Consider the following 106586-nt stretch of genomic DNA (forward strand, 5'->3'; position numbering starts at 1 on the left):
GTTCCACATGAAACGGTGCCTTTGCCAAAGGAGATGATGCACATTTACAATGATAGCTTAAAGAAATGGCTGTTATAAATGTAGAGATAAATTTACAATGGAAGTTATCTATAAATATAATCTATAAAACAGGAAATTAATTCTGTAAAAGCTATACAAAATTTCCCTTTATTGATAATCACACACAGATTTGCAGGCTCTGGCTGTAAAAGATTTCACAAGACCTTTTTTTAACTTCATTGCTATCTTCTCATTTAAAATGAGCATTCACTTCCTAGCTTAGATTACACCGATCATTACATTATAGTGAGTCACCACATTAATACTAAAGTCAAGCTTCTTTTGGAAATAGCACTGAGGACTTACTAAATATCACCTTTAATTCTTTTGATTTTTCTCCCAGTTGTACGAAACAGATGGTTTTGTCTGAGATAGTTTTAAAGTTTAAAATGAGGTGTTCCTTCCACCAACATATTCAAAGTTCAATAGGCACTTCTGCAATTTTCCTAGTACATTTCTTCAAAGTAATAGCTATTAATGGTAATGTAGCAAAGACTCTTAATCACATGGACAACACTGCTACAACTTTGGGCAACACGGTGGCTCAGTAGTTGGCACTGCAGCCTCACAGCTCCAGGAACCAGGTTCGATTCCAGCCTTAGGTAACGTCTGTGTGGAGTTTGCACATTCTCCCCGTGTCTGCATGGGTTTCCTCCAGGTACTCCGGTTTCCAAAGACGTGCAGGCTAGGTGGATCGGCCGTGCTAAATTGCCTGTAGTGTTCAGGGGTGTGTGGGTTATAGGGGGATGGGTCTGGGTGGGATGCTCCAAGGGGCGGTGTGGACTTGTTGGGCCAAAGGGCCTGTTTCCACACTGTAGGGAATCTAATGTAAAGTGACAGAATGCACCAATTAACTAAAAATTTAAACCAATTACGGCGGTTCAGGACAAACACTAAAAATGCCATACCTTACAGTACTCCTATTTCAAGTCTCAGTGGACAAGAGAAAAACATGCTGATGAAAATAAAATCACATAACCTGCTGTTCAAGTTATGCAACCTTTGCCTTTTTCTTCCCAATTGAGTTAAATAACTTCCAAAGACAAAATGAAGACATTTTTAAAAATCACATATTTAATGCAATTCAAATAATCTTCTCAGACTCAACAATGTAAGGTGTCCCTAATTCAATCTCATTTCTACATGGAAACAATTAAAAGATTATTAAAGAAGCAATTTCATTTAAAAAAGGGGGAAAAACTACTCTTGATTTTTATATCTGATTCCTCTCATTGATTAATTCTCTGCTGGGCGGTTCCTGTTCTCTTGATGCTTAAATTCCACTGTTTCAGAAGATATTCCTGGTTGTGCTGTTCACCAACATCCTGGGCGACATGATTAACTTGCTTTTCCAGCAAGTTTCATCACAGTTCAAGAGGAAACTCCCCGATGTCCTAATCCAGACTGTAACCTTTTCAATGTCAACAACCAAGACTAAAGAAAGATGCATAATGTATCCATTCAATTTTCTCTCCCATTCTCCTGCTCTGAAATCCTAGTTCAAGTGCAGATATTCAAGGAAAATATTTCCTTCATTGACAGAATTATAAGAAATGGAACTTATGAAAAGCACTAAGTCACACTTAACTGTGGAGTTAAACTGCATTAGATGAAAGAATTTTACCACTTTTCGGAACGCCTGATTCAGTGTTGGGACTATTGAAGACAGTAACAGCATTATCAACATGTATACTGTATACATCTTTTCATTAACAAAAATATCTGCTCTTTTATTATTGAGTTTCAGAATATCCAGAATCAGATAGAGATTCCACCACTTAGAGTAACACATTTGAGCATTACTGAGTGATCTACGATACAATGTTAACAACAACCAAATGGACTTTCCTCGTACACTGAATTTCTACATAGATGCAATTTACAATATTCTTTTAATATCAGGCTGGCTTACATGGCAACTTCAACAAAATGAATAAAAGCTGCATGAATGCAGCTTAAAGTCTGCCAACTTCACGTGCAATACATAGTTAATTAACTTGTCACAAGGAGACAACAATAAATTTGAAGCAACAGTTAGCACAAATATACTCCAATGACACATCCATACTTCTATCAGTTTTTTTCAGTAACTCTATATTTATAATACATAGCCACCTTTGTTTTTCCTAAAAGGTTACTCAGAGCAATTCAAACACTAAAGGGCACAGGTGATAAATGTTTAGAATTTGAAATTATTTCTCCTTCAAAACAATTTGCAAAAATGCCAATTAATGGATGTCCAGAATTGTTTATACAGTTCAAACTGCATCTTTGAATGAGAGCCACCACATCTATTACACAAAGACAGCAAGTGTATGGAAACAGTACCATGTGCAAATTCCCCGCCAAGTGACATACCATTCAGGTATGGGACTGTATCAGGCAGTCAACATTTTGAAACTCTCACCTTAAAGCACTGTAGATGTAGCTACATGTGATAGACTGTAGCAGATCATGTCATTCTTTCACAGTCAAATACCAGCTTGCCAGCAACACATTCAATCCATAAAAGATTAAAAACACTGAAGAAAATCCAATCACTTTTACTTGAAATGTTCCATTAAATTGTGGTTGATTGTCACAATAGTTGTCTTTTCTACAAGTAGCCATGTAATGGGCAGAAGATGACATTCACATGTAAAAACTCAAACATTAACCTGATTGAGAGCTACAAAATTATAAAGGGCACAGAATGGGAATAAACCTTTCCTCTGGATAGAGGGAACAATTATCACAGGGCACAGATTTAAGATAAAGGGCAAGAAGTTTAGAACAGTTTCAGCAGACTTTCTTTTCACCCAGAAGGTGATATGTATCTTGGACTCTCTGACTGAATGGATAGTAGAGGAGGACCCATTATAACATTCAGGTAAAGACTTGAAACACCACATCATAAAAGATTCTAGGCAGAGGACTGGGAAATGCAACCAGAGTAGTTAGGTGCTCAATTAGTGGTACAGATACGATGGGCATTAAGAACAACTCTCTCTCAATATCAGCAAAACTAAAGAACTGATCGTTGACTTCAGAAAGAAAGGAAACCACGCCCCCATCTTCATCAACGGAACTGAGGTCAAGAGGGTGGAGATCGTCAAGTTCCTTGGAGTAATGATAACCAACAACCTGTTCTGGATTTATCATACAGATGTGACGATCAAGGCAGCACGACAAGGCCTCAGGAAATTTGACGTGTCCATAGGGACTGCCACCAATTTCTACGGATGCCTAACAGCCTGGTATTGCAATTACTCTGCCCAGGGCCATAAGAAACTACCAAAGGTGGTGTGCACATCCCAGGCTATCATGGAAGCCAACATTTCAACACTGGCTCCATTTACACAGCTCATTGCTACAAAAAGGCTGTCAAAATCAAAGACCCATTACACGCTGGTAACAATCACCTACAATATCTCCCATCAGGCAGAAGATACAGAAGCTTGAACACACAAATGCATACACACACCAACAGGTTCAGGAACAGCTTCTTCCCAGCTGTTATTAGACTGATGGGCTCTCTAGTCTCAAATAATGTTAATATTGCTAACATTGATTTTGCCTACCACACGCCCTGTGCAATGTAACCTGTATGCCTCTAAGCTTTTTCCTACAACTTTTGATCTAAGTGTTCTTGTTTACAATAATCTGCCTGCACTAATGTAAACAAAGCTTTTCACTGTACTCTAGATGCATGTGACAATAAATCAAACTTTCCATGCTGTAATACTCCATGACTATTTTGATTGCTCTCACCTTGGTCCTGGAAATGAAGAAAAAAGCAATGCAATAAAATTGCCCAGATGATGACGACTGATGGTAAATTACCAAAACTCAGTTTCCACCCAAACAAGTCTTTAACTTCATCAACGTTTGAAGTTGATCTCAAAATCTTAATCCTGCTTTTTGATTAATACATAAATGTAGAGATTAAACACTCAATGTTCTGGAACATACAGTGATAAGTGATTTAACAATGGTAATATTTTAACAGACAATGGTTAAGTGAGTTAATGGATAAGTGGTGATCTAAACAGAAAGCCAAAAAGGAGATTCAGAGAGAGCCGGAAAGCAAAGGAATAAACATCAAACAGTGTCAGTTGTTTTCTCGTGCAATATTTTATTAACATTTATGGATAACCCAACTCTTCAAAATGGTCAATGTCAAAAGATAATGTCTATTTGCATTTGAAGTTTCTTCTCCCAGAAAAGTTAAATGATAACTGGGTAATCAAATCTGTAAATCTGCATGAAAACTCAGTTACTAATTTACAAAAATTGGTACAACAGGTTACATAAATAAACTAAATCACTTTAAACAAGCCCTGTACAGTAAACCAAAGTATATGCACTTTGGTAGCACTCCTGCAGCTGAAGGAAGAACTCTCCCTGGACTTTTTAAAGCACATGTCTCCTAATTTGCTTTGAAATCTTTATTATACAGTTCACCTTAGGCAGGGTTGATCACAGTCTGTGGGATTCCTATTTTGTGTCATAGCATCATTCTTTTCTAATAACATTTGTTCTGTTGAACTAAACTATTTTGGTAATGCAAAGCACATGTTACAATAGTGGCATTTAAAATTTATACAGGACGCCATTAATATCTGGTCATTTTTGTACAAAAACGGGTTTTCCACACACATCAGGATAGGCAAATCAAGAAGTAAGGACATTACTTTCCATTATCCTGTGTATATATATATATATATATATATCTCCAAGAAAAACAGCCATCCTCCCAAAAAAAAAGCCCTACGATTCTTCAATTCAGTTATATCAGTTATATTACAACTGTAGCATTTTAATTTCATGGTTACAAAACTGCAATTTCCAGTGTGTCTTAACACGCTTGCAGCATCCTTCCCCATACATCCTATAAATGCAACATTTTCATCTGACAGAACACTGGAGCTTATATTGCATGCCGACCAGATCTGCAAGTACAGAAGTCACCAACATTCCATCAGGATTTCAAAGCAGTGCCACACAGCCTGCCCACAGACGTTCTGCTGTTGGGTTGCAACGAAAACCAAAATGTCAATTAAGCGCAAGCTGTGAAGTCACAGGTCTTTTATTAGGCACAGATTAGCGCAGTGTCGGATAGTGGCAGAAATGTGGCCAGCGGCAAGCGCACCCCACACAGGTCTGCTGCTGTTCCAGTTGACTGTAGAGAAATCAAAAACAGCCAGTTTCCCAAAGGCAAAAGTGCAAGCCTGTTTCATTGGACCAGTGGGTCATTCCACACTTTAAAATATTCTTAAAAGCCTGGAGATGAAAGGTGGAAAGGCAGAAGTCAAAAGTCAATAAAAGGGAGGCCCAGAGTAATTCTACAAAAAGGTGGATATAAATTGGAGTTTTTTTTAAAACAAGGGTAATAGTTAACTCCACTGCACAGAAGACTTAACTATGTCTCAAATTTGTCCCATAGACTTGATATGTTGTAGAATAAGGCAATCTGTCCATTAAAGATGTTCAGTAAATTAGACATTTTTCAATAAGTAGTGACAATTTGCATTTTTTTTTAAAGTGACCAATTTCTTCTTCGCAAGTACACAGCCCCTGCCATAAAATTGTGAACAAATATCCTGAATTGTTAAAATGCACTAAGTGCACACACAAATCACATCAGTAAAGGAAATGCCTTTGATCAAAACAATAAAAAAATGAAAACCTTGAAATTCAATACAGCTAACCCAAATGAAGCGCAAACAAGAGAGAGATCAGGGCAAGAATTCAACTTTTAGAAAATGAGTGGAGGATGCAGCAAACAGTAAAGTTTAAGTTACTTATTTACCATGCTAATAACACATCCTTAAAACAGGTTACACCAACGGACACAAATGTCAGAAGCTGTGTCCTAAAAGCTGTACGGATAGTTTGTTTCGAAGCATGGTTAAATTTTCTGTCTTTAAACACAGTGCAATGTTGCACACTCACAAATGAAGGAATTTAAGAAGTGCCCAAATCCTGATTAAAGACTAGCAAAAAGAGAGAAGTCTTTCCTGGCAAAGGGTAGACCAGGTAAATGTATTAGGTATGGCTATTTTGAATTTCCCCACTACATTCTGATGTACAATTTTATATGGTTCACTGTTTGGTACAGCTAGCTAGTTCTACATTACATCAATACTGGAGCACAAACTGATGGAGATTGTACACTAGCCAACACTTTCACCAGTGGTGCGAACTAAAACAGCCTGACGACATATGGGACATGTGGAGTTTTCAGACAGCCAGCGATCAATACAGTGAACATGATACTCGTGAGAACAGGGTAGCTTGCGCAGCTTGTTTCCTGCTGTGTATTCACTAATACACACACTGCAAGTTTTAATAGCATCACTTTCACCAAAATTCCTCGTGGACAAGTTGTCAATCTGCTCTTTAGTCAGTCCCCTGGGCTGATCGTCCTCATCTTCATCATTGAGGAGGAAGAAATGAGCAAGCCTAAGTATGGGCAAAGTGCCACTTTCTTCAAGGCCAAATAAGCCTCGGGTTTGTTGACCTTCTCTTCTGCGAGCTCCAGTTATGCTATCTGTTTCACTGCCATTCCGCTGTTCTCCTGCCTGTTGCTCGCCTGTTCTGCCTTCAGAAGCTATGCCTGGGGATTCACTTGTACTGTTCTGTGATTCAGAAATATCATGCACTTGACTTTGGCCCCTGTTGCTAGATTCAGAATCGCTGTCACTGTCCACAAATGAACTCAGTTCACCACCCATCATTATCCGGCGTAGTATTGTTTGGAGGGCAACTGAGGCAGCCTCTCCAAGACCCGAATCAGATATCCTGCGAAAAGGAATACGAATGGTGCTGACATAAGTTCGCACCCCTGCTCGTTCAGAGCGGGAGAATGTGCGCCTGAGGCCACCCCGCTCACTTTCATATACAACCGTGTTGTCGGATGTTTGGGATCGTGACCGGGTCCTGTTGGCTATACTATCTCTATCTGCATTTTCACCAGGTCTCACCCTTCTCACTTGAAGATCTAACATAATGGTTGGTGGTCGGCGCCCAGCCACAGAGGGATCACTGACCACAGCTTCTGAAGAATCAGCAGCTTCTTGGGAAGGCTCTCTATGTTCATTTGGCTCAAGAACAGGAACATGATTAATTGTTTCAGACTGGACTCCATCTCCAACCCGACTCTGTCTGGACATGACACGCTGTCTAGTTCTGGAAATTCCTTCTGTTCCACTTTCTGAAATGGATCTATCAGGCCTCTGAGGAAGTCCTTGACGTCGTGATCTACTCGCCCCCTCACTGACTGGATGCAAGGGTGACCGACTTCGATTGTTCCTGGTTCTAGAAGACCTTCGGCGTTCTGGGCTTCTACTTCTACCACCTCTTGGGCGACCTTGATGTTGAGCTTGGGTTTCAAGCTCATGTCTCACAAGTTCATATCTGTTTTCAGAAGATAACTCTCCACTTGGTCCTCGACTTCGTCGTGTTCCAGTGGAAACTGACCTTTCAGACTGACTCTGAATACCTTCTTCCGTCGTAGCCATTGGTAGATCTGTTACATCTGGTGGTGGGTGCATTGCTGTTGATGGGGGTGCACTTATATTTTCTGATGGTAGTGGTATCACTGCTTCTTCTGCTGTAGGCACTGTTGCTACCATATTTGAAGTGTCCATAGGTTGCTCACTTTCCATTTCAGCACTTTGGTCAATTCTACTCCGACTGACATTAATTTCCAAGCTGAATCTAAAATCACCACTTGTTGGGTTTGTACGACTAACTGCTCTCCAGGAACGATTCCCACTCTGTCCACTTCTTGTTGTGTTCCCAGTCTGTCTAAAAGCATTTAACCACTCTAGAAGAGAATCTCCACTTGATCCTTCTTCTGAACCCTCAGCACCTATGGGGTAAAATAAAATAAAATAATTCATTAGTTACTAAAAGATTTAGTACATCCATCTTGTAGGATCCTTTTGATACACTGAATGATATGAATCCTCCACACTGTTGGAATAAAATTTAGTATGATTGTTTAGAATTGTAGAAAAACAGGCAACTCAGCTTGCTTCATCTATATAAACTGTCTGAAACAGCTCTCCAATCAGTTCCATTGCCATTTCCAATATAATTCACTCTCCTCATACACAAGCCCTCTTTCTGTAAGGATTGTACCTCCAATATTCAGTAATTTCATTTACTAACAAACTTGTAAAAATAAATACATTAATTTCCCTTTTTTTGGATAAATACCCATCTCCTCAAGTTACCAAGTTACTGCCCAACCTAAGATTATTTCCTCCCAATATATCATGACCCCTCTCCCACCAATTCTGAAATGACTATTCACAAGAAACACTGTGTTTAGTACACTTTAAACCAATTTAAAAATTTCTAATTCTGAAAGTGTATGTTATTACAGGAATGATTGGGGTTAGAAAATAGAAATGAAAATTCAGAGGCCTTTTTGGAAGAGCGTGATACAAACTGCAACGACAGAAGGTCGAAAAATCAAATTAAGACACTATTTCTGAGCAAACCTGCCTAATGAGCACTGATTTGAGTCTGAGAATTGTCCAGAATGCTACCACAGACAGAGGCATTTACACTCAGTCTCTGGATTCTTCCCTGTACCATTTTCTATTAGCAGGCTACATTCAACTATCAAACTAACCAACTGTTATCTCTTTGACTTGAGACTTTGTGCCACAGGTTACTTTAGAAATTGCTCTGAGGCACAGTAATTTGGGACCTATTGAGCAGTTTGAAAATAATAGCCCATCTTTTAGATTGGCATGTCAACAATAAAAGCCTCAAAATAAAAACTGGTAGCAAACTCAAAATAGTGTAAAAACCATTAGGATATAAAGCAGATTTTTTTCTTTTAAACTTATCCACGGGTTGTGTGTATTAAAAACTAAGTCAGCATTTATCGCTCTTTCCCAATTGCCCTTGAAAAGGTGAGAAGGAACTGTCACAATCCATTAAAAATCATGTGATACTGTTAAGACAGGAGTTCCATAACTTTTACCCTGCGATAGAGTTAGGGTGGTAGTGACTTGGAGGGGAACTTGCAGATGGTACTGCATACATCTCTGCTGTCCTTGTCTTTTAAGGTGACACAAACCACATTGCAAAGAACAAAAACAAAGTATCTAAAGTATCTAGATAAGCTCAGCAGGTCTGGCAGCATCTACGAAGGAAAAAACAAGAGTTAACACTTCTGGTCTGGTGACCCTTCTGCAGTTTTGAGGAAGGGTGAGTGGACGTGAAACGTTAACTTGTTTTTATCCCCCATCACAGATGCTGCCAGAACCTGCTGAGCTTTTCCAGCAATTGTGTTTTGTTCCTGATTTACTGCATCAGCAGTTCTTTCAGTTTTTACTTGTTGTAAGGTACTGTCAAAAGAACTGTGGCGGGTTTCTGCATCAGTGGTGAAGAGAATGCATGTTGAAGGTAATGGGTGGAGTCTAGGCTCTTTGTCATGGGTGGTGTGGACCAACAACCATCCAGAAAGTAGGGAGTATTCCATCACTCACCCTGACATGTCCATTATATATGGTGGATAGCATACAGAAAGTCATTATTCCTAGCCTCTGACTTGCTTTTACACCCACAGCACTCAACTGGCTGATCCAGTTCATTTTCTTGTCAATGGTAATGCCTAGAATGTTAATTATGGAGGAATTCAACAATGGTAATACAAATGCATGTTAAAGGCTGATGGATAGATTCTCTTGTTGAAGATGATCATTGTTTGGCATTTCTGTGGCACAAATGTTACCAATCTATGCCCGGGTATGTTCCGGATCTTGCTGAATATGAACATGGACAGCTTCAGTTTGAACTTTTGCAAATGAACATTGTACAGCCATCAGTGAACATCCCTACTTTTGACCTTATGATGGAAGGATGGTCATTGATGAAACAACTGATGCTTGCGCTTTGGACACTTACCTGAAAGGTTCCTGTCGCAATGACTGGAACTGGGGTGATTAATTTCCAATAACCACAATCACTTCCTTTTTTCTCCACCTCTCCACTAAGTATGATTCCAAACAATTCACAGCTGTCTCACTTATATCTGTTTAGACGTGTTTTGCTAGGGCTCCTCGATATTATCATTTGTCAAATGTTGCCTTGCTGTTAAGGTTACTCTTACCTCATCTGTTCACTGGAGTTCAGCTTTATCTATGTCAATGTTGTAATGAAGTGACCCTGGCAGAATGCAAACTAAATGCTAACTAGCAGGTTGAGTAAGTGACGAGGGGAGCTCGGCTAGCACATGAGATTACAGATTTGTGGTCAAGTCCAAATCTACTTCTGATGGCCCACAGTGCCTCAAAGTTGCCCTTTTCTTTGAGTTCCTAAATAGGAATCTATCCCATTTACCTCAGTGTTCCTACCACACATGATGGATAAGTACCTTGAAGAGGAAAATGGGACAATCTCTACAAGAAATGAGCAAAGTCACTCCTGCTACGGACAGATGCATTTATGAAAAGTAGATCAGTAAGGATGAGGTCATGTAAATTTTTTTACTCTTGTTGGTTCTCTCACCACTTATCACAGACCAGGTTATACTTTTTAGAATTTAGCAAACTTAATAAGTAGCGGCGCTACTGAACCAATCTAGATGATAAACAACGATGTCCTCAACCTAGAGTACATACCATGCCCTTGTCACCCTCACGGTCCTTCCAGTTGTTTTCAACATGAAGGAGTATTGACTTATTAGCCGAGGGTGGTTAGCAGGTGGTATACAACAGCAAGTTTTCATGCCCAATCCCAAGTAACTTCACATGTCAATCTTGAGGGCTCCCGTGGCAATTCCCCTCCAACTGAAGTGTGCTGCTAGTTCTGGATTGTCCTGGCGGCAGGACATTTTCAGGGATGGCTACGATGTCCGGGACATAATCACACACGAAGCGTATCCTACAAATACGTCAAGCTGCTTCTTGACTGCTCTGCAGGACAACTCAACCAATTTTGGCACAAGTCCCAAAAGTCAGTCAGAAGGATTTGAAAGATTGCCAAGGCTCGGTTTGCTGCTGTTATTTCCTGTGCCTCGGTTGATGCCAGGTGGTGTGTCCACTTTCATTCCTTTCTTTAGGCCTTCTAACAGTTTGATACAGCTGACTGGCTTCTGAGATAATTTCAAATGGCTTTTGGAATCCACAACATTACAGTGGGTCCAGAATCACATGTAGACTATCCAGGTAGGAAAAGCAGATTTAACTTTAGTGAACCAAATGGGTTCTTACAACAATCACAGTCAGCATTGGATTAGATTTTAATTCCAGATTTATTAATCTAAATTCCATCATCTGCTTGGGCCTCTGGATTATTAATTCAATAACTACCCCACTACCTCACACCTGCAGTTCATGAGGGGAGCAATGGCATGGTAACTAAATTTGCAGATGACATAAACATAGGTAGGGAATTATAAGTGAAGAGTATCCTAAGGAGGTACAAGCAAGTAACTAAGAAAGCTAATGGGATGTTGTCTCTTATCATAAGAACTGACCATTAAAGTACAAATGTTATATTTCAGTTATATGTAGGGCAGTGGTGAGATCACATATTGAATACAGTGTGTAGTTTTGGTGTCTTTATTTAAGGAAGTGTGAATTGGTGTAGGTTCAGAAGAAGTTTACTAGATTCATATCAGGAATGAATGGGTTATCTTATGAGGAAAGGTTAGACAGACTGGGATTGTATTCACTGGTGTAGAGTCACAGGTGACCAGTCTCAACAAGTGGACATGGAAAACGTGAGCCCAGAACTAAGGGTTCATGTAAAAACGACAAATCGTCCTTTCAAAAGAGATTAATAGAACATTTTTTAAAATTTGCAGAAGGTTCTGTGAACTTGGAATTCTCTACCATAGAAGACACATTGGTGGGATCACTGAAGGGGGAGGTAGATTGATTAACTCACCTAACAAAAATCTAAAAGTTACTTGGTGTAGAGGGGAATGTGGAATTTGAATCACAAACTAATCAGGCATGATCTTGTTCACAAGTGAAGCACGTTTGAAAAGGCAAATTACCTATTTCAGCTCCTCAGCTATGTGTTCATATTAACACTATGGAATTATCAAGGAACGTTCCACTTATTGACTAAGAATCAAGGATAATTATTGATAACCTTTACCATCTTCAGCTGCTTTAAGACACTTGGCAGAGAAATTCCTGCAGTTTTGCACTGAGGCTGAGATGGCTGGCTTCCAACAACCATAAACAACTTTCTTGGTGCTTGATATACCCACAGCCAGTGGAGTGTAATCCGTCCAGCAATTTCCATTTGCTTCAATTTTGCTAGGCTTATGAAGTGTCATATTTGGGCGAATGTTGCCTTGAGTGCATGTAATACAGAGTTTGATAAGGAAATTGAGAGGAGTGAGGTGCTCTGCTCCTTTTCTAACTTTATCAGCATTCGTGAGAACAGGAATCTGCACAAGAAGTGACAGAAAACCCACAGGAGGTCAACTCTGTACAAACCAAACATCAAATAATATCATAATAACAACTGGCAAATGAGTTGAAACATATAAGTGATTAATTGGCAATATTTTATGCAATCACCTCATCTTTAAAAGCCCAGGAAATTTAAGTGTGAAATTTTATTAGCATCAGTAAAGTTTGAGTGGCAATATATCCTACTGGTAGTGTTTATTTTATTAAAAATTTTTAAAAAATCTGAGACAGCACTAGCCTCATCACTGCTTGCTCCTGGGATACTGGCAGTGGGGGATGCAGTGATGGCAAGCCACTGAATGCCAAAGGACAATGGTTAGATTTGCTCTTGGAGGTGGTCATTGTCATTTGTGCAGTGTGAGTGTTACTTACCACTTGTCAGCCCAATCCTGAATGTTGTCATTCTTGCTACATTTGGATACACATTGCTTCAGTATGTGTCATCGTGAATGGTGCTGGACATTGTGCAATTATGTGAGCATTCCCACTTCCATCCTTATGATGGAGGGAAGGTCACCAATGAAGCAGCTGAAGATGGTCACGCCTAGGAAACTACTTTGGGAAATATCTGCAGAGATGTCCTGCAGTTAAGGCAACACACTTCCACAAGGGAGATGGTGGTGGCTGTTGATCTTGCTGCTCAGTATGATTGTATTTTCACTATGGATCCTTGTTCAAACATGGCCTGTCAAGGACAGTCACATTCACTTCTCATCTGGAATTTTGTCCATGTTTATACTAAGCTGCAATGAGGTAGTGAACCAAGTGGCCCTGGTGGAATCTAAACTGAGCATCAGTAAGTAGGTTATTGCTAAGCATATGCTGCTTGACAGCAGTATTTCTAGCCCCTTCCATCATTTTACTGATGATCAAAACTAGACTGATGAGGCAGCCATTAGCCCAGTTGAATTTGTCCTTTGTGGGAATTGGACTTACCTGAACACACTTCCAGATTGTCAGGTTGATGCCAGTGCTGTAGCTGTACTAGAACAGCTTGGCAAAGGGGGCATGAAAGGTTCAACAGCACAAGTGATCAGTACTATTGCTGGAATATTGTCAAGGTCCACAATGTTTGCAGTATCTAGTGCCATTAGCAGTTTCTTGATATAATGTAGAGTGAATTAAATTGGCTGAAGACTGACATCTGTGACGCTGGAGACCTTTGGCAGAGGCCAAGATGAACTACTCGGCACTTCCCGTTGAAGATTGTTACAAATGCTTCTGCCTTATCTTTTGACTGATTGCTGGGCTCCTACATTCCTGAGGTTAAGAATATTTGAGAAGCCCCCTCCTCCACTGAGCTGTTCAATTGCCCACCATCATTCATGACTGGACAAGTCATGGCAGGATGCAGATTTTAGATCTGATCTATTGATGATGGACATCCTCCAAGTGGTGTTCAACATGCAGGACTATTGATTAATCAACTAAGAGATGGCAACACATGATAACCAGGAGATTCCCTCACCCACTTTTGACCTGGTACCATGAAGCTTTACAGGGACCAAAGTCAATGTTGAGGGCTCAGAAAGAAACTCTCGCCCAACTGAATACCACTGTGCTGCCACCTCTGCTGGGTCTGTCCTGACAGTGGGACAGGGTATATCCAGGGATAGTGACAGTGATATAGTGATGACTGGGGCATAATCATAGCTATGGGAATCATATCTTCCAGTCAATTTTAGAATGTTGCGAACTAGTCTGAGAGATAGCTCTCCCAACTTTGGCCCTCAGATGTTAGTGAGGACGACTTTGGTTCAACAGCGTGGAGGTTGCGGCTGTCATTTCTAATGCTTAGGTCAATATGAGGCAGTCGGTCAGGTTTCATCCTATTGAGATTTTGCAATGGTTGATACCAAATAGTGGGTTGCTCGGCCATTTTAGGGGGAAGTTGAGTGTCAATTGCATTGCATTGGATCTGGAATCACATGCAGCTATACCAGGTAAGGACAGCAGATTTCTTTCCCTAAAGAACATTAGTGAATCAAATGGGTTTTATGACAATCAATAACAGTTTCATGACCATGATTATTCATTTTAAATTCAAACTCTACCATTTACTGCAGTGAGATTCAAACACAGATTCTTTTGGATTACAAATGCAGCAACAATATCACTGCATTATCCTATGTAGGTACAAATGAGAGAGACAGAAATGAGGTTTTGAACTGCAGTATGAGGAACCTGACACCAAATTAAAAAGTGGAACTCAAAGGTAATAATTCAGAGGTTGTTAACTGAGCCATGAGCAAACTGGGTAGATCAAATAAGTTCAGAGAAGTAAAGACTGATGTGGGAGACATAGGTTTAAATTTGTGGGGATTGGGCAAAGTGGATCTGCACTGTTGGGCTCTCTATAAGTGAACCATGCTAGGAAGGGCATTCTAGCGAGCATTGTAACTAGGGTAATATGAAGGCAGTTAAACAAAATAGTGGGGACGAAGAATTACATTTGGGAAGATTTGGTAAACCGAGGAATAGAGAAGAGGTGAGAGAGCAAGTATTAATTTGGGAAATTACAAAACAGAGTGTGACACATCTAAATTGTAATTTAACAGAAAAAGTTAGGTTACAAAAATAATAAAAATGGCAAAACTAAAGGCTCTATATCTGGATGCAACACCACTCAAAATGAGACAGAGGAACTGGTAGCACAACAGAAATAAGTGCAATCAGATAGAATGGGATCTGAATCTTGTTGAGTACAGAGCATTTAGGAAGAATGGGAAGCTAAGAAATGGTAGCAAGATAGTTATATTAATTAATGGTGGTATTAGCTCAATAGAGACAAATGACCCAAGTTCTGAAAACCAATCAGGTAGAGGGGAGAAATTATATGAACATTATTAAGGATTAGAGTGGCAAGTATTTGGAAGTGCATGGTAAAAAAATGGGTTGAGTCAGCATGGCTTCCATCAAGGGAACATCATGCCTGACAAATCTGTTAGAACTCTTTGAAGTAACAAACAAGTCAGACAAAGGACAATCAGTGGAAATGATCTATTTGGGTTTCCAGAAGACATCTGACAAAGGTGCTGCACAGGAAGCTGCTTAATTAGAGCCCATGGTGTTAGGGGCAAGGAACTGGCATGAACAGAGGAGTGGCTGACTGGCAAATGGCAGAGAATAGGGATAAACGGGTTTTCCTTTTCAGAATGGCAGCGGGTGACATGTGGAGTTCTGCAGAGTCTGTACTGGGACCACAACAGGTCATACATTAATAGTCTGGACAAAGAAATGGAGGGCATTGTTGCTAAGTTTGCTGATGACACAAAGATAGATGAAGGGAAAGGCAGTGTTGTCGAAGTGGGGAGACTGCAGAAGGATTTGGGCTGACAAGGAGAGGGTGCAAAGAAGTAACAGATGGAATACAATGCAAGAAAGTTGGTAGTGGAATAGAGCCATAGGCTATTTTCCAAATGGGGAAAAGCTCTGGAAATGTGACGCACAAATGGACTTTCTAATCCTAGCTCAGGATCCTCTTCAGGTTAACATGAGGGCTCAGCTGGCAGTTAGGAAGGCAAATGCAGTATTAACATGGCTTTCAAGAGGGCTAAATTGCAAGAGCAGGGGTGTACTTTTGAAGCTGTATAAAGCTCTGGAAGGATGTGGAGAGTGTCTAGAGGATACTTACAAAAATGATCCCGCAAACGAAAGGCATGTCACAGACGGAGCGGTTGAGGGCTGTGGGTCTGTACTCAGCATTTTGAAGGGCCAGGAAGAACCTGATTGAAATTTACAGAATACTGAGTGGCCTGAATAGATTGGACATGGAGAAGTTGTTTCCACTAGCAAGGCAGACTAGGTCCCAAGGACATAGCCTTAGAGTGAAAGGATGATACTGAAATGATGAAGAATTTCTTCAGCTAGAGTGTGGTTAATCTGTCGAAGCCAAGTCATCAACAATATTTAAGACCTCAGTAGGTAGGTTCTTGATTGATAAGGGGATCAAGGGTCATGGGCAGAAGAGTGAAGATCAGAACATATCAGCCATGATCAAACAGCAGAGCAGACTTGATGGGCCAAACGGCCCAATTCTGCTCCTATTTCTTATTGTCTTTATGCATAGAAAGCAAACTCACTAACAGGAAATAACGTGTGTATAAATGGGTCTTTTTTCTAGTTTGCAAGATGTAATTGGGAGTTGTGTGACATGAATTGTGCTGTGGCATCAACCTTTTATAAGCTCATAAGATATAAGGGCAGAATTAGGCCATTTGGCCCATCGACGTCTGCTCCACCATTCAATCATGGCAGAAATCCTCCTCATCCCCATTTTCCTGCCTTCTCCCCATAACCTTTCAATCCATTACTGATCAAAAATCTGTCTAATTCCTTCTTAAATTTACTCATGTCCCAGCATCCACTGCACTTTGGGGCAGCAAATTCTACAAATTTGCAAACCTTTGGGAGTAGTAGGCTCTCCTCAACTCTGTCTTAGGATAATGGGTACCATATTTAAAACAATGACCTCTTATTGTAGAATGCCCCACAAAAGGAAGCATCTGCTCTGGGTCTATTTTATCTACACTGTTTACCATCCTGAATACGTCAATTTTATCTCCCCTCATTCTTCTAAATTCCATAGAGTTTGGGCCTAAACTGTTCAATCTCTCTTCATATGACAAGCCCCTCATCTTTGGGATCAATCTCGTGAACATCTTCTGAATTGCCTCCAATGCCACCACGTTCTTCCTCAAACGAGGGGATCAAAACTGCACAACACTCCAAGTGCAATCTCACCAATGCCTTGTATAGTAAACACAATACCTCCCTGCCTTTATATTCTATCCCTTTAGCTATAAAAGCCAACATTACTTTTGCTTTCTTTATTATCAGCTGTACCTGTATGCCAGTTTTCTACGACTCACGAACGAGGACACCCACGTCCCTCTGCACCGGGTCACCCCGAAGTCTCTTCCCATTTAGATAATAGGTTGCCTTCCCATTTTTCCAGCCAAAATGTATGACCTCACACTTGTCCATGTTAAACCCCCATCTGCCACATTTTGACCCACTCTCCTAACCTATATATATCCACTTATAAGGCTATTATTTCCTCACTGAAATTTACCATCCCACCCATTTTTGTGTCGTCCACAAATCTGGTTATAGGGCCTTCTATCCCTGCATCCAAATTGTTAATGTGGATTGTAGATTGCTGTAAATAATAAATTACCCCAATCCCATATGATCGAACCTTGCCAATTAATCTTTCATGTAGCACCTTATCAAAAGCCTTCTGGAAATCCAGACATAATACATCTACATGATCCCCATTATCCACTTTGCTTGTTACATCTTTGAAGAACTCTAGCAAATTAGTCAAACATGATTTGTCCTTCATAAAACCATGCTGACTCTGATGGATAGCATTTTGACTTTCCAAATGTCCTGATATTGCTTCCTTGATGATTGATTCCAACACTTCGTCAACAACAGATGCTAAACTAACTGGTCTGTAATTTCCCCACTATTGCCACCCTCCCTTCCTGAATAAGCATAGCATTTTCCAATTCACTGGAACTTTTCCAGCGTCCAGGGAATTTTGGAATATTGTAACCACTGGATCCACCATCTCCCCTGCCACTTCTTTTAGCAGCAAGGATGTAGGCATGAGGCCCAGGGGACTTGTCTGTCCTCAATCCCAATAGTTTGCTAAGTACCTTTTCCCCATCAATATTGATTGTACTAAATTCTACCCTTTCTATTGCCTCTGACTTGCTCGTTCCAGTAGAAATGGTGCTATTGTCCTCTACCATGAAAACTGAGGCAAAGTATTGATTTAGCATCTCTACCATTTCAGCGTTTCCCACTATTAACTCTCCAAATTCATTAACACTTTTCCCTTTTATATCCCTATAGAAGCATTCGCTATCCTTTTTTATATTTTGTGCTAGTTTACTTTCATAATTTACCAGAGCTCTTTTTATTAATTTTTTTAGTATCCCTTTGTTTATGCTCGTAAGTTTTCCAATCCCCCTGGCCTTTCCAATATGGTACACTTTAGTTTTTGACTTTATAATGTCCCTGACCTCCTTGTTTAGCCATGGATTGTTTTAATCCTCACCATCTTTCTTTCTCACTGGGATATATTTTAGTTACGAAGAATTCAGTAGCTTTTTAAAAACTGCTACCGCTCATCCAGTGTCTCATTTTTTAGCCTTTCTGCCCAATCTAGTCAGGCCAAATGCGTTCTCATGCCTATGTAATTTCCCACTATTGACAGACTCCACTTTCTCATCCTCAAACTGAATTTTGGATTCTATCATACTACGGTCACTACTCCCCACAGGATCTTTAACTGTGATGTAATCAATTAACCTCTCCTCATTACGCAATACCAAATCTGAGTAGCCTGCTCTCTGGTTGGTTCCATAATACACTGCTCCAAGAAAAAAAATCTCCAATACTTTCAATGAACTAAGCCACAAGCTGCCCTTGCCAATTTGATTCTTTCAATCTATGTGCATGTTAAAATCACCCACTACTATTGCTGTTCCTTTCTTGCAAGCCTCTAATATTTCCTAGTTTATCCTGTGCCCCACTGTAGAATGTACATTTAGAGGCCTATAGATTACTCCTATCAAGTACTTCTTCCCTTTGTTATTTCTAATTTCTACCCAGACTTATTCCACATCTTGATCTCCCATGCTTACATCATTTCTCATTACAGAACTGATCCCTTCCTTCACCAGCAAAGCTACACCACCTCCTTTTCCTTTTAGTCTATCCCTCCAAAAAGCCAAGTATCCTTGGATATTCAATTCCCAGATCTAGTCTCCTTGTAACTATGTCTCAGTAATACTACCAAACAGTACCCTCTGGTTTCTATTTGCTCATTAAATTTAATTCATTAATACTGCTTCAAATGCTTTGTGCAATTAGACGCAAAGTTTTCAGATTTGTTCTACTGGTAAATTTCTCTATTCTTTTATAAATCCTTGGTGCATAAAGGCAAACACCTGTTCGGTCCCTGACTTTTATTGTCTGGTAGCCATTTGTCAGATCACTAACCTGCACTCTAACTTCCTCCTTTAATTTAGGTTTTCTAATTTCTCCTACAACTGAACCCACCCCCCTCTAAAGTTAACTCTGGAACTCAAATTCAGCTGGGATGCTGCTGGAGCCCATGACCTTTTTGTATGATACATAACCTTTGCTTTATATCCAATGTAGCTTCTTGATATCAATGAAGTAAATTAAATTGGCTGCAAAGTGATATCTGCAATGCTCATCATCTTGCAAGAATGAAGAGATGTGGCACTTCTACCTAAAATATTTGCAAATTCTTCAGCTTTGTTCTTTGTACTGAAGTGTTGGGTTCCTCATTCACTGGGCAAGAGGATACTTATAGTGCCCCCCTGTCGTCACTTAGCTGTTTAACTGTCCATCAGCATTCATGAATTTTGCTCTGAACCATGGCTTTGGAATGACTTAACTCCACTTAATACGGTTTTGTAGAAGATCTTCTGCTGTTTAGTACACATACTCCTGCATTGTGGATTCACTAGGTGAACCTCTCCACAGATGTTGTCAGACTGAATATCTCTAGTGTTTTCTATTTGAATTTTGCTAAAACTACAAGCTGCTTCATTACAACACAGCAAGAAATTTGAGAGAGCGAGAGAGCGAGTCTGTGTATTAGGCGGAGACAATGGCCTTGTGGTATTATCACTAGACATTTAATCCAGAGAACCCAGTGTTAATCTGGAAACCCAATTCAAATCCCACAATGTCAGATGATGGAATTTGAATTTAATTTTTAAAAAATCTAGATTGAGAAGTCTAATGATGACCCATGAAACTGATGTCAATTGTTGGAAAAACCCATCTGGTTCACTCATGTCCTTGAGGGAAGAAAACTGCGATTCCTACCTGATAACAATGGTCTACATTTGAGACCAGACCCACAGCAATCTGGTTGACTCCTAATTGCCCAGGGGGCAGTTAAGGATGGGCGATAAATGCTGACCTAGCCAGCGATGCCTACATCCCATGGGTTCATTTAAAAAAAACACTTTGTAGTCTGCATCACACCAGGGATGCTGAAAGACTCTTCCCTATTTGCTGATGATGTGACATTGTCCAGTCATGCATTATTAACTTACCCCAGATTAAAAACTGGAAGTCTTCCATAGTCAACCTGATCATCTCAAATCCCAAGGATCTGATGTGCTCAGTGAACTTTTCTGTTATCCATCTGTTACAAGCCCAATTCCTTATAATTGGGCCATCCATCCAGACTGGGACATTACCATAATCATTGTGACCACCAAGTGAGATCAACAGCAAAGGCTTGGTCAATCTTGACCTGTTGAGAAATGGACATTCACTGGGTGAACAGTTTGATGAAATCTTGTGAGGTTTGAGAACCACAGAAATGGCAGCCAAATATTTGTAGAGAGCTTTTCATTGAAACTAATTAATCTCAATAAAAAGAAAACCAAATCTGAGTAGTACAAACCAGCCTGATAGTTCAAGATAATGCTCTGAAGAACATTAATTGATTATGAACCCAACTGCTGGACTGTATTGATTACCTGCTGCATGGCCATGCCAGCCGGACTCCAAGGTGCTCTGATGCATCTGTCATCCAGTGCAGATAAACGTGGGCATCCTTGATGTGTTGTGAGTACAGACAGGCACTTTGTAAAACCTTGGGTGCCAGATTGGCGCCAAATGGCATGTCCTTATACCGACAGCTTTATCTTTTGAAACTGAACCAGAATCTCCAATGACATTCCTAAATAGCGATATAAAATTAGTCATCTTTCACATCCGCAGCTGCTAGCCTGTCTCCTATGCCTGTATAATCTCAAGAACTGTAACCACAATTTTTCTGAGGAATTAGTTTAGAACACTGCACTACAGAACACCAAGCCAGTTAACCATACTCCCACACTTTCTGCTAAGTACAATCTAGCTTATGTAGAAGCCAGTTTTATTTTCATATTTTCTTCCTCAAGTTCTTGAACATACTGTTGCCTCCAGGTCTCTGCTCTTCCTGCAACGCCAAGTTTGATGAAGCCAATCAAGTCACTGGCCATGACAAAGCATCTGAAATGACCCTAATCAAAGTTACAAAAGAATCTTCTCTGGCATTAGGACATTCTTCTTCAGTCGTCTGCAACCTTCAGTGACAGTTAAGTGCAATACTGTAAGTAGACCTGGGAGATGAAAACACACTGAAGGATTTTGCAATGAAACAGGAGAATGAGAACAGGACACTACTTTGCAAAAACAAAAGGTCTTTCTCGGAGAAACAGGACTGCAATGAAGGTTGAGACAAAGTTTACAGAATTCAAAGAAAGGAACCAATTACAATGTCAACTAATATGGGGGCCAAAGTGAGAACTGACTGATTAGCAGTTTAATAGGGGAGTCTCAACAGAATAACGGAGCTCAAAAGTGGCAGAGAAGCCGTCTTTTCTTGTTCCTTCAGCTACAAATATTTAAGCACATTTCACAAGAGCTCTCTGTTCCGGCACTTTTGTAAAAATTACAGACAATTAATGAGTGTTACAATAAGATGAACAGGAATGGCCTTGTGTAAGGCTGCCTCTTTATTCCAAAACATGCACTTAAGTGGACATGAAGGCATTTTGAGCTTACGCATACGAGGAGAAACATGTTACTCCTAAGTGGAGAACAGGGAGGAGGCGACAGAGATGAGGAAGCCCAAAAGTAAAATTGTTAAGGGATGACGACGATGTAACAGGGTGGAGTCAACTATGGGCAGCCACAAAAACAGTGCTCAGATTCAGTGACAGTTCTGAAGTTTAAGGGAAAACAGTAGACATTCTAGGAGCAGAATATCAATATCTGTAATGCTGGAGATTTGTCAGTGGAATCAAAGGGATGAGAGAGAGTTACTAAGAAACTAAAAGATGATCATCCAAGAGCACAATAAATAGAGATGCACAATGGTGCCAGTGCTCGCAGAGTGGGGGAATTCAACAATAGCAAATAGCAGTGTAGCTGTGGGAGTGAAGACCAGGACCACGACCAGTAAAGATAAGGGGTAAAAGAGGGCAAAGTGTAAGTCTGTGTGATCAGCGTAGTTGGGAAGATGGTTAAGGAACAGCTGGAGGTACATGAGGAAGACATACAAATTGGGTACAACAGAAAAACTTGTGTAACCAGTTCAGCAAAAGTAAAAAAGCAGCTCTGAAGTCACATGCACAAAAGGAGCATTGTTCTGCCAAGTAATTGTGGGTAACAAAGTATATAACTAAGTTACAGCAGGCATACTCAGGATCTGTATGAATTATTTAAGTACATAGTTTTGCAAATTAAAACTTCTGATGGAGAAATGATCAAAAAATGTGGTATAACTGTCAAGAACAGCATTCTTTAGGCTATTAATTGACATTAAAGGATAAATAAGCACAATTAGAGTTGAATACCCTTGTTTTTGAAAGCCAAGTTAACAGGCCACAAAGGTTTAGTGAGTCTAGATTTAAAAATACTTCCTTTAGCAACAACTTTCATTTACAGAGCACCTTCATTTCAGCAAACAATCCCAAGGCACTTTTCAGAGCATCAAGAAAATAAATGGCACTGAACCTTCTAAGGAGATGCTGCTTAAATTGCCAAAAACTTGGTCAGCTGCGCAGCTTTAATAAGAATCTCAAAGGAGAAAGGAAGAGATGTTTAGGGGGAATTCCAGAGTTTCAGAAATCGACAGTTGCCAAAGATCACGTTATTAAAACTTAAGAAACTCAAGAGCTCAGAATTACGAGTGCAGACACGAAGGAGGATTTTAGGCCTGGGGGAGATTTGAGATATGGAGCATGAGAGGTCATACAAGGGTCTGATACAAGATGAGAGTTTTGTAATCTGGGAATTTTTGAACCAGGAATCACAGAGATGAACAAGCACAGATGAGTGAATAGGATGGGGCAAGTTAGGCCATATCTCAAATTTATGAAAGGTGGAAAATGGGAGGTGACAAGGAGTGCACTGTAGTCACATCCAGAGCTAACAAAGACATGAGTGTAGCAGATGAGTTATGGAAGGGCAGATTTAGGTAACGTTATAGAGGGAGAAACAGGCTTTCTTAAATATGCTGTGGATGCAGTAGGAGCTGGGAATCAAATATGACGCCAAGTTCGTGAACAGTTCAGTTCAGGCTCACAGGCACAAAGGTTGTTAAATCTTACATGAGTGAACAAGGTACAGTAAGATTGGTGATTCTCAACTAAAAACTGTCATCTTTTAGTACTACCTATCAATTTCGTGCTCAATAGCTTGGGGAAAATTATGTTGTTGTTAATTTTGGTTTCTATTACCAATCATACAGATCACTGATTTTAGTGTGTTAATGTGTATTTCAGTTTCTGGCAAAACATTAATATCAAAATAGCATTTAGCACTGTTTCAGCAGTCCTTTGATAGTATCAGTTGCAGCGTCTGTTCAAATGACAACATTCTAGTACAACAGAATCTGTGCTAAAATGCCAATTTTGCGCCTCAGTTCCCTCATTTGTGTTTTTCAAGCAATTCTTCAGCTATTCAGAGATTTGGATAATGATGACTGTTGCCTTATGACCGGATGAATGTTTACAAACAGGTTTGCAAATAGGACAACATCTTCAACTAACTCCTTTTCTTAAGTCATACATGCACTGAGGTTGATAGTATTATGCCCTTAACATTTGTTCTCAGATTTTGCCAACCAGTCCAGAAAGCTAAATTCCTTGGAAAATTCCTGTGAGGAAATCCTGGAAACTGGCTGGTGAGCTAAAACTAAGGAGGGTCATTTGTGGAGAAGCGAAACATTTTGCCCACTTGCGAAGGGTACCATAAAAGAATGTCAACACAGCCTTGGTAACCATAGTGAAATAAATAGGTTCAATGGCTTAAGGTGGGACTTTAAAAGGAGGCAGCAGTATCTACTTAAGTGTCATGAATTTCATGTGCTAAAAGATTATGATTTCTCCAAATCCAGCCCAGCCAGGCATTAATCCCATGAAAGGTTGAAGTTACTTAAATGAAACATCTTAACTTGACAGCACTAATACAGATGTGATGGCCAGTTCAGTGACCACAGATATGGCATAGTTCAGTTATTTCCTTGTGGATACCACATAAATTTAGAGTGAGCAAGAGACAGCCTCAGCTCTTGCACTCACAAAGAAGAAAAGGCTACTTGGAGGAAAGAATGGATACTGATGGGAAACAGCCTGACCACAAAATGAATAGAAAAATTGTCAAGTGGTTAATTGCCCAAATTCTGCTTTAAACTGGAGGGGGGCAGGGGGAGGGGGACGAGGTTCCAGGACGAAAAAAATTTTCTAAGCCCTTCCTGGGAAAGAGAAGCATCAGACTATAACATCATAGTGATCTGTTATAATCAGTCAGCTTCAATACTGTTGCAAACTCATTGTTATTCTATGCCCACATGTTATGTTGACCCCAAATAAAGGGAAAGTGGAAACATGCCAAAATATATAGTCCACATGTTAAACTTATTTACCACACAGGTGGGACCATTATTTAATTGCTTACCTCTGTTGTCACTGGAGCCTTCACTTCTCCGAGTATCAGGGTTGTTCTGAATGACACCCTCCTTCACCTGTTGTAAACGCCTGATAAGCTCCTCTTCTGTGACTTCTCCTTCAAAATACAATGAGGATAAATACCATGAACACTGCCAGTAAATTAGAACAGACATTTTGGTGAATGATTTATACCCAGGAGTCACAATCACTGAAAAGAAACTATCATTTTATATTGTGATTCAGTACAACTGAGTCCCCATTTTTTATTCCTGAAAGCACAAACTCTTACTAAGTTACAATGATGCAGGATCCAACAGCTGAACCCTAACTAATCCTTCATTTGAACTATAACAGCATTGCGTTAATCAGCTAAAAAAATGTGCAATGGAGGCACCTGATATCTACACATATGCATTAATTTTACCAACAAGACGGTCTGCATGGCAAGCAGCAATAGCAATTCCCACTGATTAACTCTTTCAGAACAGAGGGACCAAGGCCAATTGCAACGATATAATTACTTTTCCAACTGAGATCAATTAATTAATGTAGATTGGGGATTAAAATCAACACTCAGGCCTTTTACGATTTGCACAACAGGAGGCACTGATTTTAGTCACCAAGCCTTGGTAACCGAGGCACATGATTTTCCAATAAGTAAAGATCAAATTTCAGGTGCACAGGAGAAGTTAATGCAAAAACTGCAGTGAAAGTATTGTAACCTACTATAAAATGCATAATGTAGCTTTAAATGATTCTGTATGAGGCGAGAGTTCAAATAATAATGGTTCAAGGCAGACAGAGATCAGTGAGATCATGTGTTTTGCTCCTTAGTCACAGTTAAGTATCATTAGTATGACTTCAATCTACTTCCACAGTTACAATTTAAAATGTGATTTGATGAGAAAGATGGCTTTTCATGAGTAGACTGACATCATTCATGGGTTTACAGGCAATTAAACCAGGTGGTTTTGCTTAATTTCTTAACTAATTTTTATCATGTGCATAATATAATGATGTTCTCCAAAACCATCCAAATAACTGGGACTACAATCTACCTTCTTAATCAGGGCAGAACTAATGTATCCAGAATAAAGTAAATTAAGCAAATTTACTGCTGAATGACATTTTTAATCATTCAAGTCCTTCCAATCCTTTCTTTCTTTAAACTCTGGAGAGGAATTTCTCCAGTCTGCTGATCACCTCAGGAAAGATGGTGGATGATTGGTATTAATTCCACTAATGGGACATCGCAGAAAATCATAGAGGAGACATTCTGATTAACAGACAGAGATGGGTAGCTGAGCAGCCCGCTAACTTTCACTTCCTTGTTCTTTTGAGAGCAAAAAGTTTTTAAAAAGAATAAAGCACAGTCATCTCAGGGAACACAATTTATTATGTTCTGCTCCAGGGACTGAGTTTAGTGAAATTTCTCAAAAGACTAGACATCAGAGGCCATATTGCAGGACCATCTCATGAGAATACACATCTAACTATGGTTCTCATATCGACCCTTAGCTTAAGTACACTCAACATTACTGATTCACTGACCAACAAATACAATTCTATAATACTTACTCACTTAATCTCTTTTAACATTTAAATAATTCTCTAAGCTACTTATATCTTTCTGCTCCAACGAGTATAGTCCCAGGCAAATTTCTCATTATAACTATAAACACTACAGACCCTAGAAAATAGGCTTGCACTGTGAAAACAAGTATTATGCCTACAGCAAATGATGTTAGACACTTTACACACATATATAACCATAAACATTTTTATATTTTCATATTTGCTAAAAATCAAAGGCTGCAAAATAATTATTTTAAGAGTTACATTAAATCATATGCTACTTCACAGTTAAGATTTTGGTTTGCATGCTATTGATTGCGAGCAGGTAGTGCCTGTTGCCCTGCTGATATTGAGGTAGTCATTTCAGCATTTCAAACAGTGAAACTCATTCACTACAAATGGTGACTGAAGAAATAAGCTTTACTTCTGCTATAAAACGGTACCTAGTCAGGCACCCAGGCAATATTATACATAATGAGGGCATCAGCTCTTCAAATTTAAAGAGCAACTAACTTTGATGCAGTGACGAACATTTAATACACAAGCATAAATTTCACTTTAGCCCTAATGTACCAGAACATTTCAAATGACAGTAGAAATTTCAATAAGGATTGCAGTCTCCCAAAGTGAATGTAGTTTATTCTTATTAAAAATGCAAGCATAATAAAATTCTTACTTGCATCCACTGACAGCACCAAGCACACAAAAGATCACACAGAAGAGTACAGAACAGAATGACAGAGACCAGTACATAAAGTTTTGCACGAAATGTTTTCACTTTCAAGTTTTTACATCCAGCAGATTCCTCTTAAACCTTTCAGATTCAGCATCTGTACTTACCACACATATTTACCTTTCAATCCTCCGTCTCTTCAATGTATCATATTGTGCTCCACTTGCCACCCACCTGACTTAAAATTTTGTGGTGTCATACTGATCACCTCACTATCCAGTGCTGGCCCACTGCCCTGGCCATATTCTTCACACGACCTGAAAGTTGAACTGTGCCCTGGTCAGTTCACACTCTTGATCTGTGAGCCAAAAGCTACCCCTGTAGAGGAAAGCAGAAGAGAACAGAGACAGAAGGAAACAAAAGAGACAAAAACCTGAGCAGATAAAAAAAAAAGCAAGCTAGCAGACATAAAAGGGATGATTGGAAGAGGAAAGAACCATACACAAACAAAAAGCAAAAAAGAAACAGTGTACTCTAAAATTCACGAGCAACACTGGGGATGAGAAAGAAGATGCCTTTTTTTTAAAAACTAGCTTATTTTGGTCATGTTTCATATCACAATGAAAATCTTCAGTGTCTAAGCACAAGCTCATTTCAAAATAATTTCTCAGAGGCCAAGTTTCATTCAGGTGGACATTTTTTACATGAACTACACACTTGTAGTTTTGTCAGAATTATGTAAATTTCAGAAACTGCCCTAAGTATAGAGAAGGCATGCACACACACACAAACACATGCACACACCAGACCCTCTCTATCCTGTTGTTATACATGATTTTCAGATGAGAAGTTGATTTTGAAAGATTGTCAGGCAATGGGGAAACTAGCTGTCCTTAGCTGTTTTGCTGACAACTGAAAACATTTTCATGTGTGATTACTTTAAAAACAGAGACACACTCAGGGACCAAATAGTGATTTCAATATCTGCAAGGTTCCGAGGAATATTGCAGCAACTAACACCGCCTGAACGTCCAAAGCCTGTCCATAATCTATAAGACACAAGTCAAGTCTGATGAAATATTTCCCATTTGCCTGGATGGGTGCAGCTCCCACAACACTTAAGAAGGTTGACACTATTCCAGGACAAAGCAGTCCTCTTGATGCGCACAATCACACAAAACTGCTATCTCAACCACTCACGCTCAGTAGCAGCAGTGTGTACCACTTAACAGATGCACTGCAGAAATTCAAAGATCCTTCAACAGTACCTTTCAAAGCCATGACCACCTTCATCTAGATGGACAAGGGCAGCAGATACACAGGAACACCAGAACCTGCAAGTTTTCCTCCAAACCACTCATTATCCTGACTTGAAAATATATTGCTACCCCTTCACTGTCGCTGAGTCAAAATTCTGGAATTCCCTCAGTAATGGTGTTCTGGGCCTAGCTGTGGGACTGTTGTAGTTCAAGGTGGCAGTTCACCACCACCTTCTCAAGGGCAACAAATGATGATCAACCAGTACGCCACAAGAAAAAAAAACACACAATCTAGTGCTGCTAAGCTTGATCTTCATTTGAAAGGTATCAAGAATCCACAAATATACCAAACACCAACCACATTTGCAAACTCTGCTCAAATCATTGGATGCAAACCAGTAAGGCCTTGAAAAGTTCTAGATAAATACAAATCTTTCTTTCATCACTCAAACAGATCACACTGCCGTTCTCTACTCTATAATGTCCCATATTTCTATTCTCTGTTGCTGAATTTCAGCATGGATACAGTAGTTCTGATGAATTTCACAGTTTCCCGGTGATATCAAATTGCAGGACTAACTCCCAGGGCAGATTAGCCTAGGAACTACTCAGTGCCATTAAAAACAAGGTCAATACATCCAGCTAGTACATCTTACAGGATAAGCGATATTTTACACTCAGATACATGAAAATCAAAATGTATTGTTTTATGCATTAAAATTAAACGGGAGTTTAAACATCCATAGATGCATATACACTCTGCACATCAGACTGCTATACGCAAATCTAGACACACACCAGATTGGCTTATTAAAAGGATCAAATTAAAAAGGAATCAACAACCAGTTAAAGAAACAAGGAAACAAAATAACATCAATTCAAATACTTTTGCAAATGATTTTGATCATGTTCCCTTGCTGCATAAGCAGGAAAAAAAAATTGGAACACTGCTTCAAACACATTATAAAGATGGCAAAATTTACAACAAGTAACTGAAAAGCGCTGCTTGAAATGTCAGTGTTTGTCAGAGTCCAATGGCCCTCCTGGAAATACTAAGTTCATGGAACCTTCCACAGCAATTATCAACTGAATAAAGGCACAAATTAAAATTCAGTTGGTACAAACAATATTACTGTAAATCTCGGAATTTGGTGTTGAATCATTGATAACAAGACTGGCCATTCACAAAGGTAATCAAGATCTGCTATTTACAAGTATCACCCTGAACAATGGGAAACTACCAAACCAAAAATCTCCAAATAACTGGAATTATTTACACATTAAAAAAAAGTCAATGGAATGCTACTAGAAAGCTGCGCAAATTGTAACAAAAGGGGATTATTGGAAAGTTGCAAATATTGTTGTTCCTTGCAAAAATTCTTTCCGTCCACTGAGCAATGACTATTCCACCTAAGTCAGTAATGTTTTTTGGTATTATCCACATTTTGTACTGAAGAAACAAGAAACGGGAGTTCGATCTAGTTCCAAAACAGGGGTGCACTCCTGTGGGATTGGGCCACATTATGATTGTTCCTCATCCTAGAGGTGAGCAAACTTCAGAAAGATAACGCCTGTCACAACAGTAAACATGAATTTGATCAAAAAACTCTCAAGCAATAGATTGATAATTTAGAGGCATTATGATCAAAACATGCCACGCAAGAAAAGCTCAAATAAAAAAGCCAATTTTTTTTTTGTTTGAGGAACCAAGCCAGGAAAAACAATCAGCTTCAAGTCTTGCTAATCAGGGAAGGGGTTGAGCTAAGGAGTAAGGTCTAAATAATGCCAACCTTGGGTCATCTGTGGTACAGCACATTTTCAGTTGGCCTCTGTGGAATCCACAAGGAAGGGGGAGATTAGAGGAGAGTTGAATTTCAGTCTGGGGTATCCTTCTCCTTCAGGTCTGTTTTCCTTTCCCACACTCCTATCCCCTTGCCTCCTTTCTCTCTCACTGATCTCTCTCGTTCACTTCCATGTCACGTTTGACCACCACCCCCTTCCAGTACACAGACATTTATCCCTCTCTTTCTGCATGGCTTATTCTGTTCCTTTAACTTCAAGAAAATAATCCGTGGACCACTGCACTTCAAACATTTCTATCATGATTTTATTACCTTACCAGTTGAGATGAAAGTGGTCAAGCACAGCCATACTCCAAATCATACTGACCCCTTCTACCAAACAATACTTAAATGCAAACTTAAATAATATAACAATCTTAAAATTTAGAAGTAAAAGAAAGTATAATTCATGGCAGGGGCCCATTGGCCTCACTGTAATTTCTCCCCATGATGCTCACCTTCACGGCCTGACCTTCCGATTCACACTTGGGTTGCGGGCATCACTGCCTGGGCCAAAATTTAGTCTATGCCTTAGTTGCCCTTGAGAAGGTAGTGGTTAGCTGCCTTCTTAAGCTGCTGCAGTCCATGGGCTGTCGGTAGACCCACAAGGCCAGTACAGAAGGAATTACAAGATTTTGAAAGTGATACTAAAAAAAAGTGATTTATTTCCAAATCAGGATGGTGAGTGGTTTCGGAGAGTAAGTTGCGTGGTTCCCAAGTATCTGTTATCCTTGTCCTTCTATGTAGAAGTGATCATAGTTTGGGAAGGTGCTGACTGAGGCACTTTGGTGAACTCCTGCAGATCATTTCATAGACGGGATATGCTGCTGCTGACTGTCACTCGTGCAGGGAGTGAATGTAGTACAAATCAAATAGCCTGCTTTGCTCTGCTTGGTTTCAAGTCCCTTGAGTGTTGCTGGAGGTACACACGCTCAAACAAATGGGGAGTATTCCATTACACTTCTGACTTGAGGCTTGTAGACTGTAGCTAGGCTATGGAGAGTCAGATGATAAATTATTCGCTGGAGTATGCCTTGCCCCTCACCAGTCCAGGTTCAGTTTCTGGTCAATGGTGATCTCCAGGATGTTGGTGGTGGGGGAATTCAGTGATGATAATACCATTGAATGTCAAGGGACATTTGTGACATTGTCTCATATTGTGATGCCATTGTCTGGTATGAGTGTAGCGCAAGCATTGTTTGCCAATTTTCAACCCAGGCTTACACAAGAACTGCTTCAGTATCTGAGGCATTGCACATGGTGTTGAACATCCTATAATCATTGGTGAATGTCTCACATCTAACCTTATGATGCAGGGAAGATTGCTGATGAAGCAGCTGAAGATGGTTGGACCTAGGACGTGATCCTAAGGAACCAAGAGTTCTTGTGGGGCAATGGCAGTGTTTCTACCTGTGAGTCAAAAGCCCAGGTTCAGGTCCCACCTGCTCTAGAGATGAATAGTATCTCTGAACAGGTTGGTTAAAAATATATATCCCAGTGAACTGAAGGCACTTATGGCACAGTAGTAGCAACCCTCCTTTGAACCAGGAAAGACTGGTTCAAGTCTTAACTGCTCCAGTAATATGTCATAACATTTCTGAATGGGCGAAACAGAAAATATCTATCCGAAGGAACTCCAGCAGAGACATCCTGAAGCTGATAATGCCTAAGCAACAACCACAACCATCTATTTTTGCTCCAGGTATGACTGCAACCAGGGGAGAAATTTTCCTGGTTCCATTCAATCCAAATTTGGTAGGACTCCTTGATGTGAGACTTGGTTGAATGCAGCACTGATGGCAAGGACAGTGACTTTGACGTCCCCTTGATATTCAGCTCTTTTGGCCACGATTATACAGAGACTGTAATCAGGCCAGGTGCTGTGTGGCTCTGGCAGAACCCAAACTGAGCATCAGTGAGCAGGTTACAGCTTGGCAGGTGCTGCTTGGCAGCACTGTGATGACACCGTTGAACACGATGAACAATTGACAGCAGACTGAGTGACGGTAATTGGCTGGGTTGGCTTTGTCTTGCTTTTTGACTACAAGACATACCTGCAGCAGGTATATCCTGTCCCGTATACAAGGACTTGTACCTCTCTGCCATCAGACTGTCATTGCTTTCTCAACATGTGACTTTTATCTCCTTCCATTTTCCTTAAGCCAGAGTCTCCTCAAAAGTCACCTATTCCCAGACCTAACTGCAGTTTTAACACCATGGATTCAGACCTTGGGTGGCTCACTGCTCCTCCAATCACAGTCAGGTTCTCTCTCATTTTTGCTCCTGATAGGCTCACCTGTAAGCCTGCAACTGTGCACACAGAAGAAAAAGGCCACCTGATCAGAGGAGCAGCACTTTGCAAAATCTTCCACACATTCTTACCAATATAACACTTGGGCTTCAAAAAAAACACACAAAACATAAAAAAAAATTTAGAATATTAACTTTCACTCAATATGATTATTTTCCTGGTACATAATCCTTCTCACATAAGGGTATGCAATTATTAAATGATAACCCTATAAATGCTTTATAAAATTGGTCTATCAATAAAACAGACATCAAGCTGTATGAAACACTGGTGGGCTGTCATCTGTAGGCTGCAGGTCGGGCACCCCCAGTCTAAAACATCATGCCTTAAATGATAACACAGCTGGACCTAGTTGGCAGTGTAGGTAAGAGGGCACAAAATTTATGGTTATCAGTTTGATCTTTTAACTGGTATGATTTCTTGTTTGTGGAAAAACAATATTTGTGATAGTAGTAAGAGTTGCTCCATCATAGCTAACTAATTCACTAAACACAATTTTGAAAGTGAAGAGCCTTTGTACTAAATACAAGTTTGAAACAAAAGAGACATATTAGCAACGGTATAGTAGAAAAAATGCCCAATTTCTAGTGAAAATATGCTCTCTCCCCATTCTGTAGATTTATGTAACTGTTGGGGAGAAGCCATCAAAATGATTTCACCTCTATCTAACTCCAATGTATAAAAAGAAATACTTTTACTATTCATGCATGGGATGAGGGCATTGTTGGATTGGCCACCATTTATTGCCCAGAGGGCAGTTAGGAATCAGCACATCGTTTTGGGTCTGGAATCACATGTAGGCTAGACTAGGTATCAATGGCAGTTTCCTTTCCTAAAGGGCACTAATGAAAGAGATGGGTTTTTCTGACAGTTCGCAATGGTCTCACGGTCATTGTAAGACTCCTAATCTCAGAATTTTACTGAATTCAAAATCCACCATCTGCCATAGTGGGATTTGAATCTACAGCCCCAGGACATTACCTGGGCCTCTGGACTAACAGTTCAGCAATAATACCACTGGCCATTGCCTCCCCACTGATACTACTTCCCAGGACAAAAGAAAAACCACTCTCCTTTTTATCCATCCTGGACTGTTTTTTCACAATACTCGCTTTGGAATAAACAATGCCATGGGAACAATGGTACTGTTAATTCACAAACAATAGTGGGATTAAAAGGGGAAAAATAAAATGCTGTCTTTTTCAAAATTATGAAAATTGAAAGCATTTTAAGGGGCGACTTCAATTGAAAATTCTCAGTATTTTTGATTAGTCAAAGTATTCAGAATGGAATCTGTAAATGATAAAAACCTACAATTTTGCTGAAGAACACATGCAAACCTACAAAGCTAGCTATTCTTCACATCAACTAACCATTAACAAAAGCACACAAAGTGATTGAGTGATTCTACCCATAGTATCACAAACACCTGCCTATACTTGACCCTTCTTAATGTAAGATAACAATTCAATAATAGAGGAAGATCAACTTTCGAGTGTTCCAGTAAAAACAAAGCCTAAGATTACATCTCCTATCTGGAGATCACGATACAGCACAAAACCCAGTGAGGGATTGACATAGTTTCACATCTTCATTAAACTTTCTCAGAATATACAGATATTCATTTATTTTTAAGTTTGCCCACCTGGTGTACCAAATAGGTTATTATCCCTCATCAGCCTGTACTCCTCTTCACTCAGGTTATTGACAAAATGATAGAAGGCCTCTTCCCGATCCAGGCGGTCTGACTGACGCCTGCGCTGATCTTCATTAGAAGACTGAGAGTCAGCCTGATCATTTCCTCCATCTTCATTAGCAGCATTTTCCATAATGAGATAAAACAGATTTTACCTAGAGAGAATGGTGTGAAAACAGGGTTGTAATGTATATGTTTTAACATCACATGTGATCCCAGCTATCAATTTAACCTTTTCCTATCAGTGCTTTAATTCCCTAGCAATGCTATAAAACAAAATCAAAACCAGGTACTGGCAATGCAGCTGTTACTCCAGCCTTGATTTAGTGGTAGCACACTCACTGCCTGAGACACAGACTCTATTCTAGAGTCATATCGCATCAAATCAATCCCATATTGTGGGTAAGTTCTTGTCATACAGTGGTATTTTCCTGGATCATAAGCTCAGGTTCAAGTTACATTTCAGGGCTTTAATGGCCACTGAAATTGAGTTATTAATGCTACCAACAGGTTATCAATCTGTAAAATCTTCTGATATGGCTCTGACAATTAAGATCGACACAGAGATTCCAGACCAGCCACCTGCAAAAACAAACAATGATAAGCTACTGTAGTCCCTTGCCAAGGGTAGCCATGGACCAATACAGAACTACAAAGTCACCAATGCCCATTCAGTGTATGATAATTGAAGGAATTTATAGACATAGACAGAAAAGCAAGAGAGAAAGTCAGAGTAAGAAAGAGGGAGAGCACGACACACAGACAGAAAAAAGGAGGTGAAGAGCTTTAGAGAAGGGTATACGTTGAGTTCTAGATATCTGAATCCCTGGCACGTAGAATGTGTAGGATCATATCTTTAACAATTATGGGTCGCAATAGTGGTGCAGCAACATAGAGGTTGAGAACTCAAATGCTACTGAAAGGACTTAAGAAATAGTAGGCCATATGGGCTCTTGAGAATGCTCTGCCATTTCATAAGATCATGGCGGAACTTCCGCATCAACACCCATTCTCCCACCAGTTCCCACAATTCCCAATTCCCTTAGCACTCAAAAATCTGACCAGCATCAATCTTGGATATATGCACCAAATGTGCATCTACAATGTTCTGGAGTAGAACATTGTAGGAGCTCTTAATTAATCCATGAAATATTAAAATTCAGTTAATATTGGTTTCTTTGCATGGGCTGACTGATAACTTCGCACCAGGGGAAAACAAACAACCATGAGAAGCCATCCAACTGTTGAAGACCGAAACAGCTCAATCATGTTTAAGGATATTAAACTGCATCCCTTAGTCTGAACTTCAAATAACGGTTAGCCACACACTATCCAATATAAATGGGAAAAGTGTGGGCATGTCAAGTCACATCAAAAGCAAAGAAATCTCCTTTCAAAGCAAAAAAAATTTCTAAAAAAGGATTTTTTTTAAAAGGAAACTCTTGCAGCAGGTGCTTGCAATTTAGTCTGCATTCACATGACACCACATTATAAGTCCAACAGACTTATTTGAAATGACAAGCTTTCGCAGCCCAGCCCCTTTGTCAGGTGCAGCAAGAAAGCAGAACTGACCAATCCAGAGTTTATAGGCAGAGAGTTCAAGGACAAGCAGACCAAACGATCATACAACTGGTGTGAGTGATAAGTCTCTCTAGGTGACCAAGAGTGTTAGATGGTGAGTAAAGTGTCAACAGCTGAATGAACACCGAAAAAGTGACCTCTAATCCGATTAAGTGAGGCAGAGAGATAATTACAAAATACTAAAAACGTGATTCTGGAAACAAACTGAATGACTGGAATGACATGCTGGGTATAACAGTCATATGCCAAGGGTCTATAACCAAAGTAACAAGTAATTCAATACCATACAAACTAATTAAGGTGGAGAGATCATAATTTATCATGGTAATGCTGTCAAAACAGGACAGTAAAAATGACTCTACAGATACAGAACAGTATGGCGGGGTCATCTGTAGCTCATCATGAAGCCAAGATGCAATCTTCATGGATATGGAACTTGGCTATCCGTCTCTGCTTGGTGATTCTGCATTATTATGTACCATGAAAGAACACCTTACAGGACGCTTAACCAAAGACTGGAGTGAGCGTGACTGCCCTTGACCACTGAAGTGTAGCCCAAATGGGAGGGAACATTCCTGTCTGGAGATCTTTGCAGTGTCCATTCATCTGTTTTCACAGCATCTGCATAGTCTCACCAATATACCATGCCTCGGGGCAGCCTTGCCTGCAGCGTATGAGATACACAACATTGGCCAAGTCACAGGAGTATCTGCCATGTATATGGCAGATGATGTTCCCATGTGTGATGGCAGTATCCATGATCTGACATGCCTTGCAGAGGTTGCCATGGTGGGTTGTGCAGTGTTGTGGTCGATGCTGTCCTGAAGATTGGATAGTTTACTGCGAACAATGTTCTGTTTAAAGTTTGGCAGTTGTTTGAAGGCGAGGAGTGGAAGCGTAAGCAAGGTCTTGGCAACGTGCTCGTAGTCACCAATGACACGCTGAAGGCTGCAAAGAACGTGTTGCAGTTTCTCCGCTCCAGGGGGAGCACTTGATGACAAAGGGTACTTTATCAGTCATTTCCTGCATCCATCTTCTCCGGTTGTTGTTTTTTTTCATTGTGGCACACTGGAATGGGTGATCGATGACTTGAACATCATATATTTTTCTCATGAGGACATTGTTCAAAGACTTCAAGTGTCTGTCACGTTCCTTCTCATCGGAGTAGATCCTGTGTATGTGTGGGGCTTGCCGTTGGGGATGGCATCTTTAATATGTTTAGGGTGGAAGCTAGAGAAATGCAGCATCGGGAAGTTATCTGTGGGCTTGCAGTTGAGTGAAGTACTGAGGTGTCGGTGTCCAAGAATGAGACTGATTCTGAACAGTAGTCCTAGGTAAGTCAGATGGTGGGATGAAACTGGCTGATATCTCTAAGTGGTTATTCAGTGATTACTTGCTATGAATCCAAAAGGAAGAAAATGTCATCAATGTGTCTGGTGTACAGCACTGGTTGGAGGCCCTGTACAGCAAAAGAGTCTTGCTCAAAATTGTGCATGAAACGTTGGCATATTGGGAAATTTAGTCCCCATGACTGTTCCATACGTCTGAGTGAAGAACTGATTGTCAAAGGTGAAGACACTGTGCTTGAGAATGAAGTGGACTAATTGTAGGATAGTGTCTAGAAATTGACTGTTGTTGGTACTGAGTACTGAGGCTGCTGCAGCAATGCTATAGTTGTGGGGTATGCTAGCGTAGAGTGCCGAAACGTCCATTGTGACGAGGAAAGTTTCTGGTTCGACTGGTCCGTGGGTGGTGAGTTTTTGTAAGATATCTGCAGTATTACAACAGAAGCTGAGGGCTCCTTGTACAAAGGATTTCAAGATGCCCTCAACATAGCCAGATGAGTTTTCGCACGGGGTCTCAGTGCCTGATATGATGGGACATCCAGGTGTGCTGGCACTGTCAATCTTCGGAAGGCGGTAGAAAACTCCTACATGAGAAGTACGTGGGATTAGAGTGCATAGTATACTCTCAAAGTCTGGATGCAAAGTCTTGATCAGTCTGTTGAGTTGACAAATGCATTCCTTGTTTGGATCGGGTGGTAACTGTCTATAGCATTTCTGGTTGTTCAGTTGTCTGTATACTTCCTTGCAGTAGTTTGTTCTATTCTCTATGATGATGGCTCCTTATTTGTCTGCTGGTTTGACTGACAATGTTGCGAATGGTTTTGAAAGCATGGATTGTGTTGTGTTATGCTTGGGTCCTGTTTTGCACAACATTGAGAGAGCAGCTGAAGAATCTGGTGTTAACACATCTCTTGATGGCTTGAACATACACGTCAAGCCAAAGGTAACAGCCTTCCAGAGGGGTCCAACTCAACTCCTCCTTTGGTCGCTGCACCACGCATCTGTGTCGAATGTTCTGGTTCAGTGGTTGTCTCATTGGGCTCACTGCTGACACCTTGGGATTTGTGAAAGAATTCCCAGAGTCTCATTTGCCTGATGAATTCCTATGTCTGCTGTGAGACCAGTGAGGTCCATTTTGATCGTGGGGCTTAGAATTTCAATTCTGTCCAGTTGAAGGGTGTGGTCAGATAAATTGACGATGGATTTCCCAGCAGTGATACCGACTTCAACTACAGTACCCAAGGGAAGTTTGGCTACTGCTGGTGACCAAGATGCTCCAGTTTCTTGTTCTTAGTGTGGTGTAGTTCTGTTGCCTCATCTGCAAGACAGTGACTCCTAACTGTACTGCTGTATCGTGAGTGCAAGTTGAGAATATGGGTCTTTCCCGATTTCAAAATTGTGGTGTCTGCTGTCAAGTTGGTGTGCAACATGAATGAGAAGTGTGCAAAAGGTGTGACGGTAGAGTGCCTTGACATAGTCTGTGTTGTAGGTAGATTTGAGTGCGTTCGTGATCTGTAGTCCTTTTGGGATCTTCCCTACGTTCTTGCATTTCTATGAAACTTGGCATGTGTCGATACGTGTGGTCTTCTTGGAAATCCTCTCTACTTTGAGCTGGCAGTTTATGGTGTTGATGGTAGCCATGATGTGGAGGTGCCAGTGTTGGACTGGAGTGGACGTGGTCAGAAATCACACAACATCAGGCTACAGTCCAACAGGTTTGTGTGAAATGACACAAGCTTTTGGAGCGTGTGAGAACTTCTGCCTGAAAGAATTTTGATCAGGACTTCCAGTATCTTACAGCTCATAGAATAGGTTGGCATTCAAACAGAATGGCCTAGAACTGTATCTTGATCTGTCACTGCACAGTCTTCTAACCAAAAATTAATTACTTCAGCTTGAAATCAAAGAAAATACATTGACTGTCTGAAATATTACATAAATTAATTGTACTGCACGAAGCAATAATTTTCAATTAGAAACACTGCTGTCAATTAACAGACCAAGCAGCAGACGAGCAGGGAAGTCAGGAAAATCTGAAGAAGGGTCCCGAGCTGAAATGTCAAGCTTTCCTGCTCGGCCTGCTGTGTTCATCCAGCTTCACACAGCGTTATCTCAGATTGTTCAGCATCGGCAGTTCCTACTATCTCTGAATTAACAGGACCAATCTGATTATAAATACATATCATGCAGCTTTATGTTTGCGTTTAAATATACACCTCTGAAACCAGTAATTAAAATTTTTGTGTGAAGTCACCTCATCCATCACTATGTATAACATTCAGTCTAAACTACTGTAGTCACACAAAGGCAATGTGATGAACTGTCCAGAGTGTATGAAATACTGAAGCAACAGATATTCAAATAATTTATTTTCAGCTTTAGGCAATTTTTGAAGAACAGATCACTCAAAAGGGGACATTTCCTTGCAAAACAAATTATCCTAGTCTTATCTTGCTCAAGGATACATGTTGAATAGTATTGGTCTTGCTCCCAATCAATTCATGCTTAGTGTTTGTGCCTGACTTCACATTATTTTTCAGAATAATGATACGCATCCTCATGCTCCATTCAAAAATTCTAACTATCTTGCTTGACATGCAATTAGACCTACCAGACCTCAACACTGTCAATTTCTACATTTTCAGGAACACTGAGCAGAAAATAGCATTCATTCATCACTTAAATCAGAACAAGGTTCTTCGTATTATTTACAGAAATAATTGTTTACAATGAAGAATTAAGTAGCAAATTTTATACATCTCGTCTTAAGAATCTTGAGAGACAAACCACTAAGTAACAAGTGCAAACTTGGCTAGGAGTTGAGTGTCATGGAAAATTCACAAGTTTAAGTCACGGTAGATAGTCTAGTTTTACAGTGAAATAGGCTATACAATCGAGTGAGTACTGGATAAACTCTTAATTGTTGTAAGCAACGGTACTTTACAGCTTGGGGCTCTCATGCCTTCTGAACTTGGATTAATTTGTGGTAATGAGAACAATTCCTCCAGGTGAGGCATTCAGTGTAAAAGACCCAAAGATACATCTTGTTATGAGCTTCTCTATGTCTGTAAATACGAGTGGATTACCACATTCAAAAATACATTGGATTGAACAATATGTTGCCTTGTAAAACAATCAGTTTAAGCACTAATAAGTTCAAAGCATTCTTGAAGCATGTCTCATTATCAGCTCTCAATTTGCCTTTCACTAGCTAGTACACAAAAGCTACTCTCAGTTTAAACAACTTAACCTTTATTTTTATCCTCTTTACTAGCATTTTTATTCCTACTAACAACAGTTTTTCAGATGCTTTAAAGGCTTAAAAAAAACCAAGATCACACAGCATTTTCTCAACTTAGAATTCATCCTCATCAATCTTTTCTCTTCTGAAACAGGATTGAGAGTTTGAAGCAGGAAGGAAAGGCGATTTCAAGGTGTTTGCCCACTTGCCCAAATTACATGGCAGGTGCAATACAAAGTGAAGTTATACATAGGTGAGAAAAGAGAAAGGAAAAGTATACAGTGCTATACTGGAAAGTTCAGATGTACAGAGGGATCTATCTTGGTGTCTTTGCACACCTGTCAAATGAAAGTAGAAGGGCTAATGTAGTGAGCAATAAGAAAGGTGAAAAGTATAGTGGTATTCATTACAAAAGGATTAATTTCATAAGTAGTGATGGCTTTCTGCAGTTATCAAGGCCTTGGTAAGACCACAACCCAGAGAAGTGTGTGCAGTCTTGGTCTCTCTGCTTAAGAAAGGGTACAAACTTGAAATTGAAGGAGTGCAGCAGAAATTTACTTGGCTGATACAGAGGAGGAAAGGACTATCCTACGTGCAGAGAATGGTTTGATTGTGCCTGTAACCAGTAAGGGTTAGAAGGATGAGGGGGGAGCTGATTGAAACATAAAATTTTAACAGGGCTAGACAGACTGGAGACAGAGAGGATGTTTTCCTGTTCAGGCAATTTCAAGAAATGGAAGGCAGTGTGGGCGTGGTGTTTCAAAATGTGCATGCACGTGGTGGTAGTCAGTGAACCTGCTGCATTCTCTGTCATAAAAGGCTGTGGAGGCCAAGTCTGTAAATATATTCAAGAGAGAGATATACATATTTTTAGATCTTAAAGGCATCAAGTGCTTTGGGAAAAAGCCGGAATATGGTTTGGGATAGAGGATCAGCCAAGATCACACTGAACAGCATAACAGGCTCAAAGGACCAAATGGCTCACTCTTACACCTAGTTCTATGAAATATGATGTAGATATTAAACTGCCAAGGCAGTGATCAGAACCGTCAATACAAATTCTATTTGTACACGGAAGTACTCTATTGACATTAGCCGACTATAATCACACAATTAAAATCATTTTTGTATCCAACAGATTGTCACCTGATGTTTCATTTTGCTGTATTCATTGTACGAATATGGGTAAATGCTGCTGGCAATGGTGTTCACTTTTGGGTGTGCAAAGTAATGTGAAATTATGTTAATGAATACATTTCATGAATAGGCATGAATAAATATTTTCTGTTGATACTGAGATAACTGCACCTCTGAAACATCAGCGTGATCTTTGATAACTTGAACAGTGCTATTCACAAACAAGTACTAACAGTGCTTCTGCTGCAAAAAAGATGAATTCTGTTTATCAGCAATCTGACCTATTGAACTAAGATATCTAACACAATGAAGTTGACATTACAACAGTTTTATCAAAAATGCCACAATTTCTGTACACTGAATTAGCCACCGAGTCAATCGCCTGGATGTCTGTACCTAGTCCACTGCAAAACAGGAAAACAGTGGCCAATGACACTGAAAACAGTTGCAATAGTGAAGTTGCTGTCAGCTATGACATCTGGGGCAAGACTTCTGTGCAGGCAACTGAGAAATAATGGAAGGTTAAATAAAAAACGTTTCTTTCTAGTTATTCAACTCTTACAAACATTGTGAACATCAGTGCAACCAGCATCTTAGATCAGTGGGGAAAAAAAACTGCCTTTTGTAATCATAGCAAAATGTAGATTACTTTATTTAATTAGAACTACCACAATTTGGTTTATTCCAATTTTTATTTGTTTATAATTTGAAATTGTCAATATACCTTATAACACACTGTGTGTCATTGATAAGCAGATAGTAAAATGTGAGAACAGACCATCAGGCCTTAACAAACTTTTCCAATTAGACAACTCAGGCTATTTTTCTCCCCTAAGCAATCCGCCTAGATAGAAAAATCTAGAGTAAATTCAAGAAAAATGAAGTAATTCCTTTTATGATCTCAAGATAATCAAGAAAGAATCTGCAAGATCAAGGTACCCTAAATGTACCCTCAAATGTATTTAATTCATTTTAATTAACCTGTTGGAGAAATAACACAAGGTGTGTACATCCTGCAAGTACCATTTTGGCTCAATTGACACTGCTTTCACCTAAGTCAACAGGTCACGGGAGCAGACTTAACCCAGATACTTAAAAACAATAATCTAATATGAGTTTAGTTCAATACAGAAGAGGAGCTGCAATGTTAGAGATAAGATGTTAAATGAAATTCTTCTTATATCTGCTCCAAGATACCTTTGCAATATTTGAGAACTAGCAGTGAATTCTGCAAGATCCTTGTCAATCATCTCACCTAACAAACACCAACAAAACAAATGGAGAATTTATGTTTTAAATATCTTAGATGAGATACTACAGTTGAGGAAGTGTTTTTAGAAATTGGGATTGCTGCCACTGGAGCAGAGGCTTAATAAAGACTTTAGAATTTTAATTTTGAAAGAGACTCTTTATGAGGTTTGGAATAAGTGAAAAAGCAATCAATTTATTGTTATGATTGTTTCCTTGGGTACCCTCTGTTTCTTTTGCAAGTCAGCTTAAACCCACATCCTCTTGTCGACAGCCCGTCAGATGCCAGATGTCATCATTCTGAAAGGCTTTCTCTTAAATTGCCTCTCAACCTCCCTGCTCAAGAAAAACGTGAGCTTCTCCAGTCTCCCAGTACTGACACAGTTTTCTCTGGCACCATTAAAGCAAAAATGTTAAAAACCTCAAAAACAAAATATGGAGGTGGCCAATCGGCCTTGCAGAACTGCTGCGCCATTCAATAAGGCCAGGGTTGACTTGACTGTAGCCTTAAAGCTATCTTTCTGCCTGATCCCTCCCTTCCTTTATCATTTGATCCATGACAAGTCACCTGGCAGCGGTATTCTTATCCTATGTTTATTAGCCCACTATTCTGTCCTTGCCAACACTTGCTATGCTCCATTACAGGGTCATGCACATGCTGAAATATCTCTTAAATATTTGGCAGGACCTGCTCACCCTGCCACAGTACAATACTATAATAATTCATTTAAATCAATATTGCCACCTTCTCTTCTCTTAATCTATCCTTCCCAAATGCCTTGACGCTAGGAATACAGTCCAAAGTGGTGACACACATCTAAATGCTTGCAAATTTATTTGCGACACTAATTGCATTTACACAAATTCACTTAGACCTTAATCTGCCTGACCCCTTGTGAACTAGTGCAATTTGTCACTCCTTGTTCACTGGACATCACGTTTCTTCCTCTAATATTTCATCCTAATTGTTCACATCCTCTTGGCAACTTAGTTTTAGACCATCCCCGCTCAGCAGAGTTAGGATGGACAACTGGCTTGGAAAGCAAAAGTATGGAGACAGTGTGGATTCATTCCTGCACTGGCTGAGATTACCGTGAAGAATTTGTCTTCTCAACGCGTTCCCTCACCTCAGGCATGACACCCCTCAGGTGAAACGACCAGTTGTCTCTCTGTCTCTAATGAGAAAGAGCAGCCCTATAGCCTGGTAAAACTATGGCAACTTGCCCTTTTACTCAAGTGTTAACCATCTTGAAATGGTATTGGTCTCAGCTCTGTTCAGGTTTAATTTTACTGCCTTAATCAGGCTGTTCCTGCTCTGGAACTGATGTGCAGCACTTGGAAATCTAGAGACAGCACAAAGAACAGTATAGTACAGGAACAGGCCCTTTAGCCCACAAAACTGCAGTGACACATGATGCCTTTCTAAACTAAAATCCTTTTACTGCCTGGTGTCAGTATCCCTCTATTCCCTGCCTTTTCATATATCTGGCAAACGCCTCTTAGATGTTCCAATTGAATTTGCCTCCACCACCTCCCCTGACAGTGTATTCCAGCCACTTACCATCCTCTGTGTAAAAATTCTGCCTTTCTCATTTCCTTTAAAATTACTCCCTTTTATTTAAACCCATGTCCCTTAGCGGCTGAAATTTCTACCCTAAGATTCTGGCCATCCATTCTATCCATGCCTTTCATAATTTTGTAAACTTCTATCAGATCACCCCTCAGCTTTTGACATTCCAGTGGAAAAAGATGAAGTTTGTCTAATCTCTCCTCATAAATTGTACCTTCCAAACCAAGCAAAATCCAGGTAAACCATTTCTGTATCCTCTCCAAAGCCTCCACATTTTTCTGGTAGTGTGACTACCTGGATTATACACTATTTTCCTGACGTGGCCGAACTAGAGTTTTATTCAGCTGCAACATGACTTGCCAATTTTTATTCTTTAATGACCTGAGAGAAGGCAAGCATGACATAGGCTTTTTTGATCAGCTTATCTACTTGCATTGTCACTTTCAGGGAACTTTGGACCTGTACACCTAGATCCCTTTGTATGTTGCTGCTACTAAGGGTTCTGCCATTTACTGGATACTTTCCACTTGGATTAGATCTCTCAAAATACATCTCCTTTTAATGTGTCTAGATTGAACTCCGCCTAAGTCTCTAGCCTATCTCTATCCTGCTGTATCCTTTGGAAATTCTCATTATCTGAATCTCCCCCAATCTTTGTGTTTCCATAAACTTACTGATCAGGCTACCTACATTCTCCTCCAAATAATTTATATATGTTACAAGTGACAGGGATTCCAGCACTGATCTATGTGGAACACCACCGGTCACAGAGCTCCAATTTGAAAAACAGCCTTCCAGCACTGTTACCCAGTCTTTTATGATTTATGCCAGTTCTGAATCCACCTTGCCAGTTGATCCCATGTGACTTCACCTCTGGTATCAGCCTGCCAGGAGGTACCTTGTCAAAAGGCCTTACTAAAGTCCATATAGACACCATCAATTATCTTTTTCACCTCCTCAAAAAAACTCAATTTGAGAGACATGGCCTTCCCCACACAAAGCCTTAAAACTTGCAATCTTAGTTCTGATTGACTTGGCAGACTTCACGTTTTAGAAACTTTCAGTCTCTACAGAGGTAGCAACAAGGACATACAAATGGCATTTAAACAAATGCAAAGCAAAATAATTTAACCAATCTAAAGCAAAATCACAGACGTTGGAAATACACTGCAGATTAGTTTGCATCATGATTGAAAATTTGCTGGATTACGATGTTTTGGACATGTCCCCTTTTCCAAAATCAAAGACAAGTACATTCGTAACACTACAAAAAAAAACCATGTACTATCACTATATACCAGAATTACCAAAACTAAGTAAATAATTTGAATGATCTATAAACTGCTTAATAGCAGGTTAAAAGATCATTTAAACAAAGACAAAAAGGTTATCAAAATGAAGAGATAGAAAACAAACAATTTAACGCTACCAAATTGTTTGCCAGTCACCTCTCCACTCCTTTCTTCTATGTTTCATTATTCTCAGTGATTTCATTAATCTTGGCTAAACTGTTGCGTCTTTTCAGCATTTCTGATTCATAAAGCACAGGTTCAAGGAGCTAAGCAAAATGCTTCCATCGTCCAGATGCAGCAAAATTTTAAACTGCATCACAAAACTAATTAGGACAGCTAATCTTAACTACTAGATTCTAAAACTACATCCTCAGCAAGGTCTAAATTACCAGTTTAGAATTTCTACATAAAATCTGCCTAATTTCTGCAATTTTTTTCCTTGGTTGTCCTTCTACTTCCACTTCCACTTTGGTTTGCCAGAAGGAAGAGGGACACTGGCAACACTTACAACTTAGAGCTCCAAACTCCTGCAGATCCTTCAATAGCAATTTCTGGTTTACACGTCTTGCTGAACAGTTACTGAACACAGGTAACCCATAATTCAATCACCAGCATGTAAACTAAAATGATTGTGTGTGCATGCTCCCAATAAAGAGCATGTTTATAAAGTGCACAATGCAAGAACAACATTTATATTCATTAACTTAAGACAGCTTTTCCTCTTTACAGGAAACACGGGTCTGGTAACTGGGAGAAGAGGATTCCTGGAAAAGTACAGATGTATCAACTTCATCATTGAGGGTACAAATTTTTGGAACGTTGTCACAAAAATGTTTGAAAACAGTCACAAGAAAGAAACCGAGAACATTACTCTCACTGACAGTCACCTCTGTGTTTCCAATACATTATACACTGATCATCCCTTTCTACTCCACATTCCCTTTCACAAAACATGCTCTAGAGCCATTCTCAGCTGTTCAGATAGTCATACCTACTCAAATAACTTCAATCGGTGTATGTGTGGCCACTTGCAACATGACTGGGCTTTAGCTTTGGTTTCCATTTTCAACAATGTGCTACACCTTAGCTTCGTCATCTGTAAGCACTGAGCCACAAAATGCAGGGTCAGTATTGTGTTCTGAATTTTTTACCTCAACAGGATCATTGCCACCCCGTTTCGATCATGTGAGGACTTGTTTCTCCAGTTCCTGTTCAAAAATCACCCCACTCACCTCCTTACATAGGATAAGATGATACACAAAATCAGCATCTCAAGCCTGGAGTTCTCTTTAATATTATAATAGCTAATTAAATATTATTCTCCACCTTCAAACCACTACCCCAGACGCCTACAGCTTCCCTTACATTTTGGAACCAATGAACCATCTAAAGCAGCATTGTAAATGCTTTACCCTGCTGTGTGTCCTCTTTTACCCTTTAATTCATTAAAAAAAACTGTACCCTCCTTCAGTTAATACACAATTCCTTTCCGAATCCATTAGGTCACCTTTATCGTGTTGATTTTAAGATAGACTGTTCTTGCTACCAAATCTCACTAAAATTTCCTCTAGCTATTTGCTCTAGCCATAATCCACTACTACCCCAAACCAGCCTGGTTAGTGCTCAATATTGTTCTTCTATTCTAAAAGAGGGCCAGCCTCTCTGCTCTTTCAAACACTTCCTGAAAGTTCTTCTCTTTTCCTCCCTTTTCAACTTCAAAAAAAAAATTTTTACGTCAACAACTTTGTTTCTCATCTAACCCGGGGTCAAAATAAGTTATTAAGCGTTCTTTCTGAGGAAAAGAAACACTATTGAGCTTCATTTCATTGAAGGCTCCTTTTTCAAGAGGTGAGGACAGAATGATCACAATTTCAGAAAGAAATACATTGCAGAGCTTGGAAAACACACCAAAATGAGTTGCAATTATCAGTAGAGAGATCAGGGCGACTAAGAATCAAGCTTGATCTTAAAGTACGCTCATTCTAAAAACATAATTGGAGAAATGGTTCCAGATTATTACCAATGCTGATTTTGTCACATACGCTAATTTAAACCTGCCTGTTATTTGTAAAATCACTGTTCATCATCACCCAAATGTAGTTCTTTATTTACAATAACTAAGATTGCCTCTTCACTCACCACATGATTACTGGGAAATTAAAACAGGGTGGATTTTTGAGTTCTGATGAAGCATGACTGAACCCAAAACATTAAATCTGATTTCTCTCCACAGATGCTGCCAGACCTGCTGAGCCATTCCAACAATGTGTGTGTTTGTTTCTGATTTTTAATTTAGTTTAGACTTGACATTCTGGATAATCTTTCCTTGAACTCCAATCTGTTTCATCCCTTACACCCTTGCTGCTCCTTCAATTATTAAGTTCCATCTCTGGAGGAGGATGAGTGAGGGATGAGATGAGTTGAGTTGAGTTGCAATAGTTATTCAGATTCTGTTTCTCCCAAGCTTACTGTTCCTTCAATCCAATGCTTCAATTTCCCACTCTCACTAAGACATCTGCGTACCTGCCAATGTTTTTGTGGTCTGTTTGAGAAGTTGAGGGGGAATTTGCCTGCCACACCTCTGCATTCTGAAATTCGCCCTGTCCCTTTCCATCTTGAGGACAGTTTGAGCACCTAATGGGAGAAATAATTTGGTTTGGCTTTCTGGAAGTTACAAAGTACCTGATATCTCTGTGGGACTAGCAGTTAGAGGAGTGTCTCAGTATACTGGGGCTAATGGACACTTTAAAAATCATTAAAAACAAAAAGCTGAGAAACACAGGTCTTGCAGCATCTGTGAGACACAAAAGTTACAATTTTGAGTCTGATGCGACCCTTCTTTTGAATTCCATCATCGATAGTGCTTTTTTCCTACTTAAAAAGCTCAAGCCAGAGTCTGAATGATATCCAGCGAATAAGTACACTGATGTATGTAGGACTGAGCCAGATGCTGTATCTCTCCACCTAGATTCAAAATTTGAAAACTGGCAATTAAGGTTTAATATCTCAGAGTTATTGACACTTGTATATTTTTCCACTTTGTGTTTTCAGGAAGGAGAAAATTAACAAATGATGCTTTTTACTGTGTTTAATAACCCTAGATCTCATGGAAGCAACATATTTCAGAGCGATTTAATGCAGAAGCAGCATATGAGCACAACTACCTTGGTAATAGGCAACAGTAACCTAAAGATACATCCTCCTGTGAACAAGGAAATAATCACCTATGCTGGCTGTATCTATCTTTAAAACAATGAGTTTAATTTTAGTTTGTTGTCTTCTATGCTTACATGAACCCCAAGTAAAATGAAGAAACTGAACAGCAACAACATTCTCTATTTAAAGAGTTGTCATCAAATCTTTTGTGAATTTTATCAAATTTCCCATTGCATGGCTGTGGATTTTAGCTGAGATAACAAGGTGTAGAGCTGGATGAATCACAGCAGGCCAAACAGCATCAGAGGAGCAGGAAGGCTGGCGTTTCAGACCCAAACCCTTCTTCAGAAATGGGGGAGGGGAAGAGGATTCTGAAATAAATAGGGAGAGATTGGGAAGCACACAGAAGATGAATAGAGGAGAAGAGACACAGACGGGTCAGAGAGACAGGGATGGAGCCTGTAAAGATGAGTGTAGGTGGGGAGTTAGGGAGGAGATAGGTCAGTCCAGGGAGGACGGACAGGTCAAGGGAGCAGGGTGAGGTTAGTAGGTAGGAGATGGGGGTGGGGCTTGAGGTGGAAGAAGGGGATAAGTGGGAGGAAGGGACGAGCTGGGCTGGTTTTGGGATGCGGTGGGGGCAGGGGAGATTTTGAACCTTGTGAAATCCACATCGATACCATTGGGCTACTGTGTTCCCAAGCGGAATGAGTTGCAGGAAGTGCACCGCATATTCCACTTGGGAACACTGCAGCCCCATGGTATAAATGTGGACTTCACAAGCTCCAAAATCTCCCCTCCCCCTACCGCATCCCAAAACCAGCCCAGCTCATCCCTGCCTCCCTAACCTGTCCTTCCTCCCACCTATCCCCTCCACTCACCTCAAGCCCCACCCCCATCTCCTACCTACTAACTTCATCCCGCCCCCTTTGTCCATCTGTACTGACCTGGGGACTCGAAACCCTGCCACCGGAGGACTCTAACGTTCCGGACTTAGTTTGCCAATCGGTAATCCCATTAACATCTCACCTTGACCTATCCGTCCTCCCTGGACTGACCTATCTCCACACTAACTGCCCACCAACACTCACCTTTACTGGCTTCATCCCCACCCCTTTGACCTGTCTGCGTCCTCTCCACCTATCTTCTCCTCTATCCATCTTCTATCCACGTGCCCCTCTCTCCCTATTTATTTCAGAATCCCCTTCCTCTCCCCCATTTCTGAAGGAGGGTCTAGGCCCGAAACATCAGTCTTTCTACTCCTCTGATGCTGCTTGGCCTGCTGTGTTCGTCCAGTGCTATATCTTGTTATCTCAGATTCTCCACCATCTGCAGTTCCTACTATCTCTGTGCATTTTAGCTGTTACTTTGAAATTTGTCTTCAAGGAATTCTGTTATTTTTGCCAGTTTATGCGACAAATAAAAAGGTGGCTTTATGAAAAATGGAATACAGTGCTCATAGCTGAAGATCTTCCCTCCAGGTCAGGTAATGTCACAGGCCATCATTTAAACAAATTATTTAGCTTGCTGTGAATCGTGGATAATCTCCAAAAACATACAGAGTTCTGACCCAGACAAAAAACAGGCAGCAAATCTGACGCAGACTGTTTCCAAAATCTTCACTGTAAGCTGTGCATGGCCTGTCTATTGTGTTCTGTCTTTAGTGGCTAGCTTCTGTATCGCTTACTTTAAAAGACAATGTCCATGATTGCTTGCTAGTTGACTGAAACATTGTTAAAAGAAAACATGTTGCAGCTTTTGGCGTCTTGCATTCATCAGCACTAGGACAAGAAATAAACTTGAAATAAATGGCATATTTAATACAGTATGAGGGTGCTGACCAGTTGGGCCATCATTGACTTGGTGATGCAGCAAAAACAGTAAGCTATCAATCTTCATTCACAGGTCTGCTCAATTCCGATCGGTCAGGGTGTTGCCATAGGGATGCAGCACTGATTTGGCTATCTCTATGACCCTCATTTTCAGTTGCAATATACGTGCTAATGGAGCTTCAAGCACATGCAAAAGCATCATGCAGTTAGCATGACCGAGTCAAATTCATTACTGGAACTTCGACTAGTTACAAACTGTTAATGACGTGGATAAAGAAACAATTTGTATTATAGTCAAATTTACTGTTGACAATGAAAAGGTTGGAAAGCGAGCTATGAGCAGAATACAAAAATTTTCCAAAGAATATCTATCAATGTACCGAAGAATAAGGTATCCAACCCAAAGCCTTTTTACCTTCCAGATTTACATTAATAATAAATTAGCCAAGATGAATACAATAGAGGGTTCCAATGAGTTTAAGTTTGCCAAGTAAAATAAGTTTTGTGCAATCTGAGCCTAATTTATTGGCAAGCGTTCACAAAACTACTGCGGACAAGTACTAGGATGTCTGTAGAGATCACCAAGGATTTCAGCAAGGAAAAAATGCTTCATTAGCACAAAAATAAAAACAGGAAAGCTTGGCCTGGTCATAGCTCAGAAGCGAAATTATGAATAGCATTAGATCAAAGGGAGGGTCATACAAATTGGTCAAAAGACCGACCCCAGGATTGGGAGCAGTTTAAATTTCAATGAAAGACAACAAAGGGACTAAAAGCATGCTGACAATTGTAGTGGGGAAAATGGTAGAATCTACTACAAAATATTTAATAGCATTTAGAAAACCGTGACTGGATCAGACAAAATCAGCATGTACTTATGAAAGGGCAATCATGCTTCCCAAAGCTACTGAAATTTTTCCGAGTATATAACCAGTATAAGGAGAAGCCAGTGCATGTGGTTTACTTGGACTTTCCAGAATATTTTGATAAGGTTCTACATATGGGTTTAGCAGTGGGGCCAGCGTACTGACAAGGATAAAAAACTGATTGGCAGACAGGAAATAAATCATTTGTTTTTTCTAAATGGCAGACCATGAATAGTGGGTACATCAGGGATCAATGTTTGGATGCCTGCTATTCACAATATGTATTAACGATTTAGATGAAGAAACTAAGTGTAATATATCCACATTTGCATATGATGCAAAGCTGAGTCAATGATGAGGATGATGCAGAGATGCTAAAACATGATTTGGATGAATTGTGTAGATGGGCAACTGCATGACAGATGAAGTACATGATGGATAAACACAAGGTTATTAATCTTGGAAGCAAAAATAGGGGGAACTGCAACAGGTGAAACAGATCTTATTATATACATCACTGAAAGTAAACATGCAGATCCAGCAGGTGGTCAAAGCAGCAAATGGCCTTCATAGCCAGAGGATTCAAGTACAGCAACAGTGATGCCTTGCTATATTTGTACACAAGCTTTGGTGAAACTATAAGTGGAGTATTGTGCACATTGCTGGTCTTCCTATCTGAGAAGAATGCTCTGGCTATGGAGGGTGTACAACAAGATTTACAAGACTGATTCTTAGAGTGGAGGGATTGACATGGAAGAGACTGAAACAGTTAGGACTATATTCACTGAAGTTTAGAAAAGGAGTAGATCTCAGAAATCTATAAAATTCCCTTAGGTCAAGACAGGATAAATGCAGCAAGCATGTTCCCAAGACCAAGGAAGCCAGCAAAATCACACTTTAGGGATATGGAGTTGGCCATTTAGGACTGTGATGATGAGCTTATGGAATTTTCTGCCCCAGAAGGCAGCTGTGTCTAAACACTGTATGCTTTCAAGAAGGATTTAGGCATAGTTCTTAGGGCTAAAGGACCTGGGAAGAAAATGGGAACAACCTTCAGAGTTGGATGGACAGCCATGATCATGATCAAGATCAAGATCAAGATCATAGTGAATGACAGAGCAGGATTGAGGAGCAAAATGGTCTACTCTGCAAATTTTTAGATTTTATGTAGTTAAAGGATATAACTGGGATCACAGACAAAAATCAGCATTACCACTTCTGTAACCAGGAAGTGTTATAGGTTTCCATTCTCAACAGCAACAAATTTCAACCAGAGAACTAGATCAAAAGGTTTCACTGTTGGAAGAAATAACAATACTTACAAGGGTAATCAGACATCCAATCCAAATTGCTTGTCCCTGCACTAAAACATCAGAGCACAAAAAAGTTCTGGGCAACCTGAACCTAATTTCTTAGTGGACGTTCACAAACCTACACTATGGATAAGTACCAGGATGTCCACAGAGGCCAACAAGGATTTCAGCCAAGAACAGTTCTTCCTTGACACAAAAAACAAGAAAGGTGGCCTAGTCATAGCTAGGAAGTGAAATTGGGAACAGTGTTAAATCAAAGGAAAGGATATACAAATTGGCCAAAAAAAATAAACAGCAAAAGACCCAAGGATTCAAAATACCACTCATTTTGAACCAATAAAGATGACAGAGACAGCAGGTATTACACTACTCCGGAATCTGGAAGGGCTATTATCAATTCTGAGATTTTTATAAAATGCATTCATGGGACATGGGCTCTGCTAGCTGGGCCAGCACTTATTGCTCACCCCTAGTTGCCCTTGACAGAATGCTGGTGAGCTACCTTCTTGAACCTTTGCAAAGTATTTGGTTTAGGCACACTTACAATGATGCTACAGAAGGAGCTCCAAGATTTTGACTCAGTAATGCTTAGGGAATGGTGATATATTTCCAACTTGGGATAGTGAGTAGGTTGGAGTGGAACACACAGGCGGCAGTGTTCTCATTATCTGCTGCCATTGCCCTTCGAGATGGTGACAGTTGTGTGTTTGGGCGGAACTAGGCGAACTTCTGCAGTGCACCGCAGATGAATCTGTTTCACGAGGACAATGACAAAATTAAAACACAAAGGAAGCCGGCCATGTACTGCACATCTCTCAATCTTACTGAGGGCTGATTTCATCCTCCTCTACTGACCTACCGCACCCTTTTCTACTTGTACTTGTCGTCTTTCTGCGCAATGTTGCAAAGTGATTAGGATAATGCAATTTTGTAGCCAGCGGCTTCCTTCCATCTACTCAAGGCAATGGTTGTGCAGTAATTCCACTCTGATTTCCTCCCACAGTCCAAAGATGCACAAATTAGGTGACGTGTCCATGCTAAACTGCCCATAGTGTCTGGGCACTCAGAGGGTTACTGTTGGACTGAATGGACTGTCTCCACACTGTCCTGATTCTATTCTACTCTAAAGTTGCCATTTCCCTCTGACTCCAAGTGTGAAAACCATATCACACTTGCAAGAATTCTTGAAGGACAGCTTTGGCCATCTTGCTGGTCTCCTGGCTCCAGCTACTTCTGATATCAAAAAATTCTTGGGAATGTCTTCCAATTTGCAAACTCCAACCCCTCAAAGTCACTTCTGCTCAAGTGTCAAGATACTGGGATGAATTGCCCTGCTGAAACTGGTTAATAAATTCTGCTATGTTGGGCTCATAGGTGACAGAAAATCTGCCCTCAAGGCAACACCTGTAGGGAAAACAGTTACTAGCTTTGGACAACTCTTTAAACAAAATTATATGGAATAATATCAAGCTCATAGAACCAAGAAGCTATTTTTAATACATACACCCTCTCAGCATCATACTGCATGAGCTGTGGAACGTAAACAACACAAAATGATCAAGAAAGGAAGTTCAAACATCCTTAAGTTTTCAGCATCTCACGGAAGGACAAAATCACAAATGTGGCCAACCTGTCAAAGGAAAATCAACACCAAAATTGGTGGTGTAGCGCACAGCAAGGAAGGCTACCTCAAAGTACAACAGGACCTTGATCAGATGGGCCAAGGAGTGACAGATGGAGTTTTAATTTAGATAAATATGAAATGTTGCATTTTGGAAAGGCAAATCAAAGCAAGACTTATACGTTTAATGGCAAGGTCCTGGGGAGTGTTGCTGAACAAAGAGACTTTGGACTGCAGGTTCATAGTTCCTTGAAAGTGAATCACAAGTAGACAGAATAGCGATGAAGGCATTTGGCATGCTTGCCTTTATTGGTCAGTGCATTGAGTACAGGAGTTAGGAGGTCATGTTATGCCTGTACAGGACATTGGTTAGACCACTTTTGGAATACAGAATTCAATTCTGGTCTCTCTGATATAGGAAGGATGTTGTGAAATGTGAAAGGGTCCAAAAGAGATTTACAGTTGGAGATTTTGAGCTACAGGGAGAAGCTGAATAGCCCGGGGCTATTTTCCCTGGAGCACTGCAGGCTGAGAGGTAACCTTTTAGAGGTTTATAATATAATGTGGGGCATGGATAGGGTGAATAGCGTTTTCCCCAAGGTAGGGCAGTCCAGAACTAGAAGGCATAGGTTTAAGGTGAGAGGGGAAAAGATTTAAAAGGGACCTAAGGGGCAGCTTTTACACGCAGAAGGTGGTGAATGTCTGGATGAGCTGCCAGAGGAAGTGGTGGATGCTGGCACAATTGCCACATTTAAAATGCATCTGGATGGGTATATGAACAGGAAAGTTTTATTGAGGGTAATGGGCCAAATGGGACTGGATTATCTGGTTGACATGGACTCATTGGACCAAAGTGTCTGTTTTCATGCTGTACAGCTCTATGACTCTGCAACCAAAGTGTTGAATTGCCCAGCTGCCAAATTTTACAATCCAAAAACAGCAGGTCTGGCAACATCTGTGGGGAAAAAGCCAAGTTAACATTTTGAGTCTGGACTTGTAATTAGATAGACCTGCTGAGTTTTGCTAGAAATTTCCGTTTTTGTTTCATATCTCCAACATCTGCAGATATGTTTTATTTTCTTTTTCAGTTCACCTATTCATGGAATTCTTCAATCATTTTTAAAAGGGAAGAAAAACTACCACCAATTTATTGAATTTTTTTCTGTTGCATTTCCCAATTTTTATCCTATTTCACATATTAAAAGCAAACATCAGGAAAAAGGATTCTGCAAGATTCTCTTACCCAATGGCATAGACAATAGAAAATGAAAATTCCAAGAAAGGAAAAGTAGCAAGATAAAAAGAAAACCTTGCACCTACACTTGAGTATCTTGATTTACTGGAAAATCAGAAGAGATCCCCGAGATCCTGAAAAGTTCACAAATCAAAGATTTGACCTATCTCCTGTCAAGAAAGCCTGTACGACATCCTACCAAATGAATAACCCGTAACACTGTGCAGCGTTATTGGAGGGTACTGAAAAACATACAGAAAACAAGATTGTTAAATTTGTAAAGATAATTATTGAGAACAATAAAAATCACTGGTCACGTTTTGATCAAGTACAAGGAAATCAATATACCTCACACCCAGATGGAATTAAAAACTATAAATTTACATCTATTCTAAATAAAGAATTCTTAGTACTGTACATTCATCACCCAATGCGCAAGTCTGCCATCACTGTTAATGATGTAACTTATAAATGTTAATAATCACTGAACTGTGATGGAAGAAATGGCAACTGAAAAATCGACAAAAATCTTTATTATCCCTGTAACAAAGAGTATGTGTAAGAGGGAGATACAGTTTGATTTTTTAAAATCAAAGTTGAGATAAATTCAAAGGCAACCAGTCAGAAAGTTTGAATTACTCCACAGCACATGCCCAAATTCCACGTTTCTTGCATATAGCAATCTTAGCTCTCTGTTTAGTGTACCCTCAAGCTTGAGGGAAAAAAAGTCAACAAAACAGAACAATTTGTTCACATGAAGTTTTCATTTTACAAACATCAGACATATTCTCACTTAATTATATTGCAAAGTAAACCACACCAAAAGCAATGAATAAAATGTGAGGCTGGATGAACACAGCAGGCCAAGCAGCATCTCAGGAGCACAAAAGCTGACGTTTCGGGCCTAGACCCTTCATCAGAGAGGGGGATGGGGTGAGGGTTCTGGAATTAATAGGGAGAGAGGGGGAGGCGGACCAAAGATGGAGAGAAAAGAAGATAGGTGGAGAGGAGAGTACAGGTGGGGAGGTAGGGAGGGGATAGGTCAGTCCAGGGAAGACGGACAGGTCAAGGAGGTGGGATGAGGTTAGTAGGTAGGAGATGGAGGTGCGGCTTGGGGTGGGAGGAAGGGATGGGTGAGAGGAAGAACAGGTTAGGGAGGCAGAGACAGGTTGGACTGGTTTTGGGATGCAGTGGGTGGAGGGGAAGAGCTGGGCTGGTCGTGTGGTGCAGTGGGGGGAAGGGGACGAACTGGGCTGGTTTTGGGATGCGGTGGGGGAAGGGGAGATTTTGAAGCTGGTGAAGTCCACATTGATACCATTGAGCTGCAGGGTTCCCAAGCCGAATATGAGTTGCTGTTCCTGCAACCTTCGGGGGGCATCATTGTGGCACTGCAGGAGGCCCATGATGGACATGTCATCTAAAGAATGGGAGGGGGAGTGGAAATGGTTTGCCACTGGGAGGTGCAGTTGTTTATTGCGAACCGAGCGGAGGTGTTCTGCAAAGTGGTCCCCAAGCGGAGGCTTGGGGACCGCTTTGCAGAACACCTCCGCTCGGTTCGCAATAAACAACTGCACCTCCCAGTGGCAAACCATTTCCACTCCCCCTCCCATTCTTTAGATGACATGTCCATCATGGGCCTCCTGCAGTGCCACAATGATGCCCCCCGAAGGTTGCAGGAACAGCAACTCATATTCGGCTTGGGAACCCTGCAGCTCAATGGTATCAATGTGGACTTCACCAGCTTCAAAATCTCCCCTTCCCCCACCGCATCCCAAAACCAGCCCAGTTCGTCCCCTTCCCCCCACTGCACCACACGACCAGCCCAGCTCTTCCCCTCCACCCACTGCATCCCAAAACCAGTCCAACCTGTCTCTGCCTCCCTAACCTGTTCTTCCTCTCACCCATCCCTTCCTCCCACCCCAAGCCGCACCTCCATCTCCTACCTACTAACCTCATCCCACCTCCTTGACCTGTCCGTCTTCCCTGGACTGACCTATCCCCTCCCTACCTCCCCACCTGTACTCTCCTCTCCACCTATCTTCTTTTCTCTCCATCTTTGGTCCGCCTCCCCCTCTCTCCCTATTAATTCCAGAACCCTCACCCCATCCCCCTCTCTGATGAAGGGTCTAGGCCCGAAACGTCAGCTTTTGTGCTCCTGAGCCTGCTGTGTTCATCCAGCCTCACATTTTATTATCTCGGATTCTCCAGCATCTGCAGTTCCCATTATCACAAAAGCAATGAATGCCTGTTTTACGCTATCGTCACCATTAATATCCCACTTAAGTCCAAACATACACCAACCTGAGAAAGAAGGAAGCTTCAAGACTTCGCTCAAAAGCATCATTTTTTTGTTTCAAAGCACCAGTGTATTTCTATCTTCTGCTATATTGCACTATTGACCTACATAAAGCCAGTTACGCAATCACAAAGATCGTAATGCGCCAGACTTCTATTGTAGATCAATCGGTGATTATTACCAAGGCGACAGTGAGGGGGCAAAAGGAGAACACAAAAATAAATTCGCACTAAGACAGGAAACTGAACCTGTTGACGAACCGTATTAGCATTAAAAAAACACTCATCCTTCCCTCCAGCATTCCCTCCCATAGCTCCAAGGGTAGGCAGTGACACAGGAGAAAATAGTAAATTAGCTCCGAATAATTTCATCAAGACAAACAAAAAAGACAAAGTGGCCCAACCAAAAAGAAAACAAACCGGGAGCAATCAGGCTTTAAAAATATGGAAACACCTGGTGATTTTATCTGAAGTAATTGCGCTGAGAAGGGGACTGTTTCAAAAGACGCCGACTTTTTTTTAAAAAAAGGAGGGATTGGTTTTGTAAACCGGCGGGAAGAATAAGCAGCCCGGAGTTTAGGGGAAAAAACATGGGAGATGGGGTGGTTAAACCCTCACGGAATCCCCGGCCGTCTTATCCACGCCCCGCCATGGCTGAGATTAGGCCGCAGAGCCTGGGCCTTTCCCCGGCGCCGGTTCCCCATCGGCCTGTTCACAAGCTGCCGTACGCAGCAGGGTGTGCGCGACCGGCGACAGGGAGGACAGAGAAGGGCGAGAAGAAATCAATAGGCGCCGCCAACCGCGATCTGCCAGCACCGGCCGTGAGAGCCCTCCGGCCCCGGGCGCCCTCACCTGCTCACGTCGAGTTCGATCCGTTCGGGTCGGGCCGCTCACACCGTTACCACCATTGTTAGAGTGGGAGAGACAAGCGGAAACAGGAAACCAGCGCAGTGTCCCGCCGCTTCTGTCATCCCCCCGGCAGGTGGGAACCGCTACCCAAAACCATCCCACCAGCCCGCACAACGGCTCAACTCCTGGAGAAAGATTCCGGGCACGACATCATCGCCTCTGCAAGAAAGCATGAATCAAAGCAGTTTTTTTTTACTTTAAAAGAACTGCAGTTCATATCCCTATGCATTCGATTATATTTACTGTCATATTAAAGCAGATGTTTAAATATACACAAAATAAGTACCAGGAATTTCTCAGCAACAATAAGGTGGTTGACTCTTAACTGCCCCCTGGGCATTTAGGGATAGACAATAAATGTTGGACCAGCCGGTGATGTGCTCATCTTGTGAATTAATAATAATAATAAATAAAGGCCAGACAGCAGATGTGGAGAGAATGTGATGAAATCCTCTCTTTTGTACAAATATTTTCTATTCTACTTGGTCAGAGACATACTTCTGGAGCAGGTGGGGTGTAAACCCAGGTCTGCTGGCATAAGAGCCCTGTTATTCCCAGTGTACCCCAGCAGGTTGTGAACATCGAGGGAATAGACAGGTCCAAGCACTTTCTTCATTTGAGTTCCCCTATTTAAAATTCAGTCCTGCCAAGGAACAAGATCAGGCTTGTTGCAATGAGTCGCTCAGAATATTTCATAGATTTCAAGAATTCAAGAGTTATATGTGGTTGGAGAGTGAGTAAGGGAGCCAAAAGCAGGCTCCATGAGAAATCTAATGTTGAGAACACTGCTCTTTCTGTATTGTGAAGCTCAGAGAAAAGTCTAGCAGAACATTGGATAATTCTGAGCAGCACAATGTTAGAGTCAGTGCTCTGGAATGTCTGGAAACTGAGGACCTCAGAATAAAGTTGCAGTCAATTAATACCTCACTGTAGCTGAAGATGGTGGTTGAAAATCCCAGAAATAGTATTTGCTTTGCACAGCTGAGCAAACTTAAAAGTCAAAAAATTTCAGTCAAAATGCTAACTTGGTGAAGCTATCTGTGAAAAGTTGCAATTGATCCTGACAGCAAGTGCGAGAATGCAGATTCCAAATTTTAATGAGATTTGGTGTTCTTCGGTGTCACTAGCCTTGACTGGGAGGGGGTAAATTGCTGAGAATCTGCACAATCTGATTGTAGCTGTTACGTGATATGCTCAACCACAATTATCTGCAACCCATGTAGACTTGAGTTAGTTTTCAATAATTATGACTTGATTAAGCAAGTGAGGAATTAACTATATATTAGTACCATAAGATATAGGAGCGGTATCAGGCCTTCTGGTCTACTGAGTCTGCTCACCATTCGATCATGTTTATTGAGTCACAGAGCTGTACAGCATGGAAACAGACCCTTCAGTCCAAATCATCCTTGCAAACCAGATATCTTAAATTAATTTGGAGACATTTCCCAGCATTTGGCCTGTATCCCTCTAAATCTTTCCTATTCATTTACCCATCCAGATGCCTTTTAAATGTTGTAATTGGACCAAGCTCTACCACTTCCTCTGGCATCCCATTCCATACATGCACCATCCTCTGTGTGAAAAATTTGCCCCTTAGGTACCTTTTAAATCTTTCCCCTCTCACCTCAAACTTATGCCTCTAGTTTGGACTGCACTACCCCAGGAAAAAGACCTGTCTATCCCCCTTGTCCATGGCCGTCATAATTTTATAAACTTCTATGAGGTTACCTCTCAGCCTCCAATGCTCCAGGGAAAATAGCCCCAGCCTATTCAGTCTCTCCCTATAGCTCAAGCCCTCCAACCCTGGCAACATCCTCATAAATCTTTTCTGAACCCTTTCAAGTTTCACAACATCCTTCCAGTAATAGGGAGGTCAGAAATGCATGCAGGTTTCCAAAAGTGGCCGAACCAATATCCAACCAACCAGAACATGACCTCCCAAGTCCCGTTGCACTGACCAAGAAAGGGAAGCACACTATACACCTCCTTCACTACGCTACCTATCTGTGACTCTACTTCCAAAGAACTATGAACCTGTACTCCAAGGTCTCATTGTAATAAAGTGTGAAGCTAGACAAACACAACAGGCCAGGCAGCATCTCAGGAGCACAAAAGCTGACGTTTCGGGCCTAGGCCCTTCATCAGAGAGGGGGATGGGGTGAAGGTTCTGGAATAAATAGGGAGAGAGGGGGAGGCGGACCGAAGATGGAGAGAAAAGAAGGTAGGTGGAGAGGAGAGTATAGGTGGGGAGGTGGGGAGGTGGGGAGGGGATAGGTCAGTCCAGGGAAGACAGACAGGTCAAGGAGGTGGGATGAGGTTATTAGGTAGGAGATGGAGGTGCGGCTTGGGGTGGGAGGAAGGGATGGGTGAGAGGAAGAACAGGTTAGGGAGGCAGAGACAGGTTGGACTGGTTTTGGGATGCAGTGGGTGGAGGGGAAGAGCTGGGCTGGTTGTGTGGTGCAGTCGGGGGAGGGGACGAACTGGGCTGGTTTTGGACCCAAGATGACTTTCCATATTAAGCAGAGGTTCACCTGCACATCTGCCAATGTGGTATACTGCATCCATTGTACCCGGTGTGTCTTCCTGTACATTGGGGAAACCAAGCGGAGGCTTGGGGACGGCTTTGCAGAACACCTCCACTCGGTTCGCAATAAACAACTGCACCTCCCAGTCGCAAACCATTTCCACTCCCCCTCCCATTCTTTAGATGACATGTCCATCATGAGCCTCCTGCAGTGCCACAATGATGCCACACGAAGGTTGCAGGAACAGCAACTCATATTCGGCTTGGGCACCCTGCAGCCCAATGGTATCAATGTGGACTTCACCAGCTTCAAAATCTCCCCTTCCCCCTCCGCATCCCAAAACCAGCCCAGTTCGTCCCCTCCCCCCCACTGCACCACACGACCAGCCCAGCTCTTCCCCTCCACCCACTGCATCCCAAAACCAGTCCAGCCTGTCTCTGCCTCCCTAACCTGTTCTTCCTCTCACCCATCCTTTCCTCCCACCCCAAGCCGCACCTCCATCTCCTACCTACTAACCTCATCCCATCTCCTTGACCTGTCCGTCTTCCCTGGACTGAACTATCCCCTCCCCACCTCCCCACCTATACTCTCCTCTCCACCTATCCTCTTTTCTCTCCATCCTTGGTCTGCTTCCCCCTCTCTCCCTATTTATTCCAGAACCCTCACCCCATCCCCCTCTCTGATGAAGGGTCTAGGCCCGAAACGTCAGCTTTTGTGCTCCTGAGATGCTGCTTGGCCTGCTGTGTTCATCCAGCTTCACACTTTATTATCTTGGATTCTCCAGCATCTTCAGTTCCCATTATCTCTCTCCAAGGTCTCATTGTTCAGCAACACTCTCAGCAACAATACCATGAAGTATATAAGTGCTGCCTTGACTTGCCTTTCCAAAATGCAATACCTCACATTTATTTAAATTAAACTCTGTCTGCAACACCTCAGCCCACCAGCCCATCTTATCAAGATCCCATTGTACTTTGAGGTAACCTTCCCGGCTGTCCACAACACCACCGAATTTAGTTGTCGTCTGTAAAATTACTAACCATAACCCTATGTTCACATCCAAATCATTTATATAAATGATGAATAAGCAGTGGACCCAATACCGATGTTTGAGGCATACCGCTGGTCAAAGGCCTCTAGTCCAAGAAAAAACCCTCCACCACCACACTCTGTCTCCTATCTTTAAGTAAACTCTGTATCCAATTGGCTAGTTCTATATTCCATGTGAGCTAACCTTGCTAACCAGTCTACCATGTGGAACCTTCTCGAACGCCTTACTGAAGTCCATATGGATCATGTCCACCACTTTGCCTTCATTAATCCTGTTCATTGCATATTCAAAAATATATATTTCTCAACTGCATTCTTTTGCCTTCTCCTCTTAACCATTGACCCCACTACCAATCAAGAACCTATCTACCTCTTTAAATACACTCAATGAATTGGCCTCCACAGCACTCTATAGCAATGAATTCCACAGATTCACCACATTCTGGCTAAAAAAATTTCTCAGTTCTAAAGGGTCGTGGTGAAGCGGTGCCCTCAGGCCCTAGTCTCTCCTACTAGTGGAAAATTCTTCTCCACGTCCACTGTACTCAGGCCTCTTAAGTTTCAATGAGAAACTCCACCCCCTTTCCACATCCTTCTAAACTCCCGTGCAGCACCTTATCAAAAACCTTCTGGAAATCCAAACAGATCGTATCCACTCCTGTTCCTTTGTATAATTTGCTTGTTACCTCCTCAAAGACTTTTAACAAAATTTGTCAGGTGTGACCTCCCCTTCAAGATGCCATGCTGACTCAGCCCTATTTTATCATGCACTTACAAGTACTCTGCAATCTTATCCTTATTAGCAGACTTTAATTTCCGACCAACAACAAAGTTCAGGTAACCAGTCTGTCATCTCTCATCTTCTGCCTCCCTCCTATCTTAAACAGGAGTATTACATTAGCCATTTTCTTGTCCTCTGGGACCTTCCCTGACTCCAGTGATTCCTGAAAGATCACCACCAATGTTTCCACGATTGCTTTAGCTATCTCCGTCAGAACTCTGGTAAACAGTCCATCCGGTGCAGGTGTTTTATGCATCTGCAGCTATTTCAGCTTTCCCAACACTCTCTCTTTAGAGATGACCACAACATTCACTCTGCCCCCTTGAAGTTCTGATATGTCACCACGAAGACTCATGCAAAGTACCTATTAGGTTCCTCCACCATTTCTCTAATACTAAATTATATTCTGCTTAAAATTGTTTATATAAGGAAGGATTACAAAGAACAAAGAACAAAGAAAATTACAGCACAGGAACAGGCCCTTCGGCCCTCCAAGCCTGCGCTGATCAAGATCCCCTGCCTAACCTGTCATCTATTTTCCAACGGTCTGTGTCCATTTGCTCCCTGCCCATCCACGCACCTGTCCAAATATATCTTAAAAGACGCTAACGTGTCTGCGTCTACCGCCTCCGCTGGCAATGCGTTCCAGGCACCCACCACCCTCTGTGTAAAGAACTTTCCAAGCATATCTCCCTTAAACTTTCCTCCTCTCACTTTGAACTCATGACCCCTAGTAATTGAGTCCCCCACTCTGGGAAAAAGCTTCTTGCTTTCCACCCTGTCTATTCCCCTCATGATTTTGCAGACCTCAATCAGGTCCCCCCTCAATCTTCGTCTTTCTAATGAAAATAATCCTAATCTACTCAATCTCTCTTCATAGCTGGCACCCTCCATACCAGGCAACATCCTGGTGAACCTCCTCTGCACCCTCTCCAAAGCATCCACATCCTTTTGGTAATGTGGCGACCAGAACTGCATACAGTACTCCAAATGTGGCTGAACCAAATTCCTATACAACTGCAACATGACCTGCCAACTCTTGTACTCAATACCCCGCCCAATGAAGGAAAGCATGCCATATGCCTTCTTGACCACCCTATTGACCTGCTTTGTCACCTTCAGGGAACAATGGACCTGAACACCCAGATCTCTCTGTTCATCAATTTTCCCCAGGACCTTTCCATTTACTGTATAGTTCGCCCTTGAATTTGATTGTCCAAAATGCATCACCTCGCATTTGCACAGATTGAACTCCATCTGCCGTTTATCTGCCCAACTCTCCAGTCTATCTATATTCTGCTGTAATCTCTGACAGTCCCCTTCACTATCTGCCACTCCACCAATCTTAGTGTCATCTGCAAACTTGCTGATCAGACCACCTACACCTTCCTCCAAATCATTTACAAATATCACAAACAACCACTGGTCACAGGTCTCCAGAAACTCCCTTCTACTACTACCCTCTGTCTCCTGTTGCCTAGCCAGTTTTTTATCCATCTAGCTAGCACACCCTGGACCCCATGTGACTTCACTTTCTCCATCAGCCTGTCATGGGGAATGTTATCAAACGCCTTACTGAAGTCCATGTATATGACATCTACAGCCTTTCCCTCATCAATCAGCTTTGCCACGTCCTCAAAGAATTCTACTAAGTTGGTATGACATGACCTTCCCTGCACAAAACCATGTTGCCTTTCACTGATAAGACCATTTTCTTCCAAATGGGAATAGATCCTATCCCTCAGTATCTTATCCAGTAGCTTCCCTACCACTGACGTCAGGCTCACTGGTCGAGAATTACCTGGATTACCCTTGCTCCCCTCCTTAAACAAGGGGACAACATTAGCAAGTCTCCAGTCCTCCTGGACCTCACCCATGTATAAGGATGCTGCAAAGATATCTGTTAAGGCCCCGGCTATTTCCTCTCTCGCTTCCCTCAGTACCCTGGGATAAATCCCATCCAGACCTGGTGACTTGTCCACCTTAATGTCTTTTAGGAGACCCAACACTTCCTCCTTCCTTATGACAACTTGACGTAGAGTAAGCAAACATCTATCCCTAATATAGAACATTACAGCACAGTACAGGCCCTTCGGCCCTCGATGTTGTGCCGACCTGTCATACCGATCTCAAGCCCATCTAACCTACACTATTCCATGTACATCCATATGCTTATCCAATGACAACTTAAATGTACCTAAAGTTGGCGAATCTACTACCATTGCAGGCAAAGCGTTCCATTCCCTTACTACTCTCTGAGTAAAGAAACTACCTCTGACATCTGTCCTATATCTTTCACCCCTCAATTTAAAACTATGCCCCCTCGTGCTCGCCATCACCATCCTAGGAAAAAGGCCCTCCCTATCCACCCTATCTAACCCTCTGATTATATGTTTCAATTAAGTCACCTCTTAACCTTCTTCTCTCTAATGAAAACAGCCTCAAGTCCCTCAGCCTTTCCTCGTAAGACCTTCCCTCCATACCAGCCAACATCCTAGTAAATCTCCTCTTCACCCTTTCCAAAGCTTCCACATCCTTTTTATAATGCGGTGACCAGAACTGTACGCAATACTCCAAGTGCGGCCGCACCAGAGTTTTGTACAGCTGTAGCATAACCTTTTGGTTCCAGAACTCGATCCCTCTATTAATAAAAGCTAAAACACTGTATGCCTTCTTAACGGCCCTGTCAACCTGGGTGGCAACTTTCAAGAATCTGGGCACGTGGACACCGAGATCTCGCTGCTCATCTACACTACTAAGAATCTTACCATTAGCCCAGTACTTTGCCTTCCGGTTACTCCTACCAAAGTGCATCACCTCACACTTGTCTGCATTAAACTCCATTTGCCACCTCTCAGCCCAGCTCTGCAGCTTATCTATCCCTAACCTCAACATCTGTCATGTCCCTCTCCTTGGTGAATACCGATGCAAAGTACTCGTTAAGAATATCTCCCATTTTCTCTGGCTCAGCACATAAGTTTCCTTCTTTGTCCTTAAGTGGGCCAATCCTTTCTCTAGTTACCCTCTTGCTCTTTATATATGAACAAAAGGCTTTGGGATTTTCCTTAACCATGTTTGTCAGCAATATCTCATGTCCTCTCTTAGCCCTCTTAATGCCTCGTTTCAGATTTGCTCTACATTCCTGATATTCTTGCAAAGCTTCGTCTGTCTTCATTCACCTAGACCTCATGTATGCTTCCCTTTTCCTCTTGGCTAGTCTCACAATTTCACCTGTCATCCACGGCTCCCTAATCTTGCCTTTTCTATTCCTCATTTTCACAGGAACATGTCTCTCCTGCACGCTAATCAACCTGTCCTTAAAAGCATCCCACATATCAAATGTGGACTTACCTTCAAACAGTTTCTCCCAATCTACATTCCTCAGATCCTGCTGAATCTTGGTTTAGTTGGCCTTCCCCCAGTTTTGTACTCTTCCTTTAGGAGCACTCCCATCCTTGTCCATGAATCTTGTAAAACTTACGGAATTGTGGTCACTATTTCCAAAGTAGCCCCCTACTGTAATATCAACCACCTGGCCGGGTTCATTCCCCAGCACCAGGACCAGTATAGCCCCTTCCTGTGTTGGACTACATACATACTGCTCTAGAAAACCCTCCTGGACACACCTTACAAATTCTGATCCATCCTGACCCCTAACACTGAGTGAATCCCAGTCAATGTTGGGAAAATTAAAATCTCCCATCACCACCACCCTGTTTCTCCTACACCTTTCCATTATCTGTTTACATATTTGTAGCTCTATCTCACGCTTGCTGTTGGGAGGCCTGTAGTACTGATAACATTATAGTATATTATACATTATATAGTATACATTATATAACATTATATCATAACATTACAGCCCAGGTCAAAAGTAAGTTTTATGGTGGTTAATGCTTCAAGCGATTGTGACTCTGGGCTAGGTAAAAAGCTATTAAGTGACTGCCTTCTGGAAAGGATCTTAACAACTAATCTGGAGTAGTAGATCTTTAGACAAGCACTCTCAACTCAATCTACAATTGTACTTTAGAGGGTGTCCTTACACAATGATAGCATTCCAACCTCTGGGCCAGAAGATCCACATTCTCGTCCCATCTACTAGAGGTATGTCAAAACATGTCTGATTATCATTGCAATTGACCTATATCTTACAATTAAAGTCAAAGTGAAGGTTCAAGCCTAAAATCTTATGCTCTTGTTGCTTCATTCTAGCATCTCAACAGTAACAATACTGTATATATTTTATACATTGAATTATAAAGTTATTGTCATTCGTTAAAAACTATGAAATTTTGCAGGTTTATTCACATAGTATAAGCCTGGGATCACACTCTTTGTCTACTTTAAGCTCCTGGCCTCCAGCCAAATCATAGCATAAATTTAGTGGTGTGACCATGGCTTGGCAACAGAAAGAGAGTTAAAACTCCATCTTGAATAAAACTTTTTCAGAACCCAAGCTGGCATTTTGACAGTTGTAAGTTGACAATCATTTTTGCAATCCAAGTTGGTAAAACAGAGAGTGAAGTCATTTAAACAAATGGAGCTGTGCTCATTTGCAAGAGTGACACTCATAAAAATAGCTCACATTTTTAAGCCAAGGTTTGTAAATCAAAATAGATAAGAAGTAAGATACTCATCCAGCATTAGTGCTAATCATCTAGCAAACACACATATTCAGACATGCCAACTGTCTCACATTTATTGTGAAAGACAGTTACAAAGTGAAATAAAACCTCAATCATGTTCTCATGCCACGTGAAAACTCACAATTTTTCACAGTATCATTCATAAAGGCTGTTAAGTGCTGCTCCCCTACAATAGATCATGTATCGTCAGATTCCCAGATTGTTGGTGAGAGTAGGCCAATGTTCAAGTGCAGATTGAAAGAAGAGACTGGGTGAATAAGCCTTTATATGTAGGGTATTTAAGTGCTGGCCTTGTGAGCTCCTCCAGTCCTACAACAGTCCAAAATATCTGCATCATTTAATTCTGGGATCTTGAGCATTCCCAAATTGCTCCAAGAGTGGCTGTGCTTTCAGCTTTCTATGTATGCCATAAACTCTGGAATTCTCTAACTAAATCTCTCTAGCTCACTTCCCTGCTTTAAGACACTCATTTTAAATAAAAACCCTTTGGTTGAGCTTTGACCATCAGCCGAAAAAACACCTCCTGTGGCTAATTTTGTTCTAATTTTCATCCTAAGAAGCAACATGGGGGATCTTTTTATCATACATTAAAGGTAATATATGAACACAAGTTATTTCAACCAATGGTAAAGGTTAAAACTGACCAGCAGCAGGCTAAATGTGGCAAGCGTAAACCCAAGCACCACAGTCAGTTAGTCATGTCTCACAGCGAGCATTGTCCATGTATTACCAGCCCAAGGTTAAAGCTGTCAACGTGAATTTAAATCAGAATGCAGCAGTAATGGCTGGTGCAGCTTTAAGATAGTCTGAAGTGCTCATTAGGAATGTGACGGGAAGAGATACAGATTGAGAAAATATATACTTTATGTCAGGGGATATATTTGGGATTAACAGAGGAAGTGATTAGTTGTTATGATATTGAAAACAGAGTCGAATTCTGACTTACAATTTACAAAAAAGGACTTCAATACAGGGAAAACAATATGGATCATATGCAGAGATTTTTTTTACACACCTTTTGTGAATAATAGGTCTCCGATTGGTTACATGATGATGACTTTCATGCCAACCATTTGACAGGTTTAACCTTCACCTGGTGATACATGGGCAATGCTCGCTGTGAGATATGACTAACTGACTGTGGTGCTTGGGTTTACGGTTGCCACATTTAGCATCAGTTTAGTGACTTTATTTTGTACCTCACTTAATGAGTTAAAAGACATTTAAGTCATTTAAAGAGAATGAAGCTTTTAGCCCTGGTACGTAATTTCAGTAATTTTCATTACTGTACTATTTTTCTTGTAATCTGAATTTTATTTGGACTTTAGCAATGTTTTAGAATGTAGGACAGCAATAAAAAAGTCATGCACAAAAACAAAGTTGCTTGAAAAGCTCAGCAGGTCTGGCAGAATTTATGAAGAAAAAAATCAGAGTTAACTTTTCGGGTCCAGTGACTCCTCCTCAGAACACCAGACCCAAAATGTTAACTCTGGATTTTTCTTCACAGAATCTGCCAGATCTGCTGAGCTTTTCCAGCAACTTTGTTTTTGTTCCTGATTTACAGCATCTGCAGTTCTTTCGGTTTTCAAAAAAAATTGCGGCCCATCTGGCTGGGACTGGTTTTATATTGTAGAGTTTTTATTGAACAAGTATACATCTTCACGTGTACATGATGTAAATTTGTGTTTATGAGCTGAAGGTGATAATCGAAAACAAAAGGTTTTTGTAGCCTTTTATTTACAGAATCATATTACAATACAGATATATTTAATTTGGCCTATCTCATTGTTCAACTTTTTTTTTTAAAAAGGGTGACCTTTCTATGTACTATTGAAATAATGAATTCAATATAGAAAGTATATGTTATGGAAAATAATCCCACAAGTGATTTTAGAAAACTATGAATAGAAAGCATGAATTGGTTTTCACTGCTATAAGCTGTAATTTCATTTATACCATTTCTCCTGTGGCATTGTATGTTGCTATCAATTCTACCAACTCCATTGTTTCAGATGTTTCAACATGATTATTTTAAATTATTTAAATCGTACAGGCATTCTGCTGTGATGAAATTGTTGTGGATGTCATTGTTGAATGTTTTGTTACACTGCACAGAAAATGAGTAGCAGCAGACACTTTTGAAAGAAGCTTAAATGATTTACTAAAATGGTCCCAGTGACAAGGCATAACAGTGATATGAAAAGACCGGAGAAAATGATGATCTTCCCCAACAGCAGAAAAGGCTCTGAGGAGAGTTGATAGAGCGTTTAAAATCATGAAGGATCATTTTAGAGTAAGTAAAGAGAAACCGTTTTCTACGGCTAGAGGGTTGATAATCAGAAATCAGAAAATCCCTACATTGTGGCAGCAGGCCATTCAGCCCATTGAATCCACACTGAACCTCCAAAGAGCATCCTACCCAAATCTCCCTATCCTTTCCCTGTAACCCTGCATTTCCCATGGCTAATCCACCTAGGTTACACATCCCTGGAGTCTATGGGGCAATTTAGCATAGACAATCCACCTAACTGGCACACCTTCAGACTCTGGGAGGAAACCAGATCACCTAGAGAGAGAGAGCACCTGCAAACTCCACATGGATAGCCACCTAAGGGTGGAACTGAACCTGGCCTCTGGTGCTTTAGAATATAGGACATAGAATCCCCACAGTGTGGAAACAGGCCCTTCAGCCCAACAAGTCCACACTGATCCTTGGAGCATCCCACCCAGACCCATGCCCTTATAACCTACCTAAGTTACACCTCCCTGAACACTACTGGCAATTTAGAATGGCCAGTCCACCTAACCTGCACATCTTTGGACGGTGGGAGGAAACTGGAGTACCTTGAGGAAACCCACACAGATGCAGGGAGAATGTGCAAACTCCACACAGCAAGTTGTCTGAGGAGACTCAAACCCATGTCCCTGGCATTGTGAGGCAGCAATGTTAATGACTCAACCACTGTGCCATCAAGATTTAAAGGTGATCCGCAAAATAGCCAGTGGTGAAGTGAGGGAAATTTCTCTGTGCAATGAATAGTTAGAATTTGGAATTTATTCCTGATCGGGTGACAGCTACAGATTTATTAATTGCCTACAAAAGGGAAATTGATATATATTTCACAAGGACACATTTGCTGAGATAAGGGGAAATAGCAGCATTTGGAAGCCCAGTGATACAATTCCACAGTTCTATGGTTGTCCCTTCCACCCACAAACCAGCAGAAATGGTTGGATGTCTCCACACTAACAGAGCCTGAAGCAGCTGAGACTGAGAAGACATTGACCAGCAGTAAATAGTACCAACCTTAAATTTCTTTTGTTTGTTCACAGGAAGAGGGCTTCGCTGGCTGGGTAAGCATTTATTGCCTATTTGTAGCTGCCCTTGAGAAGGTGATGTGAGCCATCTCCTTGAACCACTGCATTTCATGTTTTGTAGTTTCACCCATAAATGTAGTAATGTCTTACAGAACAGCCTGGATTCCAAGGATGTGCTCTGCTGAGATCATGTGGTTGTTGGTGTGCTATAACTACTTCACATTAAAACAAATTACATACAGTCATTTTCCATTCGTTAAAATGAAGTTTGGGTCATAGGAATATCGGATCACTGGAACAGGAATAGATGATTCAACACTTCAAGTCTGTTCATGGCTGATCATCTACTTCAATGCCATATTCCCAAGCTATCCCTGTATGTCTTGATGTCATTTGTAATTGTTAAATATGAAAAGCTCCAGAGGTAACATGGGCATGACATTTAGCATAGTTTTGTTTGCCTTTATAATGATATACCAAGATTGTATAGTCAAAACTAACAAATCTTCTCAGGTACTTCTTTAATATTGTCAGGGTATCCTTGGAGGATGATCTGTTGCAAATCTTATAGCTGATCATCTTTTGCAGTGGTGAATTGAAACTATTCAAACTGTCTCTGGCCAAGTGCAAGCAAGATTTTTAGAGCTCTTTTCTCAGAATTATCTATCACTTGATCAGCGAGATAAAACTGCATACATTGTTTGAATAGTAGTAATTCAGTAAAGGTGCCTGTTCTATAATAAAGTTTCTACTATCCATGGTCCTTCCTTAAAGTGCTGGACTGGTCTTTTAAGCTGAGATTCTGTAGCTGGTGTTCTGAAAGACTGGTTTCTTTTGTGTCAACTGGTAGGAACAGAGTGTTCTAGCTTTCGCTGACTTTGTGTTTCAGCTCAAAGGTGTCCTGCAGCCTTTTCATTTTTACTTTCATTTCCTTTAAAGCAATTATTAGAGATTTATTTTCTCTTGAAAGAGATTATATTCTAATCAAAAAGTAATTAGTTCTGTTTTTCTAATAGTTCAAGCCCTATCGACAGATCTATATAGCTCTCTGTATTCATAGAAACTGATGCTGTGTAAGGGTAAGCAATTGTCCCTCTGTCCAGGTTCTGTGTTGTCCACAAATATAGTCTAGCTGGTATTCAATTAGTTTTCCAAATGTCTAAGTTAAGCAACAGCCTGACATTGTCATACTCACAAAATCATACCTTATGGACAATGTCCCAGACATGACCATCACCATCCCTGGATATGTCCTGTCTCACCGGCAGGACAGACCCAGCAGACAGGGTGGCACAGTGGTATACAGTTGGGAGGGAGTTGCTCTAGGAGTCCTCAACATTGGCTCTGGACCCCATGAAATCTCATGGCTTCAAGTTAAACATGGGTAAGGGAACCTCCTGCTCATTACCACATACCATCCTCCCTCAGCTGATGAATCAGTATTTCTCCATGTTGAACAACACTTGGAGGGAGCACTAAGGATGGCAAGGGCACAAAATGCACTCTCGGTGGGGGATTCCAATGTCCACCATGAAGAGTGGCTCGGCAGCAGTACTACTGATCGAGCTGGTCGGATTTTACAGGACATTGCTGCTAGAGTGGGTCTGCAGCAGGTGGTGAGGGAACCCACAAGAGGGAACAACATACTTGACCTCATCCTTATCAATCTGCCAGCTGCAGTTGCATCTATCCATGACAGTATCAATAAGAGTGACCATCGCACAGTCCTTGCGGAGACAAAATCCCGCCTTCACATTGAGAATAGCCTCCATCGTGTTGTGTGGCACTATCACCGTGCTAAATGGGACAGACTTCACACAGATCTAGCAACTCAAGACTGGGCATCCATGAGGCGTTCTGGACCATCAACAGCAGCAGAATTGTACTCCAGTACAACCTATAACCTCATGGCCCGGCATATCCCCCACTCAACCATTACCATCAAGCCAGGGGATCAACCATGGTTTGAGGAAGAGTGTAGGAGGGCATGCCAGGGCCATCACCAGGCATACCTGAAGATGAGGTATCAACCTGGTGAAGCCACGAAACAGGATTACTTGCACACCAAAGAGCATAAGCAGCAAGTGATAGCCAGAGCTAAACAATCCCACAACCAATGGATCAGATCTAAGCTCTGCAGTCCTGCCACATCCAGTCATGAATGGTGGTTGTCAATTAAACAACTCACTGGAGGAGGAGGGTCCACAAATATCCCCATCCTCAATGATGGAAGAGCCCAGCACATCAGTGCAAAAGGTAAGGCTGAAGCATTTGCAGCAATATTCAGTGATCCCCAGCATCACAGATACCAGTCTTCAGCCAGTTCGATTTGGTCCACCTGATATCAAGAAACAGTTGGAGACACTGGATACTGCAAAGGCTACCAGCCCTGACAATATTCTGGCAATAGTAATGAAGACTTGTGCTGCAGAACTTGCCGCTCCCTTAGCCAAGCTGTTCCAGTTGGAACAGTTCCAACACTGGTATCTACCCGACGATGTGGAAAATTGCCCAAGTATGTCCTGTACATAAAAAGCAGGACAAATCCAACCCGGTCAATTACCGCCCCATCAGCCTCCTCTTGATCATCAATACAGTGATCGAAGGTGTCATCAACAGTGCTATCAAGCAGCACCTGCTCAGAACTAACCTGCTCAGTGATGCCCAGTTTGGGTTCTGCCAGGGCCACTCAGCTCTTGACCTCATTATAGCCTTGGTTCAAACATGGACAAAAGAACTAAATTCCAGAGGTGAGGTGAGAGTGATATCAAGGCTGCATTCAACTGAGTGTTGCATCAAGGAACCCGAGCAAAACTGGGATCAATGGGTATCAGGGGCCAAATGCTCCAGTGGTTGGAGTCATACCTGGAAGATGGTTGTGGTTGTGGGAGATCAATCAATTCACCTCCAGAACATCTCTGCAGCAGTTCCTCAGGGTAGTGTCCTAGGCCCAACCACCTTCAGCTGCTTCATCAATGATCTTCCCTCCATCAAAAGGCCAGAATTGGGAGTGTTCACCAATGTTCAGCACCATTCGTGACTCCTCAGATACTGAAGCAGTCCATGTTCGCATGCAACAAGATCTGGACAATATCCAGGTTTGGGCTGACAAGTGACAAGTGACATTCGTGCCACACAAATGCCAGGCTATGACCATCACCAAAAAGAGACAATCTGACCACCACCCCTTGACATTCAAAGGTGTTACCATCACTGAATCCCCCACTAACAACATCCTGGGGCTTGCCATTGACCAGACTCTATTGGACCCGCCACATTAACAGTGTGACTATAAGAGCAGGGCAGAAGCTGGGACTATTGCGGTGAGTAACTCACCTCCTGACCCCTCAAAGCCTGCCCACCATCTACAAGGCACAAGTCAGGAGTGTGATGGAATACACCCTGCTGCCTGGATGACTGCAGCCCAAACAACACTGAAGGAGCTTGACACAATCCAAGACAAAGCAGTCTGCTTGATTGGCACTACATCCGCAAACATTCACTTCCTCCACCACCAATGGTCAGTAGCAGCAGTATGTTCCTTCTATAAGATGCACTGCAGAAATTTGCCAAAGATCCTCAGACAGCACCTTCCAATCAGTTCCATCTATAAGTACAAGGGCAGCAGTTATATGGGAATACCACCACCTCCAAGTTCCGTTCCAAGTCACTCACCATCCTGACTTGGAAATATATCGCTGTTCCTTCACTGTCAGTGGGTCAACATCCTGGAATTCACTCCCTAATAGCATTGTGGGTCAACCTACAGTAGGAGGAAAGCAGCAGTTCAAGAAGGCAGCTTACCGCCTTCTCAAGGGCAAGAAATGCTGGCTAGCCAGCGACGCCCACATCCCACGAAATGAAGAGAAAAAGAAGCACAACAGACCAAGGTCCTGCTCTACAAGGCATTTGACTCACGACAATGATCATACATTATAAATAATCGTGCACCTATATCTCCTATTTATTGAGATGATGATAGGGACAGGAATATGGCATTTAGTTCCTCAAGCCAACCTGTCATTTTAGATCATGGCTGATCATGTACCTCCAGGCCATAATCCTGCAATATCCCCATATCGTAGAACATAGAACATAGAACATAGAACATATAGCGCAGAACAAGCTCTTCGGCCCTCGATGTTGCACTGACCTGTGAACTAATCTAAGCCCCTCCCCCTACATTATCCCATCATTATCCATATGCTTTTCCAAGGACTGTCTAAATGCCCCTCATGTGGCTGAGTTAACTACATTGGCAGGCAGGGCGTTCCACACCCTTACCACTCTCTGAGTAAAAAACCTGCCTCTGACATCTGTCTTAAATCTTTCACCCCTCAATTTGGAGCAATGCCCCCTTGTACAAGCTGAAGTCATCATCCTCAGAAAAAGACTCTCACTGTCCACCCTGTCTAATCCTCTGATCAACTTGTATGTCTCTATTAAATCCCCTCTTAGGCTCCTTCTCTCCAATGAGAACAGACCCAAGTCCCTCAGCCTTTCTTCATAAGGTCTGCGCTCCAGACCAGGCAACATCCTGGTAAATCTCCTCTGCACCTTTACCAATACTTCCACATCCTTCCTGTAATGGGGCGACCAGAACTGCACGCAATATTCCAAATGAGGCTGCACTAGCGTTTTGTACAGTTGCAGCATGATATCACGGCTATGGAACTCAATCCCTCTACCAATAAAACCTTACACACCGTAAGCCTTCTTAACAGCACTATCAACCTGGGTGGCAACTTTCAGGGATCTATGTACATGGACACCAAGATCCCTCTGCACATCCACACTACCAAGAATCTTTCCATTAACCCAGTATCCTGCCTTCCTATTATTCCTCCCAAAGTGAATCACCTCACATTTACACATATTAAACTCCATTTGCCACCTTTCAGCCCAATTCTGCAGTTTATCCCTTGATGTCATTAGTAATTAGAGATCCAGCAATGTCTGTCCCAAGAACTTCCACAAACCTCTGGCATTGAGAATCCCAAAGAGTCACCACGCACTGAGTGAAGAAGTTTTTCGTTATCTCAGTCTTAAAGAGCTTGTTTTTTATTCCAAGTTGTGTCACCTGGTTCTGGACTCCTCTGCCAGGGGAATAATCTTCCTGCATCTAATCCGTACCTTTGAGAATTTTGTAAATTTTTATGACATCAGCATTCATTCCTGTAAACTCCAGATAATAAATGGCCCAGTCATCACAATCTCTCCTCATAGGGAAGTCCCACAATCCCAGAAATCAGCCTGGTGAACTCCCACCAAACTCCTTCAATGGCAGATATAGCTTTCCTGAGGCAAGGAGATCAATAGTGCATACAAAACTGCAGGCTTTCACAGGTTGGCTTTTGTCATCATTATTTATTTTGTCTGGCACGTCAGTGATTCCCTCCAACCCGCCCCACTCTCTGGATGAGTAAGTGTCTCATGACTGCCCAACCCGTCCAAAAGGAGAAATCAGCATAATTATCAGCATACACCCTCTTGCAATGAAAGAGACAATAGAATGATTCTACATTGAGTGGACCAAACCCTCATCCGAGTCCCAGTGGGTGACAAACTGATCATCCTCGGACATTTCACTGGCACGGTCAGGAAGGACTTGAATATCCAGAAGGAAATGATTCAAAGAACAAAGAACAAAGAAACCTACAGCACAGGAACAGGCCCTTCAGCCCTCCAAGCCTGCGCTGATCAAGATCCTCTGTCTAACCTGTCATCTATTTTGTAACGGTCTGTCTCCATTTGTTTCCTGCCCATCCATGTACCTGTCCAAATATATCTTAAAAGACGCTAACGTGTCTGCATCTACCACTTCCACTGGCAACACGTTCCAGGCACCCACCACCCTCTGTGTAAAGAACTTTCCATGCATATCTCCCTTAAACTTTCCTCCTCTCACTTTGAACACATGACCCCTAGTAATTGAGTCCCCCACTCTGGGAAAAAGCTTTTTGCTATCCACCCTGTCTATACCCCTCATGATTTTGTAGACCTCAATCGGGTCCCCCCTCAATCTCCGTCTTTCTAATGAAAATAATCCTAATCTACTCAACCTCACTTCATAGCTAGCACCCTCCATACCAGGCAACATCCTGGTGAACCTCCTCTGCACCCTCTCCAAAGCATCCACATCCTTTTGGTAATGTGGTGACCAGAACTGCACACAGTACTCCAAATGTGGCCGAACCAAAGTCCTATACTTATGCAACATTACCTTGTACTCAATACCCTGTCCAATGAAGGAAAACATGTCATACGTCTTTTTGACCACCCTATTGATCTGCATTGTCACCTTCAGGGAACAATGGACCTGAACACCCAGATCTCTCTGTTCATCAATTTTCCCCAGGACTTTTCCATTTACTGTATAGTTCACCCTTGAATTTGATCGTCCAAAATGCATCACCTCGCATTTGCACGGATTGAACTCCATCTGCCATTTATCTGCCCAACTCTCCAGTCTATCTATATTCTGCTGTAATCTCTGACAGTCCCCTTCACTATCAGCTACTCCACCAATCTTAGTGTCATCTGCAAACTTGCTGATCAGACCACCTACACCTTCCTACAAATCATTTACAAATATCACAAACAACAGTGGTCCCAGCACAGATCCCTGTGGAACACCACTGGTCACAGGCTTCCAATTTGAAAAACACCCTTCTACTACTACCCTCTGTCTCCTGTTGCCTAGCCAGTTTTTTATCCATCTAGCTAGCACACCCTGGACCCCATGTGACTTCACTTTCTCCATCAGCCTGCCATGGGGAACGTTATCCAACTCCTTACTGAAGTCCATGTATATGACATCTACAGCCTTTCCCTCATCAATCCACTTTGTCACATCCTCAAAGAATTCTATTAAGTTGGTATGACATGACCTTCCCTGCACAAAACCATGTTGCCTATCACTGATAAGACCATTTTCTTCCAAATGGGAATAGATCATATCCCTCAGTATCTTATCCAGTAGCTTCCCTACCACTGACGTCAGGCTCACTGGTCGATAATTACCTGGATTATCCTTGCTACCCTTCTTAAACAAGGGCACAACATTAGCAAGTCTCCAGTCCTCCTGGACCTCACCCATGTATAAGGATGCTGCAAAGATATCTGTTAAGGCCCCGGCTATTTCCTCTCTCACTTCCCTCAGTAACCTGGGATAAATCCCATCCAGACCTGGGGACTTGTCCACCTTAATGTCTTTTAGGATACCCAACACTTCCTCCTTCCTTATGTCAACTCGACCTAGAGTAAGCAAACATCTATCCCTAACCTCAACATCTGTCATGTCCCTCTCCTTGGTGAATACCGATGCAAAGTACTCGTTAAGAATGTCACCCATTTTCTCTGAATCAGCGCATAACTTTCCTTCTTTGTCCTTAAGTGGGCCAATCCTTTCTCTAGTTTCCCTCTATTATATACGAATAAAAGGCTTTGGGATTTTCCTTGACCATGTTTGTCAGCAATCTCTCCTGTCCTCTCTTAGCCCTCTTAATCCCTCGTTTTAGATTCATTCTACATTCCCGATATTCTTGCAAAGCTTCGTCTGTCTTCAGTCGCCTTGACCTCATGTATGCTTCCTCTTTTCCCTTGGCTACTCTCACAATTTCACTTGTCATCCATGGCTCCCTAATCTTGTCATTTCTATTCCTCATTTTCACAGGAACATGTCTCTCCTGCATGCTAATCAACCTCTCCTTAAAAGCCTCCCACATATCAAATGTGGACTTACCTTCAAACAGTTTCTCCCAATCTACATTCCTCAGATCCTGCCGAATCTTGGTATAGTCGGCCTTCCCCCAGTTTAGTACTCTTCCTTTAGGACCACTCCCATCCTTGTCCATTCGTAACAAAGGATCAGGAAAAGCAAACACCAGTGCAGTTAGCCATTAGACAAACACAAGCAATGGTCATGATCCAGATACTGTGATTGCTCTACTGTGTCATCATTTGCGCAAAGGACTCCAAAAATATGTACCTCATCCACAGTATGATAGATCGGCTTTTTGTCAAAGTGAATTCCACAGGCTCATCAATCTGTGGATAAAGGAATTCCCCTCATGTCAGTCCTGAATGATTTACCCCATATACTTAGACTGTAACCCCTGGTTCTGGACTCCCAGTCATCAAGAAAGCCTTCATGCATTTACACTGTCTATTTCTGTTAAAATTTTGTAAATTCCTGTGAGATCAGATCCCACCCCCAACCCCCTACCCCCATTCTCTGAACTCCAGCAAATTTTCCTTTCAGTCAGTCCCACCATCCCAGGAATCCATCTGGCAAACCTTCACTGCACTCCCTGTGTGTCAATAATCCTCAGATAAGGAGCTCCAAACTGCTCACAATATTCCAGATGAGGTCTCACCAAGGGCCTGCATAATTGCAGCAAGACATCCTTGCTCCTGCACTTCAATTGTCTTGCTATGAACGCTAACCATTTCCCTTTTTTACCTCCTGCTTCACCTTCAGTGACTGATGTACAAGAACACCCAGGTCTCACTGTACATTCTCCTCAATTTATAACCATTCAGATAATAATCCAACTTCCTGCTTTTGCTTCCAAAGCGGATAACTTCAAATTAATTCACATTATACTGCGTTTGTCATGCATTTGTTCACTCATTCAACTTGTGAGTCTGTGAGTCTGAATCACACTGAAACATCTCTGCATCCTCCTCACAGTTCATCCTCCCTCCCAGCTTTGTGTCATCTGCAGATGTTTAGTTCTTTCATCTAAATAATTGATATTTCTTGTGAATAGCGGGGGTCTTAGCACTGATCCCTGTGGTAGCCCACTAGTCACTGCCTATTATTCAAAAAAGGCCAGTTTAGATCCATAGCACTCTTACAGTGTGGAAGCAGCCCATTTGAAACATCACGCCTACACAGACCCTCTGAAGAGCATCTCACCCAGGTCCATCCCTCTACCCTATCCCTGTAACCCGACATTTCCCGTGGCCAAGCCATCTAATCTGTACATCTGTAGGAGAAACCTACGCAAACATAGGGAAAATGCGCAAACTCCACAGCGACAGTTGCCCAAGGATGGAATCGAACCTGGGTCCCTGCTGACCACTGTGCCACCCCTTTATTCTGACTCTTTCTTTCCTGTCTGCCAACTAGTTTTCCATCTATTTCAATGCACTACCGCCAATCCCATACACTTTCCACATTAATGTGGGACTTCGTCAAAAGCCTTCTGAAAGTCCAAATAAATTACATCCTTTGGCACCACTGTTCAACTCTATGAATTACATTCTTGAAGAATTCCAGTAGATTTGTCAATTATGATTTCCCCTTCAGAAATCCATGCTAATGCTGTCTGATCCTGCCGCTGTTTTGCATGTGCTCTGCTATTAAATCTTTTATAATGCGCTCTAACATTTTCACTACTACCAAAACCAGGTTGACCCATCTATAATTCCTGGTATTCCCTCTGCCTCCCTTTTTAAATAGAGATTACCTATCATCCATTCTGTAGGAGTTGTTCCAGATTCCATAGAATCTATAATCTCTAGGGCCTGGGGATTTTTCTGCCTTCAACCCCATCAATTTCCTCAGCATCATTTCTGGTTAATACTTATTACCTCACTTTCACTAAACCTTGTGATCTTCAATATTTTTGCTATGTTATTTAGACAGTATTAAGATTGCAAGATATAGGACCAGAATTAAGCCATTAAGGCATCAAATCTGCTTCACCATTTGTTCATGGTTGATATGTTTCTCAACCCCATTCTCCAGCCTCCTCCCTGTAAGTCACTGATCCCTTTACCAATCAAAAAACCATTTATCTCTGTCTTAAATACACTCAAAGTCTTTTATCCACAGCCCTCAGTGGCAATGAATTCTACAGATTCACCACACTTTGGCTGAAGAAATTCCTCCTCACCTCAGTTCTGAAGTCCGATTTGTATGTATCTTCTTTGGTTCTAATAATAACTCTCATGTCTCTTGTAAGGTAAGCAACGGTTCAGCCACAATTCCCATTTTACTTTTGTGCTGGATAAGAATGAACGATTGTTGCGATTCACCCATACACTCTTTGAAAGTTTGCCATTGCTTTCCTACCATCATCCCTTTGAGTAATATTTTGCATTCTATCATAGCCCACTGATGCCTCATACCATTATAGTTTCCTCCATTTAGATTCAGGATACTAGTCTCAGAATCGACTATGTCATTATCCATATTGATAAGGAATTCTTTCATATTGTGGTCACTCATCCCCAAGTAGCCTCACACAACTGGTTTACCAATTATTCCATTCCCATGACACAATACTCAGTCTAGATGGCCTCTTCTCTAGATGGTTTCTCAATGTTATGGCCCAGAAAACTTTCCCATGTACACTTGAGAAATTCCTCCTCAATGGTACTGTTATGAATTTGATTTGCCCAAACTATATGCAGTTTAAAGCCACACATGTTACAAAGGAGTGGTTGATCCCCCTCTGACAACTAACAGTTTATTTATCTAACTCTAACAATTAACAAATTAACAGAACCACTAACAAACTGAGCAATTCCTCCTTAACTACTAACTATTCCCAAATAAAATTAAATTCTAAGGTATGCTATTCCAATAGAAACAAGCCCACTTATAAACCAAATCAATTTTTAAAAAATTAAAGCTTAATCTCTCAAAATTATAGCTGGGATATGTCTTCCGGAATATTTTTTGCCTTCTCCACTGAAAAACTTCCTCTGTTGAATTCTTGTGTCAGGAATATTAGCTAAGGGTGCCAAAGTACCTTTATGTAGATGGTACTTAACTTGAGATCTTAGAGATCTCTGAGAGGCAGTGATTTTCTCTTTCTTCAGAGCTGAAGACTGTTGAGGGCTGTTCCCTTAACAAGAGGCAGTTTGTCCTCCCACCAATTTTCAAATGCCCTCTTCTTTTATACCCTTGAAGTCCTATTAAAGTCTTACAATAGGATTAGTCCGAGGTTGTCAAAACCATCAGATTTGTCTTTGTAAAAATACTGATTTGCTTGCTAACAGTATAGGTTTTTGATACAATGTTTTAATTCCAAGAACTTTCTGTGCATCTGTCGCTGTCTACAGTCATTTTTTTTAAGTCTCCAAGCCTAAAAACACACCTTTTAAAGGGACCATGCACTCCTCCCTCATTTCATTTCACAAACACATTCCTGATGTTCTGCCTTCCCATCACAAGTACAATACTGACTTTGCAACACCTCCATCCTTAAGAATCATTATGAAAAGATGGCTTCATTTTCTTTTTCTCTAAATCTTAACACCATTATTGCTAGATACATAGGTCAATAATCTTGAGTTACACATTTCATACTAATTCTATTTACATACTTATAAGATTGAACATTACTGTGCCTATCATATTTACATTTTCCTTTTAAATCCACAATAACATACCTGCAATAACATTTTCACAACGTGCAACATGTACAATCTGTAAGTTAAACACTTGTCACTTAAGACTCCAATGAAATAGTCCGGTGTTCTTGTCTTTGAATCTTTCCAAAAATGTCAAAGAGTTGTGATCAGTGTACACAAACATCTCTGATATATTATTTGCAATACAAACATTAAAATGTTGTAAGGCCAAACTCAATATCTCCCTTTCAATGGTTGACTATTTGCTGTGGTGGATATTCAGTTTCTTTGAAAAATAACCAATTGTCCTTTGAATTCCACAATTATCCTCCTGCAACAACACAGCTCCAACACTAACATTGCTTGCTTCGATGGTGACTTTAAAGGGTTTCAAGAAATGTGGTATGGCTAAAACTGGTGCAGTGGTTAACACTGCTTTTAATTCTCAAATGCCACCTGGCATTGTTTGTCCATCCAAATTTTGTGCTCGTCTTCAACAAATTCATCAGCAGTGCCACCACGCTCCCAGAGAATAGTACAGACTTCTGGTAGAATCCACTCAGCCCCAAAAATCATAGCACTACCTTCTTCTTGGAAATTCCTCAATGGCCTTGTCTTCACGTTCCTTGATATCATCCTTCCAGGTCCAATATGTGTCCTAAGAATGTCAATTCCACCTTCACAAATTCTGTCTTTGCCAAATTTATGACCAACTTTGCCTTCCATAATCTCTCAAAGAGCTCTGCCAAATGAGCCATGTGATCTGATCACGAATGACTAAAGTTCACTAAGTCATCGATATAGAAAACACAATGAGTCAATCATGCCACAACTCTGTTCATTTACCAATTTACCTAGCCTGCACATATTTGGACTATGGGAGGAAGCTGGAGCATGTGGACAAAACCCACGCAGACATGGGGAGAATGCGCAAACTCCACACAGTCGCCCGAGGCTGGAATCGAACCCGGGTCCCTGGCGCTGTAAGGCTGCAGTGCTAGCCACTGAGCCACTGTGCTGCCCCCTATTTGGCATCTTTACCAGATAATTTGCCTGACTTACCTTCTTCTCAATCTGATAGGGACCACTAAACCCTGCATTGAATGGATCTCCTACCACTGGTAACAGCACCAATGCTTTATCTCCATGGGCAAATGTACAAAGTTCATATTTCTCATCTGCTTCTTTCTTCATTAGATGCTGTGCCACCTTCAAATGTTGCCTAGCTCATTCAACTACTCTGTTTAATCTTTCTCTCACTTCAGATGCATAATCCAACTGTGAGATCTCTGATTTTGGACCTATCAATTTTTCCTTAATTTATTTTAAAGGCCCTCTTACTTTGTGTCCGAATATCAATTCAAATGGAGTAAACTGAATTGATTCATTTGGAGGATCTCTAATGGAAAACAATAGAAATGGGATAGCTTTATCCCAATCATTTAGGTAACCCTGGCAATAAGCCCTCAGCATGGTCTTTAGGGTCTGATGCTGCCTTTCCAATGCTCCCTGGGATTCAGAATGGTACACAATTGATTTAAATTGTTGGATGCCTAAACTATCCATGACCTCCTTAAATAGTCTGGCAGTAAAATCGGACCCTTAGTCTGACTGAATCTCCCTAGGTAGTCCACAATGAGTAAAGAAAGCAAGCAACTCCTCCACAACCTTCTTTGCCTTGACATTGTGTAGTGGAATTGCCTCCAGAAATCTGGTAGACACATCGATTATGGTTAACAAATCCTGGTGCCCATTTTTGGTTTTAGGGAGGGGGCTTACACAAGCAATCATAATCTACATGAAATATTGTACAAATATGGAAATTGGCATCAAAGGCATTGATTTTGTTACTGCCTGTGGCTTTCCTAACATCTGACACACATGACATGTACAACTAAAAAAAATTCAAAGGCATCTTTATGTAATCCAGGCCAACAGAACTGCTTCTGTACCTCAGCCTGAGTCTTCCTCCTGCACCCAATACTTCCGGTCTGTATGCTACTGGGAACACCATCTGTCCATTTCTTAGCTGCACCAACCTGATAAGGTTGTCATTTCCACCTCAGGATTCCATCCATTAGGTAATAACATTCTGGAATGCATTCTGATTCCTTTTCCGAGTAGGCTTTGTCATATAAATCTTTAATCATCTCATCTTTTTGTTGTATCTCCATTCGTCTTTCACAACTAAACACCTCTGCCTGTTCCTCTATCTGCTTCGGCTTGTCCTTTGCCATTTCCTCAAACAGGGTGTCAGCTAACTGGACTTTAACTCCTTCATCTTTCTCTTTTGTTTTCCCTTCTTGCTTTAACTTATCTCTGTGGGATCTTGTCACCACACAGGGTAGAAAAAATTCCAGGGTAGTTTTCTTTTAAATCTTCAGCTCTCTGGTTTTCTTTTGGCTGCTCCACTGCAATGGCCATCACTCCCAACTTTGATCCGACTCGGTTGTTTTCCAAAAACAAACTGTATTCCAGGAATTGACACTATTTCAACCACTCTCATTGTCACTTCCCCAATCAAGGAGAAGGCTAAATCCCTCTCCATTTATTCCACAAGTTATCACTCTCCCTGGTAACATTTCAGAAGGAATGCAAATATTTTCATCTCTTACTATTAGAGACTGACCAGCTCCCGTAGCTCCCATTAATGTAACTTTGTTACCTTCTCCCCCCCGCTCTACCTGAGTAAACCTTACCCACACAGGTGAAATCTTTGAAGATATTGGGCACCATTTTACTTTCCAGCCTGTGACTAGGCTGTGCACTCTTCTGCAGCTCCTTCATCACCTCAACTAATCCCACTGGTTTAGCCTCTTTTACATCCTTTTTCTCAGTGCCTCTCTTAATCCTACAGCACTGTGACTTTGTGTGTCCCCCTCTATCACAGTGGAAACACCTGAGGACTTTTACCTCCTTTTCACCTTCATGAGTTTCCTTTTTCACATGTGGTACCCTGTTCCCACTGTGATCTACTTGCTGTTTTTCATTGAAGGAGCTCCCTTTTTCCCAATTTCTAATCCTTACTGAGTGAAATTGCTGTTGGAAGCTAGATTTCAATTTATGCACTAATACGTATTTATCCACTATCTCTGCAGCTCATCTCATTGCTTTAACCTTTTGTTCCTCAATTTGAGTTCTTATCATCTCTGGAAGTGAGTTTTCGAACTCTTCCAACAGATTGATCTCTCTAAAGTCTTCATATGTCTTTTCTATCTTTAATGCTTTCACCCATGTAGCAAAGTTGCGATGTTTAACTCTTTCAAATTTGACATAGGCCTGACTTGTTTCCTTTCTTATATTTCTGAACTATTGTCCATATGCTTCTGATACCAATTCATAGGCACTCAAAATAGCCTGTTTTACTTCTTCATATTCTCTTGACACCTCCTCTGACAGTGCTGCAAACACTTCTCCAGCACTGCCAACCAACTTGTTCTGAATTAACATTGCCCACATGCCCTCTAGCCAGTTAATCTGTTTAGCCCATTTCTCAAAGGAAATGAAAAAGGCTTCTATATCTTTTTCATAAAATTTTGGTGATGTTTGGACATTTTTGTGTATATCTCTACATGCTATTGGCTACAGTGAGTTTGCTCATCCTGACTGCTATTTTGTACTTTTCCTTCTGCCGTTTGAAGTCTTTTTGTTTTAAGTTCCAACTTCATATTTTCCAACTCGAATATTCCTACTTCTCTCTCTTTTTCCATTTCTAACTACAATTGTCTTTTTTGCAATTTAATTTTTTCTAACTCCATTAGCATTGCTTGTTTCTCTCATATACCTAAATGCTTGACTAACTCCCTTACAATTTCAGCTTTCCTCTTATCCCTAGTTAAGTCCAATTATCCTATTTGCTAAATCTAAAAGTACATCCTTTCTCTGTCTTTCAAAACTTTCTTGGCAAATTTGGAAAGCATCTTTAAATCTAAAACCTCTTTGGCAAAATTAAGAGCCATTTCTTCCCTTTTGGTTTAATCAAACACAAGTAATTCCCACTTATATAAACCAAATTATTTAAAAAATTGAAGCTTAATCTCTCAAAATTACAGCCAGGATAAGTCTCCTGGAATATCCTTTTCCTCCTCTGCTGTCCTCCAGTTAAAAACACCTTCCTCCATTGAATTCTTGAGTCAGGAATATTAGCTGAGAGTACCACAATGCTTTTATTCAGATTGTATTTACCCTGAGGTCTCAGAGATTTCTGTGAGAGTCAGTGATTTTCTCTTTCTTTAGAGCTGATGACTATTGAGACACTGCTCCCTGAACAGCTGGCAGTTTTCTCTCACACCAATTTTCAAAAGCCCTCTTCTTTTATACACTTGATGACCCATTAATTTCTTACAATAGAATTGGTCCAAGGTTTGTTTCTGCTGGAGTTTAAACAAGTTAAGTGTGACCTGATCAAAGTGCACAAGATCTCTAATGATCTTGACATGGTGAATATGGAATGGATGTTTCTTCTGGCTGAGTTGAGAATTAGGGGTCATGGTTTTAAAATTTAGTGGGGTGTCACCCTTTTTGGACAGAGATGAGAAGTTTATGGGATTGTGTAACTTTACAACTGGTTGTCCCAGGAAGTGATAGAAGTGGGGACGATGAATATTTTTAAGTCACAGGTAGATTTATTTCCTTGTATAACAAGAATCTAAGGTCACTCTAAGTAGATGGGAATGTGGAGTTCAAAGCATAAACTCACGGTCATAATCTTATGAAATTGAGGATTAGGGTGAACCATGCAAATGACATACTTCAGCTCTGGTTTCATGGGTTTCTATGTGATAGTCAACTATCTGAATTATACTGTGAGATTATGTTTATAACTAAATTACAAAGAAAATTGTGGTTAAAAATATAATTGTGTAAGTAATAATCAACAGTGGGGCTTCACTCTGATTCCTGTTATTTCTTTCTCTCTTGTCCTAAGACTCTACACAAATAGTCTGACAAGATCTTGCTCTGCTCTCATTAAAGCCAGTTTTTAACAGACCTGAGCCTGAATGATGACAATCTGGGAGATTCATAAGCGCAACTACAGTGCACAGTTCTGAGGAACTCAGACAATAATACAGAGAAACTGCAATTAGTACCAGACTCTGTGAGATTATTTATATGAGTCAATATCTGATACTGGAAGATCCAATTCAAGAGCGAACTATACAGTAAATGGAAAAGCCCTGGGGAAAATTGATACACAGAGTGATCTGGGTGTTCAGGCCCATTGTACCCTGAAGGTGGCAACGCAGGTCACTAGAGTGGTCAAGAAGACATACGGCATGCTTTCATTCATCAGATGAGGTATTGAGTACAAGACTTGGCAGGTCATGTTACAGATGTATAAGACTTTGGTTCGACCATATTTGGAACACTGCGTACAGTTCTGGTCACCACATTACCAAGAGGATGTGGATTCTTTGGAGAGGGTGCAGAGGAGGCTCACCAGGATGCTACCTGGTATGGAAGGCGCTAGCTACGAAGACATGTTGAGTAGAGTAGGGCTATTTACATTAGAAAGACGGAGGTTGAGGGGATACCTGACTGAGGTCTACAAAATCAAGAGAGGTACGGATGGGGTGGATAGCAAGAAGCTTTTTCCCAGAGTGGGGGACTCAATTAGTAGGGGTCACGATTTCAAGGTGAGAGGGGGAAATGTTTAAGGGAGCTATGCGTGGAAAGTTCTTTACGCAGAGGGTGGTGTGTGCCTGGTACACGTTGCCAGTGGAGGTGGTAGAGGCGGGCACATACATGACAGATACATGAATGGACAGGGGGCAGAGGGATATAGATCCTTGGAAAATAGGTGACAGGTTTAGACAGAGGATCTGGATCGACGCAGGCTTCGAAGGACAAAGGACCTGTTCCTGTGCTGTAATTTTCTTTGCTCTTTGTTCATTGTTTTGTCAAAACAGGTTTAAAATTGATTGGGTTTTGATATCTGGAGCCTGTTTCAAATTAATTGGCTAAACTCAAGAACCTGCTGCCTTGGTAAAAATGCTGCTTTGCTGGCTAACAGTGTAGCCTTTTGATATAATGTTTCAATTTCAAGAACTGTGTGTGCATCTGCTAAAAACACACCCTTTAAGGGGACCATGCATTCCTCCCCCTTATCACTTTACGAAGAAATTCTAATATTCTGTCTTCCAATCCACATTTACAATACCAACTTCGCATCACACGCAATTACGATGCTCCTCTACTTAAAATGGACTCTAGCATTTTCCCCATTCCCAAAGTCAGGCTGACCAGTCTATAATTTCTCGTGTTCTCTCTGCCTCCCTTTTTAAATAGGTGGGTTAAATTAATTACCATCTATTCTGTTCCAGATTCTATAAAACCTTAGAAGATGACCAGATTGAATCTATTGTCTCTAGGTCCAATTGCTTGCGTCGCTAATTTCCTGTTTAATGCTATTTCCAACATCAGCTGTACAGTTTCTCAGTCTACATACAACCCACACTAATGTCTTTTCTTCCTTCATGTTTCTCAACTCTTCCCACACAGATTCCATATTTTGGAGCTAGTATGCTTCCACACTATGGCATTAAGTTCCTCTTTGACAAAAATGCAACTCTACTGCTTTTTCCTTTTTGTCTGTCCTTCCTAGATATTCAGTTCCTATCTCTGGCCATTCTGCAGTCAATGTCCGACTACATCATAGCCTGTTTTCACTTTATTTGTGTGATTAATTTACCCACCTATTGTGAATGCTTGCACCTTAAGGAAGAAATCCTTTAGGGCTTGTCTTTTTAGAATTACTTGTTCCATTCCTATTATTTCTACTGTGGCCTTGTTTGATTCTGGCCCTTGATTTCTCTGCCTAATACTCCTCGTATTCTCCTTTTTGTCTTTTGTTCTTGTCTTGATTCCCCTTCCTCAGACACCTTGCACAGGTTCCTGGCCCCCTTGTTATTTTAGCTTAAAATCCTCCCAACCACTCTGATAAGTACCACCCCCTTCCCTAGTAACTCACTTCCTGTCCTGCCCAGGCACTACCCATTCAGTTTGTACTGGTCCCACCTCTCCTGGAACTGGGATGGATAGAGCCAAATCACAGGCAGGTGGAACTAGTTTAGTTTGGGATTACGGTCAGCATGGACTGATTGGACTGAAGGGCCTCTTTCCATGCTGCATGACTCTATGACTCTATGAAACCCTGCTGCTCCTCAATCATGCGTTCATCTGATGTATTGAATATATATATAGCACATATTAATATATTTCTATTCTGACTAGGATGTGTCACTTGTGGTAATTCTGTGATCACTACCTTTGATGTCCTTTTTTTAACTTACTTCCTAACTCCCCTTTTTCTGCTTTTAGGACCTCACCCCTTTTTTAATCTATATTGTAGACGTATTAGATCATTGCTTTCTACAGAAATTTATATTTTATAATTTGTCCTTTATTGAAACTAGAATAAGAAGCTCACCTATAGATGTAAGATATATTCAGTATCCTAATACCAGAAGCATGTGGCCATCATATCATTGAGTTGCAGGGCATTCATTCATGGCATCTAAGGCTCTTCAGCTTAAATATCTTGCTTCAATGTTTATTTACTTCCTTTTGACCCTATGAGCAACCAAGGAATTGCAATAGTTATAACTTGTTCTAACAATTCAGCACAGCTGAAGAAAACGCTGCTTTTTCTTCCTCCAGTGTGTAAACAGAACTCAGACAGTGAATTGAAGCTAAATTAATTCTCCACACTGTCTGTTCATAATCTTGGTTCTGCCATCTGTGGTTAGTGTCAAGATTAGGCCTGCTGTTACCTTGCTGAGATAGGGGGAAAACTGAATAACAAAGCATTAAGCCACTGAGCTTACAGAATCCCTGACAGCTACCATTAAAAATCCCCTGGAAAAGAACCTTTGTACCTTGTTACAAAAATTAATACAGAGGCACATGAAATAACTCATATAATCAGGGTACCATATGTTATGCGACATGTCCTTGTATCCTGGGAGTAACAAGTGTTGCAATTGCTCTAATATACATACTGAAATGTAAGTTCATCTTAATGATGCTTTCTGTCTTCTGAATGGTAGACAATCAACGTATAGTTTAATGGGTGTAGTAACCTAAGGATTTACTTTCAGTTGAGGCCCAATGATGTAGTGGTAAACAGAAATACCAAGAAACACAATTTACGATAATAATGGAATGATCAAATGTCATTAAATTCATTTGGGGTTGTTTGACTCTCTCCTCAGAAGAACTGTCCAGGGAACTTCTCCTATTTTCAAAAGGAACAGTTTATAATTACCCTTTCTGCTCCATTCCATAGAGCTTTGCTCTTGCCACCTCTTGAGATGGACACATAGGCTAGGAAATGACGCACAACAGACATTTCTAAGGAGCAATAAAATTGCTTACAAATGAGAAGAGCTTGGAAATGTAATTCAAAGTTGCAGAGGGAAATAAATCTGTTAATATATTTATTGGATTGCTTCATTAGGAAATGCTCAGCACAGCCCAGGAATTCTAGTGGTACATTCGCACTTTGTTGAAAGTATGGAATGATTACAAATTGTTTTATTATTCCAAGAGCATGGCAGATGTGCATTCTCATTTTTTTTCCTACTTAAAAGGAGTGATCACACAATTACTTGTTAACTTTTTACTTTATAAGTGGAATTTCCACTCACAGCACTTTTTATCATAGGGGAAAGTAGCAATTAAGCCAAAAACTTTAATAGCCAGTTGCTGCTTTTAATGGATTTAACAGGATGCTGAAGTCTTTGACCTCCAGGAAATGTTTAGGGCTGAGAAGGAGCATGTCCAGGGGAGGAGCTGGAATCCTGCAGTCATTTAAATTCTGATTGGCTGCTAGGAGACAGGAGCCGGAATTTCTCGTCCCTCAGGAACTGGGAGTCCTGGTTTAGAGAGCAGCCAACTAATCAGAGGGCAGCTGCCCTCTGGTGCTGGTAGCACTATCACAGATGGTGGCCACTGTCAGTATTATATAGTGGACATCATCAGGGTTTGTGGCTGGATCCCTAGAGAGTGGTTGTTGTGGCTGGATTTGAGTATCAGAGGGAGAAATGCTGAAAAGGAGGCATTATACTTTTGACCAGGCACTCTAGTGGATCCAGGGTGTTGGGCATTGGCACTTCTGCCCAGTATCAGACCTTACAGTGAAGCCTATCTAGTGAGAATCATCGAATCCCTACGAGGAGAGGCTATTTTCCCACTGAAGAACATCTTACCCAGACCCAACCCTTTACCCTATCCCTGTAGCCCTGCATTTACCATAGACAATCCACCTAACCTGTATGCCTTTGGATTGTGGGAGGAAATGGGAGTACCCAGTGAAAACCCACATAGACACTGGGAAAATGTGCAAACTCCCACAGGCAACCACCCACGGCTGTTCTACGGCAGCTCTGGGAATGGGGTAGGGTTTGCTATTGGGGCATGTGTCAACAACAGGCCTTTAATAAAACCAAAAACATGCTCATGTTTACCTCAACACAAACCCATTATGACAGAGACCTGTCCACCATTGTTATGGCTTGTTCCAGACCCAGTTTGATGGCTATTTATTTTTAATGTTTCCAGCAGTATGCGGTAATTGAAACAGAGGCCCTGACTGTCACCTGGGCTTGCAAGAAGTTCTCTGATTATGTTCAAGGTGACAAATTCACAATCCAGACAGATCACAAGCCAATGAAGATCCTCCTTAACTGCAAGTGTGAAGAGATTTTCCCCACACGTGACATTCCTGGGATAGCCATTTTGGATAAAGATCTGCAATACATTAACGACTGCTTTGAACAGTTCACGGAAGCACCCATTTGCATCTAGCTCCCTGAGATCCCCAGATGCCAATAACAAAGCTATTCATACTGAAAGAGGACATTCATACTGTCAAAGACCCTTACAAGAGAGATGACAATATTGATCTGGCATTACTTAGCTACTGGTCACACGGTCACACTGTCACACAATGGCCTGGCTTCTTTAGAACTCTAATGTGCAGGAGGTTAGCTACCCAGCTACTGAGTCTCCTGCATATTCTCCAACCAGGCATCAAGGAGATTGGCTTATTTAAGGTTCAACAGAAACGTGCACACCAGGCTGTCACCTTCAACCATTGCTGCAGGGCACTTGTATTGTCAACACTGCATCCTGGAGAATCTGACTGGGTTTGCGACCTGAACCGACGTGATCAAGTTTTGAGCCCTTTGATTTAACCCACTTTTACCTGCTCAACGCTGACCACTGTTTCCTCAAATGCAAAGGATCTGCTTCAGAATCCATAGCCAAAAGGCTTTTGCTGGCCTGCATGGATCACCCAGATGAAGGGGAAGATAAGACAGCCATCTCTGGGCCACTTCCAAAAGACCCCTTTGATCCTCCACCACCTTCAATAAAAGCAAGACTACAGTCTGAAGATTAGTTTAGTCACATCAGTGTTCATCTGATTTGGAAGGGCTGACAGAAGTTTGAGGGTGGGAGTGACAATGTAGGAATTGGAAAAAGTTGTAAATATTTCATTGGCAGAATGAAAGACTTCGGGGACGTGCAGGAGGTGTAGTATAAGGAACTAACACATCTCGAGTGCGTGTCAGATGAAGCCAGGCCATGTGTTTACTAGGAACAGAAGGAAGAATGTTCTAATGGAGTATTGACAATGTTTGAAACGGTAAAAACTGTAAGTAGTTGATGAATATTTACAAACAATGTTTCCAGCTCTCTTCAAGAGACACCCAGAGCTTGGTCATGATAGTAATGCAACTGTCTATTTTCCAATTCAATAAATATCGTGTTGACAACCATAACGTCAGGCAAACTGCATGCAAAGCAGATCTTAATTATGAAAGAATTAGATTAAAGAATAACAAAATTAAAATTAAACTTTCTTTACCCATAATTGCAGTGTACATTTATGATTGTGTACAATCTGTGACTAGGGTGGGAGAAATAAAGCAATTTCTTTAAAGTATTAAAAATTGAAGTTGGTTTCAGTCCTGTATGAGTGCACTCTTCGGTTTGCTGTGCTAACATTGTTGAAAAAATAGGCATTAACATAAAATCATGCTGACAAGCGACAAAATCTGCTCAACTGCAGACATAAGCTGCCAGTTTCAATTTGTCAAATTACAAAACATAGCCTTAACAAATGAAAATATATGTCAAAACCCCTGGGCGTATTGGGCAGCAAATGTTCTTTTCTTAAGTCTAAAATATTATAGTGCCTCAAATGTTTCTCATACCTGATCTCTTACGCTACAGAAATTCTCCAATTCCAATATATATATCATGATTCTTTTGTTTAGAATTTGACACAGTTGATTGCGGAAATAAACAATTCCCCAAAAAGTCCACTATAATGCTGTTCTTTGAGGTTGAGCAGCATTTAGTGGATAAAGGAGCTTTTCAAGCTAAATAGGTGTTGGAGATTTCAGAGCATTAATAAATTGACTAATCAAGTCACATGAAAATAAATAAACTGCTTTCCTTAGTCTGAGGACAACTCAAAGCATTTTTCAGCAAAAGTTTTGGTATCAACTGTAGCTCACTGTGTCACAGTCTTACTTCTGAATCACAAAGTTTTGGGTTCAAGTCAGAATCACAGACTTGAGCACAAAAATCAAAGCTGATATTCCAGGCCAGTACTGAGGGAGTGCTGGACTGCTTGAGGTGTCCTCTTTCAGATAAAATGTTAAACTGAGGCCGCATCAAACTGCTTGGATAATATTATCAACTGTTTGGTACAATGTCAAAGAAGAATGGTGATTTATCACTGGTGGTCAGGCTCATACTTGTCCCTCAATCAACATCACAAAAACAGATGGTCTGATCACTGTCACATTGCTGCTTTTAGGAATTTGTTGTGCACAAATTGGCTGCTACATTTTCTACATCGCAAAAAAAACTTCCTTGATGATGAAATGTTTGAGATCGCTGGTAGTTGTGAAGAGGGCAAAATAAATTCCAGTCATTTTTGTTTAACTAAACACTTTAAAGTGTTTGGAACTGCTGTAAATTTAGGAATTACTCCTGGGGAAATACAGATTGCGAGGCAGGGAATATTGTGATCTGATTTAATACATGTTACTTTCTGATTTTATAGTTTGTGTTAAAAACAAAGGAGTTATGGTATTAAAAACCTGAATTGAGTCTCAAATCAAAGTGAGATATGTTTATATGGGGGGGGAGTTTGCATCATATAAATTAGCTAAGTTTATTCCATTTTGAATGTCTTGTAGTATGGAAAAGAATTCTGAAGTGAAAGATTAATGTCAGTAAACATGTCTTTGCTGAAAATGATACGTGCGAGTTTATTTGGGCTCTCATATGTAGAAATTAACAGTTTGTTGCTTGACCAGCAGGGGGTGCTCTGGTGATGTTGTGAGATGAAATTTGTGACATAATTATTTATGTTCAACCAATGTTTCCCTATAACTGAAATCCTTCATTAGCTCTGGTAGTTATTTCTTGTTCAGTGTGTTCCTCTCTTCATACTTTTTATTTTGTGGGAGTGATTATACTCTTCTCTAACCTAATTGCAATGTGAATCAAACTATGCGGCTTCCACAGTGAAATGAGACTATCTGTGGCGCAGAGATAATGGGAACTGCAGATGCTGGAGAGTCCGAGATAACAAAGTGTGAAGCTGGATGAACACAGCAGGTCAAGCAGCATCTTCAGAGCACAAAAGCTGAACTTTCGGGCCTAGACCCTTCATCAGAAAAGTGGGAGGGGGAGCGGGTTCTGAAATAAATAGAGAGGGGGAAGGCAGATCGAAGATGGATAGAGGAGAAGATAGGTGGAGAGGAGAGGATGGGTGAGGAGGTTTGGAGGGGATAGGTCAGTCCAGGGAGGACTGGCAGGTCAAGGAGGCGGGATGAGGTTAGTAGGTGGGAAGTGGAGGTGTGGCCAGAGGTACACCCAGTGTGGTTTCCTCTACATTGGGGAAACCAAGCAGAGGCTTGGGGACCGCTTTGCAGAACATCTCCGTTCGGTTCGCAATAAACAACTGCACCTCCCATACGCGAACCATTTTAACTCCCCCCTCCCATTCCCTAGACAACATGTCCATCATGGGCCTCCTGCAGTGCCACAATGATGCCACCCGAAGGTTGCAGGATCAGCAACTCATATTCCACTTGGGAACCCTGCAGCCCAATGGTATCGATGTGGACTTCACAAGCTTCAAAATCTCCCCCTCCCCCCACTGCATTCCAAAACCAGCCCAGCTCGTCCCCGCCTCCCTAACCTGTTCTTCCTCTCACCTATCCCCTCCTCCCACCTCAGGCCGCACCTCCATTTCCTACCTACTAACCTCATCCTGCACCCTTGACCTGTCCATCCTCGCCAGACTGACCTATTCCCTCCCTACCTCCCCACCTATACTCTCCTCTCCACCTATCTTCTCCTCTTTCCATCTTTGGTCCACCTCCCCCTCTCTCCCTATTTATTCCAGTTCCCTCTCCCCAACCCCTCTCTGATGAAGGGTCTAGGCCCGAAATGTCAGCTTTTGTGCTCCTAAGATGCTGCTTGGCCTGCTGTGTTCATCCAGCTCCACACTTTGCAATATGGGGCACACCTAGGTTTTGATCCGGGCGGACTATTCCCTGGGTTTCAGACTCATGGATTTTTAATTGAGAAACCTAGGTAAAGAAATGTGGACTATAATGATAGAGGCAACAGAATTGGGAAAAAGAAGCAAAACAGATTTGAAAATAGCGTTGTGGAATGCTAAGGGGTCGATTTTAGAGAACTGTAGATATTGGAGAAAGGGAATGCTACGGATCATAAGGCGTTCTTCTGTCTTGAGGTCAAGAGAATGAAATAATGAGGTAGTTTCTCAAGTTTTATTCCTTCAGGCAGGATTAGGACTGACTTATTTCTGCTCCAGTTTGATGGGTTGTGAAATGGCTGATAAATCTAAGGTACAATCTGCAGGTGCTGCCACAAGCAGTCTAGATAGCACTTCAAGGGTTGGCTGGATGAGTTGTTTGGAACAATGCAGGAACATAGGAATTAGGAGCAGGACTTGGCACTTGAGCCCTTCAAATCTACTCCCCCATTTAACATGACCATAGCTGATCTTATCCTGGTCCCAACTCCACTTTGCTGCCTGCTGCCTATAGTCCTTTATCCTATGTTTCATCAGAAATGCATTTATTTCTTTCTTGAATTTGGTGATTGATTCTGCCTCCACTGCACTCTGGGCAGTGAGTTCCATAGATTCACAACCCTCTGAGAGAAAGAGTTTCTCTTGATCTCAGTTTTGGACCTACCTCTTTTCACTCTCTAGCTATGACCTTTTGTTCGAGACAGTCCAAAAAGAGGAATATTTATTCAACATCCACCTTACCAATCCCTTTCAGCATTTTATATACCCTAACTATATACCCCTTATTTTTCTGAACGGCAGCAAGTACAATCTCAAACTACTCAAGTACTCCTCATAGGACAGGCCCTTCATCCCTGGAATCAACCTTGTGAACCTTTCCTGAACTGTCTCCATTATCACCATATCCTTCTTCAAGTAAGGAGACCAAAACTGGACACAATGCTCCAGATGTAGGCTCAACAGTGCCTTATAAAACTGTAACAACAATTTTTCACTTTTATAATCCAATCCTTTTGCAATAAATGCCAAGATTCCTTTCTTATTATATGCTGTACCTGCATAACCACTTTCTGTGATTCAAGCGCAAGGACACCCAGATCCCTCTGCACTGTCGTACCTTGCAACCGTTTTCCATTTAAATAATAATTTGTCCCTTTATTCTTCAGGCCAAAATGGACAACCTCACACTTACCCACAGTAAACGCCATCTGTCAGATTCTGGTCCATTCTCTTAGCTTATCAATAACCATCTGTAAACTCCTTATTTCCTTATCATTGCCTGCGCTCCCACCCATTTTAGTACCATCTGCAAACTTTGCTAAGTTATACTCTGTCCCTGCTTGCAGATCATTTATACAGATTGTTAGTAGTTAATGTATGAGAACAGAACAGTAGCATTCCACTAGTTATAGTTTGCCATGCATTTGTTCTGACCCTCTGCTTTCTGTCTGTAAGCCAATCCTCTACCCAAGCCAATACTCTACTCATAAGCCCCAGGATTTAACCTACTGTATCAGTCTTTTATGCAGCTCCTTGTCAATGCCTTCAGGAAGTCCAGATATACCATATGTACCAGATCTCCACTATCCACCTTGCTGGCTGCATCCTCAAAGAGCTCCAACAAGTTTCTCAAGCACGACTTGTCTTTCATGAAACCAAGCTGACACTGGTGGATTGAGCTTTGTTTTTCCAAGTGTTCAGTTATTTCCTCCTTTATGATTGACTCCGGCAACTTCTCCACTACAGAGATTAAACTAAGTGATCTGTCATTTCCCACTTTTGGCCAATCTCCTTTTTCGAATAAGGGTGTCACATTAGCATGAACCATTCCACTGGTACCTTTCCAGAATCCACGGAATTTTGGAAAATCATAGATAATGCATCCATTTTCATTGCCACTTCCTTTAATACCACAGGGCCCTGGCTGATAGGCCTGGGGTACTTATCAGGCTTTATCCCATCAGTTTATTTAACACCTCCTCCCTAGTTACAGTAGTTTCAATAGTTTCAGAGGTTTGTGTGCCCCCTCTGTTGCCTCAACTTCACCTCTGAACATTCCTGACCAGGTTTCTCAATGTGTTCAGAGAAATCTCTGTGCATCCATTGCTCTAATCTGGATAGGGAGCCTGGCAATGTAGAGATGGGGGTGAGTTGAGAGAATGGCGGGAGATAGAACTGTCTGTGAGGAGTTTGCACATTCTCCCTGTGTTTGGGTTGATTTCTGCTGGGTGCTTTAGTTTCCTTCCACAGTACAATGATGTGTGGATTAGGTGGATTGGTCATGTTAAATTGACCACAGGCTGGGTGGCTTAACCATGGTAAATGCAGGGTACGAGTGATAGGGTGGGGGAATATGTCTGGCTGGGATGCTTTTCAGAGAGTCAGTGTACACTCAGTGGGCTGAATGACCTCTATCTGCACTGTAGGGATTCTATGTTTCTAAAGCTGAATGTCTGCAGTGTGCATATTAAAACTAGCTCTGTGTTTTTGGATGGTGTTGCTGAGGAGCAACATGCAGATGAGAAAGCAGAATGGCTCAATGTTAGATGCCAGGAGGACACAGGGACAATCATGCAGTCATTGCCGGTGATTTTCTGGCAATGACTGGATGGAAGGATAGAACCAGGTAAGAGCAGTCCCAGCAGCCAGACAATGGTGGAGAAGTGTTGGAGGAGGACGGTGTCAACCTTATTAATGTGACAAAGGAGACAGGTTGAAAAGAACAAGGAGGCATAGCTTAACTTTATCATCTTCATGTAGAGAGGGTTTGACAAGAGGGACTTTGATGCTGTGGCAGCAGGGGAAACGTGCAGTTTAAACATGCAGTTCATGGAAAGATGAGCATGGATTTGGAAGGCAACAACATGTAAAAGGCTATTAAGGAGAAAAGGGAGGAAGGGAGGATCATATTTTAGGAGCGGGTTAAGCACTATGAACAATATCAACTGATGTGAAAGGGAGTTATGCAGTCAGCAGGTCAGTGGGAATAGATTCAAAGTGCAGGCAATGAACATAAATAGAATGTGAGATGAGAAAAATTAAAATGGAGAGCCAGCTGACAGATCAGCAGTCGGGCAGGAAGACTTGAAGGAATTGTGGCTCAGATAATTAGGAGCAGTAGAAGAGGCACCTGCATAGATGGTCTAGATTTTAATGACAAAAAATCCATGAGCTCCTTGCACTAAGTTGTTGGAGCAAGAGTGCAGAGGTTGGGGAGAATGATTTAAGAAGACTGATGCAAGAGAGAAAAACCACAGGAATATCTTTAGATTTCAATATCACCCTAGAATAGTAGCCAGCTTTGATACATGAGTGAAAGGCCTCTTAAGGCTTAATATGATCCAGTCAAACTTGAAAGTGAGTGGCTAAAGCATATATGTCATATCCAATCAAATCTATTTCCTGTTGCCAGAGGGAGCAAAGATGTAGGACTTCTTAGGGGTAATGGGAATTGCAGATGCTGGAGAATCCAAGATAATAAAGTATGAAGCTGGATGAACACAGCAGGCCAAGCAGCATCTCAGGAGCACAAAAGCTGATGTTTCGGGCCTAGACCCTTCATCAGAGAGGGTCTAGGCCCGAAACGTCAGCTTTTGTGCTCCTGAGATGCTGTGTTCATCCAGCTTCACACTTTATTATCTTGGCCTTCTCAGGGGATTGACCAGGATGAGTGACAGATTGATGATGCTAATGGCAACTAGAGCATCACAAATAGAGAAGGTGTGGTTGAGCACATGCATAACTCTAGAAATGCAGAGTCAAAAACTAAACAATTGGGATTTCAAAAGTTAAATTTAAAGTGAATTGCGTAAGATTTTTTCCAGGGACCAATCAAAAGTGTAAGAGGGGAAAAGGACTGTAGATAAAGAGGAATAGAAAAAGTTGTCAGAAATATTTTCACTTGGAATCAGCACAATAACAATACATATTTTTTAGGTTGCTCAGGAAGACAGGCCTTGAGTAGTTCTAAAAAAGGAACCTTCGGCTGAGATGTTTTACCTTGCACTCATCAGGATACAATTGCAAGAATGCCAAATCTCCTAGGGAACAGTAATTCATATTGCCTAGGAAGAGGTGGCTTATTGATTGACAAATGGACTTTGATTGGCAGAAGTGTTTCATGGAAGATGCTTTCGGTTTTGTTTAATTTCCTTTTAAAACTAAAGCATGAAGCAATTACAGAGAAATATGATCATATAAGAAACATTTCATTTGATATCTTTTAATACCAAATCCATGTTGTAATTGGTTTATCACATGCTGGTTTGATTGCTTAATTGGCCATCATCCAGGAAGAAAAGACTGGTAAGATGCTTGGTTTATTGACTGAAAATAGTTGAAAAATACATTACAGATTACATCCATCAAGAATTACAATAATTTAAAACATATGATTTCATTTTCTAGATTTTTTTTGTTGGCATTCTGAAGACATATTTGGGAAATTATTTAGGAGGAATAATTGAGCTGTATCATGAAAGGGAGCTGTAGTGATACAGCCAATAACACAAGCTACTAGTTGGGAGAAAGAACTGACCCCAACGGCCCAAAGGAAATGCAGTAACATCAGCAATCAATAATATCGGGGCTTTGATAATGTCACTATTTGATCAGGAAAAGTCAGATGAGTTTCATCACTTTTGTTAAGAGTGATAATTTATTCAGCAGCAGTAGGAGTGAGTGGCAGGGGTGAATCATTGAAATTCTTGTCTATTTATCCTCCACTCCCTTCCCTCATTGATGGTGTGTCTTCAGCTGTCTACATCCAAATTTCTGAATTTACTTTTCAATATCAATTAGGCCAGAGCTGGAGTATTGGATCTAGTTCTGGGTATCACATTTTTGAACATCTTTCACGGTCTTGCAGAGGGTATAGAAGAGGTTGATTTGTGTGAAACCCAAGGTAAGAGACTCCAGTTATGTGTTGATACCAGTGAGGATGAAGTGATGTTCCTTAGGACCAAGGTGATTAAAGGAAGTCTTAAAAGGGGCATTCAAATTGAGATCTGCCAGTGACTGAGTAAATGTTTCCATTGGCTGGTGGTTTGGCCATGAGAGAACACCAAATCTTGGCAACTGATAAAAGAAGACAATATTTATATCTTATTTGCTGCAATCTGGAAGATGCCACCCATGGAAGCAGAAACAACAGTTATTTTCAAAAAGGAATTGGAAAAACACTTGAAAGGGAATGTTTTGCAGGATAATGTGGAACAGCGGAAGCTTGGGATTAATTTAGAGGGTTGACACTGGCAGGGCAGACCAAATTGCCTCCCTCTGTTCTGTATCATTCAAAAACAACCTCACTATCTTATTGTACTCCTGTAAGACCCTCCTCAAGCATGGTGGCTTGGTGGTTAGCATTGCTTCCTCACAGCGCCAAGGACCTTGGTTTGATTCTAGACCTGGGCAACTGTCTGTGTGGAATCTGCACGTTCTCACTGGGTCTACATTGTTTCCTCCGAGTGCTCTAGTTTTCTCCCACAGATGTGCAGGTTAGGTGGATTGGCCATGTTAAATTGCCAGTAGTTTCAAAGGATGTGCAGGCTAGGTGGGTTAGCCATGGGAAATGTGGGGTTAGTATACCAGGGTGGGTCTGAGTTGAGCACTCTTTGGAGGATTGTTTTGGAGTCAATGGGGATAGGCCAAAAAACTTGCTTCCGCATTTAGGGATTTGACAATTAAATTTTATTTCTGTAGCCAAACTTGTCGTCACTCCCTCCTAATACGCTCACATGGCCTGGTGACTATTTTTGTTACATTCCATTTCTGTGATGGGGACAACTTCTAACAAAAATAGGCTTTGTTTAGTATTTACAAAAATTGTGCATTTTCCGTTTCTGATTCTAATTGGGCTAAAATGATTCACTAAAAACAGGAGAACTTGGAAATCACACACCAGAGGATGAACACATGTAAATTTTTTTAAAAAACTAATTACGAAATATTAAAAAAAAGAAGAAAGGCTCAAGTTTGCTGCATCCTAGAAAATAAAAGAAAGCAAAGCTTAGAAGAGAAAATGACACTTTTTATAATTGTTGTACATACGTATTTCTAAAATCTTATTCAGCATGATACACACTTTTTATGGGCTGTCAGGATATTAGGAATTGTTAAAGATTGAAAGATTGTGATAGAGTTCTTTCAGTACAATCTTGATGTGAGAGAATGTATGATATATACATTGTTAGTTTCTGCAATATATTTCAAATCTGCAATTTGTCTTTGAGAAAATTATGTATCTGTGATACATTGAAAGAGGATTGGTGCCTTGTTATGCCTGTTATGACAGGTCTGAGCTGATTGAAGTTGGTTCCTTATGAGCAGCTGGATGCTTTGTTCGTGAAGAGCACAACCAAATGTCTGCAGCTTCAAAGTCACAGGATGATGTGTAGATGTGGGAGTCAGTGTACAAAGCAAGATGCTGCAGCTTTTGTTTGTAGATTCTAAAATCTAAGATAATGCATACAATTCTTCCATGTACTTTCATATTTTATGCAATGGAGTGTTAGTTATCAACAGGTGTGAAGTTCTTGGTTCATAGTTCACACATTTTAGAATGTAAAATTTTGTTTCAAGAATTAAAGTTTTAACAGTACCTACTTACATAGAAATATTTGTGAGTTAGCAGCACGACTAGGATATTTGGCCCCTTAAGGCTGTTATGCCATTTAACAAGATTGTGGTGGATCTGATTGTAACCTGAACTCTGCATTCCCACCCCATTGATTATCAAGAATCTATCCTCCTCTGCCTTTAAAAATATTTGAAGACTCTACTCCAACATCATTTGAAGCAGAAAATTCTGAAGAATTGTGACACTCTGAGGGAAAGAATTTTGCCTCATGTCTGTATTAAATGGGTGATGCTTTACTTTAAAATAGTGATTCCTAGTTCTAGATAAATGGGGGTATCTGATTGCAAAGCTGGTAAACACAGCTCTAAAGTAACAGAGGATCAACCAAGATCACCTTTAATCAGTCTATGCTTATCTCACAATTGAAAGGGTAAGAAAATTTGAAAAATGAATGATTCAATTCTAAATTTGTAAAGGAACCAGTGGATCGAGAGAAAGTGTCATAAAATTTCATTTGCAATATCAATTATTTAAAAGGATGAAAAGAATCAAACAGTAGCATCAAAAATTAAATAAGTGCTTACATTTTTATTTGAGAACATCTTGAAGTATACAATGTTGTCACGGGGGTGCGATGTAGGACTAGAAAGTGATTTTGATAAGTTGCCCAGGTGTTTGTTTGCAAAAGCAGGTGTTTGCAGCTTTGCTGTAGTGTGGACTGCATCTCATCAGATTGAGGGAGTGCACAGCAAATGATAATTAGGTCCTTCGTCCCTAGAAAATACAAAATTCATCATTCAATGTCTGGAATTTGTGAGGGAAAAGCAGCTGGAAGACTTTCTCAAGCTTGTAGCCAAAGGAGAATTGCACAGTGATCATTGCGAGGCCTTGTGGTAGAAAGTGGTTAACAAATTTAGCCTGAAAAGCTATTAGAAAGTAGGGAACTGTCTGCTGACAATGCAAAAAAAGAGCTGAGGCATCCATAGTTGTGAGTTTTGTAAATCAAAATTGGAGGATCACATGGCTAACAGAAGGATTCCCAAAGCATCGTATTTCAAAGGATAGCTGGAACGCGGGGAAAATTAATTTCCAGCGGGTTGTGGCATACAGTTAGGTTGGTCTCCATGGTATTTCTTAGGGGAAATAAAAGCAAAACTAAGTTCATAACACACATAGTTGTAATCGATTGTGTTAATGCAATTATGCTTACTTAATTTAGTCTCCAATAAAGTTTGTTTTCATTTAAAACAAACGAAATTTAGCGGTTTAATGAAATCAATTAATTGCTTGATTTTGACAAAAAACGTTAAAAGGGAAGAACAACCATTAAATTGTTTGGGAAACAACAAGGAAACTTTGCAGCAAAACTATAACTTACCAAATTCACCTCACTATCTACCCTAACCCTTTCCCTCTTATCTGCTCCTAACCCTAACCCTAAGCCTAACCGTAACCGTAAGAGTGGTGACCCTGTGGAATTCTCTTCTACAGAAAGTGATCAAGGCCAAAACAGTGAATGTTTTCAAGTAGGCATTAGATATTGGGTGGCACAATGGCTCAGTGAGTACCTCATGGTGCCGGTAACCCAGATTTAATTCTGGTCTAGGGTGACTGTCTGTGTGGAGTTTGCATGTTCTTCCTGTGTCTGTGTAAGTTTCCTCCGGGCACTCCTAGTTTCCTCCCACAGTTCAAAGATGTCCAGGTTTGGTGGAAGGCAGTGGGAAATGCAGGATAGAGGGGTGGGCTGGGTCTGATGGGATGCTCTTTGAAGGGTCAGTGTGGATGGAACAAGGCAAATGGCTGCTTCCATGCTGTAGGGATTCTATATAGAGCTAAAATTCTTAGGGCTAAAAGGAGTAAAAGTAATGAGGAGAAAATGGGAACAGAGTACTGAATTGGATCCTCCATGATCATACTGAATGGTGTAACATGCTCAAAAGGCTGAATGGACACTCCTGCTCATATGTTATTATGTTTCTACAACTAATCCGAGAGAGGGGGTTTAACTACAATGAACTCTACTCTTTTCAGTACTTATCACAATATGAGCTGAAAGAAGCTCAGTGAAACAAATGATTTTTAACAGCATCAAATTGCAAATGGGAGTTTGACTTACTTCAAAAGCTGGCTTTAAAAGGAAGCCTGGGGCTCGTAGATTCAATTACAATGAAATGAAATTGTAAGGATGTTATTATCCAAATAATTAAACCATATCTATAACCTTAATGGCACAGTCCAAGTTAAAGTCCATAACAGCCATAATTTTTAGTTGACATACAGATAATGCTATCACATTATGAAATAAAGAGCTGAACTTTTATATATTTTGAGGCAAGTTTAAATGCTGACATGCACACTAACAGAGCTAACACCTTTAGATTCAAAAGAGTCTGAGAAACCTCTACATTGCATTTCCATAATGAAGGAATATGTCGTCAACATTACAGAATTTAAACATTTCAGAGTGTTTCTGAGTTACTTCTTAGGTAGGGTAACATTCAAAGTTGTATTAATAGTTTAAAAAATGAATTTAAGAATTAGTATCTTGCTATTGAAAACTAACTTCATGAAAAGATTTATATGTTGGTGCAATGCTAGTGGGGTGTTAATGGCCTAATGGTATTGTTGCTAGAGCATTCATCCAGAGATCCCAGGTTACATCCCACACACTCAAGTTCAAATCCTGTCCAAGGCAGATGGTGGAACTTGAATTCAATTTAAAAAGTCTATAAATTAGCGTCTATGGTTGACTGTGAAGCCATTGTTGTGGGTCAAAAGAAAAATCTGCTTCACAACGTCCTTTAGGGAAGGAAACTGCTGTCCTTACCTGGTGTTGTCTATGTATTCTTGCAGACCTACAGCAGTATGATTGTCCCTTAAATACCCTTTGGATGAGCAACAAATAATAGGGTGGCTTGTGAAGGATTTAAAAATAATTTTAAAAAAAATGTATTTTATTCCTGTTTGTTTTCTTCACCCATTTTTATCTTCCTCACTGAAACATTTTACTAAAATTATCCAGTTCAGGACTTCTCGCCCTTCCTTCCACAATGCAGCATCCTGCAACATAGGGGACTTATATGTAACTTGGTCCCATGTCTCTGGTTGTGCTGCCCCTGAGCTGGCTGTTAATACATGAACAATAACCTAATTCAGTTCCCTACTTTTGGGGACAAAACTATTGGGGATTCATTTTGACTGTGTATTTTAGCATTCTACGCGTGATTGTAAATTGGAAGCCCACCTTTACCATTGACTTCGATAGAAATAAAAAACCAGGAGAGATGTACAATGGGCTGCTGATAAATTATCACTCATTTTTACACTATCACACAAAGTTAAAACCTACCCCATTGCCTGGGATAGCTTTGAGTCCTCGTAAATCTTCTAATGCTTAGATGCTCTGTAGTGTCCTTCTATTTTTTGCTTCAACACATCGAGCAAAATGAACTTTGCTGACGTCCCTGTGAAATGCATTTAAACAATGGAGTTCCTCCTTTGAACCATTTACTGCTCTGCGCTACACTGGACTCCTGCCACCTTTAATGTGAGCATCATGAACATTGTAACAGCTTGATGGCAAACATTTGCATATCTATCATTTGTTGCTGTTTAACAAGCCCATAAACCACAAAAAAAATCATTTATGGTACTCTTTGCATTAACATACATCTCAAGGATTTACTAGAGGAATTTTAGGTGGATGGACAATATGAGCAAATATTGTGTCACTGC

The 106586-nt window shown here is 41.0% G+C and overlaps 1 protein-coding gene across 3 annotated transcripts; it reads right to left on the reverse strand.

Moving 5' to 3' along the window:
* Positions 1-4154: 4154 nt before the first annotated feature.
* On the reverse strand, positions 4155-59057 carry rlim (ring finger protein, LIM domain interacting). Of its 3 annotated transcripts, XM_059651371.1 has the most exons (5): positions 58937-59056; positions 55876-56031; positions 34305-34510; positions 25008-25115; positions 4155-7915 (listed from the first exon to the last, which is right to left on the reverse strand). In XM_059651371.1, exons 3-5 carry the CDS (start codon positions 34486-34488, stop codon positions 6216-6218), a joined length of 1992 nt encoding a protein of 663 aa, XP_059507354.1. In that variant the 5' UTR covers positions 34489-34510; positions 55876-56031; positions 58937-59056; the 3' UTR covers positions 4155-6215. The 3 variants fall into 3 exon arrangements, with proteins under 3 accessions (XP_059507354.1, XP_059507355.1, XP_048400438.2); XM_059651372.1 differs by lacking the exon at positions 55876-56031 and having other exon boundaries at positions 58937-59057; XM_048544481.2 differs by lacking the exons at positions 34305-34510; positions 55876-56031; positions 58937-59056 and adding an exon at positions 27483-28287.
* Positions 59058-106586: the final 47529 nt, after the last annotated feature.

The sequence above is a fragment of the Stegostoma tigrinum genome, chromosome 15, assembly GCF_030684315.1.
Source record: "Stegostoma tigrinum isolate sSteTig4 chromosome 15, sSteTig4.hap1, whole genome shotgun sequence".
Classification (NCBI taxonomy): domain Eukaryota; kingdom Metazoa; phylum Chordata; class Chondrichthyes; order Orectolobiformes; family Stegostomatidae; genus Stegostoma; species Stegostoma tigrinum.

What these genes read in the sequence shown, in the direction of transcription:
- rlim (XM_059651372.1), bottom strand. Translation starts at nt 34,488, where the DNA reads ATGGAAAATGCTGCTAATGAAGATGGAGGAAATGATCAGGCTGACTCT. An exon ending in TAACCTATTTGGTACACCAG is followed by an intron (nt 25,116 to 34,304) that starts GTGGGCAAACTT and finishes TGTATTTTGAAG; the next exon opens with GAGAAGTCACAGAAGAGGAG. An exon ending in AGGCTCCAGTGACAACAGAG is followed by an intron (nt 7,916 to 25,007) that starts GTAAGCAATTAA and finishes TTTACCCCATAG; the next exon opens with GTGCTGAGGGTTCAGAAGAA.